At 47.6% G+C, this 144,179-nt stretch overlaps 1 protein-coding gene and 2 non-coding genes across 3 annotated transcripts; 2 read left to right on the top strand and 1 right to left on the bottom strand.

The window, feature by feature from the left end:
- Positions 1 to 1,345: 1,345 nt before the first annotated feature.
- TRNAR-CCG (transfer RNA arginine (anticodon CCG)) lies at positions 1,346 to 1,418 on the top strand. Its single transcript has one exon. It is a non-coding gene; the product is annotated as a tRNA-Arg (tRNA).
- Positions 1,419 to 13,739: 12,321 nt separating this feature from the next.
- TRNAR-CCG (transfer RNA arginine (anticodon CCG)) lies at positions 13,740 to 13,812 on the top strand. Its single transcript has one exon. It is a non-coding gene; the product is annotated as a tRNA-Arg (tRNA).
- Positions 13,813 to 31,152: 17,340 nt separating this feature from the next.
- Positions 31,153 to 130,874, bottom strand: LOC142570457 (cytochrome P450 3A24-like). The gene is made up of 14 exons (XM_075678845.1): positions 130,618 to 130,874; positions 108,356 to 108,452; positions 101,682 to 101,734; positions 88,620 to 88,716; positions 86,481 to 86,606; positions 78,981 to 79,230; positions 72,732 to 72,862; positions 55,773 to 55,848; positions 53,234 to 53,309; positions 48,623 to 48,731; positions 42,702 to 42,790; positions 38,812 to 38,952; positions 32,145 to 32,310; positions 31,153 to 31,610 (listed from the first exon to the last, which is right to left on the bottom strand). Exons 1-14 carry the CDS (start codon positions 130,671 to 130,673, stop codon positions 31,512 to 31,514), a joined length of 1,566 nt encoding a protein of 521 aa, XP_075534960.1. The 5' UTR covers positions 130,674 to 130,874; the 3' UTR covers positions 31,153 to 31,511.
- Positions 130,875 to 144,179: the final 13,305 nt, after the last annotated feature.

Below are 144,179 nucleotides of genomic sequence, written 5' to 3'. Positions count from 1 at the left end.
CGAATCGGAGCCATTTTATTGAAGGAAAGCTTCTCGAAGCTTTCTAAGTCCAGTTTTTGGCACTTTAACGCTACAATATACTTCATCTGTACCGATAAAACAAATTAAGTTCGAGAAGACGGCGTCAAATGCCATGACGTCATGCCCAGGTGTTAGGAGAGCTTCAAGCAGGCCTCGCCACCCATCTCTAGTGTTCTTGATTCTTTTGTGGCGCACTAAGTAAGAGCGGGATTTACAGTTCTTGAGAAGTTTCGTACGGTTCACGAAGCCTCTTCTCAATGAGGGAATCGTAGGATTTTTTTTTTTTGCTATTGTGGGAGCACAATTTGCTAATACAACGATGCTTGTGTTTCAAGCGATGCCAACCAAGCATGCTTCATTGAATTTGCCTGGGCATCGCCTTCACTCGACGCTATGCAAATCTCAATCGACCGTGCGGACAACCCGTACTGTGAACGCCGCCAGGAGCCCGAGACTCTCCAACATCTGTTTTGCGAATGCCCTCTCTACGAATCACAGCGGAAGGCGCTGGTTTCTGCGCTAGCAGGCATTGGCAGGCAAACATTCTCAGCGCCTGCGCCTGCGTGTCCGCGCTTTTTTATGCGCTTTGTTGAAGTGCTTGGTGGAAACAGAGAACTGGGAGATGCTGTGCGTAGATATAGACATATCTACTGGAATCGAGCAATGCTCATCAGGCAACGCGTCGCATGCTCCGGAGCACTAATGAAAAAAAAAAGCGCTGAAAACTCGTAATTTTTTGTAATATCATTATTTGTGGATGCCGTCAGAAATCGAGATATACCGTGTTTGAAAAAGTTATGTGGTTTTAAGTGCCAAAACCACTTTCTGATTCTGAGGCACGCCGTAGTGGAGGACTCCGGAAATTTTGACCCCCTGGGGTTCCTTAACGTTCACCTAAATCTAAGTACACGGTGTTTCAGCACCGTGTTTAGCGGGAACTCCGGCTTTCCTCTATGGCGCTACAGCGCCAAGATGAAGGAATTTTGAATGAGAACGGTTGTATAAAGGACATGGTTAGAGCGGACCGAGCAGGATGAAAAATTTATCTCAGCTCCTGTACTGTGGAGGAAAACTACCTAAACAAATGGCATGACTAGGAAAAAATTTGTTATTGATTAAACTTGGTCTCCTCTTCCTCTTCGTCTCGAGAGCAAATAATTGGCACGTATCTGCGAAGGCTGCCTGTAAGCCATACCCCTCAAAACAACGATTTCCTTCGGGGAATATTTCGCCCTCTATCTATTTCAATGGATCATATTAAGGGACACTCTTTATCACTCCTACGGTATCACTGTTTATGAGCGTGTACCAGCATGTTCGGCATGTCCGCGTGGCCTAATGGATAAGGCGCCTGATTCCGGATCAGGAGATTGCAGGTTCGAGTCCTGTCGCGGACGTCGAGGGTTTTTTTTTTCTTGCTGCATGACAAAGCATTGCATTTATGGAACGCCTGTGGTTGCTAGACGTGGGGCCGAGGGAATTAAGCGCATTATTAGGCATCAGGTAACCACCCGAATTAATTAAGCGCATTATTTGGCATCAGGTAAACACAAGATTTAGTCCTGTCACGGATTTTGTGTTTGGAAGATTTTTTTTTGTTGGACTGGTGCGGCATTAATTTTCATGCAACGTGCACAATCTGCTGCTACATGTCCGCTTGTCTTCATGGGATGCCCCTTCAGACCACGGTCATGCTCCGAGGTGGATGACATAAGCTACATCGGAGTTGTTTCAGCGGTCTAGCAGGGTCGTGTTGCCAATATATTTTCATGGTGGCCAATCAGGATATTAATTACTAATGCCTTAGTTGCCAGCATGTGCGATGTTGTTGAATAGATTCTTTATTTTATTTTTCTGATAGTGCACATACGCGGGCTAGCTTATCGTGTTGAAATTTTCAACGGTGCATTACCCATCTTTTGGGTCTGCTGAGTTATGCGTACAGGCGTTCTTTTTTCTTCTCATTCAGTAAAAAAGGAGTAAAATTAGGAGAAAGGTTACGGCTCAGTAAGCTTAACGTGTTCGTGCGTTTCCTACCCGCAGTCAGGACAAGGCTCGCGCTGTCACTATAATATGTATCACGTAACCGAATGTACACATTAGTCCATGGCTATTTAAATAAACGACGACGCTTCCTTTTTTTAGTTTGTCCTTCTGACGGGTACTAGATAAATGTGCCTACACACCGTTACAGGAGTTTTGTTTAGGCAATCTGCCCACCTACATTGATATTGACACATGTACTTAACTTTATCGGGCGACCACGTTTTTTTTTTTTTTATTGCGATAAGGCTTGCCCTTAAGGCATAATTCTTGGACTGTATATGTGTATTATATGTGTGCTGTGAGGCCTGTGTTGCGTATGAATTGGAGCATTGTTTTGTGGAATCTATTGTCATGTATCCAGCGGTCATAGCTGGTTGTCACACTGTAGCGGAGGCCGGCTTCCAGTAGGAGACGCGAGCGTTCCGATTGTAAACCCGTACATGTCCATATTAGGTGGTATTCATCTGATTCCACCACAGGAACGGAGCAGTATGGACACGTAGCACCCAGTGGTAAATGCGACCAGTCCCACCTTGAGACAACTGCCGGTGTAAGGGCCACCCCGGCCCGAAGCCTCCTAAGCACAACTTCCTCCGCCCTAGTAAGGTGAAGGGGGAGGGAGCAGACACACGGTGGGATAAGAGCGCGTGTGTCCTGCCGGAGAACATTTTTACGGGCTCGCAGCGAGTTACGGGGTTGGGGTGGGAGGGGAATAGGTGGAGGATCAGGATTAGGAGGGCAGTGTGCCTGCTGGTCAGCAGCAATGTTGTGAGGGTTCGCTGAATGGTCTTGAATTCAGTGTACCTTGACGCAAGTAGATGTCTTACTATTCATAGTGTGTATTGTCTCGCAGATTTCCATCGCCTTATCAACCTTCTTGAGTTTCTGGATAGCCGCTAAAGAATCAGTGAAGATATCTAGTTGCTTGATGGTAGGCAGCTTAGATGTCGCATCTTGCACAGCGTCGTGGATGGCTTGAAGTTCCATTACTAGAGCGCTGGCTTCTGTAGATAAATAGCGCTGGTGGCCGCTGATGAAATTATGCGTAGTACTCAGGAATGATGTCCTTCCGCCGTCTGGGAGAATGGCAGCATGCGTATAGACTTGGCAGGTGTTAACGCATGATGCATCGACGATATTGTGTTCGTCAATAATACCTGTTGTATCGCGGCGTCGTAACCTCGTTGGCTTATTAGTTGTGATGCTGGTGAATTTCCAGGGAGGCATTGGATAGGGCTGATTGTCAATCCGAGAGCCGCGGTGAAAATGAGCATGCAACGCAGCGACAGCCGGAATAAGTTGCTTTTTTATTTCACGTGCTTTTTCACGTTGCAAAATGAGCTCTGCAATTGTGTTGAGCTGGGCATGTTCCTGTAAGGTTGGTATCGGAGTGATGCGGGGCAGTGCTGTGATTGTGCGCATAGCATCACGATTAATCGTCTCCAACTGTGCCAGCTGTGCCAAAGTCAGCCGTTGAAATTGAGCTTGATATAAAATCCGTGGCTGCAAGACTGCACGCACCAACCGTCGAGCTACGTCAGTACGAGCTCCAGCTGCTTTTGCTGCAATGCGACGAATAAGGTGAAGTGTTTTTGACGAACTCTGTCTGGTTTTACGAAGCCAGTGTGCACCACTGCCGGATTGGTGAATATCGAGACCCAGTATGCGGACCTCAGAAGCCTCAGGGATTGTCACTGTGCCGAGTCTAAATGTAAAGGGGTGCTGCGTGATTCTTGTGCGTCCTTTCTTGTTGGCCACCACAACATAGCTTGATTTTTGGGCGGAAATGTCCAATCCTGCTTTCCGAGCGTAGTTGTTCAGCACATCAAGGGCTTCTTGAAGCTGTTGAGCTTGTCTAGAGATATCTTTATGCACGGACCACAAAGTGACGTCATCCGCATAGATTAAGAACCTCACATCTGGAATCCGATGTAGTTGCCAGGCTAGAGGTATTTGAGCAACGTTGAAGAGAAGAGGAGCCAGAACCGAACCTTGTGGGACTCCTCTGTTCGATGTAAAGTATCCTTCTTGCCTTCCATCTACTCTAATCGCAAATGTGAGATTCTGAAGGAATGAGTAGATGAATCTTATCACCCGCGGTGGAAGTCCCAGGTCGATGAGGTTGGATATAATGATTTCATGGTCTATATTGTCATAAGCTTTCGTTATGTCTGTTGCTACTACCGTGCGTACAGCGTGACTGTGTGGAGAAACCTGTAAAACATCGTCTGATAACATAGAAAGTCCGTCTTCAGTTCCCAAGTAAGAACGGAATCCAATTTGAGCAGGATGATATTTATCGTGGCGTTCAAGCCACCAGGAAACTCGTGTGGCCAGCATCTTTTCAGCGAGTTTGCAGACAGTGGAGGTTAGTGAAATTGGGCGTAAAGACTGCAGGCTATTTGGAGACTTTCCTGGTTTCGGAATCGCAACAACAATTGAATGCTTCCAATCAGGTGGAACGTTTCCAGTCTCCCATACTTTATTAATAGCCTGAAGAAGTGCGTCGAGAGCTGCTCCTTCCATGTTCTTGAAAACCTCATAAGGAATACCATCGGGACCAGGTGTTGTTCGTTGCTTCGAAGTTTCAATCGCCGCTATTAGTTCGGCCATGCTGAAAGGGCTGGATATTTCGGATTTGGACTCATCAATTTCGGGGCAGTTTATAGGTGACGCTTGATCGTATTTCGGGAAAAACGCTCTAGCAGCGTGTTCTGCTAATTGATGTGGCGAACTCTGCATCGCTAACCTAACGCTCGCTGCAGGGTCAGGTTGCTTATGACCGCGTTCCATTGACCGGAACGTAAGCCAAAGTGCTCTGTTTCCAATGCCCGATCCAAGATTCTCGCACCACTCATACCATCGTCGTCGAGAAAGTTGCTTTTCGTGCTGACGCGCCTTCGCCGCTATATGGTTAGCACGTGCACGGCTACCTGGTGCATCGGGATTCCTCGACGCATACAATTCTGCCTGACGTCGCTTTGCCCAAAGTTGCAAAAGGGTGAGGTCCGGTTGAGGTTGTTCCTCGTCAACTGTGGTTACAGTGGTGTTCCTCCGTAGCAGTTCTTGCAAAGCGGGAAGAATTTCTGAGGGCTCTGAGGGTACTTTATCAATCGATGATTCCCGAAACTTATCCCAATGCGTAACTGTTACTCGTCGTCGAATTTTCTTTATGCACGTTCTGTGCAAACCAATCATTATGGGCATATGATCACTGCCCCATGTATCTGGTTCCACCCGCCACTGCGGCATTCCAGGACCCAACCACCACGTGAGGTCTGGAGCGTTTGTTCTAGATACTGCGGGTACAGCACAGGTAGCCACAGCGTGATGGTTCAGTAGTGTAAAAGTGGCATCGCTCATGATGTTTTTAACTTGGCATCCTCTTCGGGAGTTGTACTTGTACCTCCATTCTGTATGTGGGGCATTGAAGTCTCCACCCACGAGAATAGGAATTCCCGGGTACGTAGACCGGAGATGGGCTATCCACCCTAAGTTCAAACGTGTGCGCTGCGGTCTGGCGTAGAATGACACTAGAATGACAGGAGTCTTCACTGGCCGTGTCAGGACCCCGACAACTTCTTGATTACCACTACACCATGGCTGCAGACCAAGCACTGTGTGAGCAATACGCGATGATATATAAACTGCAGCTTTTCCCGGAGCTGAAGCCATTGTAGTAGCACGTCTATCTCTAATAGATGGGTTATGATACCCATTAAAATTGGATAGGGAGCATAGCTTATTATGCTCTTGAATAAGCAGTGCCCATACATGTAGCTTATTGTATTGAAGATTGGTTTTAATTTCTCCTAACTTGGAGTTGAGGCCCCGACAATTCCACTGTAGAATTCCATCCTGTGACAGCTGCTGCAGAGAATTAGCCATGATGCAGGCAATTCTGAATGAGCAACGTTAGTTGTGCAAGTTGATCTAAAACTGCTGTCCAAACAGCTTGGTTGACCTGTGGTGCCGGACGGGATCCAGGCATAACGGTGGCATTCGCAGTGGTTGATGCGTCACGTGTCGGTCCTATTTTCTGACGACGCAGAATTACCAATTCTTTATGTTTGCGTAGTCGCTCAATCTCTCTCGCCAGTGCGTCTATCCGAGCGTCAATGTCATCATGGTCATCATCTGACTGATGCAGAGGTTCCGGTAATTTCTGTTTCTTTGTCTGCGACTGCTTGCCACGTTTAAGAACAGAAGAATACAGTTGTGTTTCTGGGTCTTTTTCTTCTTCTGCCAAGAGCATCTCTGGCTCTTCTGCAAGAACCTCATAACGATTGTGTGTTGTTACTATAGTCGTTTTTGGTATAGCCTTTCGTATCCGTATTGTGGCCTTCTGTTTAGTCGGACAATTTGTGCTCGTCATATCGTGCTCATCAGATTTACATAAGCCACATCGATATCGTGGTTGGCCTTCTGGTGTGAGCTTTTCTGGATCAATAGTACGCTGTGGGCAAAATGCCTGCATGTGTCCACGTTGAAAGCAGCGGTAGCAGAATATTGCTCGAGGAAGGTAGGGTTTAGGTCGCAATATGCAACCATAGTAATAAAACCGTTCTGGGATACATTGAGGGCCCTGTACCGTCACTAAGCATGTACGGCTCTTGCCCATGAATCTAGCTGCGAGCACCCTGTGTGTCGTGGAGGTCAATTCACGACATATTATCTCAGGGGTGTCTTCTGGGTCAATGCCATAGACAACACACCTCTGTATATTAGGGCCCGATGCAAAGTAGCACTGCACAGGCAGGTGTTGATCTTCTGACAGTGGGATAGATGTTAAAGTGCACATTTTCTGCACATCACTGAGAGATGCCAAGTGCACAGTGATCGAGTTGGTAGATTTATATGCTGCGAACCCTTTGTATCCGGTGGTTTGAAGAGATTGGTCGATGACCCTTTGGACATATTTTGTGGCTACTGAAGTTATGTCGTAGCATGAAAGGGGTCGTATATGAACTCGATATGATTGAGAAGGGGTGGGCGTTGGGTAAGACTGAGAGGGAGCGGGCGTAGGGGAGGCCGTGGAGGAATTGTCTGGGGTGGCCCTTACCTTTTTTGCCGGTTGCTCCGAAGCGAAGGCGTCTTGTTGAAGCACGTTGATAGGGGCACCTCGCTTGGCTGCATTCGTCGAACCGCCAGACGGCTGCACGTCCATAGGGTCACCAGTGTCCGTCGGCACGACTGCGGATAGGTTCACATTCACATCACGAAGAGGACTGTCCTTCGGTGTTGCATCTTGGGTATTGGAGCTATCGGTTGCACACTTCGGCTGCATAGTTGGCAAGGATGTTGTCACGCGCAGCAGTCCAGTGGAAGGTACAGATGAGGAGCTCACATCTGGCACAAACACTTCTTCTTCGTCGGGCGAGCGCGGCGGCTCGGCCGCACTAAGCCTAAGCGCCAGCCGTGCTTGTTTAGAGTCTATCAGACGAGCAGGATCAGTAGGACAAGGCAAAGAAGAGTCCTCACCAGAGTCCACAGGTCCCCATAGGCTTCCGATGAGCTTCGTATCCGGATAAGGGCGAGATTTTCTTTGCTGTCGAGCAATTTCCAAGGAACACAAGGAAACCACGTCTGCGTGGAAACGTCGTCGTCTTACCCACCGCGACCACGTTTCGCCGCCTAACAAATGTTATCGCACAGCGCAAGACGCGCCTGCATGTAAAAGAAGTTTCTGGAATGTTATCAATGGTTCCGTCCACTGTCTTTCACCGCAACTTGTGTAATCTGATTGCATCTATGCGCGACGCGCATAGATGCAATCACTTGCAACTTTGTGGAAGACACGCGGGTCCCAGCGGTTAATCTGGAACATTCGACGACCGATCTATAAAAGCCGACTCACTTGACCAGGTGATAAGATTTTCGACGATCGCCGACCGTGTTCGCCGCTATCGTTGTGCTATAAGTGTAGCCTGTTTTTGTGGGCACAGGTTCGCCCAATAAAAGTTAGTTTTGTCTTTCACATTATTTGCTTCTGTGTTCTTCAACGTCACCACCACGTGACATCTGGTGGAGGTGCTTTTCGTTCATGTACCGGACGCCCCCGACAAGCCGTGATCCAAGCCCGGACCGCAAAGAGAACACCAACGTAGTCCCGGAGCATCGAGCAAGCCGCCGTCTTCAACAGCTGGCCCCGGAGCATGGACTTCTACCTGAGAAGACCAAGAAGATTGTGGCCAAGGCAACCCCAATGGCACCCCCAGCGTCCCCCATCGTGCTGCAGCAGCCCAGGGAACCTCCGACGTTCCGCGTATCAACATTCGAGGACCCGGAAACCTTGCTCGAGACGGATGAGGGGGTCGCTACGTTTAACAGTTTGCGACAAGCTACGGCATGTCTATTTCGTACGGGAAGACGCCGCCAGGACCTGTTTCGAGAATCGAGAAGCTACCTTAACGACGTGGGACCTGCTCCGAAGCGGCTTCTTGCAAACGTTTACAAGCGTCGTGCGAAAAGAGCGAGCCCAAGCACTACTAGAAACCAGAGTGCAGCTGCCAAACGAGACGATCCCGATCTTCACGGAGGAGACGACCCGTCTTTTCCGGCACGCCGACCCGGAAATGTCAGAGGAGAAAAAAGTCCGCTTCCTGATGCGGGGCGTCAAGCCAGAACTTTTCGCACGACTTATTCGTAACCCGCCGAAGACCGTAGCTGAGTTTTCTGCAGAGGCATCGATGATCGAGAAAATTCTGGAGATGTGCACCCGACAATATAACCGCCAGGGGCTCGCGCCTCACTACGGCATCCAAGGACTGGATACCGGCGACCTTCAGGAGACCATCAGGGCCATTGTGCGCGAAGAACTGCGCAAGGCCCTGCCTTCGTCGCAGCCCCAAGTGGATTCGATCGCCGACATCGTGAAAGAAGAGGTGCACCGATCGCTTGGAGTTCCCGAGCTGGAACCACAATTACCGCAGCCCCAGCCAGAAGCGATGACATGCGCCGCCGTCGCACGCCGTCAAGGTCCCCCTCCGCGACCACGCCAGGGCCCTGCAACGACGCAATTCCGTCGTCCGCCGCCGCCAGCACGCCCACCCGTCGCCCAGCGCACCTACACGAGGAAGACGGACATTTGGCGAGCCCCCGACCACCGCCCGCTCTGCTATCACTGGGGAGACGCCAGCCATGTGTATCGCCGATGCCCATACCGGGAGATGGGACTGCGAGGTTTTGCCGTCAACGCTCCGCGCCCGCAGCAAGGTGAATAATAAGCGAGCTTCGAGCAATACCAAGCTACAAAAGATATAAAGCGAAACAAACAAGGAAACACATCAATGTAGACCCAACGAAACTGATCTAAACTATGGCACAGGCTCTGGTGGCAACTAAATAGAATAAAGCTAATCACAGGTCTTCTGAACACACTTCTGACTTCTCCAGCTTCATCCAGACTCCATTTGGGGAGAAAGAAGCAATGAAAGCAGAGCTCAGCTGAAGCCCATTCTGAAGTAGCACAGACAGTAATTAAATTTTATTTTGTACCAATACACCGCACTGGTGTGAAAGCATACACTTGACGGAGTAGGCAAGCATTCTTGGAATTGTGTAGCGTATCAAACGTCTCCTGTTGCAGACTTCGTCAAGACGTCCGACTGCATTTGGAAGGCAATATGCCTGTGCTGTTCTTCTAATAAAGTAACTATTGTATGGACCATCGATAGGACCTTGTACCAGCCACATCCAATGATCCCTTGTGGCCATGTATAGAAGTAACGCTTTTTACATAGGATCTCATGGAACCACACGCTGTTATTGCGTACGGAAGCTGTAATACACGCGATGTTACTTATTATGTCTACCTAGGTAGGAAAACATTACGTTGATTAATATTGCTTATGTGCTGGTTGCCTGGTTATGAAATCGAAACCAGAAGATGGACGAGGATGTTTTGAGAAGAAAGCTAGCACTTTTCATCAATTTTTCGTGATATGACACCATGAATGCCGACGAGTAAAGGCGTGAGAATTTTTTCGCTCACCTCGTGGTGCTCCTCATCCACGGAAAGCTTGAATCTGGCGAGAACATTACACAGAATAAGCTTCATCTCGAGGAGAGCGAAACTTCGCCCTAGGCATGCCCTGGGGCCTTTTCCGAACGGCTGGAAACTGATTGGGTGGATGTTCGGTTTGCTCTCCGGGTTGAACCTCTGCGTAGTGGCAAAAAGGCAGCCCTCAAAAATAATCGCGTGGCATGCAGCGCCGAGCCAAGGCTGAGGCAACCGATGTCCGATAACGCTGCTCAATGTAAAAGCTTAAAGAGACAAAACACTAAATGAGCTTAAACTTACAGGTTATTCTTTAAAACCTCCATTTTCATTTTTATTCCGGCAATAGGTTTGTTCTCAAAACATATGAACGTCTCAGTTCAAAGTCTTAACCCTTCGCGCCGAAACCTCGGCGCTGGGACGCCAGCGTGACGTCACGCATATATCAAACTATTTTTTCGTATCGGAGCCATTTTATTGAAGGAAAGCTTCTCGAAGCTTGCTAAGTCCAGTTTTTGGCACTTTAACGCTACAATATACTTCATCTCTACCGATAAAACAAATTAAGTTCGAGAAGACGGCGTCAAATGCCATGATGTCATCCCACGGTGTTAGTGGAGCTTCAAGGAGGCCTCGCCACCCATCTCTAGTGTTCTTGATTCTTTTGTGGCGTACTAAGTAAAAGCAGGATTTACAGTTCATGGGATTGGATTGGCTTGGAGAAACTTTATTTATGCCTGCAGTTTCTTATGGTTCACGAAGCCTCTTCTCAATGAGGTAATCGTAGGATTTTTTTTTGCTATTGTGGGAGCATAATTTGCTAATACAACGATACTTATGTTTCAAGCGATGCCAAACAAGCACGCTTCATTGAATTTGCCTGGGCATCGCCTTCACTCGACGCTATGCACATCTCAATCGACCGTGCAGACAGCCCGTACTGGGAACGCCCCCAAGTGCCCGAGACTCTCCAACATCTGTTTTGCGACTGCCCTCTTTACGAATCACAGCGCAAGACGCTCGTTTCTCAGGCATTGGCAGGCAAACATTCTCTGCGCCTGCGCCTGCGTGTCCGCGCTTTTTTATGCGCTTTCTTGAAGTGCTTGGTGGAAACAGAGAAGTGGGAGATGCTCTGGGAAGATATAGACATATCTACTGGAATTGAGCAATGCTCATCAGGCAACACGTCGCATGCTCCGGAGCACTAAGGAAAAAAAAAGCGCTGAGCGCTCGTAATGCTTTGTCATATCACATTTTGTGGATGCCGTCAGAGCTCGAGATATACACTGTTTTGCGAGAATTCCGGCCTTCCTCTATAGGGCTACTGCGCCAAGATGAAGGAATGTTGAGTGAGAACGGTTGTGTAAATCAAAAGGTTAGAGCGGACCGAGCAAGATGAAACATCTATCTCAGCTCCTGTACTATGGAGGAAAGCTACCTAAACAAATGACATGACTAGGAATAAGAGAGAGAGAGAGAAATTTATTTACAGAAAGGCAGAGAGGTTGGCCTGAGCTATAACTTGCTCTGGCCTGCTTCTCTACTCTGGGGCAAAGGGACGGGGAGGGAAAGGGCTGATGAATGATGATGGTATAAGGAAGAGATGCGTATATAGAAATTCACAGAGTTGTGGTATCTCTAATGCCGTGCGTCCAGCCCAGTGGCTTGGAGAAAAGCTATAGCGGCTCTTGTTACCAGGGCTGCGCTGGTTGCATTAGGCCAAGGACCTAAAAGAAACTCGTCCGATAGCGGTCTCTCATGGATCTTTGCTATGGAAGAGACACGTTGCTGTCGTTCTTGCGCGTACGCGGGACATACGCAAATTATATGTTCAAGTGTTTCTGGCACCTCACAGCATTCACAGTTTGAGCTAATATGACTGGCACCTATCATATTTTTATAACGGTTGGTGAATGCGACACCAAGGCGAATCCGGTGCACCATGCTCGTGTGGTTTCTTTTGAACTTGTGACGCATACGAAATCTCATTTCTTGGTCCCATTTCTGTAATCGCTTGTGTCGTCGATCTGGTTGGGTCCAGTGTTCCAACGCAGAGTTGCGGTTTACGCGACAAAGTAGGGCGTTTGTGTTTGTTCGTCAGAACGGAATGCGTACTTCACAAGCATTATCTAAAGCAGTTTTCGCTTCAGCGTCTGCCTGTTCGTTCCCCATCACGCCACAGTGTGATGGTATCCACTGAAAGGTGACATTGTGCCCATTTCTAGTTGCGTGGTCGAGATACTCTGTAATTTCTATAGCCATAGAATAATACGGGCCCCGTCTGAGGACACAATCAATCATTTGCAGAGCTGGCTTGCAATCGCAGAATATCGTCCATGCGTGAGGAGGCTCCTCGGAGAGAAATCGAAGTGCCTCCCGGATAGCAATAAGTTCTGCGGCAGTTGATGTTGAGCTATGGTCTAGTTTAAACCGCCGAGCGATGATCATATGTGGAATGACGAAGGCTGCAGTGGAGGCATATGGTGTGACAGAGCCATCGGTATACACATGTACAGTATCTTTGTACTCTGTAGAAATGTGCAACAGGGTGAGTTGCCTGAGGCCAATAGATGCAACGAATGACTTTTTAGTAATTCCAGGGATCTGCAATGTAACGACAGGTTTCGGCAGAACCCACGGGGGTATTCTCGGAATACAGTCGGGAGAAAATCTTGGCGGCAAAACACTCTGATGCCGCGATATAGTCCTTGAAAAGCTGGAAACTGGGTGGGTGGTAGGGAGCGATGTCCGAGGATGATGCCTGTGTCGGGTCAACACGCGATGATAGTAGTTTGGCCAGGTCAGTGTCTGTAATATCAATGTCCACATCGTAGATGACGCCTGTCGTCGCTTACTTGCCGTATGTGGGGAATGCGCGAACAGGAATGCTTCCCAACTGAGTGATGTTTTTCAGTATCTGCAGTATTGTCGGTGTATTGACTTCCACCGAGAGAATGTTCTTTCGAGCGTTTATACGTATTTCTTCTACTTGACCATGGGCAGTTCGTTCAAAATATTCCGACAGGCTCTGCCTGTTCAGTGAGTTGAGGTTGCCTGTTGTCGTTGCTGGTACATATGCAATAGTGTATGATTGCTTGCCACTTGCCTTTTTCGTCGCCTGGCGACTGGTCGGTGATGTTCTTCGTATCTTTCTCTTCAGACGTCGGCTTAACACCACGGTAAAATCGCTGTCCGAGCCCATCTCATCAGTAGAGGAGCCATTAGATGACTCAATCGGGACCATGCTGGGGTCGAAGCGGTCACTCACGTCACCGGCATAATGAACTGGCCGTTCAGGACCAAACTGCTGGGCGGGGCTTGGGTCCCCCATTGCAGAGGATGACGTCCCCCAGTTTTCTTGTCACTGATTGCAGAGATCACAGAAAATAAAACAGAAAATGCAGAGAGCTCGAAGCTGAAGCTGCTCGCTACGATCACTCGACTAGGAATAAAGTTGTTATTGACTAAACTTCCTCTCCTCTTCCTCTTCGTCTCGAAAGCAAATAATTGGCGCGTATCTGCGAAGGCTGCCTGTAAGCCATACCCCTCAAAACAACGATTTCCTTCGGGGAATATTGCGCCCTCTATCGATTTCAATGGATCATATTAAGGTCTACTCTTTATCACTCCTACGGTATCACTGTTTATGAGCATGTACCTGCATGTTCTGCATGTCCGCGTGGCCCAATGGATAAGGCGCCTGATTCCGGATCAGGAGATTGCAGGTTCGAATCCTGTCGCGGACGTCGAAACTTTTTTTTCTTGCTGATGACACAGCACTGCATTTATGGAACGCCTGTGGTTCCTAGACGTGGGGCCGAGTGAAATAAGCGCATTATTAGGCATCAGGTAACCACAAATTTTAGTCCTGTCATGGATTTTGTGGGTGGAAGATTTTTTTTTTGTTGGACTGGTGCGGCTTTTATCTTCATCCAACGTGCAGAATATGCTGCTACATGTCCGCTTGTCTTCATGGGACGCCCCTTCAGACCACCGTCTTGCTCCGAGGTAGGTGACATGAGCTACATCGCAGTTGTTTAAGCGGCCTAGCAGGGTTGTGTTACCAATAATTTTTCATGGCGCCCAATCAGGATATCAATTACTGATGCCTTAGTTGCCAGCATGTGCGATTGTGTTGAATATATTTTTTTATTTTATTTTTCTGATAGTGCAGATACGCGGGGTAGTGTTGAAATTTTCAACGGAGCATTAGCCATCTGTTGGGACTACTGAGTGATGCGTACAAGCATTCTTTATCCTTCCTATTCCATAAAAAGGGATAAAATTAGGCGAAAAGTTACGGCTCAGTAACCTGAACGTGTTCGTGCGTTTCCTACCCACAGTCAGGACAAGGCTCGCGCTGTCACTATAATATGTATCACGTAACCGAATGTACACATTAGTCCATGGCTATGTAATTAAATCACGACGCTTCTTTTTTTGCAGTTTGTCCTTCTGACGGGTACTAGATAAACGTGTCTCCACACCGTTACTGGAGTTTTGTTTAGGCAATCTGCCCACCTACATTGTTATCTAATACATCGGCAGGACGAATGCTTTGGGATTAATGTAGTCCGAGTCCCACAGACTCATCCCCTTGCGATTATCATGTTTTGATATGCTTCAATCGCGAAACAATGCACAACTATCGCCTCGCGCCCTACTTCTTTCCCGCGGACGCCGTTCTTCCGAGCCAGCTTGGATTCGCCTAGGGACACACAGAGCAAGCAGCTTTCTCCAGCGAAGTGCCTATGCACAGGCGAACAAAAATCTCTAGAGGTTGCATGGCACATTTCGGTTATTTTTTCGTCCATGCGCAGTATTGGGGCGAGGACTTACGGAGTCCCATGTGTCGGAAGCGCACCCTTGCCTAGTATGAGGTATAACGCGGCGCGCATTTCGCTTACGGCGCTCTATAAAAACACCACGCGGCAGCCCTCCTGGACAGTTCTGTAAGTGCCCTCAAAATGAGGGAAAATTTTTTTCTGTCAAAATGGTAATCTTGAGCAAACTGAAAGCACGGAACCGTTTACAGACGCTATCTGTTTGCCGAAGCGCATTGTAGCAGCAATGCACGCAACAACACGCACCATCCAAACATCAAATTCAAGAACATCCGTTGACGTTATATATGAAGAGCTGCGGGCAGTCCGACGTCGCGTCGAGAGGAAATACAGGCGAACTAAATTGATATCAGACTTGAGGACGTCACGCCGTGGGCAAAAAAAAATTCAAAGATACTTAGACAAGCTCGACAGACAACGTTGGAGGACCTTTTGCACCAGCTTGGACCCAAGAAAACCGTTGTCCACAGTATGGCATGTTGTACGAGCACTACCATCTCCTCCACAACAGCTACGTCCCTTCCGAGCTTTGGCTATCATCCAGACGCACAGTGAGAAGGAAATCGCGGAAGATTTCTGCATACACCTCTCTGGATCTACAACATCGGTAGCTTCAGTGCTCAGGTGTGCTCCTCCAAAAATGAACGATCGTCTCGACCTCCCATTCACGCTGCAAGAGCTACGTGCAGCGATTTCCGCTTCAAGACACTCATGTGCGCGTGGTCCTGATGGCATTACCTATTCTACCTTGCGCCATCTAGGCCCTCGAGCGACTGAAGAGCTCCTGGCTTTATACAATCTCTCTTGGTCCTCGGGAAGTGTGCCTGCACACTGGAAGACAAGCAAAATCGTGGCATTATTGAAACCAGGCAAGACACCCCCATACTATGCTTTCCTACAGACCTGCGGCGCTTGCCAGTTGCGTAGGTAAAACCATGGAACGCATGGTTTTGACTCGCCTGGAGTGGTTTTTGGAGAAGCGTAATATATATCCAGACGCAATGACAGGTTTCCGAAAGGGTATGTAGTCAATCGACAGCGTCATTGACCTAGTAACAACTGTTGAACATCAGAAACGCCGCCGTCGATGAACGGCCGCTGTCTTAGTTGATATGAAGGGTGCTTTTGACAACGTTCTACATGATGCAATTTTAAATGCCCTAGAAGAATGTGGCGTCGGGGGACGTATGCATCAATGGATAGCCACCTATCTTGAAGAGAGAACGATATTCATGACAACTCCAGACGGTGAAACAAAGAACCACCCCGTGTGTATCGTGGAGTGCCCCAAGGAGGTGTATTGAGCCCAACTCTCATTGGACTGGTAAAAGAACACGCGTGCACAGTCTCGGTCTCTATGTACGCCGTTGACATCTTTATATGGACCACGAGCTTAACGCGCTTGCAAGTGCAAACGAAGCTGCAGCGTGCCGTGTCAATAACGTCGACATACCTAAACATTCGCGGACTGCTGCTCTCACCGGAAAAAAGTGCAACCATGGCATTTACACGGAAGTCAATGGCCTGCTACCCCGTTACGATTGATGGGAAGATTATGCCTTCAGTAAACCACTAAAGTTTCTCCGAGTCATCATCCACCGTGACTTATCTTGGTCGAAGCACCTCTCTGGATTAAGAAAAAAGCTGGACAGCTTTACTCAGATCATTCGACATATGTCTGGAAAATCATGGGGGCCATCCAAGTCATCTCTTCTGCAGCTCTACCAGGCACTTTATGTTGGCTACTTCCGCTACAGTGCTCCTGTACTTTCTCGGCTTAGTACAACTGCTGTACGCACACTTGAAAGTGCTCAGGCTCGCGCACTGACAATTTGCCTTGGACTACCACGATGTGCGTCTACTTGGGGCACTATTACAGAGGCACGTGCGTGCCCAGCTCGATTTTACCTGCAACATGAGCCATTGCGAGTGCATCTAAGGCTACTGACTAGACACAGGAATCATCCACTCACGAACGTCACAAGCGTACGGTCTGTGTCCGCCTACTCAGAAGCCGTGTTGCCGCAGCAAGACTTATTGCCGTCGGACTGCCAACTGTATGACATACCCGAGGTTCCACTCTCTACGATGGCAAAGCCAACGGTCAGACTTTCAATCCCTGGAATAACGAAGAAGTAGAAGATACCGCTTGCTGGGGCTCAAGCATTTCGTACTATCATACATTGCTTACATGTATGGATATTACGAACATGTTTTTACAGATGGTTCTGTGACACAGACCTCTTCCGCGGGGGCCTACACGGCGCCAGGAAAGGGGATCGCACAACGGTTCAAGATAGGACACAGGACGTCGTCTACAGCAGCTTAGTTGACCGGAGTTCGAGAAGCAGTTCGCTGCATACTGCAACAGAGTCTCGAGAAGTGGACAGTGTTCTGTGAGTCAAAACCAGCACTGCAACTCATCAGCAATTATATGAGTGACAGAACCGCATATAGTCCTCTGGTTTATGGCATCATGTCTCTGCATGCTGAGGTGTCTCATTCCGGGCATACCATCGTGCTGCAGTTGATTCCTGGCCATTGTGGAATAGCTGGAAACGAACAGGCTGACGCCGAAGCAAAAAAGGCGCACACTGACGGAACTATTATAAAATTTTTCCCGGTATGACATTAACGTCTTGCTCCATACCTCTCTTAAAGCTTCTACGGCGCGACGTTGGGACAATCCCGAACATCGACAAGAGCGCCTCCATAAACTTTACGCTGGATTACAATTCCTGCTTCCAGTTCAGTTGCGGAGAAGCCAGGAAACACTCATTCATCGATTACGACTGGGTGTGGCATACACCAACCGATACCTTCACAAGATTGGACAAACACGGGACCCTGAATGTAGCGTCTGTCACACTCTCGAGACAATAGCTCACGTACTTTGCGTGTGCCCACAATATGCGGCCGAATTAAGAACACTCAAATCTACAGTTGACAGCTTGGACTTCCGCCCCTTTTCAGAAGAAAAGCTTTTGGGCGCGTGGAGGACTTTTCACTGTGCCCAACGTGCCATAATATCACTTTTGAACTTTTTGAGTGAGACTGGTTTAGACGATCGCCTCTAGAAGCTGTGAGACGGGCAGTTAGTGCGAAATGTGTTTGCGCAATAACTTTTTGTGACAAGATTACTTTTTGTATGGACAAGATTGCTCTTACGTGTATTGCGTCTACAGTGCGCCTCCGCATATAGGACATCGTGTATATAGTATCTCATTGTACCATAACATAATCACCCGCCACCTACCTTTCCCTGTATTTCCCACTACCCCTTTCCCTAGTGAGGAGTAGCAGGCTAGAGGCATGCTCTCCAGGCCGACCTCTCCTCCTTTCTCTTCATTAAAATCTACTCCTCCTCCTCCTCCTCTTTGCCGAATACGTACAGTGAATGTTCACTGCGCCTGGTCGACGAGATGGAGCCCCCCGAACGGCTTTTTGCGTGAAATGCATGAAAAAGCTGAGAATAAACTATTTCAAATATGCTGTTATAGTGGGCTGTCTGTATAACCGAATGGAGCATAACAGGAGGAAGCCTCAATGATCGCACGGGTTCGCAGCGACCGACTACGCGTCTTCTTGCATGTCCGCGCACTATATTTCGCTTTCACTGTGTCATGAGCTTTAGGCCGCAGAATCTGAGCATTTGACAGTACACAAGCAACCATTGTTGCGTGGACGCTATCAGAGCTGGTCAAAAATAATTTCGTTATAGAGACTTCGACGCCTACGGTGAGTGTGATATCCCGTGGCGACGACTCAATCTTCTTTTTGTATTCTTCTAAATTCTTCGACGTTTCAATATTATTTCTAAGGTTGCGTCGCACTGTATGCTTATCGGTCTTCTCAGCGTGCGATTTCGCGCTGCTACTTTTTCGTAATCCAGTACATTAATTCATAGCACAAACATGACCATATGTTATGCCTCTTATTAATGTGCTTCTGACGCTGCCTTTCCATTACAATGTACTTGCCAGTATCTAGCATCAACAAGTTCATAGTTTGTAGGGCGCGAGAGCCGATCTGTTGTGGCAGAGTGGCCGAAAATTCCCGAGCAGGACGTCTAGGTTCGACCACTTGTGGACTACGCACGCTCGCCGCTGTACGAACTGTCCGGCAACCTGCATCTTATTCTTAGGGCGCTTGCAGGACCCACTTTCGTCAAAGACTCCACTCATTTCATTGAGCAAATAAGAAGCCTCTGCATTGACGATGACGAAGTCATGATCTGCTTTGACGAAAAGTCAATGTTTAAATGCGTGCCTATTGACTATGCGGTCGAGTGCTGGAGGAAACTTCTCGAGGCCTACTCTTCTTTGCCCGAACGCACACCAATCGAATACCACTAAATTTACCGCCTTCTAAAATTTTGCCTCGAAAATGCGTACTTCATCTTTAAGAAAGAGTATTACCAGCAAGTATTCGTACAGCGATGGGAGCCTCTGTGTCCGTCGTTTGCGCCAACATTGCTCTAGAGGATCTGGAAAGCGGCGCCTTATCAGCATTCGGGAAGCGACCAAAGCTATTTCTAAGATACATGGACGGCTGCTTCTGCATTTTCCCTCGCCGGCACGCAACACATTTCCTCGAGCACCTAAATTCCTTCAAGCCTAGTGTACAGTTCACGGCTGAAGAGTAAAACAATGGGCGAATTTACTTCCTGGATGTTCTTGTAGAAAGGACTTCAAGCGGCTTGAGGACTAGTCTGTACAGAAAGTCAACGCACACGAGAACGTACCTGAGCTTCGACTCGGCGCACCCCCTTGGGCAAAAGCGATCCGTCCAGCAGCATTCTTTTCCTGGACATTCCACGTCTGCTCCAGCCCCACGAAACGTAGGCAAGAGCTACAGGTTGTGAAAAGGAACCTGTTGATCAATGGTTACCCTCTACAACGGTCCAGAACGCAGTAGCGCAAATCAGCGAAGCTCCGCCGTGAAACGGCGAAAGAAACAGTGAAGCGCGTGGCAGTACCCTACACAGTGGGAACAAGCAATGCCCTTGCACGAATTTTTAAGGGCTACGGTATTGAAATCGCGCACGTGCCTTCCAGAAACCTTGGCCAACAGCTAGTTCGCGCAAAAGACCCTTTCAAACACACGGACTACCTGGGAGTGATATATAAGATACCATGCAAGGAGTGTGACATTTAGTACATCGGCGACAGCGGAAATTTGAAACGGCGCTTGAAACAACACATGAATGACGGGCCACACAGCCTGCCGATGTATTAGATATCAATGTAGCTGGGCAGATTGCCTAAACAAAACACCTGTAACGGTGTGGAGACACGTTTATCTAGTACCCGTCAGAAGGACTAACTGCAAAAAAAGAAGCGTCGTGATTTAATTACATAGCCATGGACTAATGTGTTCATTCGGTTACGTGATACATATTATAGTGACAGCGCGAGCCTTGTCCAAGGGCCACACAGCCGCGAACGCCCTGGCGGAACATTACGAACTAACTGGACACATCATTGATTGGGACTCGGCAGCCATCTTTGCAAAAGATACACACTTATCTGCCCGTTTGCTTTTAGAATAATTTTACATCCAGTCAACTGGATACACGATAAAAAGGACGCGGGGTAATCTTGCCGAAATATACACCCGAACGCCGCGCCACCTCACCCATAAGCAGCCGCTCGCCCATGCTTACATCTTCATGGTGACCAAGGGACCCGTACGGGGCCCGATACGCGTGTTCTTTATTTTTCTTTTATTTTTGGCGAGTGCACGTTTTCTGGCACCAAACTTTCGTTTTCAGCTCGCTTCGGCGCTGCCGGAGCCGGAGACGCGGCCGCTGTGTCCACGTGATCCCTCATGCCACGTCACGCGGACGGTGGCGCCAGCTTGTCCAATGGTGGAGCTCACCCCCAATAGGGAGCAGAGTGGGCGTGACCTTCAGGTATTTGCAGGCACGTCCTCTCTAGTGCGTTTTGTAGATTGTAAACGAAGTTCGTTGCGCTGCGACGTCCATCGAGCAAGGCCCTCGGCCAGAAATATACGTTCGTGCAATTATCCCGCCAGGGCACAGCAGGGCGGTGCGGTTCAGAGCGGTGTAGTGGGAGAGGTTCGAGAGAAGGAAAAGTGCGAGATCATAACGTTGAGTACCACAGTGGAATGTATGTACACGCAAGTGGCATGATTTTCGTCGTGTCTGAAAATGTCAAATTATGCGGCATTCAATCAATTCGCAGAAGTGCTCGCACTGTGTTTAGATGCACGACATAAAGCCCCTAAAGAAGAATCCAATTTTTTTTCAGACGCCTTGTACAGCTGGATTTGTGCCGGTGGTGCGTTTACCACGTGTTCGCTGTTTTACAAGTACACCGCGCCTAGGAGGAGATGTATAGAAGATTTAAGTCAGCTGAACGCTTGTACTGACTTAAATTATCCATGCATGCATGCAGGACACCTTAAGTTGTGGTCAAAAGGGTTGAATATCTCTTTGTCTTCCTTCCCAAGTCTCTTCACGCCATTTCTAGCCCGTAGGTGTCGAACGCAGGGGGCCATAAGCGAGCGAGCGTGACATTTCTGGAACAAATTGCTCACTTGTGAACCTTATATTTGCCGGTGAGTACCAGTACGAATTTGATAAATTATACTTACAATGGCACAGCGAGTTCTCTGAAACGCGGCCACTCCTGCTCGGATGGACAAATGTACAGCTGAGCTACACCTCTCTGAACACCGGACGTGAGGATAGATTTAACTTCGATTTCGCCATGCGTGGCGTGAGACATGCATGATTAAGTAGTGGCTTCTCTCCTCTATATAGGTTGTCCAAGTTAACGTTAGGCAAGCTGTTCAAAAAAAAAAATTAAGGATGCCGATGCAAGATAATATTATAAGACCTAATGCTGAGTCACCATAGTTCTGACGACCGAACACCGCAGGTCTTATACACATATCTCGCACGATGATTTTTGATAGTCTTTTTCCCTGAATAGCTTGGCTAACGTTAGCTAGAACACACGGGATATGTATATACATAAAGATACTAAAGTAAACGCACAGCACCTTTAAACGTATTAGAAAGCTTACATGTTACTACGCCGCTAGCAGGGGTCCAACAGCGTTAAATTCCAATCGTGCTCACTCCCTATTGGTAGTTGGCCCGCTGTGGTCAAAGGTTGTGGCCACGAGTTGGCATCCCTTTGTCTTGCTGCCCGAGATTGTTCACGTCACTCCCGGACCCTACGTTTCGAACGTGCGGTGCCAGAACCGTTCAGAAAGCTTAAATTAAGTGCAAAACATTTCTGATTATAACTCCTGATGAGCGCTGCTTTTAGTTTTATGGATTAAACATACTATAGCTGAGTAAGCTCTCTGAAACGCGAAGCTCGCTCGGAACAACAAAAGCACTGCCGAGCTCTGCCTCTGTGAACGCGAGGCTAAATTTAGTGTCGATTATGTCATCCTAGACGGAAGGACGGACGGACGGACGAACGGATGCATAAATACATGATAGGAGCGTCCTCCTTGAAACAGGGCGGTGGTTTGCGCTTACTGGGTTACCAATCTTCTTTAGCCGACAAAAATTCCCAGCTTCAAGCTTTCCGTACAATTATCGGAACATTTGTTTTTATACGCTTCCGTTGTTTGTGGTCAGCCTACTTTTTTCCCTACAAACCTCAAATCACCTTTTACCAATCGCTATTGCCGATATGTTTACTTTCCCCCTGCTATCCCTGAACCCCAGGGCTTCAGGGAGCGGAGCCGAAACTGGCGCCTGGGTCTTCGCATTCGATATCTTCGCATTCTTATGAAGATGTTCCATCGTTTCTCAAGATTTACCGCAGGAAGCACACGATCCTTTTTTCTTGGTGGACCTCGCTTCATATCTACGCGTTCTAAGGTTTTCTTATCTAGCTTCAAAAAGTAAAGAGCTTCCCTTTGAGCTATCATAAAATGTTTCTTTTCTGATTTCGGTTCTAACTTTTCGATAGTTACTGATAGTAGGTTTCTTTACTATTGCCACTACCAAGGAGACTATTTGAGCCTGTCTGATTTTGTATTTAACGTTCTTTCTTGCCATGCTCCTTACTATGCCGGTCGCATATTTGCTGTCAAGCTTTCTAGTTCTTTCCCTCAACTGTGAGTAAATTTTTTTCCCGGTACAAATACATGAAAACTCATGCAACTTATTTACTTTCTTCTATAGTCCTCAATCCTTATTCTAAATCAATTTTATTCGAAGCATCCATGTCTTGAAAACCTGTCGACTTGAAGCTTTCATTTGTAGTTCTCGCGTGAGCGCCCAATGCGAGGCGTACCACAGACCTTTGGTTGTCATTGCGTCCTCAATATACCTACGACTTGAAGAAACCAACTGCACTTCCCACTTTCCCACTGTTCACTGTTTTCAGCGAATGCCATAAGACCTGATTTTAAAACGCTGTATTTCAAGTCTAAATATCACCTTCGTGTACACAGATACTAGCTAGACATGGCATATCTATTTGCCTGTTAGAAAGCAACACATTGTCATCCGCAATAAAGAAACCTTGGAGCTGCTGCTATACTGTAGGCCCGACGATTTGTATGATAGATTAAATCCGACAATAATTTCTTCTAGCGCCATTTCCATTTTATCCATGCAAACCCGTGACACCACAACAGTGCCGTCTGTGCACGCGACACATGGATGATCGATGATGGCGTTTTCACGACAATGCCTTCTCAGCGGAAACCACACAGATTGGGCGTACCTGTTATCTGGGTATCTTGTAGCCACTTCTAGAAAGAAACCGTGGGTACGTTCACTTGTAGGTGACGAATGAACAAGACAGTAGTACTAAATGATACCTCATCATGCCAGGAATACGCAGCAACAGAAAATAACTCAGCACATAATAAAAAAACGAGTGTAACGAGCCTAAAATTGGGTGGGATGTGAGTCTGTGTCGCTATTGCCTTTAACGTGCTGCCACCTAGTGTCATTCACTTGACTACCACGCCCTCCGCCATGTGACGGCACTCCACGCGCAAATGCCGAGGCTAGAAGTTAACCAAAGAACGGCAGCTGGTTGGCTTTGGGAGCTCGCGGCAAAAGCACAAATGAGGCAGTGCAGTGTGACATGGGTTGGGCCTCGTTTGAATTCAGAGAAGCGCAGAGCAAAATTAGGTTTGAATACTCGGGAACCTTGGATCAAAATTAATGTGCGGCCAAAGGGCACTAGTATCTGTACCTGAATAGCCTGGACACCTAATGGAGGAAGAGGTCAAGAAAGTTGGCAACCAAGTACAGGGTAATTGAAAGTGTAAATAGGCAACCAGGAGTCATCAGAAAGAAAGTGAGAGAAACAGACATTGAATTGGATGCGAGGAAAGGAAACAAAAACACAATGGAGATTTGAAAGAACATGAAGGAAGAAATTTATAGGGAAAATCTGTACTATAACACGAAGGAAAGTGCCTTGCCACTTGAGGCTCGAGCTGGTTGCGTGAGGGCAAAAATATACCGGAGCATCTATTCGGTAATAGATGAGGCATCCTTATGCTGCAGCGGAAATCCAGAGACCACCTAGCACATTTTTATCAAATGCGAAGGGATTCACCCAGTGAGACCCCTCGGTAATATACACCTCCTCCAAGCGCTTGGATTTAAAGTGGACGGAAGCATCAACCCGTCTGCAGTCTAGATAAGTAAGAGGCATTTAGAGAATTGGTGGGAAAATAGCAGGGAAGAGATTGATAAGACCGGATCTTTTACAGACATAGGGAGCGGTAGAAGATAGACAAGTTTTGAGGGAGAAAATAATTTGAAGAGATGTCTAAAAAATGCTAGAATGAAAAGCAGGTATAGCATACCTGATAACTCATGAAGGCTAAGTGTCTATTTGTCGGTAACCCCTGTGAAACACACTAAAAACAGTTGCACGCTTATGGTCGTACATTGCCACACAACAATAATCGTCATCTGCCTTGTCCGCATGTCCTTTCTTTAACGCTGCGAGCCCAGTTCTTCCAAGCCACAAACGCCATGCGATTTATGAGCACGACAGAACTTTCGGGAATTCAGGCAAGACAGAGGACGATTATTGTTGTGTGGCCAATACACACCCCAAAGGGTGCAACTGTTTTTAGAGTGAAGGGGATGGCAATAAGTCATCATCATTAGCACCACCACTGGTCACTCCTCTGTTTTCTTCAAGTAACGCCTAAAGCAACACACGTTCCCTTTTGAAGTGTGTTCTCAGTGCAGCAGGAGCAACGCTCAAGACAATAAGGTTTTTTTATTTGATTTTCCATCGTTTTGATGTTAAAAGGTGCAGGTTAACCGAGGAATGTATATATAATATTTTTCATGCTTTTCCGTTTCTTGGTGTTCTTTGGCTAGACATAAGTAGATAACAAATAACTGCAGTTCTTCTGTAAAACTATGGTCACATTTTTACTGCGCTTTGTCAGTACAAACGAATTGTCGGTACTAGGAGGAAGCCAGACCTGCGTTCTCCTGAGTGCGAGCGCTCCTATGCGTTGGAAGAAGAGCGGTTTCAGTTGTTAGGCGGAGGGGTAGATTTTATCTGTAATATGGTTGCGCTAGGGTCGCGACTACACCGACGAGAGAAGAAGGATAAACTAGCTATGCTGGTTGGAAAGCTGGAAAAGGAACTCCAGAGCAAGCAGAAGCAGAGGAAGGTGGTAGAAGATAAGCTAGCCAACGTATTAATGCAGATGAAGCCCACCATTCCGCAACGCCATGGTGAACGCTTCGAGGCAAGCAAAGCAAATGTGGCTGGCTTCGAAGCGAGGACTGCAAAGGAGGACGAAACCACCACGCGGAAAAGCGGTGGCGGACACGTCAGTGACGGTGACGGAGAGGCTACCACGGGCGTGCCGGCCTCGGAAGAAGTGAACAAAGCGAATGATGAGGATAAGACCAGTGAGGGGGGCATCGCGGCCTCAAGTGCCAACTCTTGGCGGCCAGGAGGAGAATAAGCGTCGAGTTGTCGTTCTAGGGAATGAAAAAAGGCATAAAGTATAACCGTTGATAATAGAGGCGAGCGCGTCCAGATTAGTCAGTTTCAGGTGAAACCGATTTGGGAAGTGATAGTCAAAGCCAAGCAACACTTGTGAGACAGAATGGAGGAGAGGCCACTAGTTCTGATGTTCGGTGGAGTGATTGGCATACTGAAGGAACGGGGGACACCGATCGAGAGAGAAATAGCTAAAGGGGTCACCGATCGGCGGATTGTTTCAAAGAAAGTGAAAATAACTCTGCGCGACGGTGCCAAATGCTCAAAGGCATGAGCATTAAACCGAATGGGCCGTGCATGCAGTAAGCAGGAAAATTTGGACACTAGCTAAGGCAATGAATTTTACGTCCATTGACATCAACCGAAAAATACAGCGAGCAGTCCGGGAAAACGCTTTTGTACGTGACGAGATACGTTTTATCAATAATGTAGCAACACCGGTTGGACGTTCACTCACGGCATGGGCAGTAGCCTTCTTAGGCGGGGTTCAAGCAATCAGGAAGTTAGATTAAGTATTGAGCGTTGCGAAATACAAACAAAGAGCAGCATTAAATCACACGGAGTTAAGAAAAGGCGCGCAAAGGATGTATGCAGCGATGTTAAAATTTGTTGCATAGACATGCAGGTTGCCGCAAGCATAAAAAATGGCTGGAAATTTCAAGCCAGCTAATTAACGAAGCTATTATAGTGCACGTCTGGGCCTAAGCGCATCCGCGAGATTCGAAGCAGCCGCCTGTTAGTGGCAATGTTGTAACTTAGGGGTGCAACAGAAAGACTCGGTTAAGGAAAGGCGGAAGTGTAGACATAATAATTAGGCTAGCTATGAAGTGGCAGAGGGCAAAAGAGACATGTAAGGAGCATTTATGGATTAGCGGCACATGGAAAGGCAAAAAGACGGGGCTAGGAGTAGCATACCTATATGGACAGGTAGTGATGACAGAGATACAAATAAATAATTGTTTGATTGCATTAGAAGCGGCATTTATGAGCTCGAAAATCCGGCTAGGTGCTATTAGTAGGAGATATGAATGCTTGGCTGGCAGTAACGCCTCATCCCAGCGCCGGTACGATCTCGGAGGCTGCGCGATCTCGGAGGCCACGCAAGGACGTTCGCGTGGACATTGCGGTGGCAACACTCCATAGCGCCGCATGTCCAAAGAGAACTGTGAGAGAGGAGCTGGCTTCAGGGGGGTACGTACCTCATACTATACGTTTTAGGTATTCGCATAAGTGGATTGACAGTCAATCGTTGGGGAGTTCTGGCCGAAGTTTTGCAGATTCTTCTTTGCTTTGATAGAGATTAGTTTTGTAGGAACGGTACTGTCGTACTGGTGAGGTAACAGCTGGAAGTGACTATGCTAACGCAAGTGCTATGTCAGGTAAGCAGCTAATGTGTGATGTGCCATTTTTCAGGATGACCCCCCTCCCCTCGTTCTCGGTTTCCCCTTTATTCATTAAACTTGACGAGGTGAGAGATATAAAGAACACGTTTCGAAATGTGTTGTGTCCGAGTTTGTGCCTGAGCTGCCTCTGAGCAACCCGCACAGTGCCGGTATAATTTCAGTACTATGAAGCACCGTCATATAGTCTTCCTTAAGGGCCGGCAGTTCCTCGACGAAAACTTTCCTGACCAGTGGATAGGACAATGTGGATCAGCGACCTCGCTGCCGACCTCGCCGGTTTTGTGGCCTCTAGATAATAATGCGTTCTGTCAATGCAGTGGTGTGCTGGTGCCCTAATTCTTAGATTACTTTTGTTCGGCAATACTAAGGAAAGAATAAACAAATCGTATTCTGAACGAAAGTTTTCGGCTGTCAGATCCCATGGTGCTTATCGGGTAGAGTGCTTCCATCAATGAGTCCTTTCTACTTCTATCAAACCAAGTGACAGTGCTTAAAGTTATTAAAAAAGAAATGTCTTCCTTCAAAGCTTCTTTTGACTTTGATCCGGTGAAAGCGGAAATAACTGCAGTCTGGGAGCGTCATTCAATCGCCGACTGCCCGGCATACTGAGTAGTAACAAACGTTGAAAAAGAGCGCGATCATTCTATTGATCTCTCGGTACGCCGGGCACATGAAAAAAATAACATATAAATAATAATGTGATGGGAGGAAGGCCGTTTTATTTAAGAAGGAAGTCACAATATACAATCAGCCGCCAAGAGGAAAGCTCTTGACAAAGTTGATCTCTTAGCTGTAGTGACAAGTATCGTATTGAGGCATCGATTATCGGCAGCCAAGAGCATTCTGCGAACAGGATAATACAATATGATGAATGAATCAATTTTATTGAAAGAACGATGGTTCTGTGGTCTATTCTCTGGTTCGGGGAGATGGGTAGGGTATTCGAGGAGAGGGTGATGGAGGCGAACCCGCATCGCCGCTGGAGCCCTATGCACGGCAGTCTTCATGCCGATGTCATATAGGGATTGTAGGGCAGCGCTGGCCACCTCAGAGGGCGGACAGATCCACTTCTCTAGAGTTTTTTCTGTACCACGATGGCGACTGCGGGCATCTTGGAGGCCTGGGAAAGCCCAGAGCATGCGGCGTGTGGCCTCAAGTACAGGCACGTACGCTCGCCACTCTTCGAGCGCAAAGGCTATCGCTTCTTTCTGAGTGGGTACTGGTGCACCAGTCGTTAATGTGTGTTTGTTTCTTTGGATCTTAGCGTCCTGGGCTGCGTGGCACATGCCTCAGCCCACGTACGATCCTGACCTCCCAGCAAAGAAGGGGCAAGTACGAGTAATACTGCACACAGCCTCGTTGCCAGGATTTCCCGCGTGGCCTGGTACCCAATTCACCCAGACCTGAGTCCCATATTAAAGAGTAAGCCTTCAGTGACTCATGAGTGTCCGGGCGGCGTATTTCCAACTGCTCGTAGGTACAGCGGGGCGTGGAACTTGCGGAGAAAGCGGGCGTTTGCGCGCATGCGGGAGTGAGAGCGTGTGCGAGAGAGGAAATGTGAGGAGTTTTGCTCTTTGAAAATACGACTCTGCCTAGGTACTACGGAGGAGTTTCTTGGCGCGCGGTGTAGGCGCTTGTCCTTAGGCGTGCCGGCAGAAGCCGTGGGGCGCGGTTGTGCTGAACTTAGCATCGCAAGTTGGCGGCTCAACGCAATCATATTTAATCGATCATGTTTTTACTAATGAAAACAACGTGTCATTATTTCGCATTATTGGCGGCGCCTCCAGGACACCAAAGCGGCAACGGGGATATCAAAGCTAGAAGCCGGACTGGTCCGTGGGTTGGGGCTCGCATAGGCCGCCCGGCTTCCAGCTTTGATCCCCCCGCTACCGCTTGGGTGCCCCGGAGATCCTGCGCCACCTGCTTTAATATAACCTCAGGTGCTCTCCTGAGGCCTCCGTTTGCCGGTTACATGTGCCCTCCTGGAGCAGTGCTCGTAAAAAATCCGATCTGTCGTCGTGCCGAATAAAGCGACCCGCGACTTATAAAACACCAGTCAGAGCATTGTCCCTTCAGACACAGCGATCACCAAGCGGCGTCCGCACCCACTGCCTCACCGCGCGGGCAGCCAGCGGCGGAGCGTATAAACCAACTCGACCGAACTCCGCAATGCCGGCATGTCTAGGGGACAAACGAATACAACGCGCTCTAAGAAACCTCCTCCGTAGTGCCTAGGCTGAGTCGTATATTCAAGGAGCAAAAGTCCCCAGATTTTCTCTCTCGCACCCGCTCTTACTCGCGCCTGCGCAGAAACGTCGAGCTCCGTCAAAAGTGCCACGCCCCGCTGTATCTACGAGCAATTCTAAATACGCGTCCGGGCGCAGTCCGTGGTGGACGCAGGAAAGCCGCGATCACCGGCGAAGGGAGCAAGGAGAGGACGCGCCATGCCAGTAGCCCTTTGCGAGTGGGCGCGTGGGAGAGCGCGGACATGCGCGTGGCGGTACGCGCACATCGGCAACAAACCTTGTGCCATATGGCTGTGGTTGCATCCCATGATCGCGGCCACGGCGGCTTTCGTTCGCACAACAGTTCAGACAACAGCAACAGAGACAGTCATAGATAGGCTTTTGCCTATCGCAGTTTAGCTCAGCAAGTGTCCATAGATTTCTTTTTGCAGCAATTTTCTTGCAGCGCCATGATAAGAGAAGGGAACGTTCAAAACACTGGCAACAAATTCGGAGCTAACATGTACTTCATGGTAAAATGCGTCTCACATCGCGTGCCGCCGTAGAAAGACCTACGCCCGCCGAAGCTACTACCCTATGCCACCATTATGGAAGATCACAGCCAGGCGATAATAAATAAGACCAATGGTGGTCCGCAACATGGCGTACACATTCACATGGCATGGGTGAAAACCTGACAGGTGGCAGTGCTCGCGGTGGTGCTGACCTGTGACGCACGCATTAAGAGGAAACTACTAAGTTTATTCAGTACCAATGTTCACCTACCTTTGTCGAGATCGAACTGCAGGCGATCAAGATTGCGCCTAATCGATGCGAGTCATTCTTTCCTGCTGGCGACACGGTGTATCTGCACACTGTACATGCGTACGACGATACTATCCGGCTTGCCAAGAGTAGACACGACTGCGTACTTCATTATATAAGCAGTATAAAATTAGTCAGATGGTTCGTCTTGCGTAATATAGACTGGGAGACGTTGCCAAATTTCATGAGCCAAAGTGTTTGTACACGTAATTATTGGCGTTCCCCCAGTGTGGAGAACCACATGCACAAAGTTTGAGTTTTCCATGAAAAATGTGACAGGTTTCCTGTATAGTCCCAAGGCCTGAGAAGCACTTTTTGGGCTGCTCGAAAACTGCTTTCTTATCAAATGGACAGCCCCTACAAGAGTTCCATTGTGAAGGGCCGCCGAACGGCACTAACGAAAAACATGATTATGATTACTTAATTAGTGAAAAAAATTAAACATTCGGACAGTTTTCTGGCGTGCGTTATTGATAATATTCTGACTTGGAAGAAACTACGATTTTACAGTTTTATCGCTCCGTCTAGGAAGCTTTCACAGACTTCTCGAAAAAATGCCGTGTATGCTGATCATGTGCATATTGAGAAAAATGTACAATTAAATTTATTGCATTGGATGATGTTATTTTGTGCACCTTTCGAGCGTTGACTAATTTAAAGAGCAACTTTGTATCGAGATGTAAAGTAACCTGGCCGCCGGTATAATGAAAGAAAAGTGTTAAATAATAATAATAATAATAATAATAATAATAATAATAATAATAATAATAATAATAATAATAATAATAATAATAATAATAATAATAATAATATAAACTTTATTTCATGAATATAGTACAAATTCAAAAACCGGTGAGCCCAAGTCATGAAGACTTGTACGGCTGTACCCGGCAGTCAGCGACAAGTACTTAAAAAATTAAAAGCAAGGTTAGCCAGCAATAAACTGAAGCAAGCTACAAAACAAACGCAAACTACAAAACAAAAGGAGACTAAAACACCAAAGCAAAATACAAAAAAAAAACAAAAGCCAGCTTCGAGCAAAACCAAGCTACAAAAGACAAAGCGAAAGAAACAAGGATACACAGCAAGCTAGACCAAACAAAACTAATCGAAACTATGGCACGGGCTCTAATGACAACTAAATAGAATAAGGCTAATCAAAGGTCTTCTGAACACAGTTCTGACTTCTCCAGCTTCATCCAGACTCCATTTGGGACGAAAGAAGCAATGAAAGCAGAGCTCAGCTGAAGCCCATTCTGAAATAGTACAGACAGTAATCAAAATTTCTTTTGTACCAATACAGCACACTGGTGTGAAGCATACACTTGACCGAGTATGCAAGCATTCTTGGAATTGTGTCGCGTATCAAGCGTCTCCTGTTGCAGACTTCGTTAAGACGTCCAACTGCATTTGGAAGGCAATATGCCTGTGCTGTTCTTCTAATAAAGTAACTATTGTATGGACCATCGATAGGGCCTTGTACTAGCCACACCCAATAATCCCTTGTGGCCATATATAGAAGCATCGCTTTTTACATAGGATCTCATAGAACCACACGCTGTTATTGCGCACGGAAGCTATAAGACACATGCTGTTATTTATTATGTCTCCCTAGGCAGCATAACATTACCTTGATTAATATCGCTTAGGTGCTGGTTGCCTGGTTACGAAATCCAAACCGAAAGATGGACGAGGATGTTTTGAGAAGAAACCTAGCAATTTTTATCAATTATTCGTCATACGACAACGTGAATGCCGACGAGCAAAGGAGTGAGAATTTGGTCGCTCACCTCGTGGTGCTCCTCATCCACAGAAAGCTTGAATCTGGCGAGAACTTTACACAGAATGAGCTTCATCTCGAGGAGAGCAAAATTTCGCCCCAGGCATGCCCTGGGGCCTTTTCCGAACGGCTGGAAACTGATCGGGTGGATGTTCGGTTTGTTCTCCGGGTTGAACCTGTGCGCAGTGGGAAAAAGGCAGCCCTCAACAATAATCGCTTGGCATGGAGCGCCGAGCCAAGGCTGAGGCAACCCATGTCCGATAACGCTGCTCAATTTAAAAGCTTAAAGAGACAAAACACTTAATGAGCTTAAACTTACAGGCTATTATTTAATATCTCCAGTTTCGTTTTTATTGCGGCAATAGGTTTGTTCGCAAAACATATGAACGTCTCGGTTCAAATTCATAACTCTTCGCGCCGAAACCTCGTCGCTGGGAGGCGAGCGTGAGGCCACGCATATCAAAGTATTTTTTCGTATCCGAGCTATTTTGCTGAAGTAAAGCTTCTCGAAGCTTGCTAAGTCCAGTTTTAGGCACTTTAACGCTACAATATACTTCATCTCTACCGATAAAACAAATTAAGTTCGAGAAGACGCCGTCAAATGCCATGACGTCATGCCAGGGTGTTAGGGTAGCTTCAAGGAGGCCTAGCCACCCGTCTCTAGTGTTTTTTATTCTTTTGTGGTGTACTAAGTAACAGCGGCATTTAGAATTTTTAGGACGTTTCTTGTGGTTCACGAAGCTTCTTCTCAATGAAGTAATGGTAGGATCTTTTTTTTTTTGCTATTGTAGGAGCATAATTTGCTAATACAACTATACTTATGTTTCAAGCGATGCCAAGCAAGCATGCTTCATAGGATTCGCCTGGGCATCGCCTTCGCTCGACGCTATGCACATCTCAATCGACCGTGCGGACAGCCCGTACTGTGAACGCCGCCAAGTGCCCGAGACTCCCATAGATCTGTTTTGCGACTGTCCTGTCTACGAATCACAGCGGAAGACGCTGGTTTGTGCGCTAGAAGGCATTGGCAGGCGATCATTGTGGGAAAATACCATTTTGCCTGCAATGTGTGACCGTACAGTAGCAGCAATAGCTACAAGGGCGCTGCTCCGGACTACTTGAAGATCACGGGACTAAACACAAGGCTTTAAGGAAACCACTGTGTTAGTGTATATATGCTTCCCTTCTTCCTCTCCACATTATTTTTCACCTTTCTTTTTTGTCCCCTTTTATTTTTCCCCTGTGAAGGGTAGCAGGCCAGGGCATGCTAGCTCAGACCGACCCCTCTGCCTTTCTAATAAGTTGTACATCTCTCTATATTTGTGTTTCGCTTTTTGAATAGCTGGTGCTTCACTAAGGGCACCGACTATTTCTACTTAAAAATTCTGGCTCGAACCATCTCAGGATGACTATCAAAATTAATGCGATAGCAGTGAAGCAATATAGAGAAACACAGCATTGGGACCGTATGAGGCGTTTATATGCAGCTAGATTCTTCTCGCACTCTTCGATGATGATGATGACGGTATTTATTGGCATCTCCTTTGAAACGGGGCGGAGACAAATAATCCCCTATTCTGCTTGATTTATTCAGGTCATGGTACATCTACCGCTATCTAACCTTTTGCCTGTGTGATGTCGGTCTTAACTGTAGTATTTATAACTTATATCACTGCAATGTACCACTGTTCCTACGCTTGCAATTACTCCGCTTCTATCAATCCCCTCTTTGCTTTTCTTTCACCGGTACTTGAATACTATAGTACTTATCTCGACTGCTGACAAGTTAATCCTTTCATCTTTGAATCCCAACGCTTCTGTAAGGTGGGCACTCCATACAAGTCTCGCTGGATCTTGGCATTCTATTAAGATGTGCCGAATAGTGTTCGGGCTTTTATTCCAGCACACACATACGCGATCCTGCGGCACATATTTGCTCCGTTATGTTTTGGGGCTCAGGCAGCCAGCTTGGGCGTCATATAGCAGGACAATGTCATTAGCGTTATCTACAGATTTGCCCTGACGATTTGTTTCTTGCCGTTTTTTGTAAATATCTGCGCTTTTATTTTGTTTCCACCCATTGCATCTGATTTACCATCGCTGTTTCTCGCACTTTCTTTTTTTATGACACCTTGTTGCCTGTTTGCACTTTCAATAGCCCTGTAATTCGTTGCCAACTTTCTTGACTTCCATCTAGATTCCATTTGAGGTGCAGAAATTTGTGCACTTTAGCCGGCAATTTCTTTCCATCCATGTTCCTTAGTCTGTCTGCATACGTAATCTGGCTCTGCGCGTATCTGACTTCAAGAGAAACAAAACCCGTATCACCTTGCACTGCCTCCTTTATGGTTTTGCCGGGGGCCCCGAAAGTAAGTGGGCGGGGCACCCTCTGGTTAATTTCCAACTCCGTAAGTAGTTCTCATTTATGTTTAGTTTAAAACTTTCGCAAATGCATTTGCGAATGTTTAGCGCTGGCACTATTGCCCCCTTTCCAGATACCTCGCATTTATTGTATCCACAAAGTGCTCTGTTTTATTATTGCTGCATCCCGCTTCCCTGTCCCTTTGAAATCGCCTTGGTGGATCCTTGAGTAGCTCTTTCCTCTGCTTATGGATACACTAAAGCATAGAGTTTCAAACTATTACTAGAGGGAGCTGGGGTCTAGTTTGTACGGGAGATACCAGCTGGGCGGCTCAGCCCACATGAGAAAGATTTATAGTACTTTGATTTGCGTAAACTTCGTCCTTCTGGCTTTAAACAGCTTCGTGACTTTGCAAGTTTATCGTATTCATTTAAATACTGCGTTATAGAAAAATTGCGCTGATCCCAAGCACTGTGGTAATCGACGTTATGCGAAACGTTTCGCAGGCAGCTGATCATGCAGCAGTGTTTGGGATTCCCCAAAGCGTTCCAAGGTTGGCCAATGTGTTTGTGTAAATCCACTAATTGTGTTGCTGACGTCAGCACAGTGTACTAGAATTAACACGAGTGCGTTCGTGTGTTAAGACAGCAGCAAGACGACGACTAAGGTAACGACGATAGCATGATTTCTAGGATCGATAGAGTGGAGGCAGACAAGTGGCATGGAGGTGCGAGAGGGGTAAGAAGCGCAGAAGCTAAGTGCTTACTGACGGCAGCAAGTAGTATCGCTTAGAGCACACAAGCCGGTGACTTGACGGCGACACTGTAGCACAAGCCGAAACCCGTGTCCTTCTATAGCCATTCGGACGAGTAGTGTTGTGCAGCTGTTTGCCTTGGCCAAGGCGTGGTGACGCTGTCATAGTGGAATTCGGTGCAGCATTGTCGTGCTGGGACACTATGCGCACCAGGAAACAGCACGCTGCAATCTTTCATTAAGCGGCCCGGTTATGTCGAGAAGGGCGGTGAAAGTACGGTACGAGCTTTGGGAGGAACGAGGAGCTAGCGCGTTGCGGTCCGGCGCTCGAAAATCAAAGCTCGTAAAAAAACCAGCTTTTCAACCGCTGCTTGAACGGATGCAACCGCCACCCGCCGAGATGCCGGGATCTTCTTACGCACGCCATCTAGTTCGAGCGCAAATGGCACGCTAGAATCAGAGGTGAGAGTCGGATTAAGAAGCTGGAATAACGATCCAATGACCATCACTGCATCCCGAACACGAGAATATAGTCATCGGCCCAAATTAGTAGACAGCTTGGTCCACTGGGTCGGCATAAGTTCTTGTCATTGTAATGACATGTCCTGCATGCTTTCATGCATGTCATGAATATCTCTCTTTTATCATGCATGTCATGACATTAATGGGGATCATGTCATGGCCTGACATACAGACCATGACATTTAGGGCATTTATTCTGAAAGAAACATGGCTTGGACAAGGCATTGATGTCACACATTTACACGTGACGCGCACACGTACATAGCAATATATCTAGTTAAAGAAATGCCTGTACTACAATTGAAACCCTTGCAGTCATTTCATTGATGACATTAATGTCATCACATGATTGGCATTCATGTCAGTTTCGTTTTTTAGTAAGTTATATATCAATATATCCATGACATAAATGAAATGACAAGATATGCATCGCATGAATGACATGCATGTCATGAAGTTATTGTCATGAATGGCATAAATGACATGAAGTGATAGCGTCGTGGTTCGTTCACGAATAAATAAATAAATAGCTTTTGTGCCATATGTACAATATCGGTCCGTCTTGAACAGTAGGCAATAGATGATTAAATTCGATGATTGTCAACCATCTCGCTGCTCGTCTCGCTGCTGTTGTCATTTAGCCGTTGATTTTCTTCGAACGCAAGTTCATTCAATAAACAATAGCGTGTTTCAATTCATTTTCCCGTTGTTGCCTCATCACCGTCGCTACATAGAATCACAAAAGTAGAATAGCCTCCTGCCAATCACCCAGAATGTTCGTGACAATCATCATCATCATCATCATCATCAGCAGCAGCAGCAGCAGCAGCAGCAGCAGCAGCAGCAGCAGCAGCAGCAGCCTGGTTACGCCCACTGCAGGGCAAAGGCCTCTCCCATACTTCTCCAACAACCCCAGTCATGTACTAATTGTGGCCATGTCCCTGCAGATTTCTTAATCTCATCCGCCCACCTAACTTTCTGCCGCCCCCTGCTACGCTTCCCTTCCCTTGGAATCCAGTCCGTAACCCTTAATGACCATCGGTTATCTTCCCTCCTCATTACATGTCCTGCCCATGCCCTCCTCCCCCCATTTCTTTTTCTTGATTTCAACTAAGATGTCATTACCTCGCGTTTGTTCCCTCACACAATCTGCTCTTTTCTTATCCCTTAACGTTACACCCATCATTCTTTCCATAGCTCGTTGCATCGTCCTCAATTTAAGTAGAATCCTTTTCGTAAGCCTCCAGGTTTCTGGCCCGTATGTGAGCACTGGTAACACACAGCTATTATATACTTTTCTCTTGAGGGATAACGGCAACCTGCTGTTCATGATCTGAGAATGCCTGCCAAACGCACCCCAGCCCATTCTTATTCCTCTGATTATTTCCGTTTCATGATCCGGATCCGCCGTCACTATCTGCCCTAAGTAGATGTATTCCCTTACCACTTCCGGTGCCTCGCTACCTATTGTAAATTGCTGTTCCCTTCCGAGACTGTTAAACATTACTTTAGTTTTCTGCAGATTAATATTTAGACCTACTCTTCTGCTTTGCCTCTCTAGGTCAGTGAGCATGCATTGTAATTGATCCCCTGAGTTACTAAGCAAGGCAATATCATCAGCGAATCGCAAGTTACTATGGTATGCTCCATTAAATTTTATCCGCAATTCTTCTCAATCCAGGTCTCTGAATACCTCCTGTAAACACGCTGTGAATAGCATTGGAGCGATCGTATCTCCCTGCCTGACGCCTTTCTTTATTGGGATTTTGTTGCTTTCTTTATGGAGGACTACGGTGGAGCCGCTATAGATATCTTTCAGTATTTTAACATACGGCTCGTCTACACCCTGATTCCGTAATGCCTGCATGACTGCTGAGGTTTCGACTGAATCAAGCGCTTGCTCGTAATCACTAAAAGCTATATATAAGGGTTGGTTACATCCCGCACATTTCTCTATCACCTGAACGATAGTGTGAATATGGTCTGTTGTTGAGTAGCGTTACGAAATCCTGCCGGATCCTTTGGTTGACAGAAGTCTAAGGTATTCCTGATTCTATTTGCGATTACCTTAGCAAATACTTTGTAGGCAACGGACAGTAAGCTGATCGGTCTATAATTTTTCAAGTCTCTGGCGTCCCCTTTCTTATGGATTAGGATTATGTTAGCGTTCTTCCAAGATTCCGGTACGCTCGAGGTCATGAAGCATTGCGTATACAGGGTGGCCAGTTTCTCTAGAACAATCTGCCCACCATCCTTCAACAAATCTGCTATTACCTGATCTTCTCTAGCTGCCTTCCCTCTTTGCATAGCTCCCAAGGCTTTCTTTACTTCTTCCGGCGTTACCTGTGGGATTTCGAATTCCTCTAGACTATTCTCTCTTCAATTATCGTCGTGGGTGCCAATGGTACTGTACAAATTTCTATAGAACCCCTCAGCCACTTGAACTCTCTCATCCATATTAGTAATGATATTGCCGGCTTTGTCTCTCAACGCATACATCTGATTCTTGCCAATTCCTAGTTTATTCTTCACTGCTTTTAGGCTTCCTCCGTTCCTGAGAGCATGTTCGATTCTATCCATATTATACTTCCTTATGTCAGCTGTCTTACGCTTATTGATTAACTTCGAAAGTACTGCCAGTTCTATTCTCGCTGTAGTGTTAGAGGCTTTCATACATTGGCGTTTCTTGATCAGATCTTCGTGTCAAGCGCCCACCTAACGCCTTGGGGCCTGTTAGCTGCACACGCATCTGCGACGCTTGCGCTTCATCGTCGTTTCACTTCACGCGAACCGTTTGCTGCCGGCGTCGCGCCAAGGACAAAACGGGAGACACGAGTGCGCCTTTCATTATCGTGCGGCACCAGCAGCGGACCAAGCACCACCAACTATCCCAATCCGCGGCATGTGTTACCCGCAAGTTAGGACGTCTCCCTTTAGTCCCACCTGTTTAATGCGAGTGGGAAGAGAGCCGAGCGCAGTTCTTTAACCCACCTTGTATCCCGCAGAACATCGTGAAACCATTCAATTGTGTTTCGCTCACCTTTCGGGGTCAAACTTGTCTGGCTCCGGCCACAGTTCTGGGTCCTGGTGGATGCAGGACACTGCTACCATGATGCTGAGGCCTCTCGGGATTCTTATGCCATTAAATTCGTAGTCCCTTTCAGGTTGTCGACTCACGAAACTGCATAGTTGTATACAGTGGTAGTGCTATAGTGCGTGAATGTGCACCAGTGATTGCGCACTTTCATTTTTGCCATCTTCATCATTGCCAAATACAGTTAAGCTCGCAAGTTAACAAGAAAACAACTGCCAAGAAAATCTGGCGTAATAAGAAACTTCCAGGACCGGTTGGGAATGGCTATCACGACCACTGGCATTATAAACGACGATAAAATTACCGAAGCTGATTTCATTTTGCTCATTGCCGTCGTTTCTGGAATCACTTTTGATCGACTCACTACAAGTAGTGCAGTTTCTCTGAAAAGAGAAAGCTTTGCCTTGTGAACTCCATTCTCGCAATGCATGTGAACAGAGAAATGCTGTAGCTTGCCTTCCACTGCACAAAATTTGACTAGGTTTGTTGTATTTAAAGCAAGAGAAATAAATGTCAATATTTTTTCACAAGAAATGTCGAAATTATTAAGAAATAAAATTAAAAAATAAACTGAGGCATCAAGATTACAGCTTCGTAACTCTACGATAAAGAGAATATCATAATTCTGTCAGCTACAACTATTGAAAGATCTAACGCGCACAAAATTGAAACATTGTGCACCTCTCTCAAATATACAACCAATTTGTGAGTGATATGCTCCAAACCCTCATGAATATTGCAAAAATTGAATTTACGCTGTGCACTGATATATGTATAGCTGCGGCGGCGAAAAAAGCCCAATGGCTGTGTTGGTATAGCACAAAAGAATAAATGCGACGTACGTAAAGATACGTCCATTTTTCCAGTGAGACGTTTCGGCTGGTGGGCTACCCTTCGTCCGCATATCCGTACTGACGAAGGCTGGCCCACCTCACGAAACGTTTGGCAGTGAAAAAGAACGTGTTTTTACGTGAGTCGTGTTTTTACTTTATACGTATGTAATGATATAATGACGAAGGCTGGCCCACCTGCCGAAACGTTTGACAGTAAAAAAGAACGTGTTTTTACGTGCGTCGTGTTTTTACTTCATACGTATGTGCTGACATAATCACGAAGGCTGGCCCACCTGCCCAAACGTTTGACAGTAAAAAAGAACGTGTTTTTACCTGCGTCGTGTTTTTGCTTTATACGTAAGTACTGACATAATGACGAAGGCTGGCCCACCTGCCGAAACGCTAGAAAGTAACAAAGAACATGTTTTCACGTGCGTCGTGTTTATTCTTTTGTGCTATACCAACGGAGCCAATGCACTTTTTTCGCCGCCAAAACTATATATATATATATATATATATATATATATATATATATATATATATATATATATATATATATATATCATCAGCCTGGTTACGCCCACTGCAGGGCAAAGGCCTCTCCCATACTTCTCCAACAACCCCGGTCATTTACTAATTGTGGCCATGCCGTCCCTGCAAACTTCTTAATCTCATCCGCCCACCTAACTTTCTGCCGCCCCCTGCTACGCTTCCCTTCCCTTGGGATCCAGTCCGTAACCCTTAATGACCATCGGTTATCTTCCCTCCTCATTACATGTGCTGCCCATGCCCATTTCTTTTTCTTGATTTCAATTAAGATGTCATTAACTCGCGTTTGTTCCCTCACCCAATCTGCTCTTTTCTTATCCCTTAACGTTACACCTATCATTCTTCTTTCCATAGCTCGTTGTGTCATCCTCAATTTCAGCAGAACCCTTTTCGTAAGCCTCCAGGTTTCTGCCTCGTAGGTGAGTACTGGTAAGACACAGCTATTATATACTTTTCTCTTCAGGGATAACGGCAACCTGCTGTTCATGATTTGGGAATGGCTGCCAAACGCACTCCAGCCCATTCTTATTCTTCTGATTATTTCCGTCTCATGATCCGGATCCGCCGTCACTACCTGCCCTAAGTAGATGTATTCCCTTACGACTTCCAGTGCCTCGCTGCCTATTGTAAATTGCTGTTCTCTCCCGAGACTGTTAAGCATTACTTTAGTTTTCTGCATATTAATTTTTAGACCCACTCTTCTGCTTTGCCTCTCCAGGTCAGTGAGCATGCATTGCAATTGGTCCCTTGAGTTACTAAGCAAGGCAATATCATCAGCGAATCGCAAGTTACTAAGGTATTCTCCATTAACTTTTATCCCCAATTCTTCCCAATCCAGGTCTCTGAATACCTCCTGTAAACACGCTGTTCACACACACACACACACACACACACACACACACACACACACACACACACACACACACACACACACACACACACACACACACACACACACACACACACACACACACACACACACACACACATATATATATATATATATATATATATATATATATATATATATAAGAGCGAGAGAGAGAGAAATAGAAAGAGAGCACAGTCGAAATGCATTTTTTGCTATATTCATGAGCATTTTGCAGAATATCCCTCACAAACTGGTTGCATATTAAAGAGAGCTGTAACATGTACGAATTTCGTGCACTTTAGGTGTCACAGTAATGTATATATATATATATATATATATATATATATATATATATATATATATGAACAAGAAGAAAGGGAACCGAGGGGCCCGATCTTTATTAATGATACCATAAGAAGCCAACCAGCAGAGACACCAAGGAGAACATAGGGGAAATTACTTGTGCGTATCCAGTTGTAACGAATTCTGTGGGCAGCACCAGTTCCGAGATATTAATTTTCTAAGTGTTCGTCGAAATGAATTGGTGTTCCAGTTACTTTCCTGCTTCAATGCATACAACAGCAGTTTCTTTAACAAGTAACTGGAACGCCAATACATTTCGTCGGACACTTTGAAAACTAATATCTCGGAACTGGTGCTGTCCAGAGAATTCGTTCCAAGTGGATACGCTGCGCTGACTGAGCGCCTATAATTCTTAGATTGAAATATGTCGCCTTTAATTCTCTTAAATGCAACAAATCTCATTCAGATGGGTCCAGCGTTTGTGAGATCATTTGTCGCTTTTAGATGTATTTACGCATGTAAATAGGTTCCTTGGCGCCGAGCCTCTTGACTGCCTTCCAACGTGCGTGACGAGAACGACACACACATTTTTGGGACGGCAAGCAAAAAAAAAAAAAAAAACCTTCTCTAAGAAAGTAGCCCACTACAAAGGCTGTCAGGGTGGCTACAGTCGAACAAACTTTCATCACATGCAACCGAGGCCAGTTACATCATTTTTGCACTCAAAAACAGAATTCAATGAATGAAAAGAACAATTTGTTAATATCACGTTTAGAAGGGTTAGAAACACGAAATTTTAGGGCATATACCACGGCTCTCCGTTGCAGTGGCATGTGCATATACAGTACATGACATTGCACAGATTACATGAATTGAAATTTCATTGCCTTACAAGATAAGGTATCCATTATTATAAACAGTCTCTCTACTATATCACCCCTGTACCAATCACCTATACAGCACTACACGATCTGACCTACCTCACTTTTTGTGTTGTTATGAAGGCGATTTTACAAACGTGCAAAGTTTTGGGACTTTATTAATCACTTGGATATAAACTGACGTGGATACTATCGGGGCGTATACGTTATCGCCCTTCTACATAGAAATTCCAACGGGTGTTCAACAAGGCGTGATATAATGACATCACGTCTGCTTCGGTCTCGACGAACTATGGTGTTTTCTTACGTTTGAAAATAAGTACTAGCTATCATGTGCACGTTGTTCGTGACCATGAAGTCGGCGCATTACAGTGACGTGTGTTTAAAGAAAACACTCACCCCACTACTCCAGGGTAGAATCGCATGCTTTCTTTCAGAACCATGTCTAGGTAACGCATTTCCGAGACGTTTCTTTGCGTAAACGTGCCCTGAAATATATAGAAGTGCGTGAATTAGGTATATAAGCCCATTTCGCCGTTCTATTTGACGCAGGGATAAATATATGGTTCCAAAATGACGAACACTGTGTTTGTGGGAGTTCTCTATAGGCATTGTATGCAGGACACATGGGCGATATCGTGTGCCGCGCTACATATCGCCAACAGTCGCCATTATATGTTTTACCTAAATAGCTTAAGAGTCTTAATGAAAGCAACATTTCTGTTGCACAAATCCCAAAGGGCATGCCGATTGGCCACCTTTACATGCTTGAAAATGTTTAATAATTACTTGTCTGACCTGTTTTAGTACATCATTGTTTTAAATGAAATTTCTTTATTTATACAAATTATTGCATTATTGGCCTACTGATACTAGTATGTTTCAGTAGTAGTGTCTATGTTATATAAGTGCTTTATGATGTATTTACATTGCTTGTGTTTCTAATTGATGAAAATAAGCCGGTTTCAGTGAACATTAAATGGTTGCATTAGAAAAATTGGCTAGTGTTGCAGTTCTCCATTTTGTGCGTACACTCCTCCGAATGACGTGCGACCTACGGGCGCAAGGCGTTCCTGAAGCTACGGAAAGCATTTTTTTTTCTCGGCGTCCGCTCTCTGTGAAGTTAAAACTGAACCACGAAGGGAAATAAACTTGCATTGCATCATCAAAACCCCGCTGCACTTGCAGAAGACCTCTGCCCACATGGTATAGTCTAGAGTCACTGCAGCAAAACAGAACATTGAACGGTTCATAAGGGCTCACATTAATTCACTTTCAGATAAAAAAATTCGAAAAGCGCAAGGATACACGAACACTGCACGTACAACTGTATTTTATTGCGACCGCAATTAATGGATACTGCGGCCGAATTACCGCCGTCAGCCTCAGCATCGCACTGACGTTCCGTAGCAAGACCAAGTCCGATAATATCACGGCCGCGCCCTGTGCAATATAGGTGCGAGGGAAAGCATGTGAGGGCTAGCCTAAAAGAATGGTGGCTTAGAGCGGTGGCGCATTGTCACGTGCACCACGGTAAAAGGGGGGGGGGGGTTGGCGGCAGGTCAGGATAGAGTGCTTCTCCGCTTCCACTCAAGGGCGTTACGTTTTGGGCGAGTTGGTTGTACATGGTTCTTATTAAACTTTTGCGCGCACAAAGACAGGACGTCGAACGAAGAAGGGACACACAACATGCGCAAGTGTGTGTCCCTTCTTCGTTCGACGTCCTGTCTTTTTGCGCGCAAAAGTTTAATAAGATCCACTCAAGGCACGGCTGAGCGCGGCCGTGCGCGTGATATCTCGGTGTTCCGCTGTCACTTCGAAGGCTAGCGGACCCGACATAGCTGATGGCTTCGTGTGCGCTGTGTTCTCGTGCGTCTATACTCCATCTCACAGGCACTCTGTGGCACGGCCGAATGTACGAGGCGTGCACAGATAATATCCCTGCGCTGCGGAATCCAGATCCGGGGGGAACTCACTGATTATTGGCGAGATTAGAGACGTGTCTTTTCGTTTGGTGCACGACACAATTCAGCAGACACTTGACAGGCTAGAATCTTTGCGCATGTAGGTCGTATACCGCGGATAGCCGTGGCAGTGAGCAGGGAACGCAGCGCGGATGAGCAAATCTCGAGGGCCATTCGGCTTTCCTATAGGCTAAGAAGTCAAACAGCTTCTGCAGTGCTGCAAAGGACTTGGGAGATGTAGTGTAGTTCGAGTTGAAGCGAGAGGCGGCACGAAGGGGAATTCGCTGGCCGCTGCTTACGTTCTTCATCACGCCAGCCTTCTCACAGCGAGTGTCTGCGGTGAGGTATTTTCGTGTTTGCCTGTGCACGCCTGACAACCTACTTGTGAATTTAGTTAGTAAACGAATGTTTACAACTGTAGTACCACTGTCAAGCGGGCAAGTTAAGTGCGTTTACAGGAGTAAACTTCGGGACCTTGAGTGACACTTTAGGCTACGCGGTGCTAAACGGGAAAACAAAGCGCACTCGCACTAAAAAAAAAAAGAAAAAAAGGCGACAGTCTAAAATCATGTTTCTTGAAGATGTAAGTTAAAATAAGAAAACCTTCTAAAAAGCGATTGCTTTAGTTGTATTATAAATAAAAAACAATCTTAATCTATATTTACTCAACAAAAAACGAAAATATTTTTATCATAATAGTGTTACAAGTCAAGGCTCGGCAAGACGAATGTCTAGTCAATCCAGAACAAGATGGTGGCGTGCGACGAGGCGGCATTTCATCCGGTTAGAACAGAATATCAGCGAGTTCTGTTCTGATTATTTTGTTAAAAGGTGTTTAACAACTAGAATGAACTTCTGTATCCTTTTTCTATGCATTACATTTTGCATCGTTGAAACCGCTGGCGGCGAGGCTATGCTTTCGACCAGCAAAGTGCGTTCCGTGAACGCACTCTGCCCAGAGTGCGCTCTTCTGCGAGTACACTCCCCTTGCGACGTTTAGATTTGGGAAAGTGCACTTAAAACCGAGTGCACTCTCCGGAAGTGCACTTAACTTGCCCGCTTGACAGGGGTATTAAATCTGTTAGGAGCTCGGTTTGACGGTGGTAAGGAATACGCATTTTGACAGCTTGAGAACGCAGAGTAGACTGGCTTTATTCAAAAGTAAAAACAGGTTTGTCGAGTGGCAGTGGTGGCGCCCCACTCTGGCAGCCGCTGCAGCCGCTTCGCTTCCAAGAAAGAGCAGGGGGCAATGACCCCCACGGCGGGGGTTATTTGTTTAATAATTTGCTATCGCAATCAATGCGTCGCCTTTATGGAGAAACTGCAACTTTTTTTTAAGGAAAGCGTCTACATATATAAAGACTACACAACCGACTGAATCAATCGTCACAAAAGAAAAAGAAAAAAGGGGGACGCAAGAAAGGCAAGTAACCTTTATTAAAAGAAAACAAGAAATGCAAGAACAGAATTATTTGCGGTTGAAATACAATATCTAAGCTGCGCAATTTTCTTTATTTTTCATTTTTTAAATATGTTCGGGAAGGTGTAGTGAGATATTAGTCTTACAAAAGTGTGAACCTCTGCATCGTGTACGGAGTGCAGGACTGCCTTAGAGAAATTGCGTGGGTGTCTTCCAGTGGTTACAGCTTCCTTGTGCATCCGGCTTCGGTATGGCCTTCCTTACTATTTCTATTGTGATTGCAGGAGACCCAGGACTTCAACCCGTGTGAGACGCCGCAAATGGGCGGAATTACCGCTACTTTCTTTTGCCCACTTCGCTCATGGTTTGAGCCCAATTATACCTGCAGGCACGATACTACACTTAAATAGACACTGAAAGGATTTGTCAATTGTGCATAAACGTACTATCGTGCGCAATATGAGCGGGAACACGCGAACGCGTGGCAAATAGCCTTGAAACCGAGTCAGAGCGATACGTGGATGGCGTTGTCCAAAACAGAGGGGAAAGGGGGCGCTCTTCTGTTAGCTGTTGCCACTCCCTCCGCGCCTGCGTTTGTTTAACACGGCAGCTTACGGCATTTGACTGGCTACAGCCGATAAGACGGCTATGTGCAGAAGTGACTTACAGCGAGTCTTTTTTTTTTCTTTCCTGCTTTTTTATATATGTAGCGGAGCTCGTGGGCCCCCTTTGCTGCGTTTCATACATTTTTCATACATTTTTTCATACATACCCCCATAGGGCCTCATGTACACCTTATGGAGCGCATCGCGTCACGCGTTACAGGCAGACGAACACATTTCCCAGGGAAACAGCTCTATAGAATGCTTACACATTAAAGCAGTGCTACTATTGCCCACGCTTAGGTGCACAAAATTACCAGTGACCGCAATATCAAGCAGCGTTATCAATGTGCGCTGGCGATGCGAAGTTCCGCACTTTGTATAAAGAGACGCAAGATGGGAGTGCCAACGATTATTAGAACAGCGTCGCCGTTTCCGACGGCGGACGCCGCGTATCGCCCATAGCAGGGTTCGAGGCTACCTGACACGCGCTCCTGCGTTCTCGCTCATATTACTCACGATAGTAGGATGACGTTATGGTAGGCTCTTCTGATAACTGAATTAATTTTAAGGTTTTAAAAATCTAAATCGCTACCAATCGCAGCGACGCAGATCCCCTAAGTTTTCAGCCGCCGCCTTGCCTACTACTAAGTGAGTGCGCGTGACGTCAGTCGAGCAAGCTATTTGATTGGCTACTCACATTGCGTCATCGCGAATGCTTGAAACATGCCGCTGCATTAAGCTTATTTTTAATAGCATGCATATGCATAGTAATTTCTGCGGCCTCAAACATAAGTGCACAAATGTAAATAAATCTATATTTCAAAGCAATGGTGCCCTGACAAGGTGGATCGACTGCTACCGCTCTGGCAGTGGGGCAGCTGATGGTACACGGTGGGGTTCTCACATGAGAGTAGGAGCAGCGACGTCGTCTTTGGCAGCAGGAACATGAATGGTACCAGCGCTGTATTACACTCATCTTGCACTGCACATCATTGTAGGGAGTAAACTGCAGCGTGTACATGCTGCAGAAGAGGCGAGCATGCCTGCTAATGTCAACACCAGCCTCCTTGGTCACCACAACATTCACCAGCAGTTTTGAAGAGGAATCTGCTTTCAGCGGTAACCACAGGTTCCACATTTGTCAGAGAGCCAAGTTTTGTATATAATTTGCCCAGAATGATAGCAGCACGACATCCTAACATGCTGAGACAAAAAAAGAACAAAAAACAAGAGTGTTGCGAAGGAAATTGAACGTGATTTACAACGTGTCATAACGTTCGTCAGAAAGCTGCCGAACTGCGTTATTCTTCACTGTGCAGCTAGAAGATACTTCTTAGCTCGTTTAGGTGTTTGTTTCCCACAGAAGTCATGCGCGCCTGAAATAAATACCATGAAAGTAACAAAGAGTTGGTCTTTGATGAAGGAGTACCTACACCAAAGGCTACCTCACACGTCTACCTCTATACCTCACACGTTCCAACGTCTCTAACTCACACGCAGAAAGCGTGGGTTCGATTTCCAGACGGATGTACTTTTTGAGGCGAAAGCGTCAAACGGCCCAGTGAGCGAAAAAACCGGTGGCATCTGCAGCAACGAAACTTGCCACTAGCTGCGACACCACGTCACGAGCGCGCCTCACACTCTCGTGACGCTGGCTCGCGCTTACTGGCTCGAGCCTCGACGTAGCAGAGCGGGCTCAAGGGAACACCTGCTGGCGCGATATTGCGTGAAGGAAGAGGGCATCGTTGTTAGTTTATCCTCGTTCAGGACAACACCAATTAATTAGCGAAAGCTAGGCGCCGCACGTGAACCTTCTCTGACACTGATCAAGAGAAGCTAGCGCTTCAACCAAGGCTCGAAGCGCTGAGAGGACTTTTTGCTGAGCAAGTTGGTATCGATTCATTATACCTATTTTTAAGGCGCCATGAAAACAACACACAGCACACATGAGGTATAATGAATCAATGCCAACTTGGCGCTCTGTCCCGTTGTCCTCTCATTTATGCCATGTGTTGTTTTTTGGCCCCTTCGAAGCGCCAGCTTCTCGGCTGACATAGCCCAAATATTGGAGACGCATCTGCGTTGACGTAAGGGAGGGTAAAGAATACAGCAGAGTCGGAGAAGCCCTCGCTTCCTGCTGCGGTGCTTCACAATGGCTGAGTCAGTAAGGACACCCGCAACGATCGGGTTAAGAAGAAGCCTCACTGCCTACGATTTGTTTTCTGAAAGTTGCGCAGACTTGCGCGAGTTTTCATTTCTAGGTTATGACCCCTACGCGCACGCAACCACGCGATTTCAAACAGTGGCATGAGCAATAACGCTTTCACTCACATCTCTCTTGAGGATACGCAGTACCTCCGCACGGAGTTTGTCCTGGACCTCTGGGTGCCGTGCAACGATGTGCAGAGTCATGCCCATTGTGTTGGGGGTAGCTTCCATACTGCGCGCATCAGTGAATGACATCAGCGCCCAAATATTTGCACGCATTGTGTCGTTGCCACTACCGTATTCACAGCTTTGCCATTACGCACGAAGGAAAGACGAACTTTTCTGTTCATATATAGCAGTCTCGGTGGAAGCAAAAAAAGAAACAAACAGGGACTCTCCCTTAGTGGGAGGAGCACAAAGCAATATGCATTGCTAGCCATGAACTATTAATCTGGAGAAAGGAAATGACAAATTATAGCAGCACAGTAAACGTCAAGCGAAGATAAAGTTTGTTAGCAAGCACCGCTGCACTGGGTTCTTGCATAGGTTCGTTCCACATACTTTGGTCAAGACGTGACACTGGTGAAAGATTCAGCGATCAAACCAGCGAGATCGCATTTTCAGCCCCAGTATTATAACCGGCGGGTCACGACCACTAGGGTTGCGCAAGTGAACGGGACGGCCGTCGTAGCCGTTTACAGGAATGTCCCTCATGATGATGGTAGGCGTTCAACTGTTCATCCCTATGACCAATACTGCACTCACATGTCTGTGAGCAAAGCTGCGTTTTTGAAACTAAATTTAAAGGGAAATAACATTCATCTTCACGACGAACAATATGACCAGGTCAGTGATACCTTAATAGGAACAGACACAGGGTCTAATTTTGTACTTTTCTCTATGAATGTTCTTCAAAATGAGTATTTGGGTAGCCAGTCTCTGAAACCGCTATACTGTAAGAGCTTTATCGACGATATTTTCAAAATTTGGCAGCATAGACAGACAGGGCTTGCAACTTTTGTAACATATTTTAAGAACTTACATTAATAGAACTGTTCTAAAAACAGTAAACTTTATGGACGCCATTCTGTCAGTTTCGCCGGCAAAACTAGCGACTGCTGCAAACCTGAAGCCTACTGATAGGCACCATTATTTACATAGCGTTCAGATAATAGAGAGAGTTATAGCTGAGCGATCGCTCGCTCGGTCGAGCGGAGCGCTTTGCTGCGCGACCTGTCGAACAAGGTTCGACTTACTGTGAACAGATGCTCGCTTCAGCTTCTCGATCGCGTTATTCCACTTGAAATCGTCGATAAGCGGCCTCGCTGCTGAGACCTTTCGGAGGATACAGAGGTACCCTTCAGTGATGAAACACTTCTGAAGCTTTTTTCGCCTGCAGACGAGCCAGCGCTGTGTTCGAAGACGGCGTCAATGACATGCCGCTGTTCGTGTGGGTGGTCGCCATGTTTGTTTTGCGAAAACGCTGATCCGCTGCGCGCGCTCTGCTGGAGAGACGAGACCAGCAAGTCGGCGGCTCACTCCCTGAAAACGCTGGCCGCATCAGCCTACCGCACACGCACAGTGGCGTTTCCACTGGCCTGCTGGGCCATTATCCCCTGAACATATTTCAGGCCTGCGCCCGAAATTTTGACGTCATATGCGGCAGGCTGACACTTCTAGAAGCCGCAGAGTCAGCGACATGAATTTAGCCTCGTTCTTTCACGCTCCTGGAAGCGCGCGGACCGGTTGGTTGGGGCGGTGGGGTCGCGCTTATCGTTTCCATTTGTTGTTTTGCAGCAATTTTGTTCCCGTGCACGATGTGCAGTAGGTGCTAAAATGGCAAATAAGTGTTGCGTGCCGGGGTGCACCGGCAACTACGATACGGGGAAGAGGACAGAAGTGTTTTCTTTCCCTAAAGATGACGACACAGTCAAGAAGTGGCTACGCGCCATTCCTAGGAAGGACTTCGCGCCCATTTCGTACACTAAGGTAAGAATTCTTGACGGTCCTGTTGCGTGCTCCTAGTTGCTCGTACTTGTTAAGTACTTTTACTGTGATACTTCCGAAGCCCAGATAGACTTATTGTGCCCACACGGACTGTAAACACGCTTACAGAAAGGGGAGAGCATTACGTTATTTTAATAAGTGGCTTCTCAGGCGTTTACGAGACGTTTGTACGTTGCTGCAGGTTTGCGGGGATCATTTCCACGCTTCATGCATCGAGAGCACGACTTCATATACGGATCCAAGAGCAGGAAATGTTCTTACAGTTGCACTGCCAGTACCGCGGTTGCCCCGTGGATCTGTGCCTAGAGTTTTTTCCAGCTGTTCTTCGTAGCTTTCAGCACTAGACAACAGCACGAAAGAAGCACCTGATGCCAAGAGGAGCCAACTAGAAGCTTCCCAACTGGCCCTTGCTGTCGAAAAGTCACTGGCTTCGCATGAAGCGGAGCAGGAGAGAGACCATTTTACGTCCCTCGAAGAACTCAAGGCGCGCTTGCAAGTGACATCAGTGTCGGTGAAGTGGACTGTGATCCATAATGAAAAGTGCACAATGTTTCTGAACATCACCGCCGATCGTTAACCTTGGTTGAAAGCGTCATTAACGGTGCTCGAAAACCTTCAAATGTCTGCCTGCTATCAAGGCTCCGCGATCAATAACCTTGGCAATGCTGTTGTACCGGACTCAGTTCGCAAAGTAAGCTCCTTGTAGGAAGTTTTGGACCACCTGTGCATGCTTCCTGAGGAGCGCTGTAGTTGCTGTCTGAGGAGCACTGTAGAGGAGCGCCACCTGTCGCTTACAATACATTCTCTTCTAGACATATTGGAAGGAAGCACTAATCAAGACACGAAAGGGGCTGCAAAGTTTATAAAGGAACATCTACTACTGCTTTCTGCCGAGCGTATTCAGTACAGCACACAAGTAATGGTGTTTCTATGCATTTTCCACACAATATCGCTGCATGCCTATAAGTTTTTGAGAGGGACAAGTACACTAACCTTGCCCCATCCGAGCACTATCAGGAAAGTGTGCTCATCTGTTCAAATGTGCCGCGAAAGTGATTCTTGCGAGGCAACTTTCCTTCAGTATGCTTCCCAGAGATTTAAACACCTGCAGCCACATGAACACACCTTGACGTTGATGCTTGACGAAATTAATATCGAGCCTTGTTTTGATACAAGGGTGGGAACATATGTGGTGCTGCAGGGAATTCCAACGAGGCAGCCACATCAGTTCACGTACTTATAGTTCAAAGTTGTGGGGATTTGTGGAATTCGACGCGCCATTGCGCGGGCGCATTTCACCCATGTTCTGCAATTCACGCTGTATCCTCTTTGCGAGCCAGTTTTCAGCGGTGGCGCTCCACTCGCGATCTTGCAAGCTGCAGAACGACCAACCATGACCAGTGGCGAGAAGCAAGGGCATCGGGACGACCCTAGCGGAGCTGGTCGAGGCGCCTTGGCGACAACGCTGTGACCCGAGCTCCTGTCCCGGCGAGTGGGACCTGGGCACCTGAAGTTACCTGGCGTCCGGAAACTGGAAGTGAATTTGGACGAGCGTGACGAACGTGCGCGCCTGGCATCCGAGCCACGTGGAGGCAGCTCGTTTTCCCGGCGCCTTATCTGATGGCGGTGATGCTGCTGTGCCCGTACAAACAGCCCGTATTCCTAATCTACAAGATGCAGAATTTATCCTGCGAACGCCCTTTGGACAAACCCGGGGCTGCGCCGAAAGGCACAGCGCCCTAACGCTCCCTTGACAAGTGAAGATGCTGCGCCGCCAGGCAGCGGCGTTCTGTGGAGGAGCATCGGCGAGCGACATGTCCGAACGTGCCACGAAGTGCTAGACAGCGCGGCGCCGTATTTCCTTTCCCCTGGAAGTTACCGCGCGCGGCAAACTTGAAGCGGGTGGCCAGCGCGGTCGCTGGTTGGACCTCTCGGACGACCGTCGAGTGCTGGCTTTGTATTGGGCCGTTTGAGTGACAATCGTTTCTCGGGGCTTTATAAGCCCCAACGCTGCCGCCTGGAGTACCGGATCGACCGAACCACCGTGAACCGAGTGCTGCTCTCGAGTGGAGTGAGATGTGTTACGCGTTGGAGTCTCGCCGGACGTCGCCGTGCGGGAACAGTCGCGTTTGCTGTTAGCTCTCGGCCCCCGCGCCGATCCGATCTTGTCCTGTATAATGACCGGTATATAGTGTATAAAGTCCCTTTTGTTATTCTCACCGACGCCTGACTCGGAGTCTTCGCTACCGACTAGAGAGCTGGTAACGCTCTGTCACGAAACGGGTGACGAGCGCTACGGGACCACCTCAAAGTCGCAACAAGCCTCTCCTGGTTGTTTACTCTGCAAGGTTGTCAGCGTCTCTTCTAGGTCCAACGCATTTCTCTCTCTCTTACACACTCACACACACGCACAAGGCATTGAACTCGATCATCTCTAACTCTCGTTTTTCTTATCATGGCTGATTGGGTTTTGATTAAGTACACTTAAAGATATACTGTGCTATAAGAATGCTTACATTGCGAGGAGCATGGTAAGCCTTAAGAATTGTTTCTGCACAGAACGCTACGCTACGGATAACTTCTTGTCCATACAGAGAAAGTACGCGTCCGAGCTAATGTTTTCTAACAATAGCAATAAAGTTGAGAATGAACATAGGTAGATTGCATGCAGTTAAGAAGTTCTTAGCATCCTTAAATTCAAGTATGTGTTGACTGTTTAATACGTACCCAGCAATGAGGTAAAATGCAGAGTTCGCCACGACTTCGTCCTTGGTTAGCGCTAGCTTTGTTTGTCCGTCAAAGCCTGTTTTGTTGCAGATAAAAAAGAAAAAGAAAAAACGGTACTGCACACATTAACGCTTTGTTGGTAGTTAGAGCGTATAATTTTGTTGTATAAAATGTAAGAGGGAGCACAAGCAGCACATGTGAGCTGAGGCACCAAGCGCGAGAAGTTTGTTGCGTCTAACAGAGCAGAAAATGTTCAGTACAGAATAAGGCTATAAGGCACTATTATTCAGAACTTTTTGGTATTTATGTATTGTCGGTATTGTTGTTGTTGTTATATACTCGATTTGTAATTCCTCAATTATAGTACGTCAACCTTACAAACATATATTTTATCCTAGATTTTGTGAGGCACCCGTAAGTCGTCATTGAAAGCATCGTATGCAATTGATGGGACCACAGGGTACTTTTCTCTCGTTAAGCTGGATTGACTCGACGAGTAGATCGCTGTTTCAGCACGCAGACAAGCGTCACGTGGCTGGGCAGCAACGAATCGCGCCGCCAGCAGCTTGTCCACGGCGCTCTCGTATGCGGCGTGATGGGGCGGCAGATCAGCAACGCCAAGTTCGTCCGCCGAGGTCGGTCCGTTGTGTGCATCCGCTTAACCAATATGCGCGGACTAGAAAGGACGACCCGATGAGTTAGTAGGAGGCGCAGTGAGCTTTGCAGTTATTTATGCGGTATGATAAACGGCGTTTGCGTACAAGCCGACAATAGAGGCTTAAACGAGACGTCGCTGGTTGAAATAAAATTGAGGGGTCTGGCTTTCCGATGACGAGCTGGCATTTAGCGTGAATCACGCGTAATCGCCACGTGGATTATGATCTGCATGCTGGTGACAGTCGGTTCCATTTCTTCGGCGTTAAGCTTCACCTGGCGTCGTTCCACTCGGCCTGCCCGTTCTCACGGCCGGTGTTGACGCAGACGCTTTCTGAATATAGAGCGCAAAGCAGGACAGACATGCCCAGTTTGCTCTCGTCACAAGAGTGAAGTTGTTCATTTGTCCCTTTGTGAAAGTGTTTTGCAGCAGCAGGCTGCTCGCCTGATGGAAGGCTTGCTTGAGCACCTGGTTCTCTTGAAATTGGCGCGCCTCGACGCCTTTGTGTTGATGAGCTTATTCCGTACGCCCACTCACAGGTGATCCGTCAGCTTGCTTTGGAGCAACTTGAGACCGCTGTCACCAGAATGTTACAGGAACAACACCACGGATTTCCGAATTACTGAAACATTGCCGTATCACCATCTGGCCTGATCTTTCGTTTATTCTCGTTTCGATACTATCGATTGCCAAGCATTTTTTTTACAAGTCATTCCATACCTTTATTTTTTTTTCTTTGTAAGTGTAAGTGGCAAGATGAAACCAATTAAGTTCTCCCATGGTAAGAATGTGGCGGCTGTGTTTAAATGGTGTCGTGTTTTTCAGGTAAACTAACTTATTAGGTGTGCTTATGTATTTCTTTTCTGTTGGTATCAAGGTTAGGTTTACATTGGTTGTGGCGCCCCATGCCAATCAGCAGCTAGTACTGTAGGCAGGACTGCATTATTGCCGTGCAAATAGCACGCAGTTCTTTTAAGGAATTATATGTCGGTCCGAAGTATAAGAAGCATATAGTCTGTTGCCGTGTGTGCCACATTTGTGGCGCAACCGATGCATCACAAGTGTGGGACATGCTACAAGCGGATTACGAACATATTATGTAGGACAAAAAACGTTCTAGATCCGTTCAAGCATTCCACATACGCGTAAACTTTAGCGTGTCTAAAACCCTTAGATACTTCTTCGCGGTGACCGCTTTCACTGTCGTGCGGTAGCTTTTTTTTTTGGCATCGCTCGCTGCGACCTCAGCTAGTTGTCTCGATTTCTGGCATGGCCCGAACGAGGTTTTTCCAGACGTCACTGCTACGCATCGACCTTTGGCACCGTACAGTTTGTGGGGATGCGCGACTCTCGCGCGTCCCCTGATATGTTTTTCCCGCATAGCGCGTCTCCTGTAATCCGGCTTCGCCGCGTAGGGACTATCCCCTCCTCCATAGCGGCACGTAGGGACGGACTCCCCCGTGTTAACGTTGGGCTACCTCGGCGGCACCGTTAACATCGGCAGTTACGCTTAGGAGCCGAACGCCATACATCCACTCAGACGAGAAAATACTCGTCACTAAATGTAATGAATGAAGCAGTGTGTCAACGAACATCGTCTCAGGGAAAATGCATCGTGCTGCTCACCTATTTCCCATATAGCAAAAAGCGAGGCAAAACGAAAGACAGGGAGGTTGACCAGGGGATGTCAGGCTGCCGTTAATGCAGCTTTTATCCTGCCATCCCCACCACTTATGTACAGCAGTGGATACTTATGCGGTAAACGAACTGGTTATGTCATATAGGACATTTCCGGTTGGCTACCATGTGCTGGAAAAAATAAACGAAATATCAGAGAAAAAACAGTGCGACTTGGGCAAGACGGATTGACAGCGTGTCGCTCACCGTGGTCTTCGTGTAGGGATAGCTGCCCCCTGCTCTCCTTATTTAGCAGCAGTTGCAACACGTCGGCCTTTTCGCGCTGCAAGGAAATTAATAAAGGTGTATGATGAGCGGAAGCCAAGATGAATTCTCCGCAAGCCGCATCGTATAGATTAGTATAAGGGCCCTGATGCGGAGACAATGCTTCGCGAAATTTTTACTCGCCTCATATAACACGAATATGTAGCTGCAACTCGTACACTACATTCAGCAAAGAAACATTGGTTGCTCTGAGCCTACGACTCCATTCGCATTGCACTTTCGGATTTTGCAGGATTTTTCAACGCGTATGCCTTCCTCAATCCGCTTTTGTACATACCGACCCTTTCCATTTTTTTTCTTAAATTGAAAAAAATATTACCGAACATGCAACGACACGTTTAATAAATTTCTATATCACTAGCCAATATTGTGATTGATATATCACTAGCCTATTGTGACTATCACTAGTCACAATACATCGCCTTAGCGATGTATTGTGAAAATCGGATTATATATGCAGTGCTTCGAATAACTGCTTCATAAAAACACGAAGAAAGAGTGCACAGGCAGCCAGCAAGTAACGTCAGACGTGCTGGAGAGTTCTAAGCCAGCTTAGCGGTTCTAAGTGTCATCAGAGGACATCTAATCAGTACATTGAAGCTCGCAGTTTATCGCTAAATGCAACCTACTAGAATGCATGCACAACGCTGGTTCGACACAAATATATTTCTAGCTAGTAGTTTTTGCCGCTATTAAAAGTCGTTGTTAAGAAAAGAGGAAAATGATCTGACGCTGGCATCGATCAGCGGTATATATGTCCTCCCTGTATATTATCCTGTGTAAATATTCTTCCCTATAATATCTGGTGAAGCTGCGTGGTAAACTAGCCACAATGCAGATCTGGACCTTCGCATGCAGTGGTCATGACGTCTGTTCTGCTGCCACGGCTAACGACGCTATCCCACTAGCTCAGACAGCACCGCAAGTTGTTCACTCCTACCCACTTGACCCGGGAACCTTCACTGGCAACGCCGACGTCGACGTCGAAGAACGGTTGACGTGGTACAAACGCGTTAGCAGCCACGACAGGTGGGATTCCACACTTATGGTGGCGAATGTTTCATTTTTCTTGCGAGGAACCACAAAGCTATGATTTGAGATGCAAGAATATGACCTTACGCATTGAGAGAGAGTTGCAAAGAGAACCTACGCGATCTTTTTGGGAAGCCTATTGAAGGCCAGTTACCAGCCCAGAAACAGCTCGCGTCTCGAACCCAGATGTCCACGGAATCGTACGTCTCGCACATTCAGCACGCTCTGGCGTTTTGGCGAAAAGCAGAACAGAACGATTTTTCAGCTGCCTTGAACGACAGGAAGCAGGTCGACGCTATATTGTTAGATTACTGGAAGGCTTTCTATCTGGTTGTACATAACGAATTAATTAACAAACTTATTGAAATGAATATAAATTATGATGTTGTTATGTGGATCCGCTCATATCTTACAGGTCGGACACAATACGTTGAAATAAATGGTAACAAATCTAACCAATTAAAAATAACCTCAGGCGTTCCACAGGGATTCGTTTTAGGACCACTTCTTTTTCTAGTTTACATAAATAATATGGCTCATCACATAAGTAACGACATAACCATCGGGTTATTTGCAGACGACTGTTTATTATATCGTGAAATCAATAACCAAAACGATCAGGCGTCACTTAGTCAAGCCCTTAAAGCTGTAGAAGTCTGGGCCGCAAGAAGTAGAATGAAAATTAGCGAATCTAAATGAGTCATGCCCAGAGTTACAAACAAAACAAAAAATGTTATTGAGTGTAATTATGAGATGAATTCAACAATTTTAACTGAAGCTCAAAGGTAAAATACCTAGGTTTAACAATTTGGAAAGACTTAAGTTGGAAATCACACGTAGACAGAATTTGTGGAGCTGCAAAAAAAAAAAAATAGTTACGGTTCCTTCGCCGAAAATTGAAGCTAGCAACCACACCCGCCAAGCTAGTTGCATAATTAATTTACATTAGACCGACGTTAGAGTATGCCAGTGTCATTTGGGATCCGTTTCAATCAGGCTTAATAAATCGCATTGAGAAGATACAGAAAAAATCCGCAAGGTTCATTCTTTCCCGGTATTATCGTACCGACTCTGTTTCTGAAATGCTTCGGTTGCTTGATTTGCCTCCACTGGCTCAACGGCGGAAGTTGGCTAGACTTAATTTTTTTTTTGTTATCAAAAGACCACTTCAATATTGAAACCACTCCCTATCTTGCTCCCAGACAGGCTAGAAACGTCAGGTCAAGCAATCATTGCATGTTCTCAATTCCAAAAGCATGTCTGGACGTGTACGCTTATTCATTTTTTCCGCGAACGATTAAGGAATGGAACAACAGTTTGCCGGCGTCTGTTTTGCTGTCGAGTAGCATTAAAAGCTTTGAGCAACCCGTGAAAAACCTTTTATGAAACTGAATCTTAGTGGTGTCGTGCAAACGTTGGTCACATTGTTCTAGAATACATATCTTAGTCTTTCTTTTATGCCGCTTCCGATATCACCGTCACAATGTTACAAACTTGTATTTCTTAGCCAAAATATTAAATTTGTACTTAGTTATTTGTTTTGCCTTGTATTTCCAACATTCATTGCTTCATGTCCTATTTACGTTTGTAAGGTGTTTACATTTTTTACGCTATGTGCAAACTTGCTGTACCCACCCTGTTACGGCCAGGAGGCGAACAGTATTTGAAACAAATAAAAAAATGTTGGAGGCAGATAAAGTGCGCCACATTTTAAAGGTCATCGCACACGACGCATTTATCCTCCTCCTTTGCAAGAGCTGTGCAATGGTCGAGTCCATCATAACGGAGGGCCGGTGCTTCTACCACGCTAACAGCAAACGTACTGTACAGAGCTTAGATCGGGTTCTCGATAGGGGTGCCACCTCTTCCTGGGACGACCTACCAACGCTACGTCAACAACCAGCATCACCGAGTTTGACGCAGATCATGTGTCACAAGCTGGAGGTCATGGCTCCGAGCACTCACGATCCACAGTCGCATGACAGCTTAACCAACTTGCTCATTCAAGCCGTTGTCCGCCAAGAGATTGGAAATATACACATTCCGCTAACCGTTGGCCAGCTTTCTGTCCCTACCGCGCCTGTCATTGCTGCTACTGTAGCACCCAGACCAAATTCAACCGAAAGTTACAGGAACCCAGCTGAGTAGCGAAGACCGGACGACAGACGTGTTAAATTCGTGTGCTTTCAGGTCGGCCACATCTCCCGCCACTGCCACAGCCGCTGGTCCTCTTCACTTCGACCATACGCTGACCGCCGCTTCAAAAGAGAACCTCTTTCACTGTCCCCTCTCGCTGAGCCCTACAATGTCGACCTTACCAGACGGAAGAACACTATCAGCCGTTCGCCCTCACCGCAACGCCGCCAGTCCTGTTCGCATCCGTCACGACGGTCGCCGTCCCCATCTTATTCTGGCCGCTTCTCGGGAAACTAAGCAATGCAGCTCCCAGGGGTGAGGCTGCATTGAAGATCTGCGCTGCAAAACCTCTGTTGACTATTGCTCTCAGACCGAACCTAATCGGAGTTTTTGTTGACTGTGTGCCTCTTAGAGCTTGCATTGATATCGGAGCTCAAGTGTCAGTAATGCGCTCAGACCTTTGTAGTCGTCTCTAGAAAGTTCTGACGCCTGCCGAGTCACCGGCCTCCGAGTAGCCAACGCAAGCACCAGAGCTGTGAAAGGAATGTGTACCGCCTGCGTAACCATTGCCGGTAGCGCAACATCCATCCTCATCACTGTTCTTGTCAGGCATCCTCACGAAGTGATTCTTGGAACAGACTTCTTGACATTTCATTCTGCAGTATTTGATTGTTCAACAGGTGTTCTCCGCCTCGAGCTGCCGGAGTACTCTGCCGACACTGCCACAGACCAGTACGTACTTCGATGAATTGAATTTCTCCTGCTGCAACCTGATGCTGCCACCTCTGTCCCCATGTCTCCTTTCCCACTTTTTCTCGATGGCCAATATGTAGTAGCCGAATTATATGACCTTTTTCTTACACGACAAATAGCCCTTCCCAGCGCTGGCGCCACAGTTATCAGCAATCGTGCGTGGTTCTCCCTCCTGATCTTTTGGTTGTCTACATAGGTTCTTGCTTAAGGTGTAACAGTCGCCGTGTTGCACCCATTGAATGACTGTGAAGTTTCTGCGTTAACACCTGATCTACCGTCTGACTCTGCTGAATCTTTGACTCCACTCAGCTCTTGTGAAGACCTGTTTGCTAACATGGTAGCTATTGGCCTACGTCCCGCCTATGCAGACACACTCCGCCGCGTCTTGGTGTCCTACCACGATCTGATTTTGGCAATCATCCGCTTGGTTGAACCAACGTTGTCACCCATTCGATCCATACCGGCAACGCTGCTCCTATCCACAGACGGCCTTATCGCGTGTCAACAGCTGAACGCCAGGTTATACAAACAGATGTGGATTAAATGCTCGCCGTGGACATGGTCAAGTCCTCCTGCAGTCCGTGAGCATCACCCGTCGTCCTGGACAAAAAAGAAATAAAGAATGGGGCAGCTTCGCACTAGTGGCGCGAAGACTGCGCAAACAGCTGGCGGCCCCACCTAGGTTATTCTTGGTTCGGCTAAGTTTATGTGTCGTTTCTTCCGACAAGACATGTCTGAAAAGAGCCGAGGTGTCATGTACATACCGGCCTGCTACCATGAAGAACGCATTGGCGCTTGCATGGATTTGCGAACTTGCGGCTGAAAGTTCTCCGTGACGCCCATGCCCATATCGTTTTGTCGACGCGTTTGGTTGCACGCACGCTTTTTTCTCGGTAACGCGAGCTCGTAACTCCGGATCTTCTCCAAGTCGCTGACGTTTCGCCGCCGCCTGACTGGCGGGATATTCGGAATTGGACCGAAGTCGTCGCATCTGTTCTCGAGTAGCGACACGGCGACTTCCGCGCCGTGCTTCCTCTTCTTCGGGAGAGACGCTATTCTTCTGTCATCCCATCTCTCTCTTCGTCGGAGACCCGGCTGTTCTGCTGGCGCGGCGGCAGAGTGAAGCTGCCTTTATACCCCCGTAGTGACGTTACGGCTTATGGCGTTTCTCACTGGTCGATCTGGTGCGGCCGCTAAAATCCTAGCGAGCGCTCGCGTTTCACAAATCCGAATCGGCCAGTGGAGCGCAAAAACGCTCCGCGGGGGATCACACAGGAAGTCTACGTACACGTGACACAAATCGGTTCCGGAAGCAATGCCTGACTTCCGCTGTGTACGCTTCCACGGCAGCCAAAGTCGCCGTCCCCCGCAGCCCCCCGTGCGTAATTTGACCGCGGCAGTCGCAGAGTCCGTCATTTTCATGTCGCGCCCGCAAGGATTGTGCATGGACAACGTGCATAGAAGACTTCGTACGGCACCTGCGTCACCTCGTAATCGCTGTCGTACGAGCTCTCATCGCTAAACGCGAGCTCTGCAGCAGCACCGAACGCAGCCATATTGTGAAGCAACACAATGTTGTGCGTGCCAACCGTGTACCCATTTCGCTTGAAGACGGAAGTGAGGCGAGCTATTTCCGCCCGAATCCGCGCCTCAGTGGCGGAGCAAGTGAGAGCGATCCGGCGCGCAGCGAGTTGATCCGAAACGACCAGCGGAAAGCGCGAACCCGCTCCAGATAGACCAGTGAAATTCAGATTCGTTGCCACCGGAGCAAGAAATCTTGCTCCGAATCGACCAGTGAAAAACACCATTACATCCGCACCTGCGCATGCGCGGCCTCCATACTGCGCGGTGAGGCGATGGCGTCACCGTGCATGGCGGCGAGGTTTTCCATGGCGGCGAGCGATGGCGGCGAGGTTTTGCTGCACACGTTCGCCGGCCTAACTACCAGCTTAAACAGCATCGCTTTTAAAAGGAGAACAATACCTGGACGTTCTGTGTAGATTGTCACCATCTGAACAAGCTGAAAAAAAGCCGTAAATGTTTGTATAATAATTAATAATATTTGGGGTTTTTACGTGCCAAAGCCACTTTCTGATTATGAGGCACACCCTAGTGGAGGACTCCGGAAATTTCGACCACCTGGGGTTCTTTAACGTGCACCTAAATCTAAGCACACGGGTGTTTTCGCATTTCGCCCCCATCGAAATGCGGCCGCCGTGGCCGGGATTCGATCCCGCGACCTCGTGCTCAGCAGCCCAACACCATAGCCACTGAGCAACCACGGCGGGTATAAATGTTTGTGATGTGGTGCAGTGCGCGAGACAGTGCCGTGGTTGGAAGATGAAAAGAGGACCACAAAGAGTGCGTGCGTGGAGGTGAATCCCGTGCTAGGTGAAAGACGACGACGTCGAAGAGCGTCAAACACGAGTACTGGCGGCGCAAGATGATAAAATAAAAAGAGAGTAACTCCATCGCCAGAACGCATGGAACTCCCAGGGGCCACACGCTCGACCTTAAAGGTGCGTTCGATAATGTTAAGCGTGAGAGCATTCTGACCAACTTAAGCGACACTCGTTGAGGTAGGAAAACCTTTGAGTACATCAGAGGCTTCCTCTCAGATAGGCTGGCGATCCTCCGCATACACGATAAGGAACGCGGTCCATTTAAAATTGGTACGCGGGGGACCCCGTAAGGAGCGGTCATCTCCCCGCTACTATTTAACATAGCCATGATGAAGCTCCCACGGGCCTTCGCGCAGGGGGAGGCGTTACATCATGCACTATACGCCGATGACATCACAAATTGGACAAATCAGGGCAGTATAGGAGATAGAGAAGACCGTCTCCAGCAGGCCGCCTCCGTCGTGGACGCCTATGCGACTCAGTGCGGATTGCAGTGCGCTACAGCTAAATCCGAACTCCTACATATCCGTGCAAACTTAAAAGACAGGACGACCCTGGGCTAGACTTTATCAGGGGGCTCCAGCCGGGTGGTCTCTGAGATCCGAATCTTGCGCCTTCTCATATATAACAGGACCAAAAACGGAACTACGTTGTGCAAGTTACGCAAAGTTGGGGAACAGGTAGGACGGATGATCCGCCGAGTCCAAAACAAGCGCGGGAGGCTACGTGGTAGGGAAGCGCTTCGCCTCGCCCATGCCTTCGTAATTAGCACGATTGTTTACTCACTTCCATATTTAAGACTGACTTTATTTAAGACTATTACGCCCTATTTCTTTCTCACATTAACTTTTGTACACTGGTATGGGCAACAACTAAAAGAAATATGAACAAGCTTCTTGTATTGCAGAGGAAAATTATTCGCCTTATCGTTAACATTGAACCAACGTCGAGTGTTAATCCCACAGTAGCATCATTCAATTTGATCCGTGTAGATAATATATATGAATTTCGTTTGTTACAAATAATATACTTTTCTTCCACAGGTATGAGTAATTTCCTGACAAAACTTGCTTCCCTTGAATATCGTACACCAATAGTTAACACTCGTTGTAGTGACACTTGGTCCTGACCACAGTTTAGAACCGATTACAAGCTGCAATCCTCAGCCCACAATCTGCCATTTTTTCTCAATAAACATAAAGATACTGCTGGTTTTAGTCGAAAACAACTGCGAACATACTTTGTGCACATGTAATCCGTATTTCTTCATATGTCGTTTAAGAAAACTTCTGTGTTATTCCTGTACTTGATTGCTGTACTTGATTTAATTTGATGACTACTTCTGTATTGCTATTGTTATTTCGTTCGGTCTGCTGCTGCCATGTAAGGGTTTCCTGGGCCTTCGTCAAGCTGTTCGCACAGCTTTTAGCCCAGGTGACCATCCAGATACTTGCTGGAGAATAATATATGATTTGATTTGATTAAACACGAGGAGAACGAAACACGAAGAGTGGCGCTATAAGGTAAAACTATTCTGAACTTTTCTATTCTAATTCTGCAGTCAGCACTCCGCGATTGGTCAAAAACTTTTTTGGACCACCACCACTTCACCTGTTTCTCATGCGACGTCACGAAAACCGTGACAGCTCCCCATCTGATCTGACGTGTACACGCTGATTATGCATGATTTGACCGAACAAAAGAAAAATAGTTATTTCTGATTCGACTGCTTTTTTCCATTAGCCCTCGGCTATTGGCCAAAAGTTTTCGGTCTGCACCCACTTCACCTGTCTCTCACGCGACGTCACAAAACCGCAAATACTCACCGCGTCAAAGTGACATGTACGCGTTAAAGATGCATTAATATGCCGAACAAAACTGAATTTTCTGCTGAATAGCCACAGGCTGCCCCGTTCCGAAAGGAATAAAAGATGGCTGCCTCCGATCGCTCAGGCACTGGCGACTCGCACCTGCCGGAGAGCAAGGGTCTATTTGCGTATAATAATACTTTTTGTGTGGTCGTGGAACGTTTTCGAGCATTTTCGGTACGTTTACGACCTCGTTCTGCTAACTCTTCTTAGCTAAGGATCCGTTTCAGCGTCATTCTTGAACTTCCGTTGCATGCCGCCGCGATTTTCGACCAGCCACCGCAAGCTAAGTGAGGGAAAGCGGACCAATCAATGACGCCGGCACCACCCTCTTGATCCGGTTATCGATTTTCAGTGCACTGGTTCGGCCCCATCGAATCCCTCTGCACTTAAGCGTGCTCCTCGCCTCTTGTCAGCCAATTAGATAAGACAAGCCGCTCAGTATAGGCAATGTTATTCGTTTTTCAAGCAAAAGAAAGTGACCTTCTATGAACGAGGAGAGCGTTTGATTGGTCTGTTCAGACAACCCTGCGGGTGGCTGCTAGATGCTTGCGTCGGTGGTTACGCAAATTTGACGTCAGGAGATTGGAATAAAAACATATTGGAATTGTTTTACGTTATAGGGCCCCAGGGCTGATGCAATCCTCAGGAAAGTAACCAAACGCGCCTTAGACCTGCCCATCAGCACTTTCAATCAGAAACACTCTGCCTTGGGGGTCCTTAACTCTATTCAGGAGCTCAGGGGGAGGTGCACCTGACAAATCAATGCACACGGCTTATGCAGATCGCTCCGGGGCGTCGCCTGCTGGACCGCCTGCGCACTCCCTCGTAATATGACGCAGGAAACATATCAAGGAAGAAGACAGGTGCTTGCCAAAGCACAAGAAAGACACTTGGCTCCTGTTCTGGGGTTTACTATGTTGATGTAGCCGGACCATCGACCGCGGGATATTACACCGGCGGCAGTTGTACATCAGGGAGCTCAGGTGGATTGACTCACACCTCGAGCCGCGAATCCAACCAAGCAGAGGAGATCGCTGTCGCCTTGGCGGCTGCAGACCCAAGGTATACATGCATACTCGCAGACACTCGAAGGGCCTCGTGAAAGCTACTTGGCAGGGGAAATCTCTCCGCTAGCCAACAAAGTTCTGAGACTGTGAATCAGGGACGGGTATCCCGGACCAAAACAAATAATCTGGACTCCAGGCAATCAGGGCCTCCGAGGTAATGAAGCTGCACATGCAGCGGCCCGCGCACTCATTCTCCGTTAACCTCCCCGTTGCCCTAAGCCGCCTGAATGTCCTACCCCTCTACTACGGTTCAGTGCAATCCGGGATTACTTCTGCGAGCAGCGCCGGGTGTATCCCTCTCTTGCGAAAGGCCAATACAAAACAGAAGAACGCGTCCTGCCGCGATTTCAAACTAATGCGCTGCTCTGCCCAGCTATACTTAAACATTTCGATCCTAAAATAAATGGGCAATGCCAGCACTGTGGTGATTTGCCAGCTACATATCACATGGATGAGGCCTGTCGACAGAATCACAAGCTATCCTGCATTCCGAGTTTGACGTAATAGTTCTGCGGAAACCCGCAAGGTGCAGAGAAGTGGAGGGAATTAATAAAAGGAAAATCAGGCACCCACCCGTTCGTAGCAATTGCTACAAAGGAAACCCATACGGGTTCCTCGAAAGAGAAGCCTCGCAGTTGAAGAAAAATTCGTCCTGGTCCGGGACTCGAACCCGGGACCACCACCTTTCGTTGCAGCTGTTCCACCATCTAAGCTAACCAGGCGGCTAGCAGATGGCAGGGTGCGCAGTCTCTTTAGTCAACAACTCGAAGCAAAGGCAAGAGTTTGATGTAATAGCTCTGCGGAAACCCGCAAGCTGGAGAGAAGTAATTAATAAAGAGAAAATCAGACATCCACCCGTTCGTAGCAATTGCTACAAAGGAAACCCATGCGGGTTCCTCAAAAGAAAAGCCTCGCACTTGAAGACAAATTCGTCCTGGTCCGGGACTCGAACACGGAACGACCGCCTTTGTGGGCAGCTGCTTCACCATCTGAGCTAACCAGGCGGCTAGCTCTGGTCCAACGAGCTCGAGCAGTGGCTTCGACCAATGACGTCCCGGACTAAGGACGATACCTAGTTTAGTGGAGCCCAGGAGCTTTACCCTCTCTGTTAAATAAAAGTTCTCACCAGCGCCACTCACTGGTGAACGCAGTGTCCGAGTGCCACAAATCCGGCAGAAAAAAGTGGGCCAGAGCGGCATAAAAAGTGAGACGCACTGGCAGAAGGGGGGAGTTTCAGGAAGTGATGCAGGGAGAAGGTCAACAATCGCACCGGGAGCTGAAGACGGGCTGTCTGGTTCCAGACCCGATCCTCCAGGACTTTGCCAGACCGGGGCCACCTGCTAGCCTGTTCCCGGGCGTCGCAACTCCACCTGATCACGGACTGTTGCCTGAGGCTTGTGAATTTTGCGCCCCTAGGCTGAGCGTGAGCAGTTGGGCCGCGTTTGCGCTCAGGTGCATAGCCAGAATGCCGCCTCCTTCTGCACGTGCCGCCAAGCCGCCTGCGTCCCCATTCTAAGCCGAAGCTGCTACGCTCTGGTCGCCCCTTCATGGGTCCTCCCCGTCGACATTTTGGTGAGACGAACACCGCTTGTTTCGTCGATTTGCCTCCGCCCATCCACGTCGAACTGTTGCGCGCGTCTACACTCGTAGTCCGCCCTAACTCACGTGGTGCAGATACTCTTCTAGCTCTGAGAGTATTAACTTCTTGCTGTGAGTTTTTCATTGAGTGTTTATTTAATATGGTTCTTTTCGCACTAGTTGTATTAAAAGCTTTGTAGGCGTTTTTGAACCAACAGCTTTGCCCTTAATTGGGTTCTCGGAGGCTCCGCCTCAGGAAACGATATGAAACCTTAAAGAAAGAAAAGAACCTGCATCACAAATTGGTGTACGCGACATCGCGACATTCAGCTAGTCGATGACGCGCTGGATTGCTCACGCAGTGCCAGTTATTTCTCATCGATCGATTTATGTTCGGGCTTCTAGCAAATTGCTGTTGATGAAAAAGATCGCGAGAAGACGGCTTTTGCCATGCCAGATAGCCTCTACCAATTTAATGTCATGCATTTCGGACTCTGTAATACCTCGTTTACGTTCGAACGTATCATATACTCTCTTCTGCGTGGTTTTAAATATTTCACATGCTTCTGATACCTTGAGGACATAATTGGTTTCCCCGACGTACGTGAGCCATCTCCATCGGACCTTGGCCCTTCTTGATGTCTTTCAACGGACAAGCCTACAACTCAATTTCACCAAATGCCAATTCGGCTGTCATCAAATACGAGTACACGGACGCTTGGTCGACGGTACTGGTATACAGACTGAGCCTGGAAAAACATGCGCTGTCAGCGAATCTTCATTGCCTCGTTCGTCCGCTGATGCCCGAAGTTTCCTGGGGCTGTGTTCATACTTTCGACACTTTATTAAGAACTTCGCCGACATCGCTCGCTCTCTCATCGATCTCCTTAAGAAGGACATTATTTTCTGTCGGGGACGCGAACAAGCTGAGGCATTTTCAACGTTTACTGCTCGCCTCATAAATCCACCTATTTTGAGCCATTTTGATCCATCTTCTTACACGGAAGTTCGCACTGGGGCCACGGCATTGCGCTATCTTGTGCCAACAGCAAGGGGACGCAAATCGCTTAATCGCTTACCCTAGCAACCTTCTCATTGCCACAGAGCAGAATTGCCTAATAGCCGAACATCAGTGCCTTGCTCTCGTTTTGGCTATTGCTAAGTTGCAGCCTTACCTGTTCGACCAACCTTTTTCCGTCGTCACAGATTAGCACGCTTTATGTCAGCTATCCTCACTCAAAGGCCCAATGGACAGTTGTAGACGCTGGGCTGTACATTTACAAGAGTACACTTGCTCTGTGTCCTATAAATCTGGGCCGCTGCATCAGGATGCCGACTGTCTCTCCCGCTAACCTATCCATCCACCCGGTCCCAAAGAACTTGCAGCCACAGCCTGCGTTTTCTCGATCACCGACTTCCTCAACGTCGCCGTCGAACAGCATCGCGACCCACCTTTACCATCTCTTATAAAGCGCCTCACCTCGGAAAAAGCACGACTGTTCGCTCCACCTATTCCTACTACAAGAGGACACCTTATAGCGCAACATGCAACTCGTTGGGGTTTAACTGCTCCTTGTTGCTTTCCAGCATCTACGCTCTACTGTTCTCGCGCAGTTGCACGATGCCCCCACCGCTGGCCATTTGGGCGTCTCCCGCACTTACGATCGCGTTCACAGACTCTTTTTCTGGCCTGAGCTATACCGTTCCAATCGACGTCATGTCGCGGTTTGCGAACTCGGCGAACGCCGCAAGAAGCCTCTTTTGCTTCCCGCTGGGTACTTTCAGCTGATAGACATCCCATGTGAACCTTCTTTTTTCGTGTCGGCTTGGACTTCCTTGGTCCTTTTCCAATTGTCCTTCTCGGGAAACAAATGGGTGGCCTCGCGATGAACTGTGCGTCGCATTATGCCATTACACGAACCCTTCAACTAGCTGTGCAAGTGATGTCGCCAATTTCCTTCTTCACGAAGTGATCGTGCACTATAGCGCTCCTCGCCAGCTACTCACTGATTAAGGTCTTTGCTTTCTTTCAAAAGTGTTTGGCTCTGCTTCTCACAAATTAGCCGCGGCTTACCAACCCCTCACAAACGGACTCACTCAGTGCTTCAGCCACACATCCACCGCCATGCTTTCCATGTACGTCTCCGTTGACCACAGGGATTGGGACTGTACTTTGGCGTTTGTGAGGTTTACCTACAATTCGTCCCGCCACAAAGTTAGCTGCTCACCTTTTTATCGGATCTATGGCCGCGACTCGCTCTTACCTCTCGATTCTCTGCTTCCTTCCGATGCCAACTCCACCATTTTGTATGCTCATGATGCCATTGTTTGCGCGGCCATCGCGCGTCGCATCGGCCATGATCAACTTGTGGCGTCTGAGATGATCCTAAAGCTTCGCTATGACCGTCACCATGGGGATGTTCGCTTGAGTCTTGGTTCCCTTGTCCAGCTCTGGCTGCTTTCCCGTTGAATCTGCCTGTGCCAGAAACTGCTGCCATGCTATATCAGGGCTTACCGGGTCCTGTGCCAAGTGACTGAACTAATCTACGAGATCTCACCATTGACTCCGAGTATTCCACTGATTCACCAGTGACTGACATCGTACACGTTTCCCTATTGAAGCCTCTTAAGTCGAACACCGGTTCAACACTCTAAAATGCACCGAGACGGCGCTTCCGCCACCGGGAGTTAATGTTACGTAGTAGTTTGTGCCGCTATGAAAAGAGGTTGTGAGGAGCAGAGGAAGTTGATGTGACGCTGGCGTCTATTAGTGGCATCGCTCTAGCCTTTGTTATATATATATATATATCCTTATTTTCCCCCGTAATAATGTTATTTGAGGGCTTGAATAAATAATTATGCAAAACATGCACTGAAGTGTGGTGTTGACCGGGTTTATAGTTCCACATAATAACAATATGACGGAGCACAATACAAAGCCCCAAAGTTCGAAAAGGAAGAAATCGCTGGTTGGATGTCCTGGTTCTAATGTTTCGGCGAAAGCCCTGGCCTGTGACTCAAACCCAACCCTTGCGTAAATGTCGCCAACCTTGTCTTGGAGCATCGGGACACCTTGTGCAGGGAGGTTGTGCAAGCGGCCACATCAATGAATATTATGCTGTCGTTCCCTCAGAGGCAAAGACGTGCCCACTGGCAATATACGCCAATATGGCGAAAGGAACGCCAACCTTGGAGAACATCAAATGTTAAAAAAACTAACAAAACGTAGCGATTTCTTGCACGCTAACGCTAAACTAGAATTGCACTAGAAAACAGTGATAATTACGATAACTAAGGTATCGATGGAACTTGCAGGGAACCCGCCGTGGTTGCTCAGTGGCTATGGTGTTGGGCTGCTGAGCACGAGGTCGCGGGATCGAATCCCGGCCACGGCGGCCGCATTTCGATGGGGGCGAAATGCGAAAACACCCGTGTGCTTAGATTTAGGTGCGCGTTAAAGAACCCCAGGTGGTCAAAATTTCCGGAGTCCTCCACTACGGCGTGCCTCATAATCAGAAAGTGGTTTTGGCACGTAAAACCCCAAATATTATTATTATTATTAACTTGCAGGGACATTAATGGGGAGACATAATTTGCACTGGCCTGTAATATGGGTGTATGTCTATAAATGGGGAAACTACTTCTGCCTTAAAAATTAAATTACGAGGTTTTACGCGCCGAAACCACGATCTGATTATGAAATACGCCGCAGTGGGTGACTCCGGAAATTTGGACCACCTGAGGTTTCTCTAACGTGCATCCAAATCTAAGTACACGGGCGTTATCGCATTTCGCCCCCACCGAAATGCGGCCGACGTGGCCGTATTTTTTTCTTAATTATCAAGTTTCTATTTATCCATTACGTTGCTCCAAAGACAGAGATAACTTATTTGAAAGAAGGCAGCGAAGTCGGTCTGAGCTAGCACACTTCGGCCTGCTGCACTGAACAGGGGGAAGGGGAACGGGGACATAAGGGTGTGATGAGGCATGAAGATGACATACAAACAGGGATGTACAACGGTGAAAGCAAGTACTACATCCTGTTGATAAACGTTCATAAATGTCATCCATGAAGCTACCACTGGGTTCCACATCGTTTCTGTAGTCTCTAGTTCAAATGAACCTTCAGATAAAGGCGCTAAGACGAAGATGGTGTCTGGGCTTCTGTGTGAGCAGTACAGGAGCCAAGAAAAAAAATTCCAAAAACAACTAATATGCTACTTGTATATATTTCCAGGTGGTTTTTGTTGCGATAACAATTATACGGACACTCTAGGTGCATTTCTCCCGTCGCCGTCGCCGTGATCTTCCGTGTAAAGTCCAAGGGCGATAACATCGTTACTGCGCGCCGTCTGCTACATGTGCGAGTGAAACCGCGCGAGGACGAGCCAGCGAAAGCGGCGCAATCTCGCGCGCTCAAGGGAGGAAAGCGGGGAGGAGCCGTAACCGTATGTAACCGTATGAACCGTGTGTAACCGTAATGCTTACCGTCAAACGTTAGCGGCGAACGCTATGCATGAAGGCGTGCTTTCTGGTATAAACGCGGCCTCTTGCGTGGGCCGCATGCGGCGGAGGCATGCGCCATAGGGAGGTGTTGCAAAGAATCTGACTTTATTATAGCCTTTGATATTTGCACGCGCCGGTGCGCGCAAATCTCGGAGGCCATGGTCACTCCACGAATACTTTATGGCCTTTGAGATTGGCGCGCTTCCGTGCGCGCGTTAATGATAGAAACGCTGGAAAAGGGGTTCGTGTTTTCAGTTTCCGCGTAACAAAACAATATGTTATCGTGTATGCAAATTACAGTCCGACGCTATCATGTCTGTAGGTTGTATGTAACTCGTACTTTACAATTATTCTGACGTATTTTACCTTGAGAAATTCAGTTAGTTCAGTAACTTCCTTGCGCTACATGGAGGGCTTGCGTAATTCGGTATGCGTAGTCCCAAATTATTCTTGTCGAAGCGACGGTCGACGTGAGACCCCGACGCTGGATCTTCCGCGACATGGGACCCTTAACGCTAGCGCGCTAAAAATTCATTACATTGTCCAGTTCAATAGTGCTCGAGACGAATTGCAACAAAGGATTGAGGACGTTAACCGAGAAAGTGTAACTAGGGTTCAAGATATATATGCTGAGGAAAAAAGTGTTCAATGGTCTGCCAAGAGAACGAGATTTTGTAATCGGCAGTCAGCCTGTGGAATCTGTGCAGGAGTACTTTTATCTAGGTCAATTATTCACAAGCGACGCTGCTCGTGATAAGGAAATTTACAGAAAAAAAATGGTTGGGGCGCATACGGCAGGCAATTAAAAATCATGACCAACAGTTTTCCGCTATCGTTGAAAATGAATGTGTATAATCATTGCGTTCTATCGGTACTAACATATGGAGCATGCACTTGCAGCTTAACAATGAAGCTTGAGAAGAACTTAAGGACCACGCAACGAGCGATGGAACGAAAAAGTTCCAGTTCCCGCCGAGAGGCGAAGTATTGATCGCGATAGCAAATTATTATCGGCTATATGTTTAAGGTGAGTAGTTTTGTTAGCTGGAAAAAACAACTGTAAACATTTCGCTTACTAACTAAATAAGGAAGCACAGTGTCACGCGCGCACTAGCAAACATGAATGCATTTCACTCGATGATAGCGGATACTTGCAGTCAGAACGCTGGCGTGATGAAGAGCGGCAGGAGCGGTGAGCGAATTCTTCGTCATAGCTGCCTCTGGCTTTAACGCGAAACAGGCGCTCGAGACCAGCGCGCACAAAGCGGTCAGCTATATCGGGTCAGCGAGCCTGTGTGTCGTGCTGAGCCGCGCCATGCGCAGCCGCGGCCGGAGTAGAAGCGGAGACGCACTCTGCACCCCCTCCCCCCCCCCCCCCTTTATGTCCATGTCCTAGCGCGCGCATATTTCCCCGCTCCTCTCATGTTTTCCCTCGCACCAAAAGCGTACGACGCGCGGACGCGAAAAACGCGGCGCCATCTTTGTCTCAATGGCAGCCGGAGTGCTGACAGTGTATTTACCTTCAAGTACGCTCACCAAATTCAGGGCCTTTCTTTCATTCAAGACCGGGCTGATGAGCAAAGTAGTCAGCATGAAGAAGGGCATCGCGAGCCGTGACGTCAGCCAAGATAGCAGGTACCAGAAGTGGTAGAACTCCGGGAAGCAGTCTGGAAACACATTTTTGCAGATTATGTGGTTGCCTCAGTGTCTATGAATGTTAACCTGCTGGACGGCTTTTCGGCAGAATAAAACAGGGAATCTGCGTTCCATCTCGTTCGCCCATTCTAAAAGTACCTGCTGTTTCAAATGTTTGATGTATGAGCGATTCTTTCAGAGATATGCCGTTTGAAGCTTTTTTTTTTTTGTCTCCCTATAAACACCAATGTTGGCCCAGTGGAATAACATGTTCAGTGTCCAGCGACGCTTCAGTAGTTCATTATACGACACGTTATTCCCATAATCTCTGGGTTCTATAATTTATTCCTTCCTCAATTGGAGGAAGAAGTGAAGCTCTATGCTGTATTTCACGCGGCTAATTCATTGCTAGGGCTAATGTCTCAAAGCAGTACGGAGCTACGAGACACCGCAATGGAGGGCTCGTGAGTACGAGTACTTTTGATTACATAGCATGCACTAAAAGCGCGAAGCTGTGAGTTTGTGCTCGTCAAGGTCCAAATTATACTTGCGCAAGTAACAGTCGATTCCATGTCTGATTAGGAAGAAGAGAAAGCTATCTACCTCTGGCGTGCATTGAGCACTAAACGGTGACCTCTGCGGCATTCAATTCTGAGTGCCTCGACTTCGTCGACACTTGACAGTCACTGCTCGGTGGCCTGCATGCTCGCTCTCAGTAAACTGGCGCACTTGCAAAGACTCGGCTGCTTATCCCCTGCGTCTTCTTGCTGCATAAAACACAAGGCTCACAAGTGCTATATTAGGTACGCCGCTTTTCAGTTCATTTCATTTCATTTTTTTCATTTTATTACCTTAAAAACCCCTTGATAGGGGTATTACATAAAGGGTGGGAATACATTAGTACACAATTTGCATAATACATAACTGAACACGCACACAACAAGAACTGCATGAGCTAAAGTGTTACATACATCAGCGCAAATACATAGACCTAAATAATACAAACTAAGGTTGCACGAGTATATAAGTCTGTTAAAACAAGTCATTTTCATTGTGAAAAGTGCGCAGTGACACCCTCCATGAACATACAAGGGCAAATGATGGCGGCGATTTGGTGGGGCAGGTTGTTCCAATCTATAGCGGCATGGCAAAAGAATCAAGCGGAAAAGGTAACAGTGCGCATGCGAGGGCGGCCCACTTGAAAAGTGTGCCGTGTACGATGAGATGTTCGGGCTGCGGGGAGGATATAGGGTGGTTCATTAAGCGAGCTGTGATAAAACTTATGGAAAAGTGAAACTCGTACTAGTACAAACTCGCGTATTAGTACTAAACTCGCGTTCATTGCCAAATTGGCCTTTTGACAGCAGCAAAATAAGCGCACCAGATACACTCTTTTCATTCATGTCATGCCCATATAATAAGCGAGAAGAATTAGGGGAACCGAGGTGCTCGATTGTTTGGCAGAAACAGACCAAAAAATAAAACTAAACAGCAGACATGAACTGGATTTACTTAACTGAAACCTAGAAATGTAGAACTTTAACTGTAGAACTAAAACAAAAGGGGGAATTTTTTCTAATACGTACATTACGGACCCTGTTATTTTTGTACAATGCTTTAATGCTTGTATGAGAGGTGTATACATTTTTCCACTGTCTATTAATAATGTATGTCTATTATGTTTTGTTATATGCCCTATATACTCTTTTTATCCTACTGTAACGCCCCCCTTACCCAATGCCTCATACGAGGCCTGTGGGGACATTTTTAAATAAATATTAAATAAATTAATTAAACAGGCAGGAAAGACAACTTGCAGCTTGTTAAAGCCAGACCTTCACGTGATGCGTGCTTTGCGCTACAAATGGTGTGAGGTTGGCTGCCGACACTGCTCGGGCTAGGTTTAGCACACATACGCAAATACCTTAAGAGGAAGCATTAGCTCGAGTGCTCCTATCTGAATACACAGGCAAGGAGAAATGGTTTTTCTCGGCAACCACTGCACCAAATTTGATGAGGTTTGTTGCATTTAAAAAGAAGTTAAAATGTAGTGACTGCTTGTTGTAAATTCTTTATTTATGTCTTAAATTTGTTATCAAACATTCGCAAAAATTGTACATTCTGAGAAAACGAAACTATCATGTTTACAACTCTGTAACGCAGGAATACAAGGCGATTTCACATTGCTGTAAACCGCATCTAATAGTACATCTAACGCGGACAAAATCGATATGTTACACCTGCCTCTAAACAGCCGAGTAGTGTCTGAATAAAGCTTTCGCAAAACCCTTGTAAACAGTGCAACAAACTCACGTAAGAGATAAATTGACATATCAAATTAGTCCCACTTGGATAATCTAATAGATGCATCTTACAGGAATGCGATACCTGTTTTTGTTGCAGAGATACGAATTCGTAATGTTCCTGCTTCTATCTTTTTTGAAACTTGGGAATTTTTGAAAATGCTTTGTAAAGAATACAGGCCCTAAATCGAATACACGCTTCCAACAGTTACTATAATTTAATTTTCTCTCTCAAATTCAACAAATTTCATTAGAATTGGCCCAGAATTTATCTGAGAAAAGCGTTTCTGCGTTTTACTTGCATTTGAATGGGTAGTATCGGAGATGGGCCCGAGCTAAAGCTTCCTCTTAAGAAAGTGAGCGGCCAGACAGCTGCCGCCGTAGTTCATTGGTAGAGCACCGCGCGCGTTATGCACGAGTCTCTACAGCACTCCAGGTTTTACGCAGGCAATACAATGTAAGACTTAAGCTGGAACCGCATGACGCGTTTTTTGCTCACGAAAAGCTGACGCGCGGCCAACGCCGGCGCCACCGCTGACGTGTCAGCGCCCGCATGAGCGCGGTGGGTCCGCGCCTGCCACGCCGCGTTTGCCGGGGTTGGCAGACAAGCGAAATCCCCAGAGCAGGGATTGGTGTGTTTCCGCGGAAGTGATATACTCTTTAAATTACGAAACACTGTTAACAAAGTCACCTCGTGGGTCATTACAGAGCTACCTTTCTCTCCCAACTATAGTTTTCGTGTTTCGTTTGAAATGTGCGCCTTCTGTACGACATTGTGGTCAAGGATTGATTGCCTTCTCTGAAGGCGACTTTTCTCTTACGAAAATCTCACGCGACGCGGCGCTGGTTCACTTGTGCGATGAGCGCTCTTTGTCCATGGTAAGTACGGGAGCGCGACAGGAGAAACGGAGAGTTTGCACGATTACCAAACGCGCATTACCCACGGTAGAACAAGGATGTTATGATGGATGGATGTTATGAGCGTCGCCTTTGGAACGGGGTGGTGGGTTGCTATTATACTACCTAATTCCCTACCTAGGTTTAAAAAAAAAACGAAAAAAGCACAATGAATTCCCATAATCAAATTTTCTTGCTCCCTATTGTGAACTTTGTTCTTGCACACCTCGTTTTTTGTTGTTTCCCTACTTTTCTTCCACCAATATTCCGATCGCCTCTTACTAATCTCTATTGCGGATATGTTTACTTTCGCCCTGCTCTCGCTGAACCCAAGGGCTTCAAGGAGGCCAGTGGTGCCTAAATCGACCGCTGGGCAGATATCCTCAAATTCTAATAAAAGATGCTCCATCGTTTCCGTAGCTGTACCACAGCAAGCACATGCTTCTTCTTCCTTACTATATATCGCTTTATAGGTGCTTGTTCTAAGGCATCTTGATTTCGCTTCGAAAAGTAATGAGCTTCCCTTTGAGTTATCATAAATTGTTTCTTTCCTGACTTCGTTCTTCCTCTTAAGTAGTTACTCATGACAGGTTTATTTTCCATTGCCGCCATCCATGAGATTATTTCAGCCTCTCTGACTTTCCGCTTGACGTTCTTTGTTGCTGTGTTGCTCAGCCTACAGGCCGCCTACTTGCTGGTAAGCTTCCTAGTTCTTTTGATCCACTGTGAATCAATGCTTTTCCTGTACAAATACCTCAACACTCTCCCAGCCCATTTACTTTCTTCTATATTCCTCAGTCGTTCTTCATAATCGATTTTACTGTGAGCTTCTCTCACTTCAAAACTTGTCCAGCCCATATCATCCCGAGCAGCTTCATTTGTAGTCTTCCCGTGAGCGCCCAATGCGAGGCGTCCCACTGACCTTTGGTTCCCATCGACTCCTGATTTTACCCATGATTTAAAGCAAACAACCGCATTTCCAAAAGTAAGTCCTGGAACCATTACACCTTTCCGCATACCTCGGAGCACCACGTACCTATTGTATCCCCATAGCACTCTGTGCTTCATTATGGCTGCGTTTCGCTTCCCCTTTATTGCTATTGTTTTTTCCTGTGTTTCCATATATCTATTGCGTTCGTTTATCCATATACCAATATATTTATATTGTTTTATCCGAGGTATTTCCTGACCCTGTATTTCCACTGTCTGTTGACTGTTTTCATTGAATACCATAACACCTGATTTTCCAACACTAAATTTCAAACCTAAATTGTTGCCTTCCTGCCCACAGATATTAGCCAGACGTTGCAAATCACTTTGCTTGTTAGCTAGCAATACAATGTCGTCCGCATAATATAAACTGGGAGCTGCTGCTCTATTACTGTACTGAGATGCGCGGAGGGCAACACCATCTGGTGGCGTTCGGGGAATTATTGCGTGACGTTGGGGTGACGTGACACTCGCGCTGCACTGTCATTGGTGGCCGCGGGCGCGTCACCGCGATGCGACGCGACGTGACGCGTTCTTTCCTCCTCCCAACAGCATGACGTGGCTGCGCCATTTTCATGGGCGCGTTCGTCGAAATGACGCCCCGGCCCCTCCGCCGCGCTTCAGTCGCGCCAAAAAACGCGTCATGCGGTTCCAATTTTACAAAAAAACACGTATTCCTCAGAGATTCCATTTTATGCTGACCACAGTAACTACTGCGATAACGTGCGATTGATTAATGGGGCTCAACATCCCAAAGCAACGCAGGAGGTATGAGAGATGCCGCGGTAGAAGGGTCTTGGTTAATTTCAAATATCTCAGAGTTAGAACTGCACACGAGGGATTCTACATTAAAATAAATTTAGGTCCTAATGTCTCGAAGTTGAGCTGTGCATTATGAGCGGCGCAGTATAGTGAAAGGCTTCGCACAATTTTTTGACCTCCTGGGACTCCTTTTAGCATGCACCCAAAGCAGGGCACACGGGCGTTTTTAAAATCCATTCCGACCGGAATGCGGTCACCCAAGCCGTCATCGAATCCTCGAACTGGTGTTCAGCTGCGCAACTCCATATGCGGGGTGATCGTTTTTAAGTTTTACGGAATTTTTAAAGGTCGCCTGAGGCACGTAGCAGAATTCCTATTCTTGAGGTGCTGGTGCTGGTCCACCAGGTACGGCTTGGAGGTCGCCAGGGTCTGACGGGCGGTCCAGGCAGAGGGTTTCTGGAATGAGGGACCCTGCCGCCTCTAATGACAAGTCACTCCTTCAATAAAGGTTAATGCATTCATTCATGAAGGTGTATTACTCGAAGAGGCGGGTATTCCTAGCGCTAGGAATCGAAACACATATTCAACTGATTAAAGAAAGCTCACTAATTAACTTCTTCATTATCTACTTGACAGCTCATATTGCCATTTATCAATTGTAGATGGTGAGATTTCATGAAGTATCCACTTGAATTTAATATCCAGGTTTACACCAGTTTCGAGCTATTATTTCCCAAAGTGTGGTACGAAATGCATGGGCGTTTCAGTTACTTTTGTGCATCAGTGCATAAAAATGCGTTTTGTTAATAAAGGGAACAACTGTCCATTTCAATGTTTATGCGTTGAGTTCGATGGCGCATATCTACAAAGTGGTGTCATTCTGGAAATTTATTCCATGTGCATACCCCAAGCAAACTCACCGGCTACAATTCGTAAATTGCCATATGTGCACTAAAGTAATGAATTAAGAAGTTAATTAGTGATTTTTTTAACTATATGAATATGCGTTCAGCTCTCTCGTGCAAGCAATGCCGCCTCTGTGAATAATTCAGCTCAAGGACTAGAATTATGTTACCTGCAACAGGCGATAATGAAAAATTCTGTCAAACTTAAAGATGATCCCCCCGTATATTCTCTGAGGTACCGCGGCTGGGCCACGAGCTTAAGAAACGCGGGCAGGCGATGGAACAGCACTCACTGGCCAGGAAGCTGACGCCGCAGATGGGCACGGTACGCAACAGCTGCTCGGCGCCTGTGCCCAGCTCGTCGAAGAATCCCCCGGGCGGGCTATCTTGAACCTTGAGGTCGACACCGTAGCCCGCCTTGAACATGGTGTCGATGGTGGCTCGTCGGAAGACCGACGTCATCTCCACGGACGGGCTCCCTGTCCACTTCTCTTCGAGCTTTTCCATCATGGTGTCACTGCACTTGTCCATGATGACGAAGATCTGCGACCCAACGCAACGCAAATCGGCATCACTCTTAACACTTGAATGAGTCACGCATCGTCTACAAAACGCGGTTGCCCGGCGACTTGTCACTGGAGCCTGCTTAGCAATACGGAACCTTGCTGCTATGCGAACAATGGTTTTCGCTCATTTGTTGAGGGGGAGGTGGGGATGGGCTCGTTAGTGCTCTGGTGTTGCCTGGAGCCTGCAAGCACGAATGTCTCGCTGGGAAATGCCGAAATTAATCCCAAAAGAAGCGAGGGAAGTATAGAGGCACATTGTGAACTTGGACTCTGCTAGCGGGAGATTGAACACATCAAGGGAAGATGCGGTAGGCGTCGGGCGCGCGAAAAACCATACACGCCCAGTCCAACCCAGAGAGCAAATAACCTAATTGAGAGGGCTGACAAACAGCAACGTCGGTGTTCAATTTTCCCTTCCTCAGATCCTCACCTGCCATCTAAATGTCCCTTGTAGGATTGGGAGCCATGTGTACACCATGTATACAGCGTGCCCAGCTAACTTTAGCCAGAGTTTAAATATATGCGAATGCCACGTAGCTGGATAGAACAAAGGTAATGTTGCTTTCCGTCGCTTGGAGATGCTCAAACTACTTTTTATTCCACCGAATTAAATGATTAGTCTTAATTAATTACTCAACTTCTGAAATATTATAATTCCAAGAAAAGTCTCATTAAGAAAATTGTAGAACGACATGCAAAGCTCACGATACAGCTTTCCGTTCCTCAATACGTGCTACGCAAAAGTATTATTCCGAACGTGAAAGAAGCCCGCGAATACATGCAAAGTGCCTGGTGCGGCCAGTTGGATTACTTTTATTTAGCACGTATTGAGCAACAGAAAGCTCTCTCGGGAGTTTTTCATGTCGCTCTATAATTTTCTACTTGACACTTTTCATCTAACTATAATATTTGAGAAGTTGATTAATTAAGACTAATTATCGAATTAGGTAGAATGAAAAAAAATTGAGTACCTACAAGCGATGGCCAACAACATTAACTTTGTTCTGTCCAGCTACGTGGCATTTGAATATTTTTAAACTCTGGCAAAATATAGCTGGGACACCCTGTATACTTGGTATTCAAAGTTAAACAAACAGTAATTTTAATAAAAACGCTCTGCTTGGACAGGCGGTTTATGCACAGCGACGGGCACAATTTTAACCAACAGTTAGAGTCATCAAACGCATAATCAACACAAACTTCTTTCATCATCATTTCCGCTATCACGATGATAGTATACGTTTGTATCTGGAGCATTAAGATAATCGTAATTGACGACAGCTTCACTTTGTTTGATTCTGCTGGAGTGCTTCTGTTCTGAGACATCTGTCTTCAAGTCTAACAGTCAGGTAATTTCGTGATTCAGGGAAATGTGTCTGAGCACAATGGACAACACCAAAAATCCGGAAATGACTCAGCATATCGTAAGGGAATGGCGTAAGGGCATGCTTTAACCCAGCAAGATCCGTAGGGAATGACCACCTTTCAGAAGCGCTGGAATTCAAAGCAGATGGAAGCAATAACTGGTCTCCAGTCGAGATAAGTGAGATACGTGTAGAGCATTGGTGGAGAAAAAGCAGCGAAGAGATTGATAGAGCCGGAGTCGTAACAGGCATAGAGATAGGTAAAATGAGGTAAATATAGACAGAGGTAAGATGCTATACAGCAACAGATATATTGTAAAACCTGATTAGATAAAACAGGCTAGTTTACTACTTGTTACCTCACGGTGCCAAAGGAGATGTCATTAGAATTCATCATCTCCTTGGAATGGAGAAACAATTACCAGTCGAGGCCCATTTATGAATACGCCGGTGAACACATGCATTGTCAAAATTTCCTTACCTGAGACAAAGACAAAATTTGAAATTGTAAACCGTCGTGTCTCATTTTGTAGATACATGTGCCTTGATCCAACGCTATTCGCACTGGCGCGGCAGAAGAAGGCACCTTACGGGCCTCAAGTATCACTAAGCGCGATCCCCCTGCCTTTCTCTCATTTGCATCTCTCTCTCTAAGCGCGATCCTTGACCTTGCTAATGAAACGCAGAGAAGGTGTTGCTGAAGGAGAGGCTACGCCTAATTCTGACCATATAATACGCTGAGGCACGTACCCAAGGGGGGGCCCGGGGGGGCTCGCCCCCCCCCCCCCCCCCACAAATCTAGCGCCGAGAGAGTCAACCCGCGCACCAGCAATTCGAACATAGTTCATGCCATCGCTATGGTTTTGGCACAAGTTTGTTCTCTTACAGAGTGCACAAAGTTTTCATTTTTTGAATCCGTGCTGGATGGTGAAAAAAAGAAAAGTCATAGGCTTGCGCAGCACACGCAGCACAGTCGCAGCGTAAGCTGTAGTGGAGCCCCATTTTCGGCGCCACGCACTAGAGGGTCTTTGCAGCGAAGTATCTGCGTCGTTTTCACGAGAACGAACTGAACTGTCCTACCGGCATCGACGGCGAGCTGCGGCTTAATAATATAATAATATTTGGGGTTTTACGTGCCAAAACCACTTTCTGATTATGAGGCACGCCGTAGTGGAGGACTCCGGAAATTTTGACCACCTGGGGTTCTTTAACGTGCACCTAAATCTAAGCACACGAGTGTTTTCGCATTTCGCCCCCATCGAAATGCGGCCGCCGTGGCCGGGATTCGATCCCGCGACCTCGTGCTCAGCAGCCCAACACCATAGCCAATGAGCAACCACGGCGGGTAGGCGAGTTGCGGCTTGTGCTGCTCTCTGCACAGCGGTCTGCTGAGCCCAACATTGCCTCTTTATAGCTACGCGCGTACAGCTCCGCGATTCATTTCTTCAGCAGTGGTTCGTTCTTTTGCGAGGAGGCGTCATAACGCGCACCGAAGTCAAACACAATTATCGAGACAACGCGGCGCACTTGTCAAATCCCTTGACACGCCGTACAATGTGATGCCATTGCTACTTGTTACCTGGGGGAATACAGCGCAACTTCAGTGCAAGCTCTACACATATCGATGCTAAGCGGTGCGCATCTCACATCGCGTGACAACTGCCAGGATACGATGCTGCGGCTGCTGCTGCTGATGATGATGATTTATTGGCATCCCCTTTGAAACGGGGCGGTGGCTCCTAGCCTGTTTCATTTAATCGGGTATGCTATATATGTTTTTCATTCTGCACTTTTGTGTACATCTCCTTAACCTTCTCTTCTTCCTCAAGGTTGATGTACCTCTTACCTCTACTACAGTGCATTAGAATATAATGGTAGTGGGCTCAGCGGCGCGGAGACGTGAAGCCGTCTATGACAACTCGGAAACACAGCTATACATTCAAATCGACGGTGCGACGCCTGGTGTGCAGCAGGGAAAGCGCATGTTGCTACACGTGGCTACACATGCAAAGAAGAGGGGCATCGTGCCATCGAGATCAATGTAGCATCCGCGACCGCGTTCGCGTCCTTTCCGTTTGTGTTCGATGCTACGGTACTCGCTGTGCGTGTTCGCGGCGTCTGTTCTTTTGGTGTGCAGCAATATGCGCTTTCCCCGTGGCACACCAGGCGTCACATCGTCGATTTCAATGCACAGCTCCGTTTCCAAGTTGACATCGGTGGCTTCACCTCTCCCCGTTGCCGCTGGTGCGCAGTGGGCACACTACATTCATATTCTAGTACACTGCACCGCTACCTATGGAACCACTACATGGTGTTCCACCTGGTGCAGTAATATGCAAATGCAATGCTTAGTATGCATGTATCGACTCAATGCGGCGCGCATCTCACATGGCGTGACTTCGAGCGCTAGAACGCTTGTATAGGGCATGTTTCCTCTGCAGCTAGCAACCGCTGGCGTGGTACAGTGGGAGAGTAGCTGGCAGAATGCTTGAGTTCAATCCCGGCGGGAACTGAATATTTTTCTCATTAGTGGCGATAGTTTCTACGTACACCGGCGGCCAACATCGCCAACCGAAACGGCTATAGGAATGAGCCCATAACAGCAATGAAGCGATTGTTAATTCACATTTACTATTTGTTGTCTGCTGAAGAAAGTATAGCAAGTTATCAGAAGTGAAACGGCAAGAGTTTCTCAAGCAATGCAGAAACAAAATGAGCAGTGCGCGATTTATTCTTGGTTTTGCAATGGAAGCGTACATGGCAACTTGCGAACTTTGCTTCTATTTTGCCATTTAGTGTTTTTGGATGTCTAGTCGCGGAGTTTAATTCGTACGCTACAAATGGCGATGTTTGCCCCTGCAAAGTTATTGCAGTCATAAATTACTCATCATAACTCGTTGAATATTTTGATCATTATTGCGTCCTGTCCATTTCTAACTCCTTTAGCGCTGGTAGTCTTATCGTGAACACATTCGTGTGGAAGCGCTTCCCAGTTCCGCGTGAAGACGTGAAGCATGGGCTATAGCAGACAGCGACATGCCGGTAAATACGTGTAATCCAACAGTTCTGCTCTAGTGAAGCGACTCGTAGCCATCCAAGCGGTGAGGGAATGAACCTACAAACAGGTTAGACTGTCATGTATCGGTGCTGGAACGCGTGTCCATGCGTTGTGCCTTCGCCGCCAGGGGGCTTGGCGGGGAAGTTGAAACATTGCGGAAATTTAGAGACCGCCGGAAGACCACTTAATCTTTTTTCTCGGTTAAAACAAGAATTATTTCGATAACGCTTTCTCAGTTGAAAAACCATACAATTTTCTATCAGTAGCGGCATCTGGCACATATTTACTAGGAAAACCTCAACGTTAAATTGGCGGATAAACTTGCACCAAAACTAAGTTTCTTGCAAGTTATTCATCATCCCTGTGAAAATATATAAGTCTGAAAAGATTTTAGCGCGCAATACAGGTCACCAGCACTTGACTCATGTAAATTGTAAGCTCATAATAGAAGGCAAGTTCTCGAAAAAAATTCTCAAAAATGCCCTGTTCTGCCCATTTTCACCGGCCTAGACAATGGAGTAATAAATAATGATAAACGAATTCAGTTTCTAGAGTAAGACTTACCTTGATTTTTCTACGAAAATTTGTTTTGCTGTCATAATGAAGGAATTTTTTTCCAATAACTTTTATGTCGCATTGTTGGGTGCCTTACGAAAAAGTTCACGTGGCGCATGTGCTTTTGAAATATCTTTTTTTTTGCAAAAAAGGTTCTATGAAAGGACCTTATGTCTTATATTAGAGCGCCTCTCAATATGTATGGTCTCAGTATGTATGGTCTCAATTTGTATGGTCGCGACCCCACATTGCTCTTTGACCCCATCCTACCTTCTGTGTCACGCGTTGCCACTGAGTACGCTCGCGAAGTCATCGATCGCGCTCACATGGTGCGTCAAATCGCCCTATCTGGTTTATTAGCCTCGCAGCATCTGCAAAAAGAGTGTTATGACCGGTGCCGTCGCGATGTTCAATTCGTCCCAGGTGCTTGGTTGCTGCTTTGGTCACCAGGTCGTCGGGTCGGCCTCTCCCAGAAGCTTCTCTCTCGCTACACAGGGCCTTATGAAGTCCTATGTCAAGTTAACGACGTCAATTACGAGATCGCGCCGTTACAGTTTGATCCATCCTCAAGTCCGCCGCCTGTTGACGTCGTGCACGTTTCGCGGCTGAAGCAATACTTCGCTCCCAGTTATTGGCCTACCATGCGCCGAGACGGCGCTTCACCCCCGGGGGTCCTGTTACGGAAGGATGAACGAAGAGAGGAAGAAGAATATCGTGAGACGCTGGCTGCTGCGGGTTATCTTAACTACTCAGACTCCTTTTGTATATAGATTGTAAATATAATCTTCTACACTCCCAACATCCCCGTAACAATATATACGCATATATATATTGCAAGTGGTCGAACGTCAAAGTTGAGACAGTTGGCCATGGGATGATCCAACCATAAGCTATTAGCTTGGTCAAGCCTCGGACGGCATAGCAAATCCTCGCATCTTAATGGACCCGAGCTCCACTATTTTAGGTACAAGCACAGAAAAGTGAAACCACAGCGCGAACTTTGTTTATGATGGCGAAGATTGCGCCTAAATGCAGTCATTGAGCCAAGATGCACGCTTGCGCATTTATGCGTAATTTCAACGTTGGTTCGGAGAGATAAATTCGAATCTACATTCTTTGTTTAGTGCTCATTCATCGTTTTAACCCCAGGACACAGTAAGTTCGCAACACTGTTAACGCCGAAAGCGTAAAACGGCGAAGGAGGCACTTTTTTCTTTGTCAGCTAACCCGCCGTGGTTGCTCAGTGGCTATGGTGTTGGGCTGTTGAGCACGAGGTCGCGGGATCGAATCCCGGCCACGGCGGCCGCATTTCGATGGGGGCGAAATGCGAAAACACCCGTGTGCTTAGATTTAGGTGCACGTTAAAGAACCCCAGGTGGTCAAAATTTCCGGAGTCCTCCACTACGGCGTGCCTCATAATCAGAAAGTGATTTTGGCACGTAAAAACCCCAAATATTATTATTAATCTTTGTCAGCTATAAATCGCAGGCGCCGCACAGGTGTGTCTCCCTTTAATCGATTTGGGTTAGACACGCAAGCGGAGCTCGTAAGGCCCATGAGCTCTGCAGATACAGAGCGATGAACGTATCTGCAGCGCGTATGTCACCATATTTGCTTCCATACCACCTCCAATTAGTTGAAAATCGCGGTAAAAGAGCCTACATGTCAGTGCCTCAATGCTTGATAACGAGGTCGCTGGTATGAATGATCTCACTAAAAGACGACAGGTGAAAAGGCGGTGATTTCGTCAATTGATACCACTGCAAATAAGAAAGATGACAAGCATCATCAGCAAGCCCAAGTAAAAGCCAACAACAACAATGGGTGACACACGCTTGCAGAAGTGAACGGGGAATCGCCAATTAATGCCTGCACAAGCGATTTGTTAGGCCGTTGCGCAAATGTAGCATCTATCCGTAAGCAACACCCTTTTATGATCGCCAACGAAACGTATCAGCTGTTGCGATAATAATTAGATGCGTGTAGGCATTTAACAGACACTGCAGGTAGTTAGTTGCCTGGCCGTATGCCTGCCATAATATTTCATTTGGTAGCGGTGACACATGAAAGGGTGCATACAAACTCGGAACGCAAGCACATGCGAGCACTGACAGTGGTTGCTCACTGTAGTGACTGGTCCAGTGTTTCAGCTAAAGACCAGGGGGGAATTTGTTGAGTATATGGCTAACTATACCAACACTGGGGTTTCCAAACATCATGGCTATTTTATGGAACCTAGGAATTGCTCACCTTCGACAACTTGTTAGTGGTGAAGGCCGGACTGAGCACAGCCCTCATCGCCCGCCAGCGACTCACGGGGGCAGTGATGATCATCTTGTGACGATAGTCGGGCAATGGCTCGATCTCGAAGACATTCTGTCAAACAGAGTGAGTAAGTACAACATAAACAACGCTGTAGAAACCGTGCTGTCTGAACAGGCTAAGAACAGCGGCCCCCGGAAGGTTACGTTAATCAGTACAGAATTAAAATTTGTTTTTTAGCAAGCGCAATTGCATTGAAATAACAAGTAGGCTATTCTTCAAGCAGACTGTCTCAGTGTGCTTCCGGGTCCTTATAGCGGGCCTGAACCACCCCTCGGGCTTGGTCATGAAACGCAGTCTGAGGGTAGCATACACTGCTGTGAAACTCTCAGCCACAGTTTTCAGTCGTGCGAGGCGCGTGGACCTCACAAACTCAGCGCGAAGTCACTTTTTCCTCAAAAACTCTTTCGAAACGAGTCCTTCTTCTTTCCCTCTTGGAAGCTGCCGGCGGCTCGCATATGTCGTCATGTACAGGATTCGCATTGACGGCTCCTATTGGCTCATAGCTGACATCAATCAAGAAGGGTGTTTGCATCAGTGCGCTTCGCTGCGCGCCCCGCTCCGCCATAGCCTTTGCAGGGAAAGGAATTGAAGAAGCAGGAGCACTGCGAAGAAGATCAAAGGCCATCTTTGACTGGTAATAAGTTCGCTTCTCCTGAACGCACTGAGGTGCTTTTGCAGCAAAGTATTTCTGAAGTAGTCTGGTTAAACTTGAAGTGCATTTCTCTACTTCAATAAGAAGTCGCTGTTTCGCCTGCCAGGCGCAGCATAGACTGCGACAGCAAATTGTTTGACAGCTGCGCGAAGTAAGGATTATAGTTTTATAGGCCGTGTAAACTTTTAAACATTCGCTTATTAACTAAATTAACAATCATGGTGTTAAGCGCGTACAGGTAAACAGGTAAACATCAACACATCTCACTTGATGACAGCATACACTCGCTGTCAAACGCTGGCGTGGGTGAAGGCGGCAGCCGTAGCGAGCGTGCGAGCGCTATCTCCTCAGCCCTCGGTGCGCCTATAACCCTCGGATCTGTACACAGCGCAGATCGCTTTCGAGATAGGGCCCCCGAGGCTCGCTGAGCCGCGCCATACGCAGTCGCAGCTAGTCGCAGCCGCAGTAGAACGCCTCCTTGTGGCCTTGCGCGCGATGCAAGGCGGCGCACTTCCTCCCCGACGTCTTCCCTTGCGCGTGCGAGGTCGCGCCACCACCGACGCACGCTTTCACGCGCACCATGACGCGCACCAACAGCATAGGATGCGCGGCCGCGATTTCAATGCCCTTGAACTTTATACGGAACATCACGGCAGTTGCGAGGGCGACGAAGATGGCGCACATGCGCCTGGAATGTCTCTACAATTTCTATCGAAATAAAAACTGCGTCATTTTATGCCTCGTGTATGGGATAAAAAAAAAACTTAAATAAAATAGTAAATAGAATCTCGAGTTTTACGAAGCAGAATCATCATTATCAGGCTCGTAGTATAGTGTGTGTGGGGGGGGGGGGAGGAGGTTATCGCATTTTCTATTCACTCGCAAGCCGGATTTAAAATGCAGGGCGGTATTTCCATCCGTTCGTTGGTGGTCGTATGCCTAGTCTAATCAGCGTGAACTCTTTCAACGTGGGTTGGATTGGTCTGGCTCGCTGGACGTCTGGTGTAGTCTGTGGATTCGCAGAAACCAGGTGTAGCTTCGTCGGTTTGTTTCCGATAAACAGCGGTGCGACACTCGTATTCTATGAACTTGCGCCGTGAACGAGGTGTAGAGAAGAACGCTTTAGCCTCCGGTGCTGCGGCGACGAGCGTAAGAAGCGTGCGGATTCTGCGCGCGGGTTCTGGCCACGTCAATTCGACCGTGCGCGGGGACGCCTGCATCGACCAGATTTTCCACCAGCCTAGCTGCACACATATTCCTGCATGCATTCTAGATAAAATAAAAAACAATTAGCACATCATGCGGTAGCTGCGACTGGCCCTTTACCTCTTGCACTTTCTCCCTCTTGCACGGTAAGTGCGGAGCCTCGATGCATCTGTCGCACCGAAATGAAGCGCCACAAAGGAGCTCACCCCTCGTTCCATGAATTCGTGGGAGTCCTCAAGTTCCACCTTCTTCAGCAGGTCTACGTCAGCGACGAGAAGAAAGGGGATGGCTCCGTTGTAAAACCTGCGTCGCGGGCATAACCAGTAATTAAAGACAGGCGTACACATTTACAAATTGGACAGCATGAAAATAAAGAGTATACGCAACAAGCTGCTAACAGCGATGGGGGCAGAATCGAGTCAGGACTTCTTTATTAAATGTGAACAGTCGTTCAGGTTGCCTAAGAGAGAAGCGAACGGTCGTTTAGAGTTTCTCGTGCATTGGGCATACTGGCGTCTATGCCGAAGACTTAGGTGGGCAGGCATTGTGCCTGCCGTCCTTTTCAGCTACAGTCCGCAGCCTGCTACGGTAGTTATGGAATTGCGCTGACGAGGTCATGGGTTCGATCTCGGCCACGGCGGCCGCATTTTGTTGAGGGTGAAATGCAAAAAGGCTTGTGGTACCGTGCTTTGGGCGCACGTTAAAGAAACTCCAGCGGCCAAAATAATTCAAAAGCCAGAGTTTTCGAACGTTGAGCCAAGTCGTGACTTGTCCCTGCATGAATCGCGAAATTTTCTTTCGTTAGTGCGATTGTTGCCACGCCTATCAAACGAGGAAATCACGGTGTGGCAAACCGTCTGCGGTGATGAAACTGATTGACAGTGAGCGTCCTTGACTGCTCGCGAGCTCGCGCTCGTGCCCAGTGACATTATACGCGCAAGCAACGGGGCACATCCGGGACCTCGGACCGCATTCGGAACACGTACCGGTACAACGTGAGAAAGGGTCAACTGTGCGATTTGGCCCCGGACGGCGGACTCTTATCCGCAAACGAAGGCCCTCAGTTTCATGCTTAGCCTCAGTGGGCTAGTTTCTTTACGGCCAGTACACGAAAAGAAGCAGGCCTCAGCCAAGCTTGCTGCTAGTCATGTTTCCGTAGTGTTTGAGCAGTGTGCACTTTTTTTGGTTGAGTGCGCAAGCGGAGTGCAATTATGTTGCAATATTTGAAAGTGTGTAATGGCCGCACGCACAATCGCATAGTTACATTTATAACATTTTCTTTGTTTCCCCTCACTTGTACGTATACTCTCAACATTTTGGTTTTTCTGCTGTTTGTTCGTTTTTCATTCTTTGCCGAGAAATGAGATTGGTAATTTTCGCAGTTGTGAAGCGCGGGGGCCAATGGTCCCTTTAACTCATTGGCGCGCGGGGGTGAAGGACGCTTTGCGCATTCTATTCGCGGCGCGCTGTGGACGGATATCAGCATTGTGGGGTAAGAGAGTGTTGCGCAATGGTGGCTGATACACGCAGGAGTGTGCATGCACGTGCGTTCGTGGGGCCTGTTGCTCACTGAGGCAACCAGAAGAATGATTACAACGAAGGCGCCAAATAAAACAACGGACAAAGGAAGGAGAAACGACACAAATGGTTGTCTCGTGTCTCCTTCCTTCGTCCGTTGTTTTATTTGGCACCTTCGTTGTAATCATGTATAACCAACTCGCCCACCAGTACGTCCTCAGTAACCAGAAGAAGCCGTATCAGTTGCTTCATAGGATCGCCGTGGACACTGAAGGCGCACGGGGTCACTGAGCCTCTGCCATCAGATCGAAAGCTGCGCTCTCTGCAGTCGCCACTGCCGTGCAAACGCCTTATCGCCACGGTTATGGCTGCCGATTCATCCTGGCTACGGCGGCTTGACCAGCTGACTTGGCAGTGTCCTGCCCCATCCAGCCGCCAAACTATACCCATCGCTTCTTACATCCGTGTGAGAGCACGGCTGCCTTGTTGCTGTAAATCAATTGTAGGTTAAAACCATTTGTGTGCAAGCGTAAATACCCCGTCGGTGAAATTGGCGATGCTACGTTTGTCCCTGAAAGGGAATCGAGCGCTGGAGGAGTAAGGCGCCTCAAGGTGGAGAAGAGAATTGCGCGCCGGGGTACTGGGCGTCGCACCGTCGAGGTCAATGTAGCGTCCGGGACCGCATTCGCGCTCTTTCCATTTGTGCTTCGACGCCGCGGTGCTCGCTGCGCATGTTCGCGACGTCTCTTTACAAATGTAGCAATATGCGCTCGGCAGAGCAACACCACCTAGAAGAAAGTCTAGGTGGCGTTGAGCGTAGAGGGTAAGGATAAAGGAGGTAAACCGCCGCGGAGGAGGAGGGTAGACGGAGGCGCGCTGGGTTGACCTCCTCTGGCAGTTGCTACGGATTCTGTGTGCGCTATGGATGTACCGGGTTCATCTTGTCATCGGGAAGCCGAACGAGAAGGACGGAGCAGCGACGCAAGCGGCAGCGTGCCGAGCGCGAGTCGACCGACCTCGAAGTCGTCGCCAAGCGCCGGGCACAAGCTGAAGGAGTACGGCAAAAGGTGCGGGCTTGGCGTTCCCAGGAGACTCCCGAGGAACGTGCTAGGCGGCTTGCCACAACGCAAACGTTCGAAGCGCAATGCACAAAAAGGGAATCGCACCCATGCTCTTACGCGTAACTCTTGTTCACGAAATGAAACGTTACTGCAACGTCACTGTAAGCGGGCAAGTATGGGCTGGTTTATGTCGAAAAAACCGTGGGCGAAAATAAAGATATTACATATAGTTATTTGTTCCTGCCGTTCTTCATTTCTTTTTCGTTTTGAGCACCCGCGCTACCGTATATCAGACTGTGCTTATATATATATATGTGTGCAAGTTGTCTTCATAAAGAAGCTGCATTATAGGCGCGTGGAAATTAAACTCCATACTTAGCCGTTCATAGCCTGTGGCCTGATCTTGTGGTATTAAGCGCCTTGTATGATCTAAGGCCTCTTGAATAAAAAAATAATATCATCCCCATCCCACGCACAGTGGGAATCTATAGTACGCGAAGCTTTTAATTTGCAGCTGGCTATATAGCATAATTTGGGGTTCGTCAAAGAGTCACCAGACGGACACACGTGTTTGTGTAAAGCAATCATTTCAGTGCGTTATGCGAGCCTGTACGTGACGAGAAAAGCAAGGCGGTGACGGCATGACGACAGCTTTGTTTTATTGCGATAGCAATTATATGGCCACTTAAGGCGCACTTTTGCCTTCATAGTGAAGTTCCGTATAAAGTACAAGTGCTAGAAAGTCCTATCGCGCCTCGCGTGCCGTGTGCTGTGAGTGTGTAACAAAGCGGAGGAGTGCGAGCCGAGAAGAAGGTGGCTTGATGCTTCCCGCCCATTTCACGGCGATACCATTTCACGGTTAGGCCCATTTCACAGTTAGGCCCATTTCAGGGTGATCCCAATGGGTGCCATCATGTTTGATCACCTGATGACTCGTCCATTGCTAGCCGCCTGCATTGCCTCCGTGTTTACAGTGAATGTTCATGATGTTGGTGCGGTTGAACAAACTTCTGTTTTGACGGATATCATAGATGGTGACTGGGTGGACGACACATATCTGTGGCCACAGCTTCAGAGGACATGTAAGCGCTTTCAGAGCTCAATACGTCTTGCGCAAACGGTGCGAGTGGCGTATATGGTGTTTGTACTATGAGAGGGGCTAGAATTGTGTTTCAAGCTGTCCAAACTTTCAGTTTGTGACATAAATCATGATGAGTGTGCTTTGATCTTCGTTCTTTATTTGGCAAACACGTTGAAGGAGTGGCTTGTGATGTTTCTGGCTCGGTAACCTTCCTCAGCCTGGTATTTATCTGATTGTTTATTATCTGCCTAATCGCTCGCGGGTGTGCTCAGTTGCGCTAGGTTTCTTGTTACTGCACACAAGGGCTTGCAACGTAGTGGTTCTGTACTCTGTAATAGCATGTAGCAAAGACGTATTATCGCCAGTCACTCGCTCACTCTATGTACCATCCGGATAAGTTCAGCTGCGAACATTCGTGTGCTGTTGGTGTAGTCGCCACCACATATGCTTTGGAGCATTGACTCAACAGCACGCCCATTCACTCATTCCTGATAAGTTGGCTATAGACTTGGCGTAAGTTTGCGTTTGAGTTGTGTTGCGTTTATGTAGACAACGTCTGAGAAACTTACTATGCCAGGAAGTGGCACAACTTTCTTTGTCACTCTGTAACGAGTGGGTGCTCACCGTTGCTGAAGTTCCAGGGTTTAAGTCCTTTTTAGGGAGCTTAGCAATACGACGCTGGCGGATGAGTTATATTTTTTTTATCCTTTAGAGGAAAGTCGGTCATCGCAAAGGTCCTTATGTAGTACACGTCCGTGAACTTGGCCACACAGATTTATTCTATTCCTTAAAAGGTCAGTCAATTTTGCTGTTAGCTACTGTACACGTCTTCCCTGTACCGCTCCACAAAGGAGAGCACGAGTGGCGTACAGTGCGTTAGCGAACACCCAGTTGCATTTCGGACAGCTGATCGCACATTAGCAGGGCAGAAGCGGTAATCATTTCGTATTCGTGCGCTTTCGCTGTGGCAATGTGCGGCGCGTCGCCGAAAGCGCCGTCTCGTTCCTCTAGAGGAAGTTGCTCCGTGAAAAGGTAAGCGCGCGCTAAAGGGGGAAGGGGGGGGGGGAGGGCGCTTTAAGCGCGAACACGCGTCTCTCCATTTAGCCCGGCCGTGGATGCTCATGGCTCTCCGCGAGGCAATCTGCGGCGGCGGGTGCAAAGTTGGGCGTGCGGAGATGGCTCATCGCTTCATGGGCGCTGTCTTCTCGCGCGCCCAGCGTTGAAGGTCGCAAAATCTCAAGTTTCGGAGATGCGTTGAAGTGAGGGGCAGCAGAAACGTTCACTCCCAACCTTAGCGGCTATGCTGTAGTCAGCTAAGCGCGAGGTCGCAGGATCGAATGCCGGCCATGGTGGCCGCATTTCGATGGGAGCGAAATGCGAAAACACCCGTGTACTTAGATTTAGGTGCACGTTAAACAACCCCAGGTGTTCCAAATTTCCGAAGTTCCCCACTACGGCGTGCCCCATTATGAAATAGTGGTTTTGGCACGTAAAACTCAATAATAATACTAAAAAAACATTCGCTCCCCTCTATTTGTGCTCTTCTTAGCGCCAGCGTTGTTAAAGTCAGCATTTGTGGTCATTTAGTGACATCTGCTCATGTTTGACTGTACGCATATGACAACATGCTTGTTGATTTAATTAGCAAGCGAATGTTTACTGTGGTTTATACGGCAGATAAAACTACGAACCTTGTTTGATGTGATTGTCTAATACTTTCATACATTTATCAATGCTTCGCGTATCGGGTGAAACTGCGAATGTTTATTCTGCCGAAAAAAACGTAGCGACCTCATCCCTCACCACCTGGGCCGATCCCGAAGGCTGCGCGGTCTGCACGCTCAAGCTCTTCGCGCACGAAAAAGAGATCAAAACTGGCTCACGTCGCCTCGCTCGTGTTATGTGATGTGACAATCACTGTGCGGCGCGGGGGCGCTGTAGCGCTAGTGGCGGAGACCCGCTACTGCAAACATTTTAGACCCACCGAGAGTGTAGCGCGCGGTCCTCTTCCGTTTCGATGCACTATGGAAGCATGTTTTTTTTTTTTTTTTGCCGGATTGCGAGCGTAGACCTTACGGCGACAGTTTGCGACAAGTGCTTCGTGTTGTTGGACACCTACAACATTCGATCTGGATCAGAGTCGAACAATTATTATCACCATCTAAACGTCGCGAAAGTTCAGCTAACCCAGTACTGTTACGTCGACGGCGCGGAAGAAGTCATGAAAAAAAAAAGAAGCTGGGAAGCTAACGCGCGCCTGTGTTCAGCGTTTTTAAAGCGAAGCTTTTTATGGCTAGGCGAAACGAAAATCCGTCTGTCCGCGCCTGTGTCACTATCGTCATCAGCAATGGCTCGAGCGTTGTCGTCTTCTTCCACAGCTGTTTCTGTTGCTGCTCATCGTTCCAGCGTATAGAATTGCACTTGTCTCCTGTCGACGTAATGGGGAGGCCGCGTTTGGGAGGGTATGAGCCATTGCTTAAGGGGGTATGAACCATTCATTGTCTTACGCGACGGACAGAGTTACTTTTCAAGCAATTTTATTTTGAAAAATCGCAAGCGTCAATGGCGCGTGGATGCTCCTAACCACGCTGCCGAGCAAACTCAAGACATCGAACACAAGTGACAACGGGGGACTCCGGGTATTCCGTCACTGACGTCATTCTCTCCGTCGCACTTGAACGTGTGTGTAACCTCATTAGGAAACACAAAGACGTAACCAATTGATTGACGAATGCTTTAATGCACCGTCGGGATTAACCCAGTTATAAACATGGTGCCGCACTTTCAGCTTCGCTGCTTAATCATTCGTACGCAGTGCTTGGGCAGGAATCTTTTTGTTTTTGTTTTTCGACTGCGTTGTCTTCGCACACTTGAGGTGTTTATAATGCAGATGTACAATAATTTTCCACATAAACAATGCTTAGGATCAAGTCAGTTGTTTTCTTCTTTTGTTTTTCAGGTAATTAAATGAAATTGTGGCTAAAGTATAAGCGATCATAAACATTTACAGTGATTTAATTCTTCAAAATAAAATTCCTTATCTCATGCAGAAGGAGGTTATGTGCCCTTTCCAGAGTCTGCAGCGACTGCAGGTATTTATTGATGTTATGCGTTGTTTTGTTCGATCATTGCGGACTTTCAATGCCGGAAGGCTGTGATTGAATTATTCTCACTCTATGCTGCATTTGTTTTTGATGATATGTATACGTAAACTCAAGATGAACAAATTACTCTGCCTACTTTGCTATCCTGCATGTCATAAATAGACATAAAGCTGTGCTGACCTTCCAATGCACAACAAACAGTGAAAAAAGTCCCAGCTTCGCCTGAAAGCCGAAGCATCGATTGCGATAGCAAATTAGGAAGCTATACGAAGTAAGGATAGCAGGATTATCGGTCGTACGCACTTGAACACATGCGCTCACTAATTAAATAAACAAACATGGTACGTGTTACGGACGCACAGGAAAAAAATAAAGTTATCTAACTTGATGATCTCGGAAACTCGCTGTTTAAACGCTGACGTGAGGCTGGGCGATAGCAGTTAGCGAGATTACCTTCGTGCTGCCTCTCGCTTCAGCGTAAACTATGTGGCGAGAACACAGTACACACGGAGCTATCAGCCCACGGTGCACCTAGACTATGTACCCATCGCACATCGCTTTCGATAGAGGGCCCACGCAGCCGCCCCCCCCCACCCGTGCATTGCGCGCCATGGAACACTAAGCGCTTCCTCCCCCTTTCCTTTCCTGCGCGCGCGAGATCGAGCCACCATCCCGGGCTCATTTTCGCACGCTTTCACTCGCACCCACAGCATTAGAAGCTTGGCCTCGATGTTATCGCACTTGCATTTTGTACGGACCATCACGGCGACGTCGACGGCGGCGGAAATGTGCCTGGAGTGTCCATATGTTTGCTATCGCTACGAAATGTGCAGTTATATTAGATATATATCGTGCGTTTTAACGTCCAAAATTTACTGTGAATGACGCCATAGTGGAGGCCTCTGGGTTTAATATAACCGCCGGGCATCCTTAACTGCGCACCCAGAATACAGTACGGAACTGTTTTTGCGTTAGATCTCTTTCGGTATGCGGCCGCCATGTGGCTGGGAATCGTATCCATGGCCTCGTGCAAATCAGCGCGGATTGAGTAAGCAGAGCAAATGGGAAATGAAAGCAGTGAGTGGGAATAATGCTGTATTGATACAATTCACTTTGTGTTAAGAGGATGCTTTAGCTCGGGTGCTCCTATCTAAATACATGTGAAAGGAGAATTCGTTTTTCTCGGCAACCACTGTACCAAATTTGACGAGCGTTGTTGCATTTAAAAGAAAAACTTAAAATCTAGTGACTTTTGGTTGCGAATTTTTGATTTAGATCCTCAATGTTTTATTAAAAATTGGCAAAATTCCGAAAATTTTCAGAAAACGAAACTATCAAGTTTACAACTAACTCAGCAAGGAAAAATGATATCACAATTCCGTAATTAATATGTTACACATGAACCTAAAAAAATTCTTTCAAATGGAAATACAGCTTTTCCAGAACCCTTGTACACAACGTAACCAATTCATGTAAGGTATAAATTGACATATCGAATTTGTCCGCTTTGCTTGATCTACTGGATGCCGTTTACAGAACCACAATATCTGTTCTTGATGCAGAGCTATTAATTTATAAGCTTCGTGCGTCTATATCTTTTAACTTCCGAATTTTTGTAAATTCGTTTAACAAAATTCAGGCACTAATTCAGCCTCGGTCAGTCGTTATTCGCAAAGGGCAACCACACCGCGATAGCCACTTATCATTAAACTCTTCCGCCACTGTTTCGGTCGTTATGTCTTGTAGAGGCGTCGCCTCAGGCCACCTTGAGTGCCGGTCCACACACGTGAGAAGGTACCTGCAATCTTGGCAGGGAAGAAAAGGCCCCACCAAGTCTAAATACACGGGATCGAAGTGGCTCTCTGGTGGTCGAAACGGCTGCACCGCTAAACGCTTGTGCCGGGTCACTTTCACGGCTTGACAGGCTTGGCAGTTTCTTACCCAGCTTCGAACGTCTTTCTTGATCTCTGATCAGACGAAGCGGTCTGTGATAAGCCTCGGTGTCGCTTACCCGTGCAGTGAATCGAATATTGGCCGCCGAAACTGATGGGGCACGAACGGGCGAGGAGCTGCCTGCGATGTGTCGCAAGCGATCAATGTTGTTGTGTGGGGAAGCGGCACCTCCGCAAGCTGGAGCGACGAGCCTTTTTTTCCCGCAATTGGCACAGCTCGTAGTCGTATTGCTGGGCGGAGGCTAGAGCTTGGAAATCCACAGAGCCAGCAAGCGTAGCGCCGATCCGCAAGAGTGCGTCAGCTGCCTGATTTTCGGTCCCAGAGATATGGCAGATGTCCGTAGAAAATTCGAAATAAAGTTGCCGAAACTCATGTTGTGAGTACGAGGAACTGTTGTTCTTGAAAACGAAAGTTAACGGCTTGTGTTCGGTAAGAATGTAAAAGCTACAGGCTTCAATAAAAGAAAACGGAAATGATTGACAGCGCAATAGATGGCCAACATCTCCCTCCCAAAGGTACTGTAGCGATCTTCTGTGGGTTTGAACGGCTTTGAGAAGATACCCAGCGGCCTCCAGTCTGTGCCATAGTAGGGCTGTAGTACTGCACCCACTGCCGTGGTCGACGCGTGTACCACAAGGCGAGTTCGCGCGTCGGGCAACGGATGAATCAGCAACACTGCAGTCAGCAACCGCGTATTGGCTTCCTGGAAGGAGTGTTCGTGCTCCGATGACCAGTGGAAGGTAGACGGTTTCTTGGAGTAACGACGCAGGAAGTCGGTAAGCGGCTGAAGAACTTTCGCACAGGATGGCATGAAGCGCTTGTGAATATTTATGAGCCCCAGAAACTCGCGCAACTTTCTGATTGAGGTTGGAGAGGGGAAGTTCTCGACTGCCTGCACCCGTGATACCATTGGCTTGGTGCCTTGGGGTGAAGTGCGATGGCCGAGAAAATCCAGGGCTTCAACTCCGAAAATGCATTTCTGGGGCTTTAGGACTGAGCCGTGCTCATCCAGTCGCTCAAATAGAAGGCGAAGGTGCTCTTTGTGCTCTTCGTCTTTGCGACTTGCAAAAAGAATGTCGTCAAGGTCGACGAAAATGAACGGGAGTCCACGCGTAAGCTCGTCCATGAACTTTGGAAAAGCTCGCGCCGCATTCCTTAAACCGTAAGGCATACGGAGAAACTCAAACAGAACAAATGGAGTAGTGATTGCTGTCTTCGGAATGTAGCTGGGTTTGACCGGAATTTGATGCTATGCGCTCATCAAATCGTTCTTGCTGTATATTTCGGTTCCTGCGAGACGAGCGCCGCGGTCATGTATGTGGGGAAGCGGATATTGATCCGGAGTAGTGACGGCATTCAAAGCTCGGTAATCACCGCAAGGCCGCCAGTCGCCACTGCCCTGCTTTGGAGCCAGATGGTGAGGAGATGACCAATTGCTGGAGGAAGGACAAATAATGCCGAGCTGAAGCATGTGTTCGAATTCACAGGGGGTGACTTCCAACCTCTGTCCAGCGTGCCTCCGTGGCGGTGCAGCGACAGGTGGGTCGGTGGTGGTAATATGATGCATCGCCTTGTGTTTCATGGGCAGCGCATCATTTCGGGACTTCGTGGGTTGCGGATAGTCAACAAGTGCCTTGTCGCGCGCGGTCACGCACGCTTCTTTTCTTGCGTAGACGGCGCTAAATCGTCGATTTCTATAAAGCCGAGTTTTATGTGAACCGGCACGAAATAATCGCCGGCTGGTATAGGTAAACAAAGATATACGTTGAGACCGGCCGAAACATACAGATGAGAGATGAGGTGAGGTTGGACTGCAGGCCGAGCACAGCGAGGGATGTGGCGTTATCCTTTAGGCGCCAATCGCGAACACTCACATCTAGGTTGAAATGGCTGAGGAACTCCGCTCCCAGTATGGCAAAGCTGACGCCGGCGATCCCAAACACCCATCTGTGCAAGCGCAGGTCCGATGTCTATCGGTATTGACCGGAACCTATACGACGCGATGGCCATATTGTTCCCCGCGCGGAGCGTGGGTCTGTACTTGCCGTGTTGGCGATCTGCGGCAGTGCCAGGACCGACAGACAACTCGGCTCCGGTGTCGACGAGGAGGCGGGTGCCGGTGATGCGATCGACTACGAAGAATAGGTGGCTTGCGCGAGGGCCGATGTGGCATGCCGCCGTTAGCGAGTGGCCGGTCCGTTTCCCGTCCGCGGACATGGCTAGGTGCAGTGACTTGCTTGTTCGCGAAAGCGATGGTGGTGCAACACAAATGGCGCGGCAAGTCTCTAGGTGCGCTGCGAGACTGCGAAGGTGAATGGTTGGGCCGAAGTTGGGCGCCAATGCTGCCACCCGTGGTCAGCTTCTCCAGTGCACTGGTAAGGCGGTCGACTGTTTCCTCCAGGCGCGAGAGTCGGTCTCGTGGATTTGAGACTCTCGCAGCGGTGACAAGTAGCTGTGACGCAGACGAACAGTCACATATGCGGTCAGCGAGTGCAGCTAACCGATCGAGACTCGCCTCGTCGGAAGCCGCGAGCACAGAGCGCGCGGACTGTGGGGGGCGCTGTAAGAACAGCTCCAGCAAAATTGGAAGCTGGCCACCCAGCAGCTGATGCAACCGGTGCAAGAGTTGTGACGATCATTGGTCGCCTTCTTGCTCGGAGAGGAGCTGTTGAAGCCTACTCTGGTGCGATGGCTCGAGGCGCTGCAGGACCGTGCGTTTAAGGTTGTCGTATGCTGTGGCCGAAGGCGTACCCGTTAGCAAATCGACTATGGCATCGACAATGTCGGACGGTAGCGCGGCGACGACGTGCTGGTACCTTTCTGTCTGTGAGGTAGTGTGCCGGAGTTGAAAACGGGCCTGTACTTGTATAAACCAAACTCCAGGATTCTTTTGCCAAAAGCTGGGAAGCTGAAGCTCTGCGGCGACGACAATAGACGTAATCGTGCCGTCTTCTCTGCCAGCAGGAGTAGGAACAGCGTCGTCCATGGCAGTGTTCGACAAAAAAAAAGCGTCAATGTTCTGGGTCACCTCTAGTTGGGAGCTCGGTTTAGCGGGGGCAACTAATACACGCTTTGACAGGTTGAGAACGAAGGGTATACTGGGTTTATTCCACAGTAAAACAGGTTAGCCGAGTTTCAGTCGTGGCGCCCCTGTCAGGCAGCCACCTCAAGTCCCAAGAAAGAGCAGGGGAAAAACCCCCACGTGAAAGCCAGGCGAGGTAACTGAATTTCACAGAAGCTGGGCACAAATCACACTGAGAGACGGTCGCTACAATGGTAACTGTATGGATCATAGCGCCCGCCAACAGCGGCATAGACTCGCGACATGCCGTGCCTGCGCAGCGAGCGACTCTCTCGAGTATCTGCTTTTTCAACTCGCGGCTCGCGCCAACTGCCACCACCGACTCTGAGGTCACGTTGCTCGTCCCACATAGCTAGGGAGCCTGCAAGGACACAGTCAAGCGGTGCTTTACTGGGTGTGCATATGGAGGCTCTCTATACATAGGGCACGCGACGGGCTCGGGTCTGACCGTTTGGTGCGCATGAGAATGCCAGGCAGCTGCTGAACGAACATGCGTACTTCGGTGTTCATTTTCTATGCATATACACTGTGTGTCACAGCTAACGTTTGCCAAGCTGCTTGACGAAAACAAAATTTAAGAAAGCACGCTGAAAGTTACAATTATGCGACATACAGTACTTCAGTCGACAGAGGCCTGGCGACCGAAGACCATAGATCTTAAAATTGTACCTTTGACAGAGTTTTTCTTAATTTCTTTCCTTGAATAGCTTTGATAGCTTTACCTGGAACACCGTGTATAATTTACCGGAACGAAGTGTTTTTGCCAGACTCCTGGCGCACGAATCAGACGTGCTAAAACTACGATCTGGTCATGACACATGCACGTGTGTGACTCCGGATTAATTTTGACGACCTGAAGTTATTTAGCGTGACAGCTAAATCTCAGTACACGAGAGTTTTTGCATTTGGTTCTCATCGAAATGGAGCCGCTACGTCCGGGTCCCAAACCGTGAACTCAAGCACAGCAGCGCAACTCCATAACCACTGGGCTACCGCGACGGGTTCAACAAACTGTGCATTTGCATCCCATGACAGTTCCCCTATTCTCTGAGAATGTAGTTTGGCCTAGGAACAAAGGTTTCATGAAGACTGGAAAAACACTAAATAGTTTTTTCTCTTTTGTTAGCATGAGAGGGTCACTAGTGGGCGGGCTGTTGCAAGAAATGAATATTAAGAATTTTTTTCCTCTATGAACCGATTTATTTGGGGCCCAATTTACAAGGGAGACAAGGTGACAAGACTATTAACAACCATTCAGTTCTATTGCTCGCACAGCAACATTGTGTATTGTTAGTAGCGCTCTGTCCTGCCGCCTTCTTTCCTTCCCTGTGAATTGTGCGCTAAAAAAGGATTTTCCTTGACTAAAAAAAGTTTCACCAATGAGCCCAAATAACTGCTCTGTTACAGAAGATTACAAATTTACACTGAACAAATTGCATTACGTTGGTAAATAGAAGGCACGGACATACCCGCAAATACTTCCGTATTTCTTTATCCATTCTCCAAAGCATACTGTGGCACCCTGCGAGAAAATGAAAGCAAAGGATTGTTAGATTTTCTCGCACAAGGTCTTGTGATAAATTTACACAATCTTAGACTGGCGTAGAGGACGCTTGTGTCCCCATCAGTCCTGCCCATCGGTATACATTTTTCCAAATTTAACGCATGGTCGTAAATTATGTCTGCACAACAGGCCCGCTGCCAAGAATTACCTAATCAATTTTCATATGCTGTCTTCTCTGCTCTACATCGTAAAAAATTGGAATTTCTTGAATGAGAAAGCCCAGTAGCCTAAGACATTGCGGCCGCGTTAATGATCGTGTACACAAAACGTGTTGTGCAAATAAAGCAGGAGGACGCGACAGCTATCAAGAAATTAAGGCCGGCATCGCGCGTAAGAAAAAGCATGGTTCGCCCGTACACTAATCCATCTTACACACAGCTTTTGTGAATAAGAGTAATGTTGAAAATCCATAGAAAAGTGCCTGAGAGTTCGAGGCTGGGTCAGCCGGTTCGCATTCAACATGGCGGACCGCGAAAACGACAGGAGAAGCGATAGAGAAACGGACATTATGCGCCATCAATAATTTATATATGCGGAACCGCACTGCATATACTACACACGTTTTTCTGTCCGAAAGCTTCTCACATGCGTGATGTGTTCAGTGCGGCTCCAAAAAGCGCACCCCTCAAGGGTGAAGTCACTTTTCTGGTCATCGCTCCTGATCTGCGGGCTTTTCCCATAGTTTTCAAAAAAACACTGGCTTATTGAGACTTGCTTATATCAAGCGCACTGTTTCGCGTACTGCTAACACTACAAGATATTACGGCGCTATTTCGGCATGTTCGGTAACTTGAAAATTGTGTCCACACATAGACGCTGCATAGCGTCAGGCAGTGACGGCGCTCTGCAGTCGGCGTGGTGTGTTCTACCAGCCCAGGCTCATTGACGTTTCACGTCAGCCAAGCCTTCTTAGCTACTTTGATGCTTCCATCATGCCATCGATTTGAGTACTGTAATAATGATTACATAAAAAGCCTACCAAGATAATCTTTGTTAAAACACGTTTCGGCTTCGCAGGAGCGTTGTTCGCAATGAGATATGCGACGTACACACGGTTAAATAAGCCTGAGCACAGCTGCAGGCAACGCATGCACGTGGGAAGGCACTGTCGGTACTCCCAGCTGTTAAGCTTGTGCGCAGTGAACTGAGTATAAGAGACTTTAAGCCGCAATCTTATTAAGAGACTGTAAGTTACGCCGGCGTTGCCGGCGTAACTGAGCGAACGAGCGCAGCGGGGGATGAAAAAATTCACCGATGATTACAATAATCCCTAATGTGAAATTTGAGCACAGCTCCATACCTGTTTTCATTTCGCGATTTATTGACTGGCACCTAGAATCTGTCGCGTGCGGCACTTTGCAAACAGAGCAAAGTGTGGCGTGACTGCCTCGCTAATCTGGAGACCGCGAGAGGCAGCGCGCGGGTGACGCGTGGGCGAGATTCACAGCATTCGCCGCACGCATACAGACCACCCAGACGACGCACGCTACTTTGGCGCCATCTAGTATCCATCGTCGCCGCACTACGCTTTTCTTCTCACGCTTTCGCCATACTATCCTCCTCCGCTTTCCTGCTCACGTCTTTCATCCCCCGCTGCGCTCTGCGTTCGCTCTTTCATCCTTCGCTGTGCTCGGTCGCTTGGTGACGCGGACGCTCGCCGCACCAACGGATGCCTAAAGGCTCAACCAGACGTACGCGTTCCAATGCGTCCGCACACGCCGCGCTGACTCGACGTCGCGTGGCGCCCGACGGAGGAAGAGGGCGCGCACCCAAACGATGCACGAGTTGCCGCGCGTAGCCGCGCGTCTCGTCGCGGCGGCGCAGTGTTGCTAGCTTGCCATGTTCAAGGCAGTCTAGCCTTCGCTTAACGGCCACGTTAAGCAATGTGTTACATATTAGACAGTTTTAGTTTAGCGTCAGCAACTATAGCGTACGCTATACGCTGTAATATAGCGTACGCTAAGCAGCGCACGTTTTCTACAATTTTAGTTGACCGGCGATATCTTCGAATCTCAGAGGCCATATGCCGTTGTTGCGGCTATTTCGCGCCATTAGCGACAGGTGGCGCTGACATCTCGAACGTTTCTTTCGTTAGGCTTCGACTCGTTCGAAACGAGAAGCGATCTCGAAAACACCACGAGATTATCCATAATACTCTGTCGTCGAAGCGGCCTGAGACTAAGCGAAAGCCGTTTACACAGTCATTTGCTACGAACGAAGTGCATTTTACAAAAGCAACGCCAAATTCAATTCGAAGCGGGCAGCCGGGACCGCCGCCATGTTTCCCGCAAGCTCCGCAAACCCCGCAACAACGCTAGGGTGACCCGGGCTTGCCTGAACGTCGCGCGAAGAGTCGTTCCGGAAGTGACGTTGGCTTGCAGTGGTCATGTGAGGTGTGTCATGCTACTGACGCGAGCGGCAGCTTCCGGCGCGGGCGCAAAAATTCTAGCGGTTGTAGGTCTCCACGCCGCCGCGCGCCGACACGCGAAACAGCCTCCGCGCCTGACGCCGTACGCGCCCAGGCGTGGTGCGGCGCGTGCGGGCGCATTGGAACGCGTACGTCTGGTTGAGCCTTAAAGGCCCAACCACTGGCAGGCGTCGGCACGCTTTGGCACGCGCCGACAAGCGAAAGCGTCGCTTCGCGTCAGTAGGAGGAAAAGGGCACGCAACCACTGGACAGAAGCTCTGACGGGTGTCGATGTTCGCTCCTCGGCTGCGGTGCACTGTTGCTGGACTACTTTGTCTTCAACCGTCCGACCTAAAGCAGCCTGCTATAAGCTAAGCTTGAAACAATAAGTTAGTGATCTGTATGCTCTTTTAGATATGAAAAACACGTTTAATTAATGAATGTGCGCCTACCGCAACAGTTTCTTTTTTACCTTTGAAGTAACAATAGTGCAGAAAATATCGACATCAGCACTCGCGCGTCGTAGCTTCGAAAACACCTGCACCACCGTGTCATATCGTATCAAAAGCTGTTGTACGATTTCGTTTTTGGTAGCTCATAGCGCAGCCAACTATGGAAGAATTAGGCGTGCAAAGTATCACTGAAAAATCTGTGTTAGAAATATTATCACGTAGTAGTGACGGTGAAAAAGGATGCAGAGTCAAAACTGGGAGTTACAAATTTAGCTCTTTATTAGGCGAACTTGTGTCCAGCAAAACCAACTTATTCGCAACGATAGCGGCGAGCAAAGTCGACGACCGTCGAAAATCTCATCTGCGGGTCAAGCGTCGGCTTTCATACATCAGTCGTCGAAAGTTCCAGCGTATTCGCTGGTGCCCGCGCGCCTTCCAGAAACTACTACACAATTCTTGTCGCGTATACGATCAGACTATACAACGTTCGTCGACAACGGACAACTGACAGAACCATCGATAACATTCGCGAAACTTCCGATACGTGCAGGCGCGTCCTGCGCCGAGAGATAACGTTTAACAGTTGTTAGCCGGTGAAATACGGTCAGTGGATACAGATAAAAAAAGTACCTGTCTCAATATAATTATGCTTGTTGGTGCATGAAAGAAACGTGGAAATGTGGGTTCTGATAAAATCTGCAAAAAGAATTGAAACACCTGTAGCACTCACAAAAAAAAAATAAACACGTAGAATAGCTAAAATTTACGAAATTCGTAGCTTGTCTCCTCTCGATTCTTGGTTCTGTCAAGTCTTGCCCATGGAGCATCTCATTTATTATTCTGGGTTGCTTTGAAGCATCAATACCGCACGCATTGAGAGACCTTCACGTTGAGTGTATTGCTAGAAAAAAATTCACCGTGTAAAGGCCATGTTCTATGGTAATTCGTTTCAACATGTCAATTCTGTCTTTTTCGACAATAATGATATGACATATCGTCAGATAATACGAGCTTGAGAGTCGGATGGTTTTACATGTGTCTTTCGTTGCCCTTTGCCAAGTCCTACTATAGAGAATGTATGGGGCAGCTCATTTGCATAATATATATATATATATATATATGTGTGTGTGTGTGTGTGTGAACAGGTTATTTTCACAATTTATACACTTCAAGTCACCACAAGAAATACCTGTTTATTGTTTTCAGACTACTATGATGTTTCGACTTAGAAAGACATTCAATTGGATCTGTGAGGCACGTAATAATTGCTGTGGCATATTATTTTATTGCGAAACACTGGATACAGTAGCTAAGTGTTATTAAAACTCGGAAGAAATTAATAGCACAATGCATATGATCATGCCCATAGCATTTTATTGCACTTGCTTGATTAGTGCTTTCTTTATCGCACAAAAGCTACTGCACTGAAACAATATAGTGGTACATATTTAAATAACATAGTTTTATACTACAGTAATTAATCGATCAATCAAACAATCAAATGTTGATTATAATGCACAGGAGCAGCTAGAGAGCATTCGTACTGGTGCACTTGAAAAGCATCATGTGAAACCAAATGAACAGAAAACATGAATGTGGTAGACAATACAATGCGAGACACAGAAACAAATAGGAAAAAGAAAGGAGGAAGGGTAAAAGGGTGTTAATCATACGTGATTATCTAGAGATACACAAAACACAGGAAATGAACTCTGAAGTATGTCAATACAGGCTCAATTCTTATGACAAGTTCTTTTTGGAGTCGAGTTACATATAGCACACTCTTTAATGCAACAGCTCTGTATGCCAAATATAAGCATGGAGTTGCGGTGTCAGGCTGTGCTGACCGCTTGTTCAGACGGATTGAAGAAGAAAAATTAGTGCTTTTCCAGAGAGCCGTGAAGCTCCCTGCAGAATAGACAGACTAGTGCAATGTTGCGCGGGTAATGCAGGGTGTGCCACTTGAGGGCTTTGAGCCAATCCTCATAGGCTGGCATGAGCTTGCGACGACCGAAAAGACGGGAGTAGAGGGTGCGTGTTGGCCAGCGCTGAACAAAATCGTTTGTCAGCCATGTGAGTGTGGTACAGGGAGCATACTGATGAGCAGTACTCAATCCGTGGCAGAATGATAGAAGTGTAGATTTCTCGCAAAATCCCAGGTCCACAGGGAAAGGAGGCACGAGACACAAACCCAAGAATGCGACAACCCTCAGATACAGTGCTGCTGACATATGCAGAAAAGCCGAGAGAAGGACTGAGTGTTAGACCCAGAATGGGAAGGGGCCGAACAGTCTTTATAGGGCTGCCTCCGAGGAAGTGGTTCGGGCACGCATCAGTTTTGTTGTAGCTGATACTCAATGCAGCCCTTTTTGCAGTGCTCCTTCATAGTTTGTAATTGTAGGCCCAGTCGTTCACCTTTACGTAATGTATTTATTTCGAGCACGTATGCTTTACACCACCGGCATAATGTTGCAGTGGAAGTGTTAATTTGTTAATCAAACACATTCTGCGAAGAGGCACTAGGAACTTGGTTTTCAGTTGATCTTTTTCCTGACTACAGTTTATGGTATCGCAGCGAGAAACATTTTAGTGGAATCTGAAGAGATCTGGGCAGTTTAAGCATACCTACTGCACAAAGTACTGATGACACCTTTTTACCTTCCCCCCAATGCACCCGCACAATCTGCTCTCTCCATTGGTGCATTTTCCAGAAGAATCAGTCATTTTCAAATGTTATACTTCTTGTGCACTATCATTTACGAGCTGTTGTTCGCGCTGTTTGATTTTTACTTTGGGCTTCGAGTTGTGCTTATTCCATTGCCATAATTAATCGGTGCTGCACGGCGTCACAAAAAAATTCACCGACGATTACGATATTCCCTAATGCGAAATTTGAGCGGAGCTCTATACATGTTTTTATTTCGCGATATATGGGGGAAAATAATTTCAGAGAGAGACGTAGCAGAGTCGACAATCATCGAAAATCTCACCTGCGTGTCAAGACCGTCGGCTTCTATACGTGACCCGTCGAAGATTCCAGTGTAATCGCTGATTCCGTGTGACTTGCCCAGCCAATTACCACTTCAGTGCCGTATGATTAAAAAAAAAATATTTAGCATTTCATTCACTTTCATCGGTGTGCCAGACGTCACGAAACATTTACGCTAGTGAACTATTTAGGCATTCTCTAGTCTTTCGATAATCCCCACAATGAGGCCCAATTGAGCGATCGGCACACTAGTGTACCTGACTACACTAGTGTGTGCACGCCATACCAAGACGATCATAAGTACCATCATACTAGAAGAAACCAATAAATCACCTAGAATCACCGTTCTTCAGATTCTGCTATCGCAATCACGACAGAGAAGCGTTTATCTTCATGTCTACTCTTATAGAGTCCGTATATCGCGTGTCCGTACGCACGCGATAAACTAGACGCCAGGTAATCTTCCCGAGATATGCGTGCGCACTCTGCTCCACATACGGCATAAATTCTCGGACCTTCTCGCGCTCCGCTTCATTGTCAACGGGGCACCCGTGGCAGTCGCGAACGTGAATTATGCTTTCCTATTCTCTCAACGTTAGGCGAGTGCTAGTTTTATGTCGACCATATAACACCTTCGCCCGACGTCGAACATTGGGCTAAATCACCATTTGTGCTCGCATGGTTATGCAATGCAAAACTGAATAACATTGTGACGCTAGAGACGGACTCACCCGTCTTTTGATGTCCAGGAGGTTTCCAAATATGAAGCTTGGTTCAGGGCCAGGCACACCAATCTTCGCGAGGTAGGAGAATTTCTTTTTGCGCCATCTGTCAACGACAAAAGAGCAGCTTGAGTCACGTTCAACTGACTGACTGAATGAAGTACCAAAAGAACGCAGGCGATGTAAAAGAGGCAGCGATGCGGAATAAATTTGACAACGACGGTTCCTTAGCGGGCACCCAATCGTCGGCGCACGAGATTTTTTCGCATCCCAGCCCAATTGTGGTGCGACCGCTACGGCTGGGTATCAATCCCGCGAGCTCATGCTCAGCAGTAAAATGCCATGACGACTGAGCCACCACAACAAGTCGCTTGTCGTTCACAATTTACGGTCCGCAGTTGGTGAACGTGTAACCGGCGCCGTCTACGACTAATGCTTGACCCGAAGACCCAAAGACCCAAAGACTCCAAGCTGCGTCCCCTCCTCAAGCGGGGTCATATCGGCCGCATTATTTGCGTATTTTTTATCTTGCAATGAAATAAAAGAATAATTGTCTTTACGCTGGCTCATGCGCTCTGTGTTTCTTCAACAAGGGACGGCTCTGTATAAGCTGTGGCACTTCTGTGATGCCGCAAAAAAGGCCCCGGCTCTTTGCCCACTCTGGTATTTGTGTGCATAGCGTTGTTGCTTTCTTTTTTTTTTTAAATTTCGAACACCTCCTTAAGAAATCGCATGTGGCATGTAGAGCACAGTCCGATCTATTCAGGCAAATTACTTGAAGACGCAGGCTTCAGTTGCACGACAAATGTCAACATTTACGATAAATTAGAAACTCCTCGTATATAAGCTTTTAGTGATCACTTTAGCGTCGCAAGGAGGCGATTGCACAATTGAAGGAAGCAGTGAAGTAGTGAAGTTTTGCGTGCTCAGCAGAAAGGCTGAGAGTAGCACCACTTTAATTCCTCGTAGGCACTACGACGTATGTATATTCATGTCGCAATCAGTATTTTTCCGAAAGCCTTGCACACCCAATGCGAGATCCCCCAAGCTATGAGGAACGCGGAAACACTTTTTTATAAGATTCTGGTGATCTCTGTAAAGTGGCGCTAACATGAGAATGCCTGCAAAGTGGAAGAAACTATATTCTAACCAGACCTAATATATTCAGCATTTGAAACATTGCATATACATTAAGAATTAGCTGAGTGGACATAACTATGTTGGTGATGCAGTAACCCACCTAATAAATCATTTCACCTCAAGAGCGCGCGTGATTTTTTTCAATCCCTCATAGAAAAAATAGGTGTGATGCTGCATCACGCAAACTATACTGGCCTCACATGCACCTGACAGCTCCAGCTGCATGCACGCAAGCCACGACATAAGGTCGATTCGATTTGTCTACACTTGAGGAAACACTGTGCCATTCGCTTGACGTAGAAATTTTAATTTCTAGAAAATACTGAGGACGGCAAAAATAGGACTTCATTTCCATAAAGCTCCGAAACATTGAATACATATACTAACATGTGGCATAGCGAAATAAATAGAGCTGCGAACAAGCGCCAAGTCAAGGAGACATGTCCGCAAGTTGTGACGAGGCGTTGACCTCTTATGAAGATGATATTTTATAAGGACGTTGAAGAGGCAGGAACACTGCCACAAAAAGTAAATAAAGACGCAAACCTTTCATTGGGCAAAATTGTGTTGAGAAAGCAAAGCAACACTTATGTGACTATAACGGTTAGCACAATCGGTGGTTGCCGTGTCGAATCTCACTGGTCTGGTCAGTCTGGATTTTACACGTGCGTCGCCGAGCATTCCATTGTAATAGCTTGTGATCGCGTAATTGCGATTGTTGGACACTACTCGCGTGGCCCGTGCAGTATGATTAGAGATGCCTCTGTTAGTACCGAATTTGCGATAACTCTCCACAAACTTCGGGTACCGCGAGTGCGTCTTGCGTGGAGCGATAACGTAACAGCGATAACAATGACCCTGCATTACTTTTTATTTTCTCCCACACAAAGATGTCCGGTTCCCATCAATGCTTGATTGCTTTAGTTGGACCCCAAAACATGGAGTTTCCTACGCAAATTACTAGTGGGAATTGTGGCGCTTGTGTCTACAGGATCTTCGAGCACGGCGGTTTAACCAGCATGTGATTCATAGTAACTACATGCATTTCCCTAAACTTCGTCTCTATGGCTGCAGACGGCTTTGGGATTTTACAAAGTGATCATTTTCAACAAACTATTATGTAAAAAGGCAATCCCCAATAATTACCGACATAGGCGAGTACAAATTGTCGTGCTGTGTTGGGAAAATATGACTGCTAGAGAACGTAATAAATAAAGCCGCAACAACGCCACACCGAGCACGAAGATTATACGAATACAAGTAACCATTTGTTCTCGTAGTACCGCCACACGATCGCAGGCTCCGTATAGTCTAGCACTGTAATGTTTGGGGTCGGGTATGAAATAGATGGTAGCTGGCCCATGCCGTCGTCCAACTTATCCACGCTGAGGACGTTGTTGAAGGGGGAGACTGGTTCTCATCGAGAACGAAGAATATGGAATTTATTTACAGTATCTACATAAGGCCGTTACAGTTCATCAGTCTAGCATGACTGAAAGAGGAATGCACCCTCAGCCATCGCGCCACGGCTGCTTATACCTACTCTGTCCTCCCTAGATCCCTAGGTGAGGGAAAACGGCCGTTCAATCGTCGACCAATTCGGAGCGTCGAAAGTCATCGTAGCCGACCCGCCTTTGAGGGGGAGGGTTTACGCACTCACTTCCGCACAGGCTGCATTGACCACACCAAGGTGAGAGGGTTCTCGCAGACACGGTGCTGCCCCGAGCAAGCGCCTCTTTATCCCAGAGTCGACTCTGCAGACAATGGCCGCCGCGTCTGTCCATTGACTGACGACTTCTAAGCTGCGTGAGACGGCACCGCAAAATATCTTCCAGGAGCTCCCCTGCTCCAAACAGACCGTGCCGGGGACAGCGTACACACTAAAAATACTTGCTCCGCTACCCGCCCCTAGACGTGGTGACGCCGTCGGGCTGAGGACTGACGTATTGTTGTCCTTTCAAAACGAGTCACCGCCGCAGCCATCGTGGCGCCGATGTCCTGTTGACTCGGCGCATCGTTGTTTTCACAAAGTGAGTCATCGCAGCGGGCCAGGCAGATTTCGTTCTTTCAAAGGGAGTCGTCGCAGCAGACCCGGTGGCGCCTTTCTGACGGTCGCTTCCCCGAAAATCGCCAGCCTCCGCAGGTCGCACGTAATAGCACTCGCTGTCTCGTCGTTCAAGCAGTCATGATAATTTTAGAGCAAGAAAAAAACGCACTTTCACAGAAAGGAAAAGTAATTTTTGCCGGAAACCCTAGGCCCTAAGCGACGGCAGCTGCTCTTCCCAGTTGCTGCATCAGTGATGTGATGCATGTTTCACAGTTGCTGCCATTTTGTTTGCAGCACGCATACAACGCGCACTCTCTATCGTGCCGTCCCCGAGTTCGACGCGCCGGCGGGGGATTTCCATCCCGCAATTTTACACCACCCACGTAAGGCCGTGAGCCGTCGTAAGGCCGCGAATTGCGTCGGTGCCGTTCCGACGGAATTCCCAAACTTGCCCAGTTATCTGTCTTCTGTGCATAAAAGGCGGCGGTCACAGAAAAAGAGAGCAAGTGCTTATAGACATGCAAAAGCCTGTGGCTTCCCAATCTGCAATTTGCCCCATGATCACACCGATATCGTGTGGGCGCCAGAAGAAACTGCACTGGATTATTTAGCTGGTTATATGGCATTTAACGTTAACGAAACTGCAGATTGTGCAGATTGCAAAAAAGATGCAGTTGGTTCCCAGGATGCTGTTCCTGCGGAAGCACTGGTAGTCATTGTGCGTGCTCATGTTTCTGGTTGCCTTGTATATTCACCCAGAAAATTATTTGCATGCATAAGTAGCGTTGAGAAGACAGTAAGTCGACCGAGCAAAAAAGCTGCATTTGGTGATCCTTTTTGGAAAGTTCTTAATAGTCTTTTTGAAAATGGCCAACACAGTTGGCTGTTCACAGCACTGCAATGAATTGACTGGTAAAGTGATTCATATTGATTTAGTTAATTGAATGCATTTATTTGCACGAAGGAAGTGTCAAGAGAATGACTGTGCATGAAAGCACACAGAGAAACAAAGCAAAACTTGTGTAAAGTTGCACAACATAGTTGCTTCCTGAAGTATGTAAATAATATTCTTTACATTTAGAATTCTATTATCCGATTGTCTCGTGTCGTTTATCTTAGTTTCGTGCGTGCATTATAATTAGTCTTGTGTAACGTGGAAAACTCCCAGTAAAAATACCAGCGATGAAGATATACAAAGCATATGAATAAATGCTAGTGAGAACCGTAAAACACAAGTGGGTTTCGGCCAGAACATCTGATTGGCGGCGAAAACATTCCACTTTTTCTTGTCCAGGTCACGGCCACACTTGCAGTCAATCCAAACGAGGACCAAGTATGCAGCGTGCACAATGTTGGCATCAGATTATTTTCGCACATTTTACAGATAAGTATTACATAATACAGCGTTGCGTTGCGACACGTATTTTGAGCATCAGCCACAAGAGCGGAACACCGAAGACATAAAAGTTGCAACGGGTGCGGTAAGGTCCGCCGGTTTACTAAGCAACACGCGCATTAAGCCTTCACGAGAGGAAAATGCACATGATAGCACACACATGTATAAACGCGCACCATTAATAAACACTGCCTTGCAAACGCACGGAACCCAAACTTTTTTGACGCTAGTACGCGTGGGCATACTAACTCACTTCCAACGAAGTCAACAACAGTGTTCAAACTTTAACTTGAATGCTGAACCCTCAACAAATTTTGAAAAACGAAAGGTAGCTTTTGAAGAACAGGTATTTTAGGAGTTCGCTACGCAAGGGCACCATTGGAGCTAGCCAGCGACGCTTGCATCTATAGCTCAACCCTCGACGGTAGCGCCACGGTGGCAGGAACCGCAGCGGGCCGGCTGCTCTCAATGGGCGCGGCGGATAGTTTTGAAACTGAAGTGTGTCTATAAACGGGGGTTCGGCGTCGCGGCAAGCCGCCTCCTCCCGGCGGCGCGCCCTCTCCCTCTACCTTTTGACCTCATGAGTGACGTCATGGGGCCATTGTTTTGTTTGTGAATTATTTCCTGCTCGATATCTGGCAACCACCAGTGGTGGAAGCGGCGCGACCAACGTGTATCGGCATGGCACCGAGTGTCCGAAGGGAGGTATAGGGAGTTTCTGCACCCTGACTAAGCCGCGAAAACACAGCGTGCGAAGGACTCTACCCCCCTCGCAGATGACTTTCAAGATACAGCGTCCCGGGTGGGCGCGCGCGGGCGCCCGGGCCGCCCGGCGTAGAACGCCCCCCACCCCTTCATGCCCTCCCCCCGGAGCCCTTCGCGCGACAGAAGACGGCGTGCTTCCTCCCCACCCTCCTTGTTTGCGTGCGCGAGATCGAGCTGCTATCGCCGGCTCACCTTCGCGCGCTTTTACTCGCACACACTGTACACAGCGCGCGGCGACGATTTTAACGCTTTTGAACTTTATACAGAACCTCGCGGCGGTGGCTGTCGGCAGAAATGCACCTGGAATGTCGATATGGTTGCTATCGCAATAAAACGATTCCTGAGAGACGACCGCCAACCATTGAACGAGTGAACGCGGATTATAACAAATCCTTACACTTTTAAGCTCAATGGATACAATGTTGGCGTACTCCAGAAGATCAAAACTAAAGAAATGAATTACTGACACTATCGAAGGCAAGGTCTACCTGGAGCATTGCAAACTGCTCCTGACAACCGTTGCAACACTAAAGAAACGTTCGAGCAACTAGTATATTGGTCTGTATGGAGCGGCCCCTAATCGCTCACGTTTTATGAGAGAATTGTCATCGACATTTTTAATGGATTCGATCAAGCTTTCGGAAATATTTTGTAGTCATCATTTTACAGTAGCCTGCATGCCTCAACAGAACGCACTTCATGCGTTAGATTTTTTAATTACAACTGTGGGGTTTTTAGAAAGCGACTGTGGAAGGGTTTCTACTTGAACTCTTTCTTTTTAACTTCCAGCAATATGGGATCGAGAATTCTTTTGAAAGCTTTGTGAAACTTAGCTGAGATTACAACAGGGCCGGAAGTTTTCGAAGAAGGATGTTTATTAATGGCTAGCTCAATTTCCGGTATCGTAATTTGGCTTCTTATGGCCGTACATTAATTTTATTGCACAGTGCTTACTAGAGATATGAAACTAAATTTGAGCTCATCATGATCATCCGGAGTAGCGCTAAACAATTCATTGTAATACCTTTCGAACTGTGAAATAATTTCACTTGTATCGGTTACTATACTTTCATTGCGGTATATGTCTGGAATTACCCTAGACAGTGCGCGACGACGTTCCTCAAGCAAAGCTTCACGTGTCGCTTGCTCAGAAGGCAAAGTGCGTATGTTCCGAGATTGAATACGTGTACCTGTGTAGCGGACGCAATCATGTCTTTAAGTTGACATTTCAAATTCTCGATGTCGCTGATGAACGTACGTGGCGTGCCATTTCGCATGGCAACGCATAAAAGTTGAAGAGGCGTTTTAGGAGTGTCCCTTATCTTTGCCAATCTCTATAGCTGTTGCATGAACCTCTGAAAAATACCCACTGTGGTCGAAAATGAGTTAGACATTTTGCACCAATCTTTGCAATTACCATGCAGCGGTCAGAGGACAAAGCTGGGTGAGTACTACAGGGCAGTCTACGAGAGAGAAGTGATGACTGCACGTAAATGCGGTAAAGGGGAGCGTAAGAGGTCTACTGCATTCGAGTTTACGTAGTTGCTTGACCTGAAGCGCCAGTGTCAATGCGACCTGCATTGACAAAACTTCGCCACTCCTGTCCCGTTGATCACTCGGATCCCTCTGGTCACTGGAAGTCCCCCATTAGTACAGTGCACCGATGACAGTTAATTAGGCTAAGCACATTTTCAAAGATGTTAATTCGTTTTTTAACATCGTTACATGCATATCGGTGGAGTATTCTCCACGTCACTCCATTTAACACAAAATCGCAGCGTATACGCCTGCCTTCCCTGTCAACATGACAGGCAATTCTGAACACGGTAAGCTCGTTTTCACAAACAAGCAGCAGTCCGTGGATAAAGCTGCAGCCTGTTAAAGACAGACATTATAGCAAGACAGAAAGGTCTGTTCCTCGATCTCTAACTTCGTCTCCGGGACGGCCACGAAGCCGGGACGCGTCGTAGCGAAAAGCCTGCTAAGCTGCGCTTGTTTTTGCCAAGGCCTCAGGCCACGTACATTTAAGGTTGCTTAGCCAAATTGCTGGGACTGCGACATGATGACTACCCACTGTTTTGCTTATTGTTCTGTGCGCTCGGTCTCTCGCGCCAACGCCAAATAGCTCTTTGAGATATATCGCCGCGTATTGATGACGATGATTTCCACACTCTGGCACATACGTGCACAACACCGGGTGATCGGCCAAGAAGCGAGCGCGTCCTCGTGTCGTTTGTGATGACGACGACTTCCACGCAATCACATACACCCACAACGGGGTTTGGCCAGGATGCGGGTGGTACAATGGCCCGCGGCCACAATACGGGACGGGCCAAGAAGCGGCTGAAACATTTCAAATAAACGAAAACAAATGAATGAATGCATGCCTGCATAATATTCTTCAGATTGCGTAGTACGCGGGTAAGCGAGAACACATGTACGTGTCATCATCCTTTACGCCGAAGTCGCAGGAATGAAACCATCAAATTTATATAGAATTTCGTTGCTGTTGCTGCCGATTCCATTGCGAAAGAGTCTTGTCTAATCAGACGGCGCGCGTGACCCGAATAGTGCTTTAGATTGTCGAATGTACGCAAGCACTGCAGATTACTCGCAAATGTAAGCTGAGTCACGTATAAATAGCAGGCGCGCTTAACCTGCTTAACCCGCTAGTTTAGGTTCACCGCTGTCGCTATGCTCTTAGTGTCGCGTGTTTCACGGGCACAAATTCAATTCCTGGGGTTTCCCAGGTCAAAGCTTTAATAAAATTATGAAACACGCCGTAGTGGGTGGCTGTGGATTCGTTTTGACCACTTTGTTTTGATTGCGTTTTTTTACGCACACCTGAATCTAAGTATCCGGGCGCGTCGAAATGCGACCGCCGTGGCCGGCATCCAACCCAAGACCTCGAGCTCAGCAGTGCAATGAAGAAAAGAAAAATTTACGGCGCTACGCAGAATGGGTCTCAGAGTGCTTATGTTAATTTTTAATGCATCACTTTGGCAACATAAATTACCATATGGCTGGCGAAACGCTCCCGTAGTACCTCTTCTTAAATGTGCAAATAAACGTAAGATTGAACTACAGACCAACTTACATTACATGTACTTGTGGGATCTTTCAAAATATTATATCAAGAAGTTTTTTTGATTACTTTGAACATCCTCATCTTCTTTTTCCCAAACAGCATGGCTATAGACGGGAACTATCGGCGGTTACTCAACTCGAAGAAGCAGTACATGACTATGCAAAATCATTTACCGAAATATGACAATGTGACCCAGTTTGCTTTGATATGTCTGAGACATTTGATCATGTTTCTTATGAAGGACTGATCGTAAAACTTTTAGATTTAGAAGTTAAAATTCTGGGAAGCACAAAAAGGTACCTGTCGAACAGAACGCAATTTGTGGTAGTTGAACAATGCAGCAATGCAGTGATTTGGGCTTGTAGGTAGGACATCGTGAGGCTTATAGAGCGTGAAAAAACAAGGACGAAAGGAAGACGTGACACACACAGGCACTATACTAGAAAGGAAATGCTGTAATACAGTGATTTGGGCTTTGTGGTAAGACATCGTGATCATTATAGCGCGTGAAAAGACAATGCAACATCAACTGTTCTGGGTCCAGTTCTCTTTCTGTGCTACATAAATGATGTTGCAGACGTGATTCCTCGTAATATTACTAGAGGTTTATTTGCGGATGATTGATTAATTTGCTCAGATGTAAAATACTGCCAGGTCCAAATCGCGCTAAATTCTGCGTTGTAGGTTGTCGCGGCCTGGTGCGCGAAAAATAAAATGAGAATTAATTTAAGCAAGACATCACACATACAGCTTACTCAAGGAACTAGAAACATGTTAGTTTTTGACTATGATATGGACGGACATCATATAACGCAAGGTAACCCTTTTAAATACCTTAGCGTAACAAGATCTTCAGATCTAAGCTGTAAAACACGCATTAATGACATTTGCTCGAACGCTGAGAGAAAACTGTGGTTTCTTTGAAGAAAGTTAAAGCTTGCTTCTCTGAAGGCAAAGTTAACTGCGTATGTAATCCTTGAGCATTCCTGGTTAGAGTAACGTTATATAGGATCCGCACGAAAAATGTTTTATGGACAAGATTGAAAAAGTTCAGAGAAGAGTGGCTCGATAAATATTAGCGAGATAAAGACACACATATTCTGTCACAAATATGTTGGCTGATCTTCAACTTCCTGAGCTTGCTGAACGCAGAAAAATCGCGAGATTAAAATTCTTGTATTAATTACACTGTAATTGCTTTAATGCAGGCCTTAAAACTACTTTCCTCTCGCACCTCTGCAAAGAAAACTTCGAACCAATGACAGCGCGAGAAAAATTGTTTTAAATATTCATTATTTCCTAAAACAATAGAAGAATGGAATTCCCTTCGCCCCAGAGTCCTCCAATCACTCTGACTAAAAGAATTTCAAGAGTCGCTTGGATCTCATTTCCTTTGTGCCGATTAAAGTATTAGGGATACCTCGTACTACTTATTTGCAACAGGTTGCAGCACTGCTTCTCTTGTCCATTATTTTCCGAGCACTATGCATTGAATGTTTTTCTAGCTTGTTTTTCTTTTTGGCTTTTTTCTTGCTGTTTTTGTTTTCCTCTTCTTTTGGTCACATGTCATTTATTTTGTGTTTACTAAACTGCCTTGTACACTATATTATGCGCTATGTTCGTATTTGCACATTTAAATCTGTTTATGATTTCTCTTATAATTGTAGTTCGTTTGTTCGCTCGTTTGTAAAACTTTATTGGCAACAAGGATCAAAAGTTCACTGAGCAACCAGGGGCCCACAGGCTCTTGCGGCCTCCTCAGCCCGCTGGACGATCCCATGTTGTTAGTCTGGGTCCGAGCTGAGCAGAGCAGCCTCCCAATCCTTGGTAATTAAAATTGCGAGCCCTCGTGGCGAGGGGTTGGCCTGGCAGGCCCATATTATATGATTAATGTCCTCTTGTCTGTCGTGGCCACCAGGGGCAGATTTCAGAGTATTCCTTAGGATAAATTCTGGAATACAGCTTTAAGTTGGCGAAGGTGCCCGTTTGCAATCTCCGCCACGTGACGTCTTATCCCTTACTTAGCGATTTGTCGCCTGGAAGGTAAAGCTTCCTGCATGCTCAGACGATAGTGGGTATCGATCTCGTGGAAAGAAACCATCCGATCCCTCAACGATACCAGGTCATCGTGGCCAAAAGCGCGGCGGGAAAAGTCTCGCGTGATGTAGTGGGCCACTTCAATCCCGGGCAATGAGGAATGCGCCGGTGCACAGATAATCATGACGAGGCGCCGATATGAATTTCGTTTCAGGATGTTATAAGCCTCGGGGGACATACGCCCTTTAGAGAAATTACGAACAGGTGAGTTGGAGTCTCTGATGATAATCTTGCAGCTGGAAGAGGCAATGACCCGGGAGATGGCTGCCTCCTCCGCACGCTCAGTGCTGTGGATTTGAATCGTGCCTCCGGATGTGATATCACCTCTGTAGTCTACCGCGGCCACGGCATGGGTGGGCTTTATATGGAGATGCGTCTATATAGACTACATCTGCGTTATTACGATATTGCTTGTGGAGTAGTGCTTAGGCCCTGGCTAGCCGGCGTTCCTCATCGTGAGTGCGGAGCATATTTCTCGGCAAGGGTAGTAAATTGATGTCTTTCCAGTATAGCGGTTCTATATTGACTTTGGGGGGCATCAATGTCTCATACTGCATTCCAGCTTTTTGCAGGATGGTTCTACCTGGAGCGGATCGTTAGAGGCGTTGACGAGGTGAGCTTTGACGAGCTCATCGAGCGTGCTGTGCACCCCTAACGCAAGGAGTTTCTATGTTGATGTATATACAGGAAGGCCAAGGGCAGCCTTGTGCGCTTGCCATATAATACATTGTACCTTGTTCATTTACACACGTCATAGGTTAAGATAAGGTTAAGATATAATAACGGCGTATAATATACGGCTTATAATAAATGTCTGTACCAGCCTAATGAGTTCATCCTCCTTTGGTGTGATAACAGCAGATCACTCAATAAAGGTGCAATGCATGACCCTATGCATACGGCTGTCTATTGTAAAAAGTTGCTGCAGCCCCACTTAATGAATGTTGATGTAAGGTAAAATCTAACAAGCTCTACAAAATTCTCGCACGCAAGTCCGGTCTCGGATGGGAAGGTCATCACTCCGAATTTGTCAATAGCTCTTTCTACGCAGAGAAGAATATCTTCATGAGGTAAAGAGTAGTAAAGAGTATACCTAAGACATCCTGTTAATATAAGGTTGCTGTCTTTTAGAAGGTCCTAAATTAAAAAAAAAGTAAGTTATGAATAATAAATGTTTGCGTTAAGTGTGTAAACGCACACGCAACAAAAGTCCCAGTCCATTTCCCCGTATTCAATCCGCGAAAATGTAGCACGTCTATACTGTCACGTTGTAGTGATGTGAATAACAAGGCAGTTCCAAAAGAGTGAGTCACGAATCTAACTCATTATAAGGAGGAGGAGGAGGAGGAGAAACATTTATTTAAAAATAGGAAAGGACAAGCAGGTGTCTTCCTGCTTGTGCGGGAGGCGCCCTTAGTCCAGGGCTCCTGCGGCTTTTGCTGTCTCCCGGGCCCGCTACACCACTTGGTGCTGGTTACGAGGGTCCGAACTAGTCAGCACGGCCTCCCACTGCATGGGTGTCGGGTTGGGTATTTGCGGGGCTGCCTTCACGTTGGGGCACCCCCATGTCCCCATGTGGTGGGGTATAGGGAGGCGTACTCGTTACCAAGGGGACATTTGTATGAGTATAGCGTAGGGTGTATTGCGTGTAGTCTGTCTAAATGGGGGTATGCATTGATTTGCAATTGTCGCCATGTTACGGCGTCTTCACGTGAGAGGGTCTTGTGTGGAGGTGGGTATTGTCGTCTGTTCAATCTGTGGTGTTGTAGTACGGCGTTGTATTGTAAAGGTACGGGCTCCATAGATGCGGCCCTATCCCTCTCTTGTGGTCATCGGGTGGGGAGGTTAGTGCGCAGCCCCGGCAATCCTCATTGCCCTTTGAGGAGGCCCGCATCTTACGGCAGACAAAATGTGTAAGCAGCGCTTTCAAGTCCCATACGTCGTACGCTGACGCCGACGGCGCCGTAAGCGCGCCAAGAACAAGCACCAGCAGCAACAGCTAGCCAAAGAGAACCGCCCACGTGACTCCAGCGCCGCGGGCGCCCCCAGGAGGGAGCGCTCCCTCACACCAGCTGGTCGACAACGCAGCTTCTCCAGAGGTCGACAAAGCAGCCTCTCCAGAGGGCACTCTCGTTCCCGAGGGCGCTCTCCTTCCCGGGTTCGGATCAAGGAAACGCCAACCTGGGCTGATCATGTCAAGCCGAAGCAGATGACGCCGGCTTCAAACATAACGCAGGTAGCATTGCCGGAGCATAAAGTTGATCCCAGAGTCGCTCAACTTATGCAAGAGAACGCCCGACTCAAAGCAGAAATGCAGCAGATGAGGGCCGACTTTGAGTCGCTCCGAAAGTCTTACCCCTCGCAAGCCGAGAAGCTACAGGTGCCCCTATAAGGGGAGTCACAGGCGCGCTCAGGTAAACGTAGAGCCGCTCCCCGAGAGAGGGACGCCGACTCTATGCATGGAGACCGAGTCCATTAACAAAGACTTAGAAAGCATGCAGCAGACAATTCAGCAGCTCGCTGAAAGCGTGACTGCCCTCCTTAAAAGGATGGCGTCCCTGGAATGTGCACAGGCCGCGTTAGCTACGGCTAGACAGCCTTCGAGGGAGCCCCGTCGGGCACCTTTACCCGCAAGCGCTGTCCCCGCCAACAAGACGGTGGAATGGTCAATCCAAGGCAGTCACCATGGCGGTAAATCCCAATAAGTTGGTCGTGTGGCAGCGGAACTATGCCAGTTTCCAACGGCGCAAAGCTCCGCTGCAGCAATTCGTTTTGGCACAGGCGGTCAAACCGCACGTAATTCTGTTACAAGAAACTCTCGATGACGCGTCCAACTTCCAGGGATACCAGGTTGTATTGTTACGGGAGGAGGGAAAGCAGGGTTTAGCAACCTTGCTCACACGGAAGTGCTCGGTTCAAGTACACAAATTACCACTTGGCAATACCAGGGCGGAGATCATTATGGTCGAAATTATCCCTAACGATTGGCTTAAGAGCAGTGTCTTCCTTATGAACATATACAGTTCGCCGTCGGATCAACGGCAGGCATTCGGCACGATTATGACAAAGGCGGTGGCCCTGAGCAAGGGGGCCCCCATAGTGATAGCGGGTAACATCAATGCACCCCACGATGCCTGGGGATACCGCCGCCAATCCACCAAGGGCAATCTCCTTGTCCAGGCAGTTTCTGACTACTCACTGGAATTGATTACGGATCCTTAATACCCGATGCGAACCGGCACGTCGGTAGTCCGAGACACCACTCCGGACCTGGCGTTCGTCAAGAACGCCCCCGGAGCAGGATGGCAAAATTTGCAAGAGAACCTGGGTAGCGGCCACTTCATTGCGGAGATTACCCTAACAATTAGCACAGCCCCTACTAGGGAATTTAATGTTACGGACTGGGATGCCTTCCGGAAAATGCGGAAGGCGCACCAGACCGACTACGATAATCTCGATAGGCTGTTCACAAGACTACAGAAGGACGTACAAGCTGCGACCAAGGTGGTTAAGACCGACCTCAAAGTAGATCGGATGGACTCGCGCCTTGCGCACCTCCTAGAAGTCAAAACCTCCATCCTGAGCCGCTGGAGAACACACAGACTCCAACCTCGACTTCACAAGAAAATTGTGGAGCTCAATCTCACAATAGAAGCTCCTTCCATCGAACTGTCCAAACAACAATGGAACGAAGTGTTCTTCTCGATTGATGGGCAGATGAGAACGGGGGACATATGAAGCCTGCGCAAACACTTACTCGGCGATTCGCAAAGCAAAAGCAATCAAAGACTAGCCATCGATCGCATAGTTCATAATCAAAAGGCGGCGGGCGTATTTGAACACGTCCTCCTGCAAGAGTTGGCCGAAAAGTATCCCCCGCTGGGGCCCCTCCGGTGACAGGGATTATCCTTGTTACCGGGGGGGGGGGAGCTCGACGCCCCCTTCACGGAATCCGAAATCTGGGAGGTGCTCCAAACGCTCAATGGTCGCTGTGCACCGGACCCGGATGGCATCGCCAATAAACTCCTCCGCAACTTGGACGAACACTCAGCTGCGCTGCTCACCGAGAAAGTGAATAAAACCTAGGAAACGGGCCTCGTCCCAGACTCCTGGAAGACAGCCTCCGCGGTGCTCGTCCCGAAACCAGGCAAACCTCTTGCGCTGGAGAACATGCGGCCCATCTCGCCCACGTCCTGCGTGGGTTAGGTGGCCGAACATGCCATTCACAACCGTATATCTAGGCACATGGGAAACCTAATGAGTTATTCCCTCACAATATGGCCCGCTTTCGGCCGGCACACTCCACAGAGGACGTAACGCTACTTGTAAAGAGGCAAATCATTGATGACGACACTAGAGACACACGGGGCATCCTTGCTCTAGACTTAATTGTCCAAGGCTTTTGATAAGATCTCGCACCGTTTCGTTCTAGACGTCATCTCGGACCTGGGCCTGGGGCCACGATTCTATGCGTACGTTAACTCCTTCCTCTGTGATCGCAAGGCCACTGTCAAAATAGGGCAAATCAAATCCAAGGAATTTACATTGGGAGCGAGAGGTACCCCGCAAGGGGCGGTCATCTCTCCCCTACTGTTTAACATCGCCATGAAGGGCCTCTCGGACAGACTGGCCACAGTAAGAGGAACGGGTCACGCCCTCTACGCGGATTATATTACCATGTGGTGCATGGGAGGGTCTGACGCTGCAGTTGAGAGTGCGCTCCAAGAAGCGCTCGACATGACAGAACACTTCCTACTAGACACGGGCCTGAGTCTGTCCCCAACCAAGTCCGAACTTCTATTGTATCGGACCACCCGACGGGGGCTTAGGTGCTCCACACTCTGAGATCGAGTCCCCATAGCCCTCTATACGATGGACGGACAGCAAATCCACAGAGTGGATACCATCAGGGTCCTCGGACTCTTGCTCGAATCTCGCGGGGGCAACTCACAGACTATAGCCCGCATTACCTCCAAGACGGGGAATATGCTTCGGCTTATCCTCAGGGTCTCGAATCGCAGGGGGGGGGGGTTAAACGAGAGCAATCTCCTCAGACTCTACCACGCGTTTCTTTTGAGCCACGTGAGCCACGTTAACTATGTAGCCTCTGCGTGGCCCTGGTCTAAACGGGGTGAGGCCAGAATCGACACCCTCACGCGCAAAAGCATCAAGCGCTTGCTAGGTTTACCACTCACTACCAGCACCGCGTGTCTCATGCAACTAGGCATGCACAACACCCTGTCAGAGGTGATAGAGGCCCAACGAGTGGCCCAATTAATACGACTCTCATCATCGCGAGCGGGGAGACACATCATCGAATCTGTTGGATGCGGTCACCAGGAAATCACGGAGCGCAACGTGACCCTATCACCCATGGTCCGAGATACGTTCAAGGTAGATCCCATGCCACGTAACGTCCACCCTGAATACAATGTAGGGCGCCGGGTAGCCCGGGCTCGTTCCCTGTTAAAAGTGGCTGCAGCCACTCCGAATCTGGCATGTTTCGTTGACGCCGCCCTGTACGGGCGCTCTGATCTCTATGCCGTAGTTTCGGTTGACTCCAATGACAGTCTCATTAACTCAGCATCCGTGCGGAACGCTTCTGCAACAGTAGCCGAGCAGGTTGCTATAGCTATAGCATTGAAGGACCCTCTACATCCCAATATCTTTACAGACTCCAGGTCTGCAGCTCGAACGTTCGCCTCCGGCTCGATCTCAAAGGAGGCGGCGGCCATCCGCGGCCGCGAGGAGGCTGCTGGTTTTCATGTCATGAAATGGTTCCCGGCCCATATGGGAATTATTGTGCACTCTGAGGTTGTTAACACCAATAAGTTGGCCGATGACTGTGCGCGAAGTCTTACACACCGCGGCGGTTCCGGTAGACTCACGGGCGGCGACATAGGACTGTACAGGGATTCGCTTCTCACCTTCCATAAAATCTTGGCACATTATCAACTTGCTCGGCGGGCCTTTCCGCTACCACATCCTAAACTTACTAGACCACTATAGTCGGCCTTTCTCATGCTCCAAACAAGGTCATTTCCCTCCAGGGGCCGAGTCAGTCACTTCACGCCTAATGTAGAACCCCACTGTCCAGACTGTGGGGAGGCGTACTGCTCCTTATCCCAAATGCTCTGGCAATGCCCTGCGTTACACAGCTCATCGCATAGCAGTCTAACCGACTGGGAGGCAGCCCTTAAGAGCGGCGACCTCTCAGAGCAACTACGGGCTGTCCTGAGGGCCTGCGACAGGGCGGAGGACCACGATCTTCCGACCCCGACGTGGGTGCGGCCCGCGACGGCTACAGGGACTCCCTGAAAAGGGAAGCACCCTAACGCGGTTCATCAGGACCTTTAGTAAAGTTCTCTGTCTGTCTGTCTGTCTGTCTGTCTGTCTGTCTGTCTGTCTGTCTGTCTGTCTGTCTGTCTGTCTGTCTGTCTGTCTGTCTGTCTGTCTGTCTGTCTGTCTGTTGTGGCGCCCGGCAGGCATGAGCCCGGGCTACAGCGTGCGCACGCCGATTTCCACGGAGGGACTCGTGTCCTGGAGTCCATACTGTTTCAACGTCCGGGAATTGGAAGGCTCGTTTGAGGAATCAATGGGCGATTGAAGATATTCTGCCTCTCGCGTAGCTACGGCAAGCTGCCTGGGAGTCAGTAATAATTGTGACGTACTCAATGATCAGACTAGAGGTGATGCCCAAGGCGATGGCTGTCTCCTCCGCTACGAGGGCGCTGGCAGAGCGGACCGTCATCGAGACCACCTCTTGAAGGTTATGGTCGACAGAGCTGGCCGTCATGGCTGCTTTTTGGGGGTACTGTGCGGCATCTGTGTATAGTGTGGTGGGGAGACTGCCATATTTTGTCTGTAGAGTCTTTGCGCGAGCTTGGCGACGATCGGCATGATGTTCCGGGTGCATGCTTCTGGGGATAGGGGCTACCCTGATGTGCTCACGGAAATTGGGGGCCAGATGGATTGCTTGTTCGTGGTCTTTGACGCGTGTGGTAAAGTCTAGGTGTGCTATGACTGTTCTTCCTGTTGGTGTGAGCGCTAGGCGTTCTCGTTGGCTTGTGAGGTGGGCGTCTATAATTTCTCTTATTGTATTATGTACTCCGAGGGCTTCAAGCTTGAGTGTCGCTGTTCCCGGTGGTAGGCCGAGAGCTTGCTTGAGGGCTTTCCGAAGAAGTACGTCTAATTTATCTATCTCCTTGGGAGTGAGGGGTAAGTACGGGGCAGCGTAGGCAATGCGGCTGATTATCAGGGCCTGCACGAGCTGTATTATGTCGTCGTCTTTCAGTCCGTATTGTTTGGTTGTGATGCGGCTGACCATTCCCATGATTTGGAAGGCTTGAGACGTTGGATGGTGTATGTGCCTCCACCATCATGTTGTATGTGGAGGCCGAGGATGCGGACGCGGTTTATTGTGGGAACTTTATTAAAAAGAGTGGTCCGGCAGTTTTGGTTGTGGTGGCCTCAGGTGGCGGCTCGAAGTCCTTGGACTCAGGATGAATCTTTGGCTTGCCGGACGGGCCAGAGCTGGTCTTTCAACTCCGAACTTTTGAGAGCCGCCTCCCAGCGGCGCGACGCCGACGGAGAAGGTCCCCGGCGGCCCCCGCAGCTGGGGCGGCGTCGGGAAGAATCGAGCTCGAGGCTTCCTGTACGCTGGTAACGGCCGCGGTTATAAACACGTCGCGAACGGCAGCGGTTTCAGCACCGTTGTTGCCGGAACATTCCTAGATCATGTGTCGCAGAGTGTCTCTCTGGCCGCACACTTTACACCCATCAGTTGGGTATAATCCTGGGTAACAGTGGTGTAAGACGGCCGGGCTTGGGTAGGTGTGTGTTTGGAGTAAGCGTAAGGTTACGGCCTCGTTCCTGTTTAATTTATCGTGCGGTGGCGGGAATGTGAGTCTTTCGAGTCTGTGGTGTTGGGTGAGGTCTCTGAACGTGGTCAGGCGATAGCCGCACGCCCATTGTGATTCTTGTTGCTGCATTTCAGTCGTAGTGTCCGGCAGATCCGATGACCCGCTCTCGGGGACGCAGGCGGCGGCTTGGCGTCTGAGACCTCGAGCCGTGGCGTGAACCGCCTCGTTGTCCACGAGCGGTACGTCGGAGTGTGTCGGTGTCCAGAGGAGGAAGATCGTAGAATTTTGGGGTTGCGAGGGCGATGTCCAGTCACCGTCGTCACAAATTTTGAGTATGTGGGCCGCTTACCGCGAGACGCGGCCGCGCACGAAGCCGCGGATTTCCGCTTGCTAGTCGCTGATCACGATCGCACCGTTCGGCACCGCAGCGAGTACTACAGCTATCGCGGCTTCTTCGGCCGCCTCCGTGTGTCCCGTGGTTACCGTGGTGCTCGCGAGGCACTTACCCGTATGGTCTACAACCGCGATCGCGTGTGCGCTTCTCCCTTCTCCATACGGCGTGGCGTCTACGTACACCACCTCGTTGCTGTTGCCAAACTTCTTCTGAAGGTCGCTTGCTCGTTTGTTGCGTCTCCCGGCGTGGTGCGTCGGGTGCATGTTCTTGGGAAACGGCGGGATGAGGCCGGAACCGCCTTTTCTCCATGCTGAGTGTGGCATGTGATGCCGAGTGACTCGAGGATGCATTGACCTGTGTTTAACTTCGATATTCGTTCGTATTGCACAACGTCGTGCGCCTCGATTAACTCGTAAAGTCACTTGGGAAGTCTGAGCTCTAGAAACTTCTCGGTGTTCGCGTTGAGTGGAACGCGGACTGCCCTCTTGAAAGCCTTTCGTATCATGCACTCGACCTTACTTTTTTTTCAGACCCTATCCACTACAGGTAGGGGGCAACGTACGTTATGCGGCTTATCTCGAACGCCTACACGAGACGGATGTCGCAGTGCTCGCGCATACGTTAGCGTCTATTCGTGATGCGACGCAAGAGTCGTATCGTGTCATCTACCGAACGACGAAGTCTTCGCACTATCTCTCCGTTATGGCCATTTGCCTGCAGATTCTAAATTTGTCTACGTGCGGTATGAGAGTAGCGTCTGCCGATATAATGCTTATTTTGGAGTATTCCCGTTTCTCGTCGCGCAGGGTTTTACGACCTCTGCTCGTGGGTTTGTAGATTAAGAGTTCAGACTTGATCGCCGAGCACTCGAGGCACGTTCCTCGCAAGTAATCCCCGGATCGCATCTACTCCCGCCTGTAGCGTTCGCTCGACGTGACCGTCACATCCTCCCCCGGGAACCCAGAGGGTGATGTAATCTGCGTAGAGACTGTGATGCAATCCTTCTACTTCTGTTAATTTCTCGGATAGACCGAATGGAACTAAATTAAAGAGCAATGGTGATATGACGGACCCTTGCGGTGTGCCCGACGGACCCGTCTCAAATTTCGACGATTCCTCGTCACCGACGACAACGCGAGCGCCCCTGCCCGCAAGAAAATCTCTAGCGTAATTACATTAGTCTAGTCCTAATGTTTTTACTGTTTTTAAGATCGCTTCGTGTTTAACGTTGTCAAAAGCATTTTTAATGTGTAGGCCGAGAATTTCCTTAGTGGAGCTGGTAGTGTCGTTTACGATCTGGTGTTTAGCGCTGACGCAATACGTCCTGTGCGGAGAGATTGCGGCAGAATCCTAGCATGGTGCGTTAGAAAAAAAATCACTCAAATCCCATGGCTACGCACAAAATAGTGCTTCTTCTGAACCTGATCTAGGGATCAACGCATCGGTTCATCAGATTGGACTGCTCGTATATTGCAGCGCGAACTCGGGCGCTCAAATGTGATCGAGAATGTATGCCAGCATTGGCTGCACGCCCGCAGTCTGATTATATAACGCCCTTTCGCTATTGAATCCGTGACAACATTATGTATATTTGAAATACATGCAGGTGTGTCTTGAGCCAAGCGATAACTTTGGAGCAGTGGCTACAGACGCTAAAGAAAGCTCACCCAAAAAAGAAAAAAATAGCGCACAGTTGCTTGAAATATTAGCTGAAACATAGTGCTCGTGGTAAGAAGGACCCCCAACACTGCACAGCGCTGCCGACATGCCAAAAATTCAAGAGATAAACACTTTAGGATTACTGGTATTTATCATACCAGCATTTCGTGGTTCAATGTAGCGCTGTAGTCCAGGGGCCAGTTCCACAACGGGTGCTGCGTCGGAGCTCATATTTCACGTGACTGTACGTATGTCAGCATTAATTGTAAAAAAAATCACAGTATTTTCTTCTTTAGGTCTTAACATTAGACAGCCAAAATATATGGAGGAAAACCTTCATCTTAATACTTCAGTGCTTTTCGTTTTAACATAAATGTTCGCGCTAATCGATATGTTACAAAGTACTGAAAATATATCCAATGCTTTCCCCCAGGCGCTGTTTTTTCCCCCCTGATAATGCCAGGAAACTGAGCCTGATGCCACCAACGTTCAGAAATCTAATCGGGAGCGCGCACAATGTTCTCGCACACCTTGTGTGATAGGCAGTAGCGTTGAAGTGCTTCTTGTATAATGTAGGATAATCGGTTGTAAAGGCAGAAGTGCATGGTTGGACACATGCGTTTAAGCTTACAAAATTGATTTGCGCTTTCATACTTGCTTTATAAGAAGCCTACTGCACCATAAGTATGCTGGCTGCTTTTAACTACACCAAACAAAATTATTAAAGCGATACAAATATTCGGGATATTTAATCATTCGAGTCATATTCATAAAAACCCATTTTCCCCCAATATACCGCTATGTCTCAAACGCTTCCATTCTTAAAAAATGCAAGCATTTGAAGTTCTGAAGCTTTGTGAAGCACAAACTGCTGTCGCTGCATTTTTTGAGCTTGGTTTGCCACGCGGCATAACATCATAATCTAGCTAAATGTAAGCATACAGGCCCGTTTGATAGAGATACTGCAACACTGACATATAAAATGCGTTGTCCATATAGTCCATCTTGCATAGACTTCAACTTGATAACTGTTAAATTTTACACTTTTGCGCACACTTTTGCGAACTGTATTTGTCCCTGGGCGTGTCCAAAGTAGATAGTGGTCATCCACTGGAGACGCAGGAGCGGAGCCCATCGTACACTGGACAAAGGCTTCGTATGGTTGACCCCAAGCGCAAGTGATGGCTAGTATAAGGGCCACCCCGGCCCTTACACCACACAGATCCAGTTTTAGTGAAGTTAGACGCACTAGACCTCGGCTATATTATTAGCTGCGTCGTACTGCTCGTACTGTTCATAATACGCGACTGTACTTGTTGAGAATAAATAGAACCTCGTCCTAAGTGCTTTTGATGGCCTGCACTTGAACAGAAGGGCTAGTGATCGTCGTTCTGTTGTACAAGATACATCGCATGACCTAGAGCTAGGCCATGCCGTGTCGCTTTTTACACTTTATGCTAATTAACGTAAGAACAATAATGTGAGAAAGCCAGTTTCATGCGAAAAATGAAACTTCAGGACAAGCGCTCAACAGCGTTTGTGAATCAACGCCTTATCTTTAGATAGATAGATAGATAGATAGATAGATAGATAGATAGATAGATAGATAGATAGATAGATAGATAGATGTAATCAACTAACTGTAATCAACTAACTTGCCCCAACTGCCGGCACTGTTCCCCTCTCTCCATTGCGTAGACGTGCCTGCGAATTTAAACTCGACCATTTCAGTGCCGAAATGGCTGAGCATCCCTGAAATGCGAGACACTGAGAACTGGTAGGTCGCGAGACGTAAAACGCTCGCAACTGTAGAGAGTACTCACATGTACCAAGCTACCAGGGTGGCGACTGCTAGTGCCACGCACAGCAAGTTAACCATGTTCCCACGCAGACGAGAATCGGCCGCTGCAGCACAGGTTACGCGCTCGCTGCGCGACGCTCCCTTGTACGCTGAACAGCACGCACGGCCGAGGAGGAAAGGAGAGAGAGATTCTTGTTTATGGAAGGATAAAGTTGGGGTAAAGTGCAGCGCAGTAACTGCCTCTCAGTTGAGGGCACCTCAACCGCGCTGCACAGAGGGAAGGGGAATAGATAGAGGGGTGAAAGAGGGGCGGCGGCGGCGGCTAGAACGCCGTGCGCGGGCAAGTCGGTGGCCTTCGCCTGTGAGGCGCGGTGACGCGCCTAGTCGTGACGGAGCAGTGCTTCCTGCGCGGCGAGAGCCGCGTCACACATTTGAGGAACGTTGCCGTCGATGGCTGGGCACTGGACGAGCAGGGCCCGGAGTGCGGCAGCGAGAGCGGCTATTAGCGCGTCTCTGGGGTCGCTGTTCGCAGCGGTTGGAGGGCCGCATGACGGCTTAGCTGCGGCTGTCTGGTTGTTGCGGCTGCGCAGGGCGTCACTGTACGATCGGCCCTGCGGGAAGCTAGCAGACGTAGACGGAGCGGCCGTACGCGGCTCGGTCGGTGCGGCGCCGGCTAGTTCAAGCGCTTTTTTGCGCGATAGGGGCCGCTGAGACGAAGACAGCAACTTATCGATCTCTTCCCTGCTCTTTTTCCACCAATACCGTAAACGACTCATGCTTATCTCGACTGCACACTGATTGGTGCTTCCGTCCACTTTAAACCCTAGCGCTTCTGGAAGGTGTACGCTACCAACGGTTGTCACTTGGTGAATCCCTTCGCATGGCATTAGGATGTACTGAGTGGTCTTCGGATTTTCGCTGCAGCATACACATGCCTCATCTTGTTCCGAATATTTCCTCCGGTATGTTTTTGTCTTTAGCCAAGCGGATCGAGCCTCAAATAGCAAGGCACTGCCCTTTGTGTTATCGTGCACATTTTCCCTCCTAATTTCTTTTTTCATATTATCACGTGTCTTCAAAGAGGGCTCGCAACGTTTAATGAAGACAGCTGGTTCCCGAAAAACACGGCGGTGATGATGATGATGATGAAGGCTCAATTAATGGCACCAACCCACTGTCGGTGGAACCTGGCTATCGAGCAGGCGGGGGTAGCACGCGCGCTTCTTTCTTTATGTCCTTCCTTCCTGCCTCTTCTCTTTGCACTGTGCCCACTACTGCAAGTGGCATTTTCCCCCTCCCTCGAAGACACAATCGGCTCGATGGTGAAGAAGCGGTGCAAGAAAAAGAGGGGGAGAAAAGAAACATTGTCAAGGCAGATGCTCGCACAAAGAACACAGTGACAGCGACAGGAAAGCCAGAAGTACAGCGGTGGTGAAGCGTGACGTGCACAGTCTGAAGAAACAGAGAGGTAACCGCATTAGCTGCATATATGAGCACAAATATTTAAAAAATTAATAAATGAAGAAAAAATAATGACGAACGCGCAACATATGGCTTCATGCGTGCAGCGTGAACGATGTCGGGGCTAGGTTGTTGTCTACGCCGTGTTTAAGCCGCACTGTCCGCAACGACTTCGTAGTTCACGTCACTAATGCTGCGCAGCACTTTGTATGGGCCAAAATACCGGCTGAGCAACTTTTCACTAAGACCACGGCGGTAAACGGGAGTCCACAACCACACTTGGTCGCCGTGTTTGTAGTATACTTGTCTGTGCGGATGTTATAACGCCGTGCATCTGCTTGCTGCCGCTGACCGATGTGAAGCCGCGCAAAGCTGGCGAGCTTCCTTAGCGCGTTGAGCGAATTATTCGGCGTCAGTAGTTAGATGCTCGTCGTCTTGACACGGAAGCATAGCGTCCAGCATCTTCTGAACTTCGTGGCCGTGAAGGAGACGAAATGTTGGAAAGCGCGTCGTTTCTTGTACGGCGGTATCATAGGCGAAGGTCACGTAAGGCGAGATATGATCCCATGTTTTGTGCTGGACAACAATGTACATAGAGATCTCGTCCGTTATGGTCTTGTTTAATTAATTGTGTTATCCGCGATATTATATTGTGTTAAACGCTGTCTGTCGGCTCTGCCCTTCAAGCCCGGTGCGGCTTTGGCAGGCCTATTATGTATTAGTGCTGGCGGAATTTCTGTGTCAATAAAGTATTATTATTATTATTATTATTATTATTATTATTATTATTATTATTATTATTATTATTTAAAAAACGCTCCGTAAATGCGTTGGACTGCGGATGGTAGCCAGTCGTCTTTCGATGCCTGGTGTTGCTCAACTGAAAAACTTCGTGCATGAGCTGGGCTGTGAACACCGTCCCTCTGTCTGCGATTACAGTGGACGGGGCACCATGGCGCAGTACAATGTGGCACATGAAGAACTGCGCTACCTCAGAAGTCGTGGCTCGTGGGAACGCCCCTGTCCCGGCATAGCGGGTTAAATAGTCAATCGTGACAACCACCCACTGGTTGCCATCGGATGACAGAGGAAAAGGCCCAAGAATGTCTAAGCCGACTTGGTCGAATGGCTTATGAGGCGGTTCGATGGGTTGCAATAACCCGGCGGGTTTCATGAGCGGTGACTTTCGCCGCTGACATTCATGGCAGCCGTTAACATACTGTTTGATGCTTGCCGAAAGCGCGGGCCAGTAATACATCTCGCGCACTCTGGCAAGCGTTCGTGAGGAGCCTAAGTCATAGAGTAACATAGTAAACGGAAAGAGTGGACACTCCCATAGGCGTCTGCTGTCGACTTTGGCTCTCAGCGCACCTAGCGGAATCGGCGAAACGCACCAGCCTCCAAGATGGTTGCGCACGCCGCCGAATCTCGGAGGCCGTAATTTCAGTTTCGTTTCTTCTTTTTTTATTGGTGACCCATAACGTTGTTTAAATCGAGTGATTTCGTGCTGGCGCTTGTGCCGCTGTTTATATCTTGTGACGACGCGACGACGAGCACGCAAAGGTGTTTCACTTCATGTTAGTTTCATTTAAATTCATATTTGCTGTTTCAAGCTGTAACTTAGCGCAAAAATCATGCCAACTGTTGAGGAAGTATAGGTTTATCGCTTATGATACTATACGCCTAGTAACTCACGCCAAAAGGTGTATCGTAAATAAATGTGCCATGTTCCTTAAGTATAGATCAACTTGCTGCACAGTCAAGAACACGAAAATAGCAGACAACAATTTATTGCAGCAAGATTGTAAGAGGCAGATACATGAAAACGGGATAGAAACAGAGAAATGGAAGTAATATGGGTGTCACAAGGCGCACTTTTAAACGCGATCAAGCTCAATCCGATTCGAATTTCTCGGTCGCGATTGGTTCTTTTGAGCAGGCTGCGCGATGGAGTAAATAGCGGTCGAGAATATTGATCCGGATCGGCCTTAAAGGGACACTAAAGGTTAATATTAGGTCAACGTGAACTGTTGAAATACCATCCCAGAAACCTCGAAACGCTTGTTTAATGCGAAGAAGAGACTTATTTTAAGAGATAATGCGTTCTGAAGCGTTCGCGTACCTCTAGCCCAGTTCAAATCGCCCACCCTCCGATCGAGGAGTGGTGACGTCATGGTCTCATGGTGACGTTGCGCCGTCGGTGAGTAAAACGGCGCCCGCAGACAGCGCTGCGGCTTTTCTGCGCAAAACGCAAACTCGCGGCCAGAAACAGAGCCAAGACGGAGCCGCCAGCAGCGCGAAATCGGAACTATGGCGGCTAGCGGAAGGGAGAGCGCGCGACGATAAGCTGGTTCTTTATTTTATGACCCCAACTTTGACACTCGTTGCAATGGCCCTGACCCTTACCCTGACCCTGACATCGACAACTGATGACCCTGACAACGACACATTGGCTCGCGATGCAGGGCTCGACTTCAGCGATTTAAGCACTGATGAACGTGACATGCTGCTGAGTGCTCGCGCTGCCGGCGTCGTTGCGTACTACTACGACGGCAACTGTGTGTCATGGCTGTACATATTCGCACATTGTAGCTTTTCCTTCGTGAAAACCAAATGCCGCACTCACCGCCCCGTCTTCAACCTGCAGTTCTTGCGCTTCAGAGAATGCAGGCAAGACCGACGGAACAGCGCTACGGGAAATCATTGCTTTGAAAGGCACTCCACACGACTTCAGTAAGTCGGCATTGAACTCGTAATCCTCTGGACGAAAGTGCAGCGAGCACACTATGGGATTTTTCGGCTCTTTTCCAACGCGCTGTGGCAGAGGTACGGCACTTAACCACTTCGAACAGAGAGGTTCATTCGTTGGCACGCAGCGATGAGTAACGTTGGATTCGTCGCTGCAACTGCCCTTGGCCAAGTTCCGCGGACCGTTCGCGCATCCCACGACATCACACAGACGTGGCATTCTCGCTGCTTGTTCCAAATGCAAGTTTCGCGAGACATCAGAACCAGCGTAGCACGACGCGATAACGAAACAACTGAAACTCCAAAGCGCGCGCGGCGCAGAGTCGAGCGCGCAGAGTCGAGCGAAAACGAAACCTTTCGACCACCCATACTACTCAAGGGTAGCGTCAAAATGTTATTTTTTCTTAGAATCGAACAGAAGTAGGCAAGTAGCATTTTCTTCAGTCTTATAACTTAATGAAATGATCTTTTTAATATGAGTAGTTGAGTAGTAGTGACATAAATTATAATGAGGAGTGCCTTCGTCATCGGGCTAGTACCGTAATGTTGCGGGGGGGGGGTCTCAAATCGTGTCGTGCATTTACCCCAATTTCTCGTTTACTAAAGCTCTGTTCGCGATTATATTGACGCCTTAGCCGTTCTAGAGCATTGCTTTATCACTTTAACTTGACTTTATAGTAACCTTTATTGTCCCTTTAAGAGGAAGCTTTAGCTCAGGTGCTCGTATCTAAATACATGTAAAAGGAGAATTCGTTTTTCTCGGCAACCACTGCACCAAATTTGAGGAGGTTTCTTGCATTTGAAAGAAAAACTTAAAATGTCGTGACTGTTGGTCCCGATTTTCTTTATTAGGTCGTCAATTTTTCTATGAAAAATTGGCAAAAAACGCTTATTTTCCGAAACTGAAACTATCAAATTTAGAACTCTGTAACTCAGCAATGAAAAATGATATCACCATTCCGGGAAGCGCATCTAATAGTACATCTAAAGCGGACAAAATTGATATGCTACCCATGAATCTCGAAAAATTTGGTAATATAAAAATAAAGCTTTTGCATACCCCTTGTAAAGAACGTAACGAATTCACGATAGCTATAGATTGACATATAGAATTTGTCCGCTATCAATGATCTAGTGGATGCCGTTTACAGAACCGCGATATCTGCAGCTGTGAAGCAACTGACCTCGGCGACGGTCAGACATGTGACGCAGCAGAGGGTGCTAAGAATCTCTGGGCGGCCGGACAGGCTGCCATTGGAATCTGAACCTGGCAACGTTTAACGCTAGAACGTTGTCTAGTCAGGCGAGTCTACAAGTGCTATTAGAGGAAGTAGAGAGCAGTAAATAGGATATAACAGGGCTCAGTGAGGTTAGGACGACAAAAGAAGCGTATACAGTGCTATATATATAATACAGTGCTATATATATAAGCCCGAATGGCGAGACTCGAAATGAAATACACTTCATACTCTGCGCTAGCGCTCGCATCATACAAGATGTGGACGTGCTCGGCAAGGTGCTCTGCATTGACCATAGGATGGTAAGAACTCGAATTAGCATAGAGCTGAGGAGGGAACGGAAGAAACTGGTACATAAGAAGCCGATCAATTAGTTAGCGGTAAGATGGAAAATGAAGGAATTCCGGATCAAGCTACAGAACAGGTACTCGGCTTCAACTCAGCAAGAGGACCTTAGCGTTGAAGCAATGAATGACAATATTATGGGCATCATTAAGGAGTGGTGCAAAAGAAGTCCGTGGTAACTTCGTTAGACAGGATACCAGTAAGCTATCGCAGGAGACGAAAGATCTGATTAAGAGACGCCAATGTATGAAATTCTCTAATCCTACAGCTAGAATAGAACTGGCAAAACTTTCGAAGTTAATCAACAAGCGTAAGACAGCTGACATAAGGAAGTATAATATGGATAGAATTGAACATGCTCTCAGGAACGGAGGAAGCCTCAAAGCAATGAAGAAGAAACTAGGAATAGGCAAGAATCAGATGCATGCGCTAGGAGACAAAGCTGGCAATATCATTACTAATATGGATGAGATAGTTGAAGTGACTGAGGAGTTCTACAAAGATTTATACAGTACCAGTGGCACCCACGACGATAATGGAAGAGGGAATAGTCTAGAGGAATTCGACATCCGACAAGTTACGCCGAAAGAAGTAAAGAAAGCCTTGGGAACTATGCAAAGCGGGAAGCAGCTGGGGAGGATCAGGTAATAGCAGATTTGTTGAAGGATGATGGGCAGATTGGTCAAAAAACTGGCCACCCTGTATACGCAAAGCCTCATGACCTCGAGCGTACCGGAATCCTGGAAGAACGCTAACATAATCCTAATCCATAGGAAAGGAGACGCCAAAGACTTGAAAAATTATAGACCGATCAGCTTACTGTCCGTTGCCTGCAAAGTATAAACTAAGGTCATCGCAAATAGAATCAGGAACGCCTTAGACTTCTGTCAACCAAAGGACCAGGCAGGATTTCGTAAAGGCTGCTCAACAATTAACCACATTTACACTATCAATAAAGTAATAGAGAAATGTGCGGGTTATAACCGACCCTTATATATTGCTTTCATTGATTACGAGAAAGCGCTTGATTCAGTGGAAACCTCAGTAGTCATGGAGGCATTACGGAATCAGGGTGTAGACGAGCCGTATGTAAAAGTACTGAAAGATATCTATAGCGGCTCCACAGCCACCGTAGTCCTCCATAAAGAAAGCAACAAAATCCCAATAAAGAAAGGCGTCAGGCAGGCAGATACAATCTCTCCAATGCTATTCACAGCGTGTTTACAGGAGGTATTCAGAGACCTGGAGTGGGAAGAATTAGGGATAAGAGTTAATGGAGAATACCTTAGTAACTTGCGATTCGCTGATGATATTGCCTTGCTTAGTAACTCAGGGGACCAATTGCAATGCATGCTCACTGACCCGGAGAGGCAAAGCAGAAGGGTGGGTCTAAAAATTAATCTGCAGAAAACTAAAGTAATGCTTAACAGTCTCGAAAGGGAACAGCAGTTTACGATAGGTAGCGAGGCACTGGAAGTGGTAAGGGAATACATCTACTTAGGGCAGGTAGTGACCACGGATCCAGATCATGAGACTGAAATAATCAGACGAATAATAATGGGCTGGGGTGCGTTTGGCAGGCATTCTCAGATCATGAACAGCAGGTTGCCATTATCCCTCAAGAGGAAAGTATATAACTAGCTGGGTCTTACCAGTACTCATGTACGGGGCAGAAACCTGGAGGCTTACGAAAAGGATTCTACTTAAATTGAGGACGACGCAACGAGCTATGGAAAGAAGAATGATAGGTGTAACGTTAAGGGATAAGAAAAGAGCAGATTGGGTGAGGGAACAAACGCGTGTTAATGACATCTTAGTTGAAATCAAGAAAAAGAAATTAGCATGGGCAGGACATGTACTGAGGAGGGAAGATAACCGATGGTCATTAAGGGTTACGGACTGGATTCCAAGGGAAGGGAAGTGTAGCAGGGGGCGGCAGAAAGTTAGGTGGGCGGATGAAATTAAGAAGTTTGCAGGGGCAACATGGCCACAACTAGTACATGACCGGGGTAGTTGGAGAAGTATGGGAGAGGCCTTTGCCCTGCAGTAGGCGTAACCAGGATGATCATGACGATGATGATTCTTGCAGAAAGTCATCCCCTAGAATGACGTCACGGGAGCATTCGCGTAAGACAAGGCAGCTCGCCACAAATGTCGATCCTCGAATCCGAACTGTAGTCGTACAGGTTCCCAGTGGAGTAACGACGTGACCATCAGCCGTCCGAATCTGCGACCCATGCCAAGGGGTAATTACTTTCTTCAAAAGCGTCGCCATCTTCCGGCTTAAGATAGAAAAGTGCGCACCGGTATCCACTAAAGCGCTAACCACGTAACCATCGATCACCACCGGTATGTGGAGCGAAAGCATGTCATGACAAAGTGGTGGCGGAGCTGGATATTTCTCACTCATGCCGTAGGCCCTCCTGGAAGCGAATCCACCAGCCCAGTGCCAATCGAGACTCCCGTCCATGTGCCAGCCGTAGGATCAGGGGATTACCTTCGGAAGACAACACAGTGATTCCAATCACCTTAACTGGTATGGATAGCACGATGACGACCAGGTACACACTTCAGTACCCACAGGTTTCAACGTCGTTCCCTGGCGACGTGTTCGAAGACGCTGAAGACCGGATGGCTGACTTTGAGCGAGTGGCCGAGTACAACGAATGCGACGACGCGACTAAACTTAGAAATGTTGTCTGGAGGACGGCACGCGTACGTGGCTTCAAAACTATGAGGAGCAACTGACGTCGTGGCCTGAGTTCTGCCGTCAGCTGTCAGCTGTTGGACACCTATGCGAGTGCTGATCGACGCGAACGAGCACAACGAGCGATCCAGGCCCGCGTCCAGCTTCCAACAAAAGTGTCACCACGTTCGTCAAAGACATGACGCGCCTCTTCAGACGAGCAGACCCAGGAATGACCGCTGACAAGAAGTTGCGTCACCTGATGCGAGAATTGAAGGAGCAGCTCTTCGCTGGTCTTGTGCGGAGCCCTCCGAAGACTGTCGCCGAATTTTTGTCTGGGGTTGCAGGTATGGAGAAGATGCTTCAGCAGCGATTGAACTTCTGCAAGCGGCAGGTGAACGCGACATCTCTTTCCAATATTTTCACGGCCACCGGAGGAAACGATGACAGCCTCCGAGAACTCATCCGCACCGTTGTGCGCGAAGAAATGCAGAACGCTTAAGCGCGTCACAGGCTACTGTGAACTCCATTGCGAGTGTTGTAAAAGATGAAGTGCACCAAGCGCTTCGGTCCATCTTTCCCCTTGTTAACACCGTGCCTGCTCCGACTGAACACCGGCGCGCGACCCACGCGGAAGCCTTCAGACTCCCTGCTCCATCACCCCCGCTGTTTGCTCACGCCGCTCACCCGATCGCACTTTCGCCAGCCCAGCCAGTACAATACATCGATGAACGACGCACGCCTCTACAGTTTCCCCCTGCTGCTCCTCCTTTTATGCTTCAGCCGGAGCAGCCAGTGCATTACGCCGACGATCGACGCATGACCTCTCGGAAGTCGGAAGTTTGGCGCACAGCGGACCGCCATCCTCTGTGCTTCCACTGCAGACCATTTGTACCGCCAGTGCCTACGCCCAGTGCCCACACGCCAGAGTCTCGGGTTGCGGGACTTTTCCGCCTACTCGCCGCCACCCAGACCTGGATATCGAGCAGGCGGGGATTGCACGCGCGCTTGTTCCTTCTTGTCCTTCCTGCTTCTTCTCTTGCACTGTGTCTACCAGGGTTGCCAGATGGCCTCACCAAAAAATAGCCAAACGATCTCAAAATGTAGCCCAAAAATAGCCAGAAACAAATTTTCGTGAGCGAAAAGCAGCCAGAAAAAGACAAAATGTTTGATGATGTGCTGCAGGTGTAAATGGTGTACAAATCTTACCGCGTACTTTTCAGGCTCTAAAATTACTTCCGCCGCATGAAACCAGCACAGAAATATTCTCAACATCTCCGTGAAGAATTCTAGTGAGAACTTCTACTGAGACGTGGATTTGGACATCATTTATTGTTACAAGGAACAGAAGAATTTGCTTTCCGGTTTACTCATGACGTTATTGGTATTTACTGTGCCCCGTTCAGTTCACGCCTCGCTTAATTTACCGGAGGTATTTTTCTATAACAGTCGGGAAAAATATTGCCAACTTCAACCTCGAGCATCAGCTTCGGCTGGTCACTATCGAGTGCCCAAGAGGCGGCCCGAACTCAAGGCATGGAAATAGGGATGCCTTTCCTAAGCTTCATTTATAAAATAAACATGTTATTTCTCTCCCGCTCTCTCTCTCTTTCTCTCAATTTTCTCGAAAACATCTCGACGCTGAGTTAGCGATTGCTGCTGCTTGGAGGCGCACTGGACTCTGGAGAAAACTTGAAAAATTCTCGCATTTTCCTCGTGGAAAGCGTCAGTTGTGAGTGCAATACGCCTTTGAATGGGAACAAACGGGACAACCTGCTAGCCCATAACAGAAGAGGTGAATTAAAGTTTATAGTTTTAATTGCCATCTGGATTACGGCACTGGCAATATTCCAGGTGGTTTTAGTATCGAAAAGAGTTGAACTGCGCAGTATTTGAAAATTGATTCGCTGGCAAGGTTCGTGCAATATGAAAACGTGCACGTTAGTTTCTGTGAATACAGGCACGAATGCATGTGTTGCCAAATTTCCGAGGTAGGCTGTGTGCCTTACTTTGAGTGCAGCTCGAAAAAAAAAAGAATAATAAAGAAATGTAATTCCACTAGGCAACGCATAAAATATATTTTATTGATTTCGCGCGGCTGTAATGAAGTTAAGTACAGCGCAAACCCCTTTGTCGAACAAATTCAAGCACAATACATCACAATGGGCAGTCAGTAGAAGACTATATGTGCCTTTGCAAACTGGCAAAGTTGCAAAACTGGCAAACAGGCAACGTTTTGCCAACCACCACTGCAATGTGGGCAAAAATAATACAATATGGACGTAACAGTATTACAAACATCTATTACGTATACCGAACGCTGGTTTTTTTCTGTCAGAGCTGGAAAATACATGCGAGCAAAGTACTATGTTGTGAAAGGTAAGATGAACAAAGAGAAATTACAATGATTATAAAGCACGTACATATAAAAAGTAAGCCATAATTGCAATTACTCGTACGCACATAGTTTAAGGGGAAAAATGTCGCAGGAGTACGGTATAAAAATCGACCAGTTATGATGCTGACGTGCATAGTGCATCATGCACATAGAAAAAAGAAAACATTTTTCAAGAGTTGTCCCTTCCGGCAGGTATGAGTGGGCCATAAGCAGCAGAAGCTTTATTAGAGGACATTGTGTAATACGGCTTATGAAAGAATGAAGAGAGTGAAGAGGCTTTTAATACAGTACCTCATGCTACTTTAATAGGAGGAATGATGAGCAAGAAAATTTGGGGTGGAGCACCTAAGTTGAACCGTGACTTTTTGAAAGACAAAAAATTCCAGGTAAGAGGTAGATGTACATTTGAGAGTCGGATGCCCACCCTCCCCAACAACACATGCATACTGCAAGAAGTGCTACCGTCTATCGAGTACTACAGTCTATGGGAAACAAATGAAGAACGATACAACAAGCTCTCGACAACATTTCAAACTTTCTTAGCCAGCCTGGCCTCTCGATTTCTGATGTCAGCCCACATCGACGTCAAGACTAGAATCAAGGACTAACCATATTGTACGTTGTGCTTCACATAGTTGAACAACTATATCCACAAGTCAACATCTCCGAATCCCCAGCTAGTATAAGACCAACACGGCAGACCCACCACATGGATGGAACAATCATGCCATGTGTGGACGAAATTCTACACCTGGTGAAAATAATAATCTCAACATCATGAAGGGTGGACGAGCGGATACTATGAAAAATCACAGATGCTGTACTTCTCTCCAAGGTATTGTACGGTCTGAATTACCAGCAGCGCACAAAAAAGACAACTAATCGAACACAGTCATACGGGTACTGAAAGATCTTTCCAACTTGCCATGCTTGAAGAACTCTGCAAGAAAGAACAAATGAACGAGCACCTAGACAGAGTAGAGGTGCAGCCTGCGGCACAAATTCTTTGCCTCAAGAGCTCGAAACCTGGTCGCAAGATAATATGCCAGCTAGCATATGAGCTGCAATGAAGATGCATAGCATCAAGCAGTATATCAACAGGATGACACCAGAAAGGGATGAGGGCTAACTTCTAAGGTTTATTGTGAAAATGAGGTGATTTTAATTGTACAGTTTCACATGTACAGTTTCACAGTTTCATACATATGCATGGAAAAAACAATAAAATCAGCAATCATGCATGCCAGCATCTTTCAAAAAATAGGGCTCTTTTTTTCAGCTGACAGATGGGCAACTTGCTTGTGCAAGCAGGCGCTTCCAGTCCCATGCCCCCCATTGGAAAAAGAAACTGTTTCTTGGAAGGTACTCACATGCGCCGTTCGTAATCACAATCTTTCTTTTATCCCTGGACCCATGTTTATATGGTTTTCTCTCTTTCCTGTTTCTTTATTATGCTTCGTTTCATCGAGCACTGGCCTTTATCATGATTTCTTGATGTATAAAGTTCTGGTAAGCTTCGTAAATCCCTCCATTTTCTCAATAAACCTTTTAATTAGTTATAAATACCCTGTTCTTACTGATTTCCCCTATATGATCTTGCAACATTGACCAAATAAAGAATTTTACAAGGTACACAGAAGCATCATAAGGTCCATTGAAGTGACTTGTCGCAGCCTAAAAAAAAACAAAGAATAGCCTGGCTGCAAACAGCACCAGAGATCTCATAGGACGAACCAGAAAACCGAGATGACCTAACAACCTAAAATTTATTTAACACGGCCAATAAATGCTGGCTGACAAGCAATAAACCGAACACAACGTTGACAGAAGTCTAAGGTGTTCCTGATTCTATTTACGATTATCTTAATACATGCTTTGAAGGCAACGGACAGTAAGCTGATCAGTCTATAATTTTTCAAGTCTTTGGCGTCCCCTTTCTTATGGATTAGGATTGTGTTAGAGTTCTTCCAAGATTCCGGCACGCTCGAGGTTATGAGGCATTGCGTATACATGGTGGCCCGTTTTTCTAGAGCAATGTGCCCAACCATCCTTCAACAAATCTGCTGTGACCTGATCCTCCCCAGCTGCCTTCCCCCTTTGCATAGCTCCTAAGGCTTTCTTTACTTCTTCCGGCGTGACTTGTGGGATTTCAAATTCCTCTAGACTATTCTCTCTTCCGTTATCGTCGTGGGTGCCACTGGTACTGTATAAATCTCTATAGAACTCCTCAGGCACTTGAACTATCTCATCTATATTAGTAATGATATTGCCGGCTTTGTCTCTTAACGCATAGATCTGATTCTTGCATATTCCTAGTTTCTTCTTCACTGCTTTTAGGCTTCCTCCGCTCCTGAGAGCATGTTCAATTCTATCCATATTATACTTCCTTACGTCAGCTGTCTTACGCTTGTTGATTAATTTGGAAGGTTCTGCCAGTTCTGTTCTAGCTGTAGGGTTAGAGGCTTTCATACATTGGCGTCTCTTGATCAGATCTTTCGTCGGCTGCGATAGCTCACTGGTATCCTGTCTAACGGAGTTACCGCCGACTTGTATTGCACAATCCTTAATGATGCCCATAAGATTGTCGTTTATTGCTTGAACACTAAAGTCCTCTTCCTGAGCTAAAGCCGAATACCTGTTCTGTAGCTCGATCTGGAATTCCACAATTTTCCCTCTTACCGCTAACTAATTGATCGGCTTCTTATGTA

This window comes from Dermacentor variabilis, chromosome 1 (assembly GCF_050947875.1).
Source record: "Dermacentor variabilis isolate Ectoservices chromosome 1, ASM5094787v1, whole genome shotgun sequence".
Lineage (NCBI taxonomy): Eukaryota > Metazoa > Arthropoda > Arachnida > Ixodida > Ixodidae > Dermacentor > Dermacentor variabilis.
This window is presented reverse-complemented; position numbering and strand designations above follow the sequence as displayed.

Coding starts and splice junctions, on each gene's coding strand:
- LOC142570457 (XM_075678845.1), bottom strand. CDS start 130,673: ATGGTTAACTTGCTGTGCGTGGCACTAGCAGTCGCCACCCTGGTAGCT. Junction 86,607..88,619: donor ACGAATTCATGGAACGAGGG/GTGAGCTCCTTT, acceptor TCTGTTTGACAG/AATGTCTTCGAGATCGAGCC. Junction 53,310..55,772: donor ATCCCTACACGAAGACCACG/GTGAGCGACACG, acceptor GCAACAAAACAG/GCTTTGACGGACAAACAAAG.